General features: G+C 41.6%; 3 protein-coding genes and 1 long non-coding RNA gene across 4 annotated transcripts; 3 read left to right on the top strand and 1 right to left on the bottom strand.

Annotated features, from left to right (window-relative positions):
- On the top strand, window positions 43,566-46,954 carry NPVF (neuropeptide VF precursor). The gene is made up of 3 exons (XM_005679285.2): window positions 43,566-43,704; window positions 45,094-45,494; window positions 46,817-46,954. The coding sequence occupies exons 1-3, from the start codon at window positions 43,567-43,569 to the stop codon at window positions 46,866-46,868; spliced, it is 591 nt and encodes a 196-aa protein (XP_005679342.2). The 5' UTR covers window position 43,566; the 3' UTR covers window positions 46,869-46,954.
- C4H7orf31 (chromosome 4 C7orf31 homolog) lies at window positions 69,252-110,399 on the top strand. Its single transcript, XM_005679286.2, has 9 exons — window positions 69,252-69,409; window positions 79,208-79,384; window positions 85,626-85,697; window positions 87,790-87,819; window positions 95,358-95,539; window positions 99,788-99,876; window positions 105,155-105,329; window positions 105,625-105,716; window positions 109,365-110,399. The coding sequence occupies exons 1-9, from the start codon at window positions 69,276-69,278 to the stop codon at window positions 110,166-110,168; spliced, it is 1,755 nt and encodes a 584-aa protein (XP_005679343.1). The 5' UTR covers window positions 69,252-69,275; the 3' UTR covers window positions 110,169-110,399.
- On the top strand, window positions 118,179-123,794 carry LOC102173997 (cytochrome c). Its single transcript, XM_018047078.1, has 3 exons — window positions 118,179-118,312; window positions 120,016-120,192; window positions 120,303-123,794. Exons 2-3 carry the CDS (start codon window positions 120,024-120,026, stop codon window positions 120,449-120,451), a joined length of 318 nt encoding a protein of 105 aa, XP_017902567.1. The 5' UTR covers window positions 118,179-118,312; window positions 120,016-120,023; the 3' UTR covers window positions 120,452-123,794.
- LOC108635843 lies at window positions 128,719-136,825 on the bottom strand. Its single transcript, XR_001917962.1, has 3 exons — window positions 135,980-136,825; window positions 131,929-132,050; window positions 128,719-128,897 (listed from the first exon to the last, which is right to left on the bottom strand). It is a non-coding gene; the product is annotated as an uncharacterized LOC108635843 (long non-coding RNA).

The raw sequence follows: 144,179 nt of genomic DNA, 5'->3' as shown, positions 1-144,179 counted from the left end.
CTCAGAAAACCTTCAAGGATTGTATTATGGGCCGAACTGTATCCTTCATGGTCAAGCCTTAACATTCAGTGTCTCAGAATTTAGAAACCAGGTCTTGTAAATGTAACTCCTAAAGGAAACCAACCCTGAATATTCACTGAAGGACTGATGCTGAAGCTCCAATACTTTGATTACCTGATGCGAAGAGCTGACTCACTGGAAAAGACCCTGATGCTGGGAACGATTGAAGGCATGAGGAGAAGGGGGACAACAGAGGATGAGATGGCTGGATGGCATCACTGACTCAGCAGACACGAGTTTGAGCAAACTCTGGGAGAGAGTGAAGGACAGGGGAGCCTGGTGTGCTGGAGTCCATGGAGTTGCAAAGAGTCTTAGTAACTGAACAAAATGGAGTTAAGATGCAGTCATGCTGGAGTAGGCTGGGCTCTAATCTAATATGAACAATGTCCTTATGAAAAGGGGGGGACACAAACACAGAGACACACACACACAGAGAGAACACCATGGGAACACGTAGACAGGAATGAAGGTGAGACTTCAGAAGCCAAGGAGCACCCCAAATTGCCAGCAAACTACCAGAAGCTAGGAGCGAGGCACAGAACAGATTCTCCCTTACAGTCCTCAGCACAAGCGATCCTGTCAACACCTTGATTTCAGAACAGTGAGACAGGAAGTTTCTGTTGTTAAAGCCACCCAGGTTGTGGGATTTGTTACATCAGCCCTAGCAAACTAATACAAACGGCCTCGCCAAAATCTCTGAGGGGTATTGGGCACAAGCGGCTTTGGCACCACTTCAATAGAGAGGGCACAGAGAGGAGTCAGTGTCACCCACTGTGCCCCTGAGCCTGGCATCTCACAGACTTCCTTTCATCAGCAGTGGCACTCAGGGTCATAACCAAAGAAGCCAGCAGAACTGGCTGGTACCGTGGGATGTTTGAGGGACCCAGCAGAATCCCAGAATAAGGGCAGCAGGGTAGAAGGAAAGAAAAACTGAGGCTGCCATTTGTCTGGGAAGGCATGTGTGAACCCCTCACCCATGAGACCCCCATGAACACACTGTGGAGGGGGGGAGTCATTACCCAGCAGGAGGCACAATTCCCCATCCACAAGAAGAGCAAAAGTCACTGAAACAACCAGTTTAATCTGATCAGCACTTTAGTTAAGAAAATGACCCATAACTTTGAGTTCTTTTTTGGGATTGCTCTGTTCATCGTGGGAAAAGCAGCAAACTCTCATTTCCCATATCATTAAGGTAGAGACATTAACCAGAATCATTGCGTCTCTGGAGAACTTAGTTTGGCAAGATTGCAGAGAGGATGGAAGGCAATGGGTTGAGAAAACATTAACAACTTCAGTCAGGTATGTTGACCACCAGTCAAGTGCAGCTTATACAACCATTTCAAGATGAAAAATGGAAAGCAAAATGAGGAAAGGAAGAGAGAAAAACATAAAACAAAATTATGAGGCAAAAATGCTGGACTTCTCTGGTCATCCAGTGGTTAAGACTCTGTGCTTCCACTGCAGGGGCCTGGGTTTAATCCCTGGTCAGGGAACTAAGATCCCACATGCAACATGACATAATCCAAAAGAGGAAAAAAAAAAAAACAAAAACAACTGTTGAAGCGGTCATTCCCAATTTTCTAGGCACCCTAAATGAAATGTATAACTACGAGAAGGCCTTGTTTAATAATGTAAGATCTTGTTCTTTTTACTGAATCCATTAGAACAGGGCTATGCAAAGAGTACCAGGAACAAGCAAAGGAAAGCAATGGGTTGGATGATTAACTTGTCAATGAAAATAATCAATATGTACATATTTTAGACCCTCCAAATCAGTTTGTGACCAGAGAGCCTCATGGAGAACCTAAGAATATTAGTTGCAATAGGTAGAAGGAAAATAGAGATCCTAGTAGTTGAAAAGATTATGTCCTCAAATAATATTAAAATTATAAAATTCCATGATATATATTAATTATATCATTTTAAAAGGTATTTAAAATGATAAAGCCATAATTGTATAATTAATATAACTAGCTTAGAGATAATTATCACAGATGTTTCCACAGCCTGGAACTGACAGCTGTTAATAATTGTAAGTTCTAGTTGGCAGAAATATCTGTTATATTTTTTTCCTTTTCTGTTTTCAAAGATATCTCCAAAAATATCTACAAAAAATGTATTATATTTAAGGAATACATTGACCAACCTATCTGACTATGGATCTGACATTTACCAGCATTTTGAGTTTGAGCAAATGTTTACTCTCTAAATTGTTTCCTCATTCACCAAGTGAGATTCATAATAATACAAGGTTATTTATGAGGATTAGAGGTGACGTATATAAAGCAATGATGATAGACAGTAAAACATCCCCCAAACAGTGACTACTCTTATTCCTGAATCTCCTCGTGGATGTCCCCAGTGTGTCATCATCCAGTCCAGCCATGAGCGCTTTAAATTCTGACAAGGAAGCCTGACCTTTCAGGCTGGTGTGTTACATTTTTAAATCCTTCGTCATTAGAAAGTCCACTAAATAGTCTGCCTGGACGTCACTATGGTTCTACTCAGGGCAAAACATCCTTCCATTCAGCATTCTTTCAGCACTTCAATTCAGCTAAGAATCTTCCACTCCCCTTCAGCTCCCTTCCCCATCTTTAATGCTTCTCTTTTCCAACTTGAAACGTCTCAATCTGGGACTTCCCTGGTGGACCAGTGGCTAAGAATCCACCTGGCAATGCAGGGGATGCAAGTTCATTCCCTGGTCTTGGAACCAGTATCCCACATGCTTCCTAGCAACTAAGCCTCCTCATAGCAACAAAAGGTGCCACATGACACAGGGAAGGTCCCATGCACCACAACTACACATCTGACGCAGCCAAAGAAATAAATATTTAAAAAAGAAGTCTAAATCTATCATATTAAATGAGAATGTTGAGTTCCCACCCCATATGGTCAATTTCCTCCATGCAGGCTTCCACTGACTTTACCTCTTTAAAAAATTGCAGTGCCTGGAGTTGAAATGGGAGTTGGATTCTTCTCCCTTTTCCATACCTTTGTTCTCGACCATGGATGGGCAAACATTTTCCATGAAGGATCAGACAGTAGCTCTCGTCAGCTTTACTAACCCTACAGTCTCTGTGCAGTCACTCAGCTTCAGTACCAGGGCACAAATGCAGCTATAGACAGTATGTCAAAGAACATGCATGGCTACGTGCCAACAAGAGTTCTCTTATGAAAACAGGGGGCAGGCAGTGTTTGACCAGAAGGTCACAATTTGCCAACCTCTGTTTCAGATAATATTCTCCTGCTAAAGACTCGCATTGGCGTTTTCCAGTGGCTGCACCCTACTAGTGCTTCTTTAGTCATACTTGCCATTGAGCTATGTCTTAAACAATATGACATGAATGTAAATGCCTTTCTGGGTGCAAAGAAAGATAAATACATAAGAACAGAATGTAGCCAACCTCACTCTTGGTACATGCAGCATCATGAAGCATGTTGAAACACTGCAGAATGGACCCTTATTGTCAGTGCCTGCACAGATACAGAAACTACCAGCTACCACAAAGCCATCAAGGCATTGCCATGACTGAGCTTAGCATGGAGACAAGCTGATGTCCCTCATGGTGCAAGTGTTCCACAGATACACTGGAGATTGGGGGATCCCAAGTGGTGAACTTTGCCTTCCTCTGTGTTACATACCATCTTGAGAGCTTCAGTTCACCTCTCTAACCTGCTGTGTACTTTTCGGATAATCATTTTATTATCTAATATTCAGAGTCACATTCATCCTTTCCTTTATTTATACATCATTTTCCTCTTTATTCATAAAATATTTACAGAATTAAGGTATTCACATGTAGCAATTAATTAGCAACTAATGAGGCACCAAAAACCCCACAAAATTTCTTTCACCAGTAACATAATTTCATGGCTACATAATTCAATTCAACATTTCTTTGTTTACTCAGACTCAGGAATGTCCTTAATTAAGATTTGTTATCATTTCCTGCCTTGATGATTCAGTATCTAGAGTGTCACCAGCCTAAATCAGCACGGGAGTGAAAAGAACACTAGATTTCAAGTCAAAATGCAAATATTAGTTCCATTTGTTACTTTTTAGTTTGAGCAGTTAAGGAGGTTAATTAAATTCTCTCCATCTCCATCTCTTCATGCACAAAATAGAGTAGATAACTTACCCTGACTATTTAATAAAGTTAATTTGTTAAATATGGACATGGATTAGAAGGTTTTCTCCATATTTGTAATGTGTTGACTATACAGAAAAAGTGTCAAAATATACTGTTAGCAGAAAAGGTTACAAACCAGTAGTAATTTTTCTTAATTTTTCTGGAAGAGACCACACAAAGTTTAATAACATTAAAGTCCTAACAATGATCATCCCTGTATGGTAGAATGATGAGTAACACTTATTTTGCTCCTTTTTGCTTATATGTAGTTTGTATGTTTTCTATAATAAGAAATGCTAATAGTATAATAAATCAAGGGCCAAATTTTTTAATAATTATTTGTTGAATTATAAAATAATACATGTTAATTCTAGAACATCAGGAAAATACAAAAAAATGCATAAAAAGATTACATATATTAACATACATTTACCAGTCTGTTACTATAATTCATAAGAAGAACTGCAGGAAACCATCCTTAAGCTTGAGTCCCCATATCCCTTGGTTCCTGGTACTCAGAGTTAGACTAAAAAGCAGCTGAATACCTACATATATCAGGCAACATTTTTAGTATGTAAATCTCCATAAGGAACTCAAATTGCTTTGTCCCATGTAATGAGAAGTGAATCATGAAAAGTCATTTCAGCTGGCACTGCTAAAACATATGAAGCTGTCAAAAAAGAGCTATATATAAAGCTTGTTTGGGGGACCTTGATTTTAAATAACTGGAAATAAATACATTTTCTCTAAAAGAATAAATTGAAGCAACAGTGTAAATAAGACTTTTAGTTCCTTTAAAGGGAAGTAAGTTAAGGGTGAACTTTGGAAAGGGCTTACATCCAGTACTAGAATTCTTTCAAATGCCTCTCGAATCTAAAGCACGAAGTCTAGCTGTTCCATCAGAGTGGCCCTAAATCAGCTCCAAAACTTGGGGAAATACACTAAGACTAATGTAGACTATTAAGAGCAATACATGGTGCAAACAAATTTCATCCCCTTCTTGTATTACCACCAAATGGGAAACAGAAGGAAATTCATGACTGACTTCATATGCAGCAAGTACATTTCACATTCTTTCTAAACCTAAAGCCACATATAAGAATTGCATAGTGATCAGAGATATAGCTGGTATCCCAGCAATTCTCTTTCATTCTTTTCAAAAGGCTTTCTGCAGTGGCTAAAACTGTTTACTAAAAATAAACCCAGAGGGAGAAAATAGTTACAAATTATACATCTGATAACAAACTTCTACCTCTTAATAGGTTGTATACAGAAAACCTACAACTAAATGATAAACAGACAAATAATCCAGTTTTTAAACAAGCAAAGGATCTGACTAGACATTTCTCCAAAGAAGATACACAAATGGCCAGTAAACACATGAAAAATGCTCAATACTATTGGTCATCAGTGAAATACAAATTAAAGTCACAGTGAGATACAATTTCACACCAACTAGGGTGACTATAATCAAACACATGGAAAATAATATTTTGCCAAGGATATATAAAAATTAGAACCTTCACTTATTGGTAGTTAGAATGTAAAACGGTGCAGCTAGTAGGAAAATAGTCTGGCAGTTCCTTAAAAGACTAAACACAGAATTACCATATGATCCAGCAATTCCACTCTTACACATACACCAAGAGAGATGAAACCATAACTCCGCACAAAAATTTGCACACTGTTCACAGTAGCATTACTCATAACACCCCAAAAGCATAAGCAACTCAAATATCCATCAAGCGATGAATGGAAATATACGGTCATACGACGGAAAATTGTACAAAAAGGGATGAATACTGACAAGCGCTACAACGTGGATGAATCTTGGAAACATTAAATGAAAAAAGCCAATCATGAAAGACCACATATTGTATGATTTCATTTTTATATAAAATGTCCAGGGATAAGCTAATCTACAGAGAAAGTCGATTAGTGGTTGCCTAGGGCTGGAGGAGAAGGCGACTGAGGAAAAAACAGAAGTGACTGCTGAAGGCACACGTTTCTTCTTGGAGTGAAAATGAAGTTTTAAAATGAATTGTGGTAATACACGAAAACTCGCTGACACTTTAAATTCTCTTTCCTCGATAAACAACCTTTCTGTGTGACTTCTTACTCGGTCCCGCTTCCTCTGATTCTTAAAAGCAAAGTCCAAGAATACCTCTGCCTCCTAGATATGCATCCTGCAACGAGGGTTTGAGGGTTTGCACGTCAAGGAATGCCCACTTTACTTTTGCTGGCTCTTTTGAGACTTACAGTCTCTACATTTTCATAAATTCTCCTCCTTTCTGTTACCATTGCCCAGGGAATTTATAGTACCTTGAAAGTGAAAGTGTTAGTTGCTCAGTCATGTCCAACTCTTTAGTGGCCCCAGGGACTACAGCCCACCAGGCTCCTCTGTCCATGGAACTTCCCAGGCAAGAGCACTGGAGTGCGTTGCCATTTCCCTTCACCAGGAGATCTTCCCAACCCAGGAATCAAACCTGCATCTCCTGCATCTCCTGTATTGGTACCTTAGTTTCATCAAAACTGTTGCTTGGGAGTTTGCGGGAGTTTTGTGTGTTTTTTTTTCTTTTTTTTCTTGTGTTCATTTTGGTGGGGGGATGATTTCTAGAAAGAGCTAGAGGGGGAGTTTGCTTTTTTTTTTTTCTTTTTTTTCTTGTGTTCATTTTGGTGGCGGGATGATTTCTAGAAAGAGCCCAATTTATATTGTAATATTCATGACAGAAGTATGTCTCTTCATACTTTCTCTGAAACCTTGCTTCATGTGTATTTTTCAAGCTCTTGTCTATTTTTCCTCAAATCTAGTAAAGAAAGTAAAAAGTTTCCATCGTCCTTTATGCCCCTTATCTACCACTGTTCTCTTTCTTCTCATTCACCAAATATTTATTAAGTGGCTGCTATTAAGTACTGAGCTCAGTACTACAGTTATAATGTTGACCAAGATCACTGATGTCCTTGCACCCCTGGAGCTTACAATCTGGGAGCAAGAACTCAGATTTACGTAAGCAACATAAGTAATCTGACTTCAATATCCCTATTTTCCCACCCTCCATTCACTTTTCAGTCCTCAGTCCTTCTGATATTATTCAGGCAACATCAGTGGACAAATCCAGTGACCATCTGCTGGTCTTCATCTCACCTTCCTTCTCCATGGCACAGTTCACCATTCCTTTCCGTTTAAATGCACGCTACCTGTATTTCTGTGACCGCACGTGCTCCTGGTTTGCCCTTGCCCTCTGTGTCCTCTGAGAGTCCCTGCCGATTCTCATTGAGAGCTGGAGTTCTCCAGGGCTCGGTCCTTAGCCCTCTTCTCTGGTCACTCCGCATGTCTGCCCTAAGCAACTTCACACACACACACATACACACAGTTTAGTCACTCTTTCTATGGCAAACAACTCTCAAATGTGTATCTTTAGCTCAGACTTCTCCCTTGAGCTCAAAGTCCATATATCAGCCACCTTCCTAAACATCTGCACCTGGATATCCCTCTTCAATACCAACTGGAGGGATGGAAAACTGAGTTCATACCTTAGCCCCCAAACCTATTAATAAAGCTATATTCCCCAGACTGTTCAATGGCTTTACCATATACTCCATCACCCAACATTAAAACCAGGCATTTATCCTGCCATGTCTCTGCCACTTCCTGATATCTTTTAATGTATTGTGTTTTAAATCGTCTCCTTCCCTCCAAGCCCATCTTTACTTCCCTTGTTCAAGCGCTCACCGTCCCAGACCCAAACTACTGCCATAGCTTCTTAGCTGGCCTTGCTGCCTCGTTGTCTTCTCTCTCATACTACCAGTAGCACCAGAGTGATCTTCCTAAAATGCAAACCTAATCGTGACCTATTCTTTTTAAAAACCTTTTAATGTTTCCCCCTTCCACTGGGTAAAATATAACCCCCTTACTATAACTGAAAACCCTTCCATGATTTGGCCTCTGCCTGCCACCCCTATGTCTTGTGTCTTTCCTCTTTCCCTGCCCTATACACTACAGTCTGTTGTATCTCTTGAAAAAGTGAAAGTTTGTTGCTAACTTCTGTGTCCAACTCTTTCCTGACCCTGTGGACTGTAGCCTGCCAGGTTCCTCTGTCCATGGGAATTCTCCAGGCAAGAGTTTTGGAATGGGTTGCCATGTCCTTCTCCAGGGGATCTTCCCGACCCAGGGATCAAAGCTGCATCTCCTGCTTGGCAGGCAGATTCTTTACCACTGAGCCACCTGGGAAGCCCACTGTATCTCTCTCTCAAACATGTCATGCTAGTTGAAGCCCTATGTCATCCAACATAATCCTTGTTGGATCACACTCCCTCCGTGTTTCCTGCTTATTCTATGAGATTCAACCTAAGGGCTGCCTCCCCTCTGAAGCCTTGCCTGCCCCCTGCCCACCCCACAATATCACCTCCTCTGAGCCCCTGTTTGATGCCCTAGAGGTACCTAAGAACATCTATTCCATCCTGTTCAAATTCTGTGTTTATTCATCAAGACTTTGACTAGGCTGACTTTGACTAGGCAAGGATGAGGTCTTATTTAATTTTGCACCCCGAGTGGCTTTCCAAGGCCTGACACTCGAATGTTTGTGAGTGAATGAAGGAGGGTGTGAATGAACGAAGTGTGGCAAGATCAGAGGGTATGGAAAAACACATATACCCCAGTCAGTGGGGAAACGCATTTTACAGCTCTAGTGGTGTTGAAAGACAGGAAATACAGTCCTTCCCCCTGGCTATTAAGTGTTTTACATCAGATCCTTTCTGAGGTGTTAAAAGTTAAATCAATTTCCAGGAAACCATGATTGCTGATATAAAATATGTCCTGAGAGGAATATTTCCGTCCTAATACTTTCTACACACACGAAAGGGAAGAGTGCCCCTTTAGCTCATGTTCAATGTTGTCATCTAGAAGTTCATGCCCTCTCCATCCTCCAGGCCCTTGTTTGAAGGCTAGTAAATAAGTATGTTGGCCAAGCAGCAGTCTGTGCACAGGTTCTTTGCCGAGCTGCAAAGCCGGCAGATTCTTTGCCGTGTAATGAGCCATCTCCCCATCAGTACCTGGTAGTACCTGAGGAAGAGCAGGCCAGGTGGCGCCAAGAGGGACTGGACCAATCTGACCAACATGAGGAACAGGGCTTCAGACATGCAAGGGGTCATCACCAGAGCAAGGACAGAGAACCACGTCCACTCTAGCAGACAGGTGCTGGATTCTGGGGGTGCCCATGATGAAGCCAAAGCAGGTCCTGGGCCACCATTTAAGGAATCCACAAGTGTTAAGAAGTGTAAGAGGAGCCTTATGTGTTATATGGTAGCCTGGATGGGAGGAGAGTTTGGGGAAGAATGGATACATCTGTATGTATGGCTAAGTCCCTCCGTTGTTGACCTAAAACTATCATAACATCATTCATCGGCTATAACCCAATTCAAAATAAAAAGTGTTTTTAAAGAAGAGAGAGGAGCATTGTGTCCTGTGATGGAAGCTCCATGTGAGGGCAGGGGCAGAGGCCAAATGTACAGGTTCAGACTAGACCCAAGTGAACAAAGAAGAGCAAGCAGCTCTACAGTTTCCTGGAAACCCAGATTAGCAATGGCAAGATAGTATTGCTCCCTGAAGCAGTGGCATTCTTGATATATAAACAGAGACTATATGTAATGGACATTTTTTAGTGTTGGGTGCCCAGAATCACGTCCCTATATGGTTTTTTTTTAGTAGTAGACACTATCTTTCTTGCAGAAAGCCCATTCCTTGCAGTTTGGGTGGCGCTAACCTCATGCACCCCTGGCTCCAGGGTGGGCATGTGACCCTGACCTGACTTCACATCCCCTCCCCAGCCTGCTGGGGTCCCTAATGTGGTCGATTAGACGTCTCAAGCATCTCGCAGCCATGTTGCCTATCTGACTGAAGAAAGAACAAATACAAATGAGAGACGCAGAGAAAATCCATAACATCATTTGATCCCTAAAGCAAGAGGTATCCCTGGGGTTCCTTTCAAGAGAAGTCTGAATCGGGTCTCTATCACCTGCTGAAACGCATTTCTGCCAAGAGCAAGGAGGACTTGCCGAATCTTGGGGCTGGGTTTGCAGTCTGAGCAGAACACCTGGTCTTCAGAGAACTTCTCATACTTCTTTATGTGACTCAGATTTTATGCTGAGATTTTTTTTCAAATGAAAAGAGAAGTCTGTATTTTCAGTGATTACCATTTTTTTTTTCTGTCTCTTTTTGTTGCTCATCTTCTCACACCCACACTCAACCTCCTGGCAGAGGTGAAGGGAGGGGTTGATTGTGAAATAACACTAGACCACATGAAACCACCTATCTATGAGATACTAGAAGCCGTCTTCTGGATACCTAGGGCCCTCCTGTTTAGCGGGCTGGAAGGACACCTAGATCAGAATTACCTGCCAACAGAGAAGCCGGCATAGGCCTGACCTCCACTCAAGTTTAGTTTCCCCCTAAAACTAAAGTGGAGATGGAGGTTTGCTCCATCCTGGTCCCTGCAGGATCCCATAATGGTCCCAGATAATTAGCCTAAAGACATCCCCTGCTGTTTGTTTGCCAAGAAAACAAGCAGAATGTGCTAGGAAAATAGAGGAGCTATTCAGCGGTAAATAGCAAGGAAAAGGTGGAAATGTTTGATCTCGTTTATAGATATGGCTTTTGTGTTCTCCAAATAATTACTTTTGGTTTACTTTTTCTAAAAGACTTGATGGTTGGTTAAGAATGAACAATAAAATCAGATACTAAAAACAAACAGAGCTCTCAGGGGATGGAGCCAGTATAAGAGAAACCCAAAGCCCTGGTGCTCACACTTAGTTGAAAAAAACAGACCTGAGTTTTGCCAGCCCTTCTGCGTCTATCAGACCTTCTCTCTTAACACCAATTAACTAAGAGAGGGGATCTCAAAGTCTGAGGCAAAGCCTTTGATTTTCAGATAAAAGATCACATCAACTTTCAGAGGAAATTTCAGATATCATTACAGGTCTTATTGAAACTTCTTCCCAGTCTGTATCCCAGAAGAGTTTGAATCTTGTTTCTGCTAGATACAAATCAACAGCCCTGACGAAGACTGTGTCAGAGATGTCATTTAAAAACACTCATATTATTAAAAAATAAAATAAAATAAAAAAATAAAAACACTCATATTAAACCAAGAAGGTGGTGGCCAAATAAGAGACAATGTTTGACCCTCTCCCAATTTCCCACTGCTGCAAAGACAGAAACTAATAGCAAATCCTCCTTTATCATTCGTTCTCCTGTTTTTTAAGAGCAACAACTTATTTTAGCAGGTATTTCTTTCTTTTTTTTTTTTTCTTGCAAGGGTTTCAGAACATTGGCATGCAGCTGGTAACACAGAAGGAGAAAACGGAAACCACATCCGGAAGTAATCATCTCCCAGTCACTTTAATGGATTATAAATGTTAAAGAGCCCACCAATTAAATCAGCGTGATGGCGTTTCATAAAAAGTTCCATAAATCTTACATGGAGGTAATGCTCTTCTCATTATACTTAGGGATGAGGAGATAGTAAGACCCAAGACCTTACTACACAACAGTAGCTTTGCTTCATTTCTTCTTGTGCCACCAAATTTAACAGACAATTTGAATAAAGCTATCGCCTCGCATACTCACATAAAATTGAGTTTTATTGCTAACTGGGGCATATTGAAAAGCGAGAGACTAATGGAGCCAAACTTCCCACAATGATTCAATCAATTTGATATCCTTTTAATTTTTTAATTATTTATTTATTTAGGAGAACAAGTCGCATCTTCCTCTGTTCGTATTCAACCAGTTGATAGTGGAAAGTTCTTTTTCCTCTTAAACTTGCAAATAGGATTCTTTATCTCCGAGGTCCAATCACCATTTCAAAGAGGAGATTTTTATTTTTAAGAGATTCTGTTTTTAATTGGCTACTTAGAAAGTCTATTTTGGAAAACATAGTTTCTCACTGGAGTTAATTTGATCTGTATGGCTCAAAAAAGGGCAAATTCTACCAGAAGGAAAAGAGTGTGGACCCTGGAATGCAGTTACCGGGGGTAATAATACTTAGCAACCCCGGGAAGCAGAGGAAGTAGTTCCTCTTTAATCTCTCAGCTCAGCCTGCCTTTTGTTATCACTACGCCAGTCTCATTATGTTCGGAAGCAATCACGTGCATCGGACAATTGCTTTTTAAGCACTAAGGAATTTGCTGCAGTAATTTGGTTGTTTCCAATCCTTCTCCAAATAAAGACATTCCTCTAACTTTATGAATTTTTTTTAAACTTAGAAACACATTTCCATGGACTCGATCAGCTTGTAGTGAAAATGTAAGAGAAGCAAAGACTGAAAAGGAGTTGGAAGAAATAAAGAGCCCTTTCCAACCTTTTGAAACGCCTGCAACAATAATGAACATTTAATGCACAGGCAATAACCCTTCAGTCAAAAAGAAAGACAAATAGAAAAGAGAGCCTTGCATAGAAACTTGGGTGATTCTACACTTTAAATAATAAGGTGAGATGTCACAAAGTATTTTGTTATAGGTGATATCTGTTTAATTATAATTCTATACACTACATTATGTGAGAAGCTGAGCAAAGTTGGCTCTCTTTTTCTCTTTTTTTGCTTTAATCCACCCAGGTGTTGTGTTCAGAGATAGGGCTCTAAGTTGTTGGGGGACGTGAAGGGCCGCAGGGAGTGAAGGATGAGGTCAACACTGAATCCTCTGTAGCAGAGGATCGTATTTACTCCGCTGCCTTCCCACCTTGTTGCTCTTTCCTGTAAGTCGAGTCTGCCCCCTCGTGGTGAAAGTGAGAGGCTGCGCTCACTTCCCAGGACGCCTTCCTCTTCCTTTCTAGGTCAGTGAGAGGGTATTGGGATCAACTGGTCCCTTCACCACCATCCTGTCCTTGAGCTGCTTTTCATTGCTTCTCCCCCCTCTGTTCTCTGTTCCCCTTTTCTTCTCTTACTCCTTCCTTTTGTCTTCTTCCCTCCCCTTGCATTCCAGAGCCATCCACAATATTATTTACCAGCCCAGGCATGAGAGCTAAAATTGCTGCAGACCCTCTGCCTAGGGAGAGGATCTGAACTCTGATTTAAGGAATTCAGACAATTTCAATAAATCATTAAATAACCGTCACCCCAAAGAGTAATAACATGTCATCAAGAGCTAAACAGACACTGAACAGGAAATTGGGAGACATGGATTTCTCTGGCCTTAGCCTTATCCCTGGAATATGATATGGATGTAACATGTTTGTATGAAAACCAAGGAACCTGGACATAAGCACAACTTAATAGAGAAGCAGGAGGCAGGAAGATAAAGGGGGTTTCTCTGCCCTCGGCACAGAAAAGCAAAAGGGCACATATCTGTCAAGTCCACCCGCTCCTCAGCAAACCACCCCAAACACACAACCTAAGCAAACAAAAGCAATGTTCACTATGTAAAGGCAGCCTCAAGATAAAGCTTCTTGTTCCCCTCATGGACCTGTTCCAATCAGCCTGCCACCCATGGGGCCATCCTGAGCAACCAATCCATCTGGAGTATCATTTCCATCCTATTTCCATCCATTTTCTACACAGAAATTTTTAAAAATTACATTTCTTCAAATATACCTTCAAAGGTATATTGTCTTCATTGTCCGTGCCTTGTACATTCAGAATCTATCTCCCTCTCTCTCATACACACACACCCACACACCCTCAAGTTCTCTACTCTAGCCACACTTCTCTCCTGGGTTTCCCCCCACAGCCCTCTTTTTCTCTCCTCCATGTTTTTTCATTTGCTCTTTCCCAGCTTAGATTGTTCTGACTCAAGGCTCACGGCCTTTTGTGAAGTTTGCCTCAGTGCAAGGCCCTTTTTATTTTATAAAACTGCATTAGTGCACAGAACAGGACATGTCACCCAGGGAGATGTAAGTTGAGGGCACTTCCATACCCATAGAAAAGTCTCATGTTGAGGTAAAATACATATATTTTAAAACAACTGTAATTTATGCAGCTATTAATCTTCCAAGGCAAGCGGTAGGGTACGGTGAAATGTTCATAAGCTAACAAGAAAAAACTCAGGTGCCTTATGCCATTGCCAGAATCCTGAGATGGAATTACAGCCCCATAACTCAAAGTTTCCAGCTCTTTCCATTCCCTAATGGAGGTTCTGAAGGACGGGACTCCTGTTCACTTTCCCTGTTTACTCTCTAGCTTCTGCTCTTCTTCCAAGAAGCCCCCTACATACTTCCTGATCTACCTCGGAGGCAAAAAGTGTGACAGTTATTAAGCTGCTTCTTTGTTGAAGAAATGCAGAGAGAGGTCTCCGTAACCTCCCAATCCAAGGACTTGGGATAGGATCATGTGGCAAAACCTCTCTCACAGCAGATATGAATACAATAGAATGCCCACCTGCTGCCTCCAGATCTAGCCAGCATTGACCACTCCCAGGAGCAATAATACGCGGTGCACAAAGCACTCACAGGTCAGGGAAGACCTAAATACCACTCAAGGATTACACTAAATGCCAGTTATTCATCTTTGGTTATTTCTCTAAGGGTAGTCACCAGCCCCCTGCATCAGAATCACCAAGCATGCTTTGTCCTTCTCTCTGCCCAACTTTAGACCTGCTACACCAGGTGGATGAGGCCTACTGAGGGTCACCCAGGGAGTCCCACACCCTGATTTTGCGAAAGGGAAACCGCTCCACAAAAATGACAAGAGTTCCAAATGGAGACAAGACTGGATTTTCTGACTCTCCATCCAGCACATCACACTGCCTTAAAGTCAGTTTCCAAACGCCCCTAAAGATGGCTTTGAGAGTTTCATAGTCCTTCGGGACGTACCTGTCACCCACAAAGCCCATTAACAATTTCTGGGAAATAAAAATAGAATCTGGGTAATAAACTAAAATCTAACCTTTTTTTTTTTTTTTCCTTTGTGCTTCATCTAATTTCACTTGCTCACTGGGCGCCTGGGGCAAAGGCCTCACACCTGGCCCTTCAGACCAGAGCTCCAAGTGAAGAACCGCTGTGCTGACACCTCAGCTTGGGGACCGTGTGCAGAAGCATCACGTATAGAAGGACGAGATTCAGGATGGTGGCAGTGCCCCTAGTGCAGAGGGGCTGCACCCGGCACTGAGGTCTGAAGCCTGAGCAGCCCAGCTGCACCTGCCCCGGGAGAGATCCGCCCCCTCCTTGAAGAGCCCCGCGGAAACCCTGTAAAGCAGCCTCGCCCATGGCCCGGCGGGATGGTGGCTGCCCTAGAGCCCAAGCTGGCCCCTCTGCATTTCTCAAAGCATAAAGCTTCACTTCGCTCCTGAACCAAACTCAGTCTCATTCTACTGGCTCAAAGAGCAACAGGCAGGAGAACCCTTGTCGCGTGCACGCATGCTCAGTCATGTCTGACTGGTGACAACGCCTCTGCTTATGGAATTTTCCAGGCAAGAATCCTGGAATGGGTTGCTATTTCCTTCTCCAGGGGATCTTCCTGACCCAGGGATCGAACCTGCATCTCCTGTGTCTCCTTCATTGCAGGTGGGTTCTTTACTGCTGAGCCACCAGGGAGGCCTGAATCTTTGTTGAGACCCGATTCGAAAGGATCAGCAACAAGCCCTTGTGACCTGGCCCAATACCTTGCTTTCACCCATTCCCCTCGCCTCTGTGCCTTTGACCAAACTATCCTCTCCAGAGTTTTTCCTAGAAGGCATTTCTTTTCATGTGAAAAATATCTTGCAGGAGTGACATCATACACCCAGATGCTGAATGAACAGAACCCAGACCCTGTTTTGCTGACCCTTATCCAAGAAGACTAGTGTTCTCTCTAGAATTTGATGCCATGTTGACATTTGGCTGCCAACTCACTGCTGAAAGCCTTTCGTGTGGAAAAATACATATTCCAAATCGGGGTGATGGATGAGTTGTTAAACTGTCATATCGTCTGTTCCATACTAAGCTAGGTTCTCACTAGGACTATGGAAAGAGATGGGAAGGATGGAAAGAGATCTTAAAGTCATGACTGATTCTTCCAAATATATGGACAAGAATGCCAACAGGGCATGTTGTAATATGTTCAAGGAAGTTTTCTAAATCTATATTTCAAAAAGCTGAGCTCAAGCTGTTGACCTTTCAGCTACATCAGAGCACTGAAATGGGCTCTGTGGATAGCCTTTGTGCGTGAATTGCATACTAGTGTCCTCAGCCTCAGAACTCCCTTGAATTCTGAGAAGTGCTAATTGAAATGCAATGCACATGTTCTTTAGCCTGAGCCTGAGAGAGGAATGTGAGCACTGGACAATGCTGTCAGATAAATATGATGCACAGTAGCAACAATGGTCATGTGTAACCAGCCTAGTGAGTTTGCAAACCAAATCTGAGCGCATTTGGTGGCTCGATTAATTTGCTTTGCCCATCCACCATCTGTTGTTGACTCCAGGAGGCCAGTGTGGGCAGCCCTGCTTGTTTCTGCTGACTTAGGCCAGCTGGAAACTGTCCTTCTAGAGGGATTGGAGGGTGGGGTCTGCAAAAGAACAGAGGTGCTTGGTGCCTGCTCTGATCTCACTCTGTAACTGGGAAATCAGGTTTTATATAAGTACCTCCTTCTGTGTGCTTCAAAACTACTTTTATATCCCTTACCTCTGTTTAAAAATTGTGTAAACTCACAGGTCCACCTGCTTTATATTCTCCCTTGCTGATGACTGAGGAGAGAAATGAGGTCACCTGGTCACAATCAGGCAATTGTTTCTTTTGAGTTGAGCTGTAAAGCATCACATTTGAATTTTGCCTTATTTTTGGACTGAAATAGTTCATTCTTTCCATAGCAAAGCTTTTCATAACTTGAGTGCAGTGCCCTAGATAAGCCAGGTTTGCTTTCTGAATTAGGTAATGAAAGTATTGCTCATCTTTCCCTTGTTCTGCTCCCCCAAACCTATACACTTCACTTGCCTCATTCATTGTTCAATAGAAATGAAACTAGTGCTTCATATAAAAGGGGCTGCAGCAGCAGCTGCTGCTGCTAAGTCACTTCAGTCGTGTCCAACTCTGTGCGACCCCATAGACGGCAGCCCACCAGGCTCCCCCGTCCCTGGGATTCTCCAGGCAAGAACACTGGAGTGGGCTGCCATTTCCTTCTCCAATGCATGAAAGTGAAAAGTGAAAGTGAAGTCGCTCAGTTGTGTCCAACTCTTAACGACCCCATGGACTGCAGCCTACCAGGTTCCTCTGTCCATGAGATTTTCCAGGCAAGAGTGCTGGAGTCGGGTACCATTGCCTTCTCTGACAAGAGGGGCAGTGAACTAAATACTGGGGATTCAGAAGTGAAAGCACAGGCCTTGGTTCTTAAGGCGCTCACAGGCTAGTGCAAGAAGATAAATAAAGCTATGCTACAAATATTATGATAGAGATTTACACAGGGTACTCATGGCAAAGATTTATAGCTGCCCACCAAAATCGATTCCACTCTTCTTCCCCAGTAATAGAATTTTAGCTGAGTGTAGAGCCAGCTCCCCACCCCCCAGAATTCTGTCCTGAGCAACTAAGCACAGTAACATGACTGAGGTCTCCCCATCAAAAATACAAGTTGGAAGTGATGTGTGTCACTTCCACAGCTAGGCCTTACATGTGCTCTACACTTTCTTACCATTTATTTCTCATGAACTGGGACATGGATTTATCTGCAAATTCAATTCAGCTACGTAGAACAAAACAGTGCCCTAAGGAGGAGAAACAAGATAGAGGAACCCTGAATGACTGCACAAAGCAAATGGACCCACTCATCCATCCTGGACTGTTCTGTGAATGAGAAAAAAAAAATCTTGGGACTTCCCTCAAGTGGTTAAGATTTCGCCCTCCAAAGCAGGAAGTGTAGATGAGATCTCTGATTAAGGAATTAAGATCCCACATGCTGTGGGGCCAAAAAACCAAAACACAAAACAGAAACAATATTGTAACAAATTCAAAAAGACTTTAAAAACCACCCACATCAAAAAATCTTTGTCCGATAAGCCACTGTTTGGTAGGGCCTCTTTCTTACGACGGGCTTCCCTTGTGGCTCAGCTGGTAAAGAATCCACCTGCAATCCAGGAGACCTGGGTTCAGTCCCTGGGTTGGGAAGATCCCCTGGAGAAGAGAATGGCTACCCACTCCAGTATTCTGGCCTGGAGTATTCCATGGACTATATGGTCCATGGGGTCGCAAAGAGTTGGACACAACTGAGCAACTTTCACTTCACTTCACTTTCTTAGGACAGCTTAGCTTTCACTCTAAGCAATACAGCTCTGGGCTCTGTACCCGTAGGACTGAAATGCTGTCTGTAATGGGAGTAAACAATTCATCTGAGATTACATCACACTTTGAGTCAATCCCCTTTCCCAGCACCTAGCACAGGCTCATAACTGCTTATGAAGGCTGACTACAGACGCACTATTCTAAAAACAACAGATACACCGAGTGTTAAGGGGTCAGAGCCAGAAGCAATATTTGAAATGACCTAGAAAGCACTGTGTGGTGGAAAGGGTCTGAGTAGCAGCATCAGAAAAATCTGGATTTGAATCCTAGATCTACTTTTCACTGCCTATGATTCTTGGGCGAGAATCTTAAGGCCTTTAATCCTTAAAGAAAATTTCTAAATAATAATAAAACAGAGGAGAAGCAAAGGAGTATCTGCCTTGCAGCATGGTTGAGGAATTATAATAGACATAAGCCAAGCCCAGTGTTGGGGAACACAATAGCTTTCTATAGGTGATTATTATTATTAGCATTTTGCAGACCCTGTGAGAAAAGAACTAAATACTCTCCCACTGCAAAGATCATCCTTTCCTGCACTCACTAAGCCTGCTACTGGAATTTGCCTGTGCTAAAAAAATGGAGAATTTTATTTCCTCACCAAGACAGAAGCACATTTCGCTTTGAATCTTCCTGTACCCCTCTTCAAATCTAGAATTGTGGACCAAGATAACTTATACCAAGAGAGCAAATACAGTTAATAAAAGCAGAGGAGAAGAGATCTGACTCCTACGTTAAATTTATTTTAGTGCCAGATTTTTGCATCACTTTTTCCTGGAAGCCTGTTTCACTGGATTTTAAATGTGGCAAAAGCAGAAACCAAGCCTCATTCATGCCATCCTCCTCCAGCTTAAAACATTTCACACCCTGGCATGCATTCTGCAAACATTCAATAAATACTAAATGAGTCATATAACTTTAGACCCATAAAAGTCTTTAGAGATTATCCAGTCTTGCTCTCATCTTTCAGATCAATTTCTTCATCCACTCATCAGTCAATATATATTTATCAGGCACTATAATGTGCCGACAAATGGGGCTGCACAAGAGATGTGGACTGTGACATCACAATTGGGTAGAAAGACTTGCTCAAAGTCAAGCTATTAGAATTAGGAATAGCATGTAGGTCTCCCAATGGCACTGGTCTTTTTATAGAGTCTTGAGCATACTAAGATCTTGCTCAGCAGGGCCCTTGGCTCTCTGAGTTCCCCACTGCCCCCAGATCTTTACAGGGCTGTCTCTTTATCCCTCAAGGCTTTGGCCAAAGAGACTTTGCTTGATCATTCCAATTAAAACTTTTAACAATCTCCTTTCCACAGGGGATGACAAAATCAGCCTATTTGTAATGAAAACAAATACGTATCTAATATTCTAAAAGTTAAAAACTCAGTGAATAAAAATATCCTTAATGTTTTGCCCCCTTGAGGTTCTACTCCCCTGAAGGACGACCAGGAAGACTGTGACCTCCCTCCTTTTGTCTTAAATTGTGTCTATCTTTTTTCAGTGGATATTTTATCTTGTCTGAAATGATTCCTCATTTTTTAAAAACTTTTTCCATGAAATGCTAATGCTTTTCAATATGTATTTATTATGCTGTGTATGTATGTAAATATATATGTTTCCCCATGAACAATGTGAGAAAAGTTAATAAATACATATGTATTTCCATCAAAAAATCAGGAACATGCTCTCTCATAACCACAGTATAGTTATTAAAATCTGTAAAAGTAACATTGATATCCAGATCTCATGCATCCTACAACTATCATTTAATTTTCATCAATTGTCCTAACATTTTCTTTTATAGCAAAAGGCAAAAAAGAATTTGTACTACTCAAGGATCCAACACAAGATCATAAATCTCCTTTAGTCTGGAAGAATTCTTCAGTCTATCTTTGTTTTTCCTGACTTTGACATCTGGAAGAATAGAGGTCAATGATCTTATGTAGTAAGTCTCTAAATTCAGGTTGGTCTTCTATTTTCTCAAGATTAGAATCAAGCTATATCTTTTTGACAGGAATCTCACAGATACCGTGTTCTTCTCATTGCATCTTTTCCGGTAACACACAATTTCCATTTATCCCATTTCTGATTATGTTAATTTTGATTACTTGGTTAAAGAGGCTAGATTTTGCCACAGTGGTTACTATTCTTTTCTCATGTGCTATTAGAGAAAACAAAGACATAACATACCCAGAAAAAGCCAGGATGGAATCCCATTGTTTTCAAAATAGCGCTATATAACTCTCTACTCCTGTTGTCCCGATCACAAACCAGGAGTGACCAAGAGGAATAAATCCTTCTTGAAACAGCCACTTTAAGTGACCAAATTGCCTTACTAAAGTGTGTGGACCAAGAAAAGGTAAGGGACAAAGAATCATACACTTTTCTTGGTTGATTTTTAAGATTGCCATTCCAGCACTCAACAATACTGCAGATGACAGAGAATATGGAATGTCCATTAAATTCTTTGACTATTAGCCCATTGTTATATAGTCTTTGCAAATGATCCAGAAAGCCTAACAGATGACACAGTTAAGCTGTAAAGGCCACAATGATGTGGCTAGAGTTGGCTATTTGGATGGAATAGTAGTACCATACCCTGACAAAATGTCAAAGCAAAATGTCAATATCAATTGTCCCCAAACGGGATCAAAATTCAGAGGAGTCAATCTGCCAGAAACAGATAGAGGTAATGTTCCATGTAATGTGGCCTCCTTTACCACTGAACAAATAAGCCAACTTTTAGCAGGAGTCGCACGTGTGGTATGCAGTGAAAGACTCTGTATCCATGAGAAGCATCCTTTACAGTGTGCCCAGTCTGTGATGGTGGATGTGTTGCCATGCCCAGTACGATGATGAAACCAGATGGTAATGGTGGCAGTCTTGATCATAGCCTAATTCTAGTTCTTCTGAGCAGAAAATGGACCTTTACCTTTATGTAACTCAAGTGAATTCTGATGGGCAGACACGATGTGTTTACCCAGTTCATGACACAGAGAGGAATGTCTTTAATCTACCAGTCTTAGTCTTCCAAGTGGCAGACCAACTGGCCAGGCCATTGGTAAACCATCCAAGAGTCAGTAGGGGTCCGAAAGGGGATTTAGTCCATTGTGCAGAAGTTGGTCTTCCAGAACCGTCTTTGGGGTTGGATGACTGCTGCCACCTAGTGAGTGAAGTCGCTCAGTCGTGTCCGACTCTTTGCGACCCCATGAACTGTAGCCTACCAGGCTCCTCCATCCACGGGATTTTCCAGGCAAGAAAACTGGAGTGTGTTGCCATCTCCTTCTCCAGGAGATCTTCCCAACCCAGGGATTGAACCCAGGTCTCCCGCATTGTAGGCAGACGCTTTACCGTCTGAGCCACCAGGGAAGTCCTGCCACCTAGTGGACACCATCAACTTCCAGCATCAGAGAACTTGGCAAATCTAGGTGAGACCACAGACTTGATTACTCACAGCACAGCAAGCATGACAGGCATTAGCATGCTTACATTGGTTCCTACTGCTCCCAAGTCCTATGAAAGCAATGTGAAGGCCCCAGATAGGATCCCATACGAAGTCACAATTCATGTATATGAACCATCACTACCCATGAGGCATCCAGCAGTGAAAACCATGGCAACAATACACTGAAATGACCCAGGAGCCCCACCCACTAGGCCACTTTAGCTTTGCTTCCCCACTTCAAATAGTGTCCAAATAATGAAGAATGTTGCACTATGGGAGAGAAATACTTACCTTTAAGGATCAACCAATTTTACAGCAACTGGCAAGCAAGCTTACTTTTTTGTCCCAGAGGGAGATATTACCTCGTCCCTCAAAGCTGTTCACTGCAGATACGACTCTAAGAAATAGCCTGGGTTAAGAGAGGTCAGAACATTACATTCTTGAAATATTTAGCAAGATGTGTAGAGAGGCGGGACAGGCCTATGCAGGCATTTTCCCTCTGGAGAAAAGTAATCATTATAAAGGTCTGCATTGTAGCATTCATTTACCAATTTCCCGGTTTAAATACTCCCACCACGGCTGACTTCTAGAGAAGGAAATGGCAACCCACTCCAGTATTCTTGCCTGGAGAATCCCATTGACAGAGGAGCCTGGAGGGGTACAGTCCATGCAGTTGCAAAGAGTCAGACATAACTTAGCAACAAAACGATAACATAGCTGACTTCAAGCTACTATTATGACATTCAAGTCAGAGCTGGGAAGAGATGAACCACCACTTGCTGAACTGCCCATTGGCGATTCTAACTTTAATCAATTATTACTGTGATTGTTGCCCTTGACTTTGAAATCCCTATTTGAACCTTTTATTCTTATTATTTGAAATTTTGTTTAGTTCTACACCTGCTTTCACAGACTATTATTTTCCCTACTTTCAAATGTATTCCTGTATAACTTTTCAAGAGTGTATCATTAACTTTTTACAGTTTGTTTACATGTAGTACAAGAGCATCCCTCCTCTTAGGATCCTGAAATAATTTCTGGAGAAGTCTAGCGGGGGGAATATTAAATCATAGATTTAAAAGAACCCATAAATTTGAAATGTTGAGAAATGGGGTGTGAAAGTTCCACTCTCTGGCTGATAGTCAAGCCCTTGCATTTCTTGCTGAATCTTCAGTAAACCATCAAACCAAATTTATAAATTTCTGAGTCTGTGGTCATTTCTCCAACATTACCTGATTTGAATTTTCTTCCTAGTATTTATTACTCGCTTGAATTTTCTGCTTTTATTCACTTTGTTGATTATCTTACTGCTTTTAGAGGGCAAAAACAAGGATTTTGTCCATGCTATTTACCATTTTATCCCCAGCACCTAGAGTAGTGTCTAGTATGTAAAAGATACTCAGCAAATACACAATAAGTAAATTAATTCTGCTTCCTATTCTAGTACCTATCTCACCTCATTGGCTGCCTCTGCATTCAGTCACTTTTTTGAATGGTGCTCATGCAAATAGCAATCAAGATGGCAAATAGAAGCTCCACATTTTTCCTCTTATAGTTAAACCTTGATTGGGTGTCAGAACATCTGATATCTCAGTGCTGCCATTTATACACCATGTGCTTTATTTCTCAGTTGTATCAGACTCTTTGCGACCCCATAGACTGTAACTCTACAGGTTCCTCTGTCCATGAGGATTCTCCAGGCAAGAATACTGGAGTGGGTTGCCATGCCCTTCTCCAGGGGATCTTCCCAACTCAGGGATTGAACCCAGGTCTCCCACATTGCAGGCACATTCTTTATCATCTGAGCCAGCACAGAAGCCCGTTTATACACTGTCAAAGCAAACAAGTCATTCAACCTTTCTGTGACTCAGTTTCTCCATCTAGAATGCTCAAGGATCTCCTGAAAGAATGGTTTCAGTTTTCATTGTTGTCTCTGGGGCCATGCAGTGCTGAGTCTGTATCAGTGGGTTTTTATCTCATTCTAGTAACATCTTTGGAGAAGGCAATGGCACCCCACTCCAGTACTCTTGCCTGGAAAATCCCATGGATGGAGGAACCTGGTGGGCTGCAGTCCATGGGGTCACTAAGAGTCGGCCACGACTGAATGACTTTACTTTCAATTTTCACTTTCATGCACTGGAGAAGGAAATGGCAACCCAGTCCAGTGTTTTGCCTGGAGAATCCCAGGGACGGAGGAGCCTGGTGGGCTGCCATCTATGGGGTCGCACAGAGTTGGCCACGACTGAAGCGACTTAGCAGCAGCAGTGACATCTCTGTGTCTGGAGGGTGGTAGAAGAATAGAGACGAACAGTTGTAGTCTTGCTTTTCTGCCACCAGTAGAGTGATTCAGAAATTCTGAATTTTCTTTGAAGGCAGTTTTTCAACTTCCCTTTAACCAGGATCCAAACCATTCTTCTGACATACTTCCCAAATTCATCCATTATTTCATCTATAAAATGGGGCCAATAACACCTACATCACAAGGTTGTGGTGATAGTTAAATCAGACAGCCTAAACTGGTAGTTCTCAAAGTGTGGTTCCTGGACCAGCAGCTCCAGCAGCACCTGCCACTAGCTGCTTAGAAATGCACAATCTTGGGCCCTACCCCATTTTCTGAAGCAGAAACTCTGAGGCTGCTGAGCTGCATTGGTTAAAAATCCTTCCAGGTGATTCTGGTTCACATTAAAATTGGAAGAAATGAAATCAGTTAATGCTTGTTTGACCATCAAGTGTCTGCTTTTCACTTATTCATTCATTATTTGTTAGCCACCCAAACCCAGCCCAGCTAAGCTGCAGAACTGTCTGTCCTCACCCCATTTGGCAGATGTGAACAGTAGTGAAGTGAAGTGAAGTGAAAGTCGCTCGGTCATGTCCAACTCTTTGCAACCCCATGGACTGTAGTCCGCCAGACACCTCTGTCCATGGAATTCTCCAGGCCAGGATACTGGAGTGGGTTGCTGTTACCATCTCCAGGGGATCTTCCCAACCCAGCGATTGAACCCAGGTCTCCCACATTGCAGGCAGCTTCTTTACTGTTGAGCCACCGGGAAAGCCCAGGAACACTGGAGTAGATCCTCTCTAAAACCCAACTATCAGCATTTGCTTGGGCTGCTTTTGCTCTTGCCCACAATTACTGCAATTTGACAAAAATTTACCTCCATGTTTATATTTTTATTTCTTTTATATATTATCTTTTTATTTGTCAGGGAGTTGGTTCAGTAGACATTTTGTGCATCCACAGGTAGCTAAGTGACTGTCTGCATGGCAGACTTTAGCAGTTGGTGGGACACAAGCTGAAGAGCACAGTGTCCTGAATCAAATGGCTCACACCATCTGGGTGACACTGAACAATTAGCCTTGGTGAAGCCTGAGTTTTTCTAATAAAAAATGGGGTTAACAACAAGAAAAGTCTCCATTTATTGAGTATCTCCTAGGCGCCAAGCACTATGCTGGCTATTTCATATATGATGCATATTACCTAAAATTGGGCTTCCCTGTAGCTCAGCTGGTAAAGAATCTGCCTACAGTGCAGGAGACCCCAGTTCAACTCCTGGGTCGAGAAGATCACTGGAGAAGGGATAGGCTACCCACTCCAGTATTCTTGGGCTTCCCTGGTGGCTCAGTTGGTAAAGAATCCACCTGCAATGCAGGAGACCTGGGTTCGATCCCTGGATTGGGAAGATCCCCTGGAGAAGGGAACAGCTACCCACTCCAGTATTCTGCCTGGAGAATTCCATGTACTATATATAATCCATGGAGTAGCAAAGAGTTGGACACAACTGACTGACTTTCACTTTCACCTAATTTAAACAAAAGCCATGAGTTTTTTTTTTTTTCTTTAAACATTCTTAAATACTTCTAACATTTTCAACATGATTTTGCAACATTCAGGGCCCATCATTTCCTTTTTCAGTGTAATTAAATGATAGTAAAGACATTTTGTGGGAAAACAGCACCTAACTGATAACTAGCATTTCAGCAGACTCTGCTAGAATGCCTCAATTCCATTAAGTGAGTGATATCAGTTGGAAAAATGAGGCTAATTTTGCTGCAGGTTTAAAGAAAGAGGAAATAACCTTTAAATGGTGGTCTATCTGCGCTTTTCAGTAGAAGTTCTTAGTTCATACTTAATTGAAAAGCAAGTTGCTGTTGAATATTGAAAATCCTGGAAGAGTTTTTTAAAGTAATTTAATGTAGCATTTTATGTTTGCTTTTGTAGTTTAGAATTTGCGATGGATATCGAGGGATGTATATGCCTTCTGATCCCTTAGATTTAATCAGACTTCTCGCTTGCTTGCTTGCATAATGGCTTATGGTACCTTTGATGATTTGCAGCCAACCTAGCACTTTTAATAATTTACTGTAAAAGCATTTAATTTTTAATGGACAAGAATGGGTAAGAGGTAACTTTTGCATTGGTAAGTGCTCTCCTGAAGACTAGGAAAAAGGAACAGTATATTTAAATTCCAAACATTATTGAAAAACATGAGTCTTTTATTACCAAAATCAAATGCATAATTGAAGAACATACCTAACCCAAAATTATTGTTCATGCCTTATTTAACCAGAAGATAGCACTGCTTTCATGATGCTATCATGAGGATATTTTTTCAAATTCTCATTTTTTTTTCTTATCTTCCATGCTGTTTCAATATTCTGTTCCACTAGATAAAGCATACCTGCCACAGAGTGAGAATATACGTCATTTTATTACATCTTGCTAATCAAGAAAAGCCCAACAAAAGAATAGTTTGTAATGTCTGCTACATAAAAGAAATATCATTTTATATTCATTTTCTTTCAAAGTTTTTCTAAGATCTCAATGTAATGTGCATACCTAGGAATGATTTCACAACTAGTCTTAAAATATCAAGAGTTTCCATGTGGAGAGAAAAATGGGAAGATGCCAGGATAAATATTTTTTAAGACTTGATGGAGGACAAAACATATCTTGCCTTCGGAGGCACATAAAACAAAAAATGCTGCAATAGCCGAATAATCCCTTTTTCAGATATGCCATATGTAAAAATAAGAATGGCTTCACAGGAGTGCTTTCTGGGGAATCAACTAACAGCCTACAGCCCTGGAAATTTACTCTACTCTTCTAACATTCCACAGCTGACTGTCCCCAGGCTCACCCTGAAATGGACTACAGGGAGAACTCTGATGGTCAAGGGTCCAAGTCTGAGCTCCGTTTCTGGACTGCCTTTGGAATTCAGACATCAGAGCAGTTGTGTGAGAATGTGAAACTCATTCTCTTTGTTTGGCCTTCAAACAGTCTTGAGTGTAAACCCTGCTACAGAAGATTGGTTCCCAGGAACCCTTGGTACTTAGCCAAGGAGTCTGTGCCCGTCGAAAGTACCCCATCTAAAGAGGAGCATTTGAAGATCCAATCACCATTTCCATGCTTGGTTTCCTGGGATGAAAAAGCAGGTGCCAGCTTTTAACTGGTAAACTAGGACTCTATCTATAGCCCACCATCTTTCAGCTTCCTGGTCAAGGTTATATATAAAACAGCTCTTTTATTAGCCAGATATCCATCTCCACTCTACCTAATGAACAGAAACTTCTAGGTCTAATCAGTTGTCCCCCCAGATTTGAGACAGTAGGAATTGCTCCTGAGCAAACTCAGGGGCACCTGAGTTGGGTGACTTTAACAACCCCATGCACACATACCTTTTTCTTCTCTCCAGCTCTCTTAAATTCTTCATCTCATGTCATCAACGTAGACTTGCTACCTACTTTTAGAGGTAGAGAGCCCTTAGAGATTATTGGCAATCCACAAACTTTTCACCTGAAGAAGAAACTCTGAACTAGCTAATTTGCCCAAGGCTACATGGAAACTGGGAAACTGGAGTTAACTAAACTGACTGCTTTTCCCATTACATCATATGGTCTCACTCCTCTCTTCCTCTGTCCCTTTCTCCCTCCTCCCTCCCCTCCCCAACTACTGTCATCTCTTCTCTTTTTGTTTTAGGCTTCCTCATGGTGCCAACAGTACCAATGAATGTCACTTAGCTGCAATGGAGCCTTCGTTGCTCAAAACAATACATGGGGAGGTGGGGAGAGAGCAGGTATGCCTCACCCTGCTCTAACAACCTTTCTGGATTAACTCTATTTTTCCTCCTCCTCTTCCAATCAGGTATGCTGCCTCTTTTTTACATTCTGACAACACTTCACAATGAGCAGTTTAACCCCAGCTAATTTGCCAGCCTATTCTCTATGACAGAAACATAATTAAGTTTCCTGGCATATTAATTCCTTTTAATGTCCTTAGTAAGGTTAGGGCTTTGTGAAACAGCTTCAAAAGAGAAAAGGGTAATGTAGAAAAGAGTGTTATAAATGTAGCCTTTTGGGTCCTTACATCCTCCAAACTTTATGGCAACCTAATAAGCACAAGCTGGAATCAAGATTGCCAGGAGAAATATCAATAACCTCAGATATGCAGAAGATACCACCCTTATGGCAGAAAGTGAAGAGGAACTAAAAAGCCTCTTGATGAAAGTGAAAGTGGACAGTGAAAAAGTTGACTTAAAGCTCAACATTCAGAAAACTAAGATCATGGCATCTAGTCCCATCACTTAATGGGAAATAGATGGGGAAACAGTAGAAAGTGTGTCAGACTTTATTTTGGGGGGCTCCAAAATCACTGCAGATGGTGACTGCAGCCATGAAATTAAAAGATGCTTACCCCTTGGAAAGAAAGTTGTGACCAACCTAGATAGCATATTGAAAAGCAGAGACATTACTTTGCCAACAAGGTCCATCTAGTCAAGGCTATGGTTTTTCCAGTAGTCATGTATGGATGTGACAGTTGGACGGTGAAGAAAGATGAGCACCGAAGAATTGATGCTTTGAACTGTGGTGTTGGAGAAGACTCTTGAGAGTCCCTTGGACTACAAGGAGATCCAGCCAGTCCATCCTAAAGGAGATCAGTCCTGGGTATTCATTGGAAGGACTGATGCTGAAGCTGAAACTCCAATACTTTGGCCACCTCATGCGAAGAGTTGACTCATTAGAAAAGACCCTAATACTGGGGAGGATTGGGGACAGGAGGAGAAGGGGACGACAGAGAATGAGATGGCTGGATGGCATCACCTACTCGATGGACATGGATTTGGGCAGACTCCGGGAGTTGGTGATGGACGGGGAGGCCTGGCATGCTGCAATTCATGGGGTCACAAAGAGTCAGACACGACTAAGTGACTGAACTGAATTGAACTGAGTACCTAAAGGGCTTCCCAGGTGGTGCTAGTGGTAAAGAACCTGCCCACCACAGCAAGAAACATAGTGAGACGCAGGTTCGATCCCCGGGTTGGGAGGATCCCCTGGAGGAGGGCATGGCAACCCACTCCAGTAGTGTTGCCTGGAGAATCCCATGGACAGAGGAGCCTGGAGGGCTACAATCCATAGGATCACAAAGAGTCAGATACGACTGAAGTGACTTAGCATGCAGCACAAATACATTACGTGATACATCAAAGGATTAACATCGGCATGGAACTAGGGTAGGGTAGAGGGCTTCCCAGGTGGCTCAGGGGCAAAGAATCCGGAGATGAGGGTTCAGTCTCTGGATCAGGAAGAGCCCCTGGAGAAGGGAATGGCAACCCACTCCAGTATTTTTGCCTGAGAAATCCTATGAACGGAGGAGCCTTGTGGGCTACAGTCCATAGGGTCATAAGGAGTCAGACACAACTGAGGGACTGAATAGCAACAGAGTAGGGTACAGTCCAGGAGGGAGATCATTAATTCATTTTAGCCCGTCTTTTCAAAGATGGAAAAAATAAATAAAGCAAGAACAAAGGCAGGAAGGAAGGAAAGGAAGAAAATATGCCTAAGCCACAATAAAATTTGTATGCTTGAAAGTTAGAAGTATATCAGAGAAATGTTTTAAATATTGTAAATAAAAGGGCTAAAAGTATAATACAACCTAGTTTGCAATTCTTCATAATGCTAGGTTTTGGTGAAAAGTAAAAGGGTCTATAAATGTCTTTTTTATTCTTTTAGCAGTTAAAGAAAGGAAAATTCTGAGTTATGGACTGCTAGTGAGTATAGATAAGAAAAATATCTCTGCTATGAACGGGTGCTAGAATTTTTCATATACAGTATATGATTCATGTCTATATAAGGGGAAAAAACAGACTAAATACCAGTCAATCTTGTATTTTTGGCAGGCCAAATGATTAACCATTTCACATCAGAGTCAATCTCAATCTAATCATCTGTCTGGGAATTAGTCACTATAATGGAAAAAAGTACTTAACTCAGAAGGGTTCATTCATTACTCACATATCAACACCCCAGAGAAGTAATTCTTCTGCTTAAGTTCCCAAGCTTTCATTCATTTCTTCAGCAGTTATTTGTTGAACTCTTACAATAAGCCGGGTGCTCTGTAGGACATTGAGAATAAAAACACACTCCTTAAAAAAAAGGAAATTGTAGATTAGAGAGAAATAAAAAATAAATAAACTAGCTCATGATCTAAACACTGATATGGACTTGAGAAAAATGCTATGGGAGTAGGGGGTGAAGAGAAGAACTACAGATCCACCCTAGGGCAAGTTGAGAAATCTTGACAGAGGACGTGACATCTAAGTCAGACTTAAAGGATAAATTGAAGCTCATCTCAAAGTTCCCAATGAAAACCAAGGCTTAAAAATCGAGGAGCCCCAGTTTATGAACACCTCCATTAGGTCAGTATTTCCAACTATGTTCTTAGATCTTATTTGAAAAAACAGGTTTTCAAGGTCAAAAGAAAGTTAGGAATGCTAGAGTCTACCCATTAAATAATTTTCTTTACAGCAGGACTTCTTAGAACCTTTATACAACAAAATATATACCAACCAAATACATGAGATGACACCCCAAATGTCAACGCCGGTCACTCTAAGAGCAGAGAACTGGAGTGGAGGGAATCGATGCACACAGAGAAGAAAAGGACACAGTGCAGTGACTCCAGGCTTGAGGAAGACCCTCCTCCTTGTAGAACTTGAGGGTCTACTTGGCTGTGTAAACATTTTGTCTTATTTGCAGTCTGTTCTCATGGATTTATTTTCATTTGCATTTTGGACTAAGATAAGAAAAGGTGTTTATATGTTCCACTAACGAATATTTGAATCTCTGCTGAAAGAAGCAGCAGATGAATCTCAACATTTATTACTACTGGCATTTATTATACTGCTATCAACACTGCAATCATTCTCATTCCACAAAGACCATCCTTGTCTTACAGGATCCTGCAGAGGCCCTGCCACCATTTTGTTTGGTATCAGTGCTATAAAACTAGGAAACCCAGAGTAAGATGAATGATATACATGCATATGGTTGATAATTATGTATAATAACTAAGTCAAATAGGAACCCAGAAATCACTTTTCTTCTTTGTATAATGAACCACCAATAGGTAAAGAATCAGATCTTCCCTTCCTGCTCACTGCATGTATATGAAATAATGTGTTGAATTATGCTTTTTCTATTTGTGAAAAAAGTACAATGTAAGTATATTTTAAGGAACACTAAATATTAATAAAAAGGAGGGAAATGCAAATGACCTAGATAGCATAGTGAAAGATGGATGACTCAGTGGGTCACTATTCCTGTGAACAGAACTTCAGAAACTACAGATAAAGACAGACTTCAAGCCTCTTATATGACACTATTTAAAGCATTTGCTACCTGTATAATAGGCTGGAAAGGGACTATTCAATTGATGAAGGGAGATTTAGATCTATGACTTACATTATCATGATGAATCCTATATTAATATTAAAGTTCTATCCATCACATTGGAAATTTCCCCCAGAGGGTTTTTAACATTTCCCTGGTGACTGCCTCAATACGTAAATCAATGCCATTCTGAGAGGCCAGAGAAGACTCTCTGCATATAACTTTTTCTACATTACATTTTTTCCCATTTTATTTCTGTACACATTGAGTCCATTTTAGTCTTAGAAAAAAGACACCCTGTCTTCAGATAATCCAAGCTCATATGTCTGTCACAAATGCTCTCATTGAGCCATTCCATACTATTTCCTATTTTCCTTTTGTCTGCTGATAGTAAAATTAGCAGCAGTAAGAGGTCCACTCCATAGGCTTAGGAAACTTGGCACAAGCTGTTAGTACAAGCAGTAAATGCTGGCCAGCTTATATTTTGTAGCTTGTAAAATGTTGGATATAGTGGCTCAGATTCTTTGGTTGGTGGCCACAAGCCTGCATATGTCCCATTTCATCAAAATCACTTCAGCAACTGCTGTTCACATGTCCGTCCAAAGAGAGAGAGAGGGTGATGCAATTGGGTCATGTGGGAATGAAGCTGGCCTTTTGATACTAATTTGCAGTGTATTAGGAGCAATGCTGCCCCAGGTTCTCGGGTATAATAGTAACCTGGGGATCTCCTTGACCCTAATTATAAGATGCTCCAAACTGAACTGCAGATGAGATTTGGAGTGGGGGTGAAAGAAAAGAATCACAGGCCAAAAATCATTCACTGATTCCTTCTTCTGCACCAGAAAGAAAACTTGGAAGATAAAAGTCCATCTTCTCTCAGCCTTCCATTTCTGCTCGCCTCTCTCCCAGCCTGCATCCCACCACCTCTTCTTCAAGCCTACAGTGAACTTTAGAAGAGAGTATAATAAGAATAATAGCAGCAGTGATTGCAGCAACTTTTGAGGGAACTTGCAGGACTGATGACTCAGCCAGCACTGCAGAGCATTTGCTCAACTTTTTCTCCAAGTGGGCTGGTCAGAACCTTTGACTGGTGGAGCACTGAACAGAGAGAAGAGGACACAATGAGAGGCTACCCTTTACCCCACAGCTTAACTTTTTTTCCAGATGTAGCCAACCAACATCACCCTCCCTAATTCCCTTCTTACAATTTACCCCTCGGAAGATGTCCCAGAGGACGGTGTGCATCCTCCACCCAGGCTTTCACTTGGGGTCAGCATAACTCAGAGCATCCTGAACTCTGTAGTCAGAGGAAAGGGCTGCGGGACGCAACACTCAGCCTCTTAGATGGAGAGCATCTACTGCCAGCAATGGAAGGGAGAAATTACCTGGCAGATTTTTCATTTGAAAAACTTAATAAATTTTTAAATCTTACTCTTTCAAAAGAAGCCATAAATGGGTCAAATGATACAGAATAGTAAAATGGATGTGATATGAATTCTTTATAATTATGGAAATGGCAGCTTCCTTATTGGTTACATGAGTCATGTAACATGTAATTCCCCATCTTGGGTTATTAATAATGGATACACAGTTATCATATTGTTTTAATGAACACTTCTGAAATACTTTCTGCCACTAAAAGCAAATATTTTATTGTAGACAGATATGGTTGTAGGATTGAACTAGGATGTCCCATTATTACTGCCTCTAGTTTAGTGTAAATACTGTCAAAAACAATGACAGAGAGTGATGAAGCTAATTACCAAAAGAGAATATATATCTATATTTGGGATTATACACAAGAGTCTTATCTTTACTATCTCCAAAATAAACTCTCCTTACTCATCTGTACACAGTTCATTGCATAAAGAGAGGGAATTTGGGATTGTTTCCAAGGAAGACTACCCAAGTATCAAGCAAAGAATGGTAAATCTGCCAATTTACTAGAAAAATTAACTTTCTTGCTCAAAAGGCCATGAACCATTCTACTCTGGGTCACAGAACTCACCTGATCTTAGTAAACTCAGTGCAAAGAAATGAGGCAAGCCAGTATCACCACATCTATATAGAGTGTGCGAAACATTTAGGAATGTGAGGCTCAAGTTGAAAAGAGCGTAGAACCATTAGGGACCAAACCACCTGGTCTTGAAATTCTCAGGATAGACCTTCATATCTGGTGCTAAGCATAATGCTAGAAACGGGAACACCTCCAAATGCCAAAGAGGAACACCTGAGCCAGGCTCTCACCTGCCAGGGGGAAAGGGAAATCTTACAGGCTCTCAAAGTTGGCATCGCTTTTGATGGATATATGGAGAAATAGCTGGGAACTGTGCCCTTGGCTGCCCCTGGGGAAGAGAGATCTGCAATTTATTTTGTTTTGTTTTATCATCAAAGCCCCACATGAGCCACAAAAATATCACACAAGAACACCTGCTTGCAAAAACAAAGAGATCCAGATGGCACCAATGAAAGCACTTGTCTGCTGGTATCACCGGGGCAGGATAGAGACCTCCTCAGCACCTTTGGAGAGAATGGAGAAATATCCACACCAACACAGGATGGTTCAGATGCCCTTTGATTGCACATTAGAACTTAGTTTTTCACCAGCTTAGCAAGTAGTTTTCCTCTGCACAGTGAATTGGATTCAGGGAGAGAAGAATTCAGGTTCTCTCTAACACTGTCTTTCTTACTGTTTTGAATAACTACAGTATTGTCTTCCCAGTAGCACCACCCACCCCCAACTCTTCACAGGTTTGCAATTGGATCTTCCATGTTACTGCAATGTGACACACCTTGGCTACAGGTTCAGGATGGGGCACCTTAACTAGACTGGGCCAATCAGAATCCATCCCTGCACACTGAATCTGGAACTGAGATAAGGCAGTTTTTCACAGGTTGGCTGAAATTGCAAAGAGGTCAAATCAGTCAATCCTAAAGGAAATCAACTGTGAATACTCCCTGGAAGGACTGATGCTGAAGCTGAAGCTCTAGTACTTTGGCCACCTGATGCAAAGAGTTGACTCACTGGAAAAGCCCCTGATGCTGGGAAAGACTGAGGACAGGAGAAGGGGGCAACAGAGGATGAGATGGTTGGATGGCATCACCGACTAAATGAACATGAGTTTGAGCAAACTAGAAGACAGTGAAGAATAGGGAAGCCTGGTGTACTGCAATCCATGGGGTCACAAAGAGTCAGACACAATTTAGCAACTGAACAACAACAAAACCAAAAGTTATTGGCAAACAGAGAAGCAGAGAGATCAAGACAGCAGTAGGAGGGAATAATGAAGCTGATGCACAGAGAGAAGAAATGAGAATGCAGGAGATGGTCCCACTGGGTGATTAGAGTCCTAGGCTCTAGGTGTTTCATAGGTCCCAGTCTCATTCATAAGACATCCCAGTATCTTTCTATTAAATTCTTCATTTTGTTTAAACACATTAGAAATTTCAGGAATGTACAATCAGGGACTTGAGTACTCTGTCAGGTAAAGGAGAGCCTAGTTTTACAGCTGTGCCAATAATGAAATCCTCAAGCACAAAACATTCATACAAACAGGAAACTGCTCAGGAGGCAGGGAGGTCCAAAGTGAGCCCTCAGGGAATTTTTCTCTCCTCCATCTCTCACCATACCCTGCTTAGCCTGGCTATCAGAACTGTCTAGGGTTCTAGGATTCTTTCTTCCTGGATATTTTAATCCAAATGAGATCAAGTTAAGATATACATGAAGGAAAGTTTTAAAGTGGTAAATTTAAACAAACAAAGCAGCCTAAAGTATATGAAAACATAGGAAGGGCCATTTCTCTGCTCTTGACCTAAAGGTTGGAGAATAGGGTGCAAATAGATGTGGTATTTACTGGAAGATCCACACTGATCTCCTGGTCTGATGCCTCCAGGTCAGGGATCATTGGCTACTGCTATCATTAAATCCAGGGATTCCCTGGTGGCTCAGACGGTGAAGCATCTGCCCGCAATGCAGGAGACCCAGGTTCTATCCCTGGGTTGCGAAGATCCCCTGGAGAAGAAAATGGCAACCCACTCCAGTACTCTTGCCTAGAAAATTCCATGGATGGCGGAGCCTGATGGGCTACAGTCCACGTGGTTGCAAAGAGTCAAACACAACTGAGCGACTTCACTCACATCATTAAATCAGAAGGGGCTCCACCAGGGCTCATCAGTCAAATACCACTATTCTTAGACTTCTCTAGATCATTCAAGACTGTGTTTGTAACCAGCCATGGCTTTCCTGGTAGCTCAGATGGTAAAGAATCTGCCTACAGTGCAGGAGACCCCAGTTCGATTCCTGAATCTGAAAGATCCCCTGGAGAATAGGTAGGCTACCCACTCCGGAATTTTTGTGCTTTCCTGGTGGCCCAGATGGTAAAGAATCCACCTGCAATGAAGGAGACCTGGGTTCGATCCCTGGGTTGGGAAATTCCCTGGAGGAGGGCATGGCAACCCACTCCAGTATTCTTGCCTGGAGAATCCCCACGGACAGAGTAGCCTGATGGGCTACAGTTCATGCGGTTACAAAGAACCAGACACAATTGAGCAACTAAGCACAACCAGCATATTGTTCCTAGAGGAGATATGCTAGCTTATGCACCTAAATATGTTCTGAAATGTTTACTAGCTTTGTCTAATTTCTTTACTGTAGGTACTCAAAGAGGAAATACCTGATTTGTTAAGTTCACCTGGCACAAAACCCAGTACAGAATTAAATCCAGTAGATATTTAATAGGATTACATTAACACTTACTCAGTTCATTTAACCTCCATTAGTACAGAATTTTCTATCTAGATCCTACCTTTAACAATCAGGAGATTACCAGAAAAATCTTCTCCTTTAATTAAATTTATACCCAAATCACTGTAGGTTTAAAGGTATGTTTTTAAGCGCCTCTCCAAATACAAGTCTTTGGCTGAGGGCTTTTCGGTTTGCTTGCTCAGAACCGGTTGAGCTTTATATGTCATTGACTTGACTGAGTTTAGCCAGATGCCATGCTGTCATCTTTGGCTATGTCATGGATATGCCCCTTTGGGGGTTCAATAAAACCAGTATTGAAGAGAAGTGTAACCCCCTCATCAGTGATGAAGTCCGGCCGGGTAAACCAAAGACCCACTGCTATGAGGTACATACATGAGCTCAGATCTAGAGCTGAGAGGCAGAAAGTATGGCCAAAGCCAAAGCACTGGAAACAGAAAACAACAAAGTCCAAGTGCCCCTGTGTTAACATAAGTGTGGTCAGAGCCAGGCTAGCTTCCGCTCAGAACCCAAGGCAAGTGCATGATTGCTGTAGATCTGTGAGAGCTCTCAACAGACCTCAGGAGCACAGAAACCAAGTGATCCCCAATCAGAAAGTAAAAACAAAAACAAAAAACAAATGAACAAAACCACCCATTTATATGTATATTTCAATTCACCTCCTTTTCTTTTTTTTTTCCATCAGAGATAAAAGAGCATCTAAGAGGGTCCATTTGAACAACAAGGCTAATTTTTATTGGTTACCCCTTTGTCCTTATATTCCCCTGTTTAAGATGAGAAATAGTGTTTTAAACACCCTTCAAAACCCGTATCAGTGTAGGTTTAAGCAACAGATTTCCTCCCTAGTGAAGGTGTGGCCAGGAAAGTGGAAAAAGTTAGCCTAAGGATTAGGCTCAGTACTTCCTAAGCTGTCTCAAGCTTTCTCTTTTTTTAAAGCAAATGATAATTTGAAGAACACAGTCCACATTTTGGAGTAGAATCCTTCAAAACAAAGATAAAACAAACAAAGTCAAGATATTGAAGAAGCATACATCTTGTAAGAAACTAAATTCTTCTGCTCAGGTTGGAAAAATAAGATGGCTGATAACTTATTTTAAAAATATCAAAAGACAAGATCGGCCAAAAACAGAGAAAAAAAAAATCCCCATAAAAGTCTTGGTTTCCATTACCTATATTTGTATAAAAGCTATGTGTTGTTTTAACCAAACATCTGGTCTTTGTCCCTCATGTAGAGAATTCTGAGTTTTCTTGACACTTTGGCAAGAGGTACCACAAACCCCTGCCAGGCTAGTAAAAATCACACATTTTTCCTGCAAGGGAAAAAATGTCACTAAAAATGAAACATTAAAAAACATAAAAGCTCGACTTGGAAAGCCTTGCTGTGGAGATTTTGCTTCCTAATCAGCCTTGCACAATTGCCTTAACTTCTTTTTTAAACAGTACCATACCATATCATTTGAAAGATCGAATACTAATACTTCAAGTTTATTCAATATATTGTTCTAAAAAATGTCCTTCAGATAAAGGGACCTTGCCATTTAATCACTTCCTAGAATAAATCATGTGAATTAATTTTTATAAATATTTAATGTCTATTCTTATACTGTACAAATTGACTCTTCAAGTTATTTCAACCAGAATTGAATTTCAACTGCTTTTGCTACATAAAGGAATAATCTTCGTCTCACATTCACATTGGCACCTTCCAAGGCCCTGACATTGTAATCTGTCATAGTAAAAAGCACAGAAGTAAATACAACCCTGCTAATATGACAAGCTCATTATAACCAGCCACTCATAAATCTTGAAACAAAGGCACCACCACATATTTTTTAAAAAATAATAATTTTATGTAATTTGCATAGGGATATTTTTGTTTGGAACCAAGGCAGGTATTTCTTTCTCTTTGCACACATAATACTGGAATAAATTATTCAGAAATACCACTACCTACCTCTAAAGAGGGCCAGAAATTGGTTAACAAATGGTTGCAAAATACTCTGCAAACATAAAATGCAAAATAAGACTATAATGGCCATCAATTCTTCTGCACAGCATAACACCTGGATTATGCTTAGAGACAAAAGAAGGAATAAACTGGAAAAAGGCAAGTGTCTGGGAAGTAAATGGCTGGGTTGAGGGTAAGGAGAAGGGCTCTGTAATGAGGTTCCTCTGGATGTTAAAATTCATCACCTCTTTGATAGATCTTGCCATGGCCTCAGGGAGACCGTCTATATAAAGATTTAAATAAAAACATACAGCCCATGGCACAAAAACAACTTCTTACTTGAATTGTTTTACTTGGGGTTCAGATAAACCAGAGCCTTACAAAGTCCTAAACCCAATCAATTGGCAGAAATGGTTTGTCCTCCACTTAGCTGCCTGACAGAGGGGCTTTCCTGACGGCCCAGTTGTAGAGAATCTGCCTGAAATGCAGAAGATAGATGCGGTTCCAATCTCTGTGTCTGGAAGATGCCCTGGGGAAGGGAATGGCAACCTACCCCAGCACGCATGCACGAACTGCCCTCCAGAGGTTAGGATGCAGCTAGTGGGTATAGACAAATACTGTGCAATCAGAATCTTCTTTCCTGTGCCTAGCCAATGGGCCTAAGAAGTCTCCCTAGCGAGAAATCCTGAAGCATCGTCAGGAAGGTCTCCTTGGGGCAGTGCAGTCCCCTTTCCTACCCTTCCTGGTGTTGGTGCCCATCAATGTGGCAGGATCCATCAGGATATATTAACTTACCAAACTAAATGCTCCACTACAACAGAATAAACCTAAACTCACATTCAACCTACCTATGCCTGACTATCCATGTAAAGGTCTCAGTCTGCGAAAGTCTTCGATGTAAATCCTCAACAAGGCAAGGTGAAGATGTTATGATTTCAGAATAAGCACAAATTTAAGGTCTAAAAATGTGTAAGTCTCAGTAAAGAGAGAATTCTGATCAGTGGCCAAACTGGAAAAAATAATTACCAAGCAACTTCAGTTTTAACTATTTCCAATACGAATGAAACATTTACTCATTTATTTAGAAATAAAATTTCCTGAGCATCTGTGAGATAAACAAAAATACCCCTACGATCTATACAAGCAAGGTCCTGCCCTCACACGATTGACAGAGGAGTGGAAGAGGAAACAAGGGAAGAGGACGAGTCACTGGGAAGAGCCATGATAGAAGAACGAAAGCCATTGATTGGAGTGTGAAGTCAGAAGGGACTTCCCGTGACACAGGATGCCTCAGCTGGAACCCAAACCATGAGTCAGTGTAAGGAGAGAGGGAAGTGGGTGCATACCCCATGCACAGGAAAACCAGGGGCAGAGGCCTGGAGGCAAGAGAAAGCTCATCTCTTTGGAAGAACAGAAAGAAGTCTGTCATAAGACAGAGTTGCTAGGAACTTAATGAGAGATAGTGCCGGAGAAATAAGCAGGAAACAGATCCTAAAAAGTGGACGTAGGGATTCCACTGAAAGGTATTAAGGATAGGGAAACCACTGAAAGGTATTAAGGAAGATATCATAAATATATTGCATTTTATAAAAAATTTTTCTGAGTGTATGGTGGAGCAAGAACTGGAGAGGATCAAGACAAAGGTCTAGACAAAAGAAAATGAACTGAGTTAAAAGCAACACAGATGGAGAGAAGTGAACAGAGGTAAGAGCTATTTAGAAGTCAGAGGAAAACAGACTTGGCTGGGTAGACCAGCACAGGGAGCAAGTGTTCAGACAGCTTGGGTTCAAATCCTGGATATTCCACTTTTAGGGAAAGTTACTTCCTCTTTCTGCATCTTAGCTTCCCTTTCATAGAGGATGAACAATGATGGTACCTGCTTGTGGAGTTATTAGGAAGGATAAACAAACTAATTCACAAAGTGCTGTACTTTAATAGGACAGTTCCTGGCACATGACTAGTAAGTGGCCAAAGATATAGACCATTATTATTGAGTGCAATAGCTCAAAACTAGAAACAATGCAATTGTTCATTAACTATAGAATATGATGCAGAAGAAAAGAGGAGGAAGTAGCCAAGGATCTCACAAAGGATTTTGACTTGGATAAATGGCTGGATGACTGTACCCATTATTTATTTACTGCCTCTCAGCTCTTGATCCACCCTTTGTTTCTTCACTGACAATGGAGATGGACCCAGTCGGCATTTCCCCTTGGCAGCTGGCACGGTGCTTTCCCATTGGAAGGCACTCAAGAGATACTGCAGGAGGAAGGATTTCTCTTCCTGGATCTGGTTTGCTTCTTTGAGGTCCTACACATGGACTGTGCCAGAAATCCGTGCAACAGACATCCATTAGCATTCACCCCCATCAAACTGCAGAAGCAGATTCTATGTGAGTCTCAGAAATGTCCCAGAAGTTGCCTTCCCAGCACTGGCCCATCTGCACCACAGAAGAGTGTCTCACACCTGTGATGGACAGCCGCTGGTCCGCGGTGACCCAGCAGACACTTCTCCACCATCCACACCTTCTCCCAATACAGCCTGAATTTCAGTTTGTCCTCTCCTTGGATCTTTTCTCTTGGCCCTCATGTATTCCTTACCCCTTTAGAGTTAATCTCCTGGTACAATTAATAATTCCTTATATGAACCATTTCCTATTCAAATTACTGTGTGCTTTCTGCCTTCTGATCGGACCCTGATCAATACTGTAACTATTCAGTGAAATGGAAAACAGGAGGAGAGACAGGTTATTGAACAGATAAATTCCATTTTGGACATACTGGACTTGAGATGCTTGTGGGAATCCCAACAGCACTGTCTGGTAGGAAGCTGAGTATCTGGGGTTTCCAAAGCTTAGGAGAAGTGTCCAAGATGAAGAGAGACATTTAGAAGGGAGTAGCCTTAAGGTCTCTAAAATCTTAGCTAATGAAGCATGTGTGTAAATGTCACATGTCGGGGAGACAGATCTTATTTTGTGTGCTTGTGTGTCTCATTAAGAATCCCTAACTGTGCTATGTATATGGCAGCACATTTCATCAAAAGATTTATGGTCATTTTGTACTGTGTATGTTAGGTAATGTTGTTTTATATCTGTTAACATTTTCCAAGCTAACAGAAGATATAGTTGAAAAGAGCCAAGCCCTATATTAATAAGATCAGAACTCTAATTACACTCCAAACTTGGAAGTTTAAAATCTGGTTGAGGCTAGTGGGTAATTAATCATATCAGCTACTTTGGATACTGACTTCAGCCAGAAAAATCAGTGGATGTGCCAAAACCCCAAAGAGCAGCACTGAAAACTGGTGAACTGCTCAAGGCTGAAACAACTACAGACAAGCATGTTTTGAAAGACCCAGGCTGGTTCATTCTGCCTTTTCCAGGGTCAGAGCTCAGCCAACACAACTTGTTTCTTGCTTCACCCACTTAAAAGTTTGGAGCTACTGACCACAAAAAAAAAAAAAAAAAGGGCGGGGGGAGTTACATCAGCAGTTTACAAAGGAACAATTTGGAAGAGAAATGTATAAAATCCTCAGGGAAATTAAACCCGATAATCCAATAACAGCATTACAAAATTAACATTAGACTATGAATTGAATTAATTGCCTCCTACGTGGGGATTCTTGGCTACCCACAGTCTGAAACAAATGAGACCAATGATCAACTGCCATAAGAGAGACCAGAGGAAAGTATAATCTTGGGATACCCAAGAGTGTGTCACAGAATTGTTTTTCAACTTTCTGATTTATCCTGGTGTTCTTTAATACGGAGAAAGGTCTTCACCTCTGCCCATCTCATACCTCAGATTATGGTAGGTGAGCGAGAGAAGCTAGGGGTATTTTGTTTGTTGCACTGGGTCTTCTCTGAAGAGTGGGGGCTACTCTTCATTACGCTGCACAGGCTTCTCATCGTGGTGGCTTCTCTTGTTGAGGAACGTAGGCTCTAGGTGTGCAGCCTCAGTCGTTGTGGCACACGGCCTCAGTAGTTGTGGCACAAAGGCTTATTTGCCCCCTACTTCCCCAGCCCACCCCCCCACCCCCAGTATGTGGAATCCTCCCAGACCAGGGATTGAACCCATGTTCCCTGCATTGGCAGGCGGACTCCCATTCATTGTGCCACCAGGGAAGTCCCAAGATAGTATAATTCTTGACATAAAGGGTGCTTTTTTATGACTTGCTTTTTTGGGAATTCACCTCTAAGTGCCTATATCTAGAAGTAGCTGGAGTGTTAGAAATAGATCACCCTTAAGGTCTTTTTCTCCTAAGAGGGCTAAATGGACAGGGGGAACAGGTAATGATTTCTCTAGAATCTAGGCAGGAATATAGGCAGTCCGGTGATAAGGCAGACCTTTAAGCATACCAGTCAGCTGTTCTGAAAGACTTGCTTTGGCATTTTAGTAAATAAGCGTTTATTTCTGTAAATTCTTTTCTTATGCCATGATGTCAGTGAGCCTGTGGCAGGGCAAGATTACCTAAACAATACAGGTCAGGGAACAACAAAATTAGCATGTGTGTGATTTACCAGTCCTCTGCCAGCATTCTTTAAGGGGTTTGAGGTGGAAGGTAGGATGTGGCATCATCATAGAAATAAAATCCTGGTGATTTACACAGTTTTGCCAAATAAGGCCCTCAGGGCAGATGCAAAAGGCCTTGAACTGCCTCCAGCCTCTCCCGAGACAGCCAGTTTGTCAAAATGCCTATTGCTTGGTCTTATGCACACCCTTCAGGTTACAGCTGACATTTACTCCTGAAGCTTTTTAATAATAAAGCAGCATTTTACAAAAAGTTAATTAATGGCATTTTATTTCAGTCTTATGTGATTTGGAATTCTTTTGACACATGAATTTTGTCTGACATTTTGAAAATACTATGCCTAACTCTTGTGTGAATAAAAAATTTTTTTCAAACAGTTAACACATATTGAACACTCTTCCTTTCTCGCAAGAATTGACGCAAACACCAAAGACAAAATACTTCTTTTTTGAGCTCAGAGAAATGAAGCATTCAGTTTGTTTGGAATCTTAATGATGATGGCCCCAAACTTATCTAATTAAATACTCCTTCATGATGAAGGAAATTATTTTCAAAGTTAATGAATTTGCAAGCAGAAATGTTGCTGTCTTCCTAGAATGAATTACCCACATTCCTTACATACATATTTCAGTTAAACACTAATTAATGTTGGTGCTTAAAACACGTGGGATTGATTTCCCAATGAAAGCAAACTTTGTTTTTAGACAGTATAAAAAGACCACAATTTCCTTTTGTATAGACATCAGGCTGCACATATAAACTTAATTCTAGATTTTGGACAAAATGGAAATTATTTCACTAAAACGATTCATTTTATTGATGTTAGCCACTTCAAGCTTGTTAACATCAAACATCTTCTGTACAGATGAATCAAGGATTCCCAATCTTTACAGCAAAAAGAATTATGACAAATATTCCGAGGTAAGTTTTTTAACTCTGTCTAAAATGACTAGCATTCACCATTGAATATTTGTTCTGAGTCTAGCGCTTTTGTAAAGAATAAGGAATAAGTTTGCCGTTTGCTTTTTGTCACACTTCAGCCCATCCAGGGCAGTGTATTGATGCAACTTGTATTTTGTAGCAAAACTGCACAAAGCCTGGTCTCATGACCATTTTAGTGCAGAGTATGATACTTAGCAAGGATAAGGCACATTAATAAGTGTCAATTGACTCAGAAGTGCACAGTTGAAGTAAAGAATTGCAGAAATAAGTACTGGTTACATTTCAGCTGAACATTTAAATTATATTTCTATATCTAAGAAAAATGTTTACTCCTAGATGGTGCAATTCCACTTTTTTAAATTTTCTTCTCTATGCCTTTATGTAAATTCCCATGTTTGCTAAAATAAGTAGGTATTATTTTCTACAATAAGAAAAGTTACTTTAAAATCTTCATACCGACAGACTTTCATGGCAAAACTAAATCTAATTAAATATTTGCTATATTTTAAATGGTCCCTTTAAAGTGGGTATGGTCATGCTGTAGTAACCCACAAACCAATCAGTGTTTTACTAACGTAATTTACATACTAATAAAATATAATCAGTTTCTTGAAACGCTTTTCGGTAAAAAAGAAGTCTCTGCCAATTGTACCCCAGAACTTGGCTAGCATGCTCGCCCACCACTTTGACTTTTAAAGAGGAGGGAAACAAGAGACACAGAGAGGCAGTGGAAAGTGTCTCTAAAAGCAATATATAAAAACATATGAAATATTTTATAAACAAAATGAAGCAAAAACTGAAGGAGGGATAGTTAGGGAGTTTGGGATTGACATGTACACACTGCTATATCTAAAATGGATAACCAACAAGGACCCATTGTACAGCATAGGGAACTCAGCTCAATATTATGTAACGATCTAAATGGGAAAAGAATTTGAAAAAGAACAGATACATGTATATGTATAGCTGAATCACTTTGCTGTACACCTGAAACTGTCACAACATTGTTGATCAACTATACTCCAATAGAAAATAAAAAGTTAAAAAAAAAGAATAACCACAGTAAAATAAACTTTCACTTCATTTCAATACTTCATTACGTTCCTCCTCCTTGAATACATTGCTGCATTCACTACATATATTAATATTTTATAGTTGTCTTATAATAGTCCAGGGATGGAGAAACTAGATTGCTTTAAGAAGCTTAATATAAATTATCTATTTTAAAAATTCTGTACATGAAAGCACAAACTTTGTTCACAGCTTTAACATGATCTACGAATTAAAGTCTGGATTTAACATAATTTAATAATTTAAACTATTGCTTACAACACTAATAAATTATTGAACGGTTATTTCTAATTATAGCCTAGAGGAGATCTAGGCTGGGAGAAAGAAAGAAGTCTTACTTTTGAAGAAGTAAAAGATTGGGGTCCAAAAATTAAGATGAATACACCTGCCGTCAACAAAATGCCACCCTCTGCAGCCAACCTGCCGCTGAGATTTGGGAGGAACATGAAAGAAGAAAGGAGCACTAGGGTGATGGCCCACCTGCCTCTGAGACTTGGAAAAAATAGAGAGGACAGCCTTTCCAGACGGGTCCCAAATCTGCCCCAAAGGTTTGGAAGAACGATAGCAGCCAAAAGCATCACCAAGACCCTGAGTAATTTGCTCCAGCAGTCCATGCATTCACCATCTACCAATGGGCTACTTTACTCCATGACCTGCCAGCCCCAAGAAATCCAGAATCCTGGTCAAAAGAACCTAAGGTAAATATTTGAATGCCAATTAAATGCACATGCAGTTAGCAGAGCTAGTCTAGAAACTTTTAAACCACTTACATTTTTTCAAAAGAAGTTTCTAACAGTTTTTCAGTTTCTTAGGACTTCCTTGGTAGTCCAGTGCTTAAGAATCCACCTTCCAATGCAGGGGATGAAGGTTCCATCCCATCTTCACTAAGATCCCACGTGCCGCAGGGCAAGTAAACCCATGCACCGCAATTACTGAACCTGCCTGCTCTAAATCCCGTGCTCCCCCTGCCTTGAGCTGCAACTAGAGAAAGCCTGCATGCTACAATAAAGACCCAGCACAGCTAAAAAGTTTTAAAAAGAGAGAAAAGAAAAAAGCTAAGATTGTAAGAAGGAAAAGGCACAGGGAAATGAACACCTATAAACTGAGAGGTCAGTTCCTATAGCTCATATGGTAAAGAATCTGCCTGCAATGCAGGAAACCAGGGGTCAGTCCCTGGGTCAGGAAGACCCCCAGGAGAAGGAAATGGCAAGCCACTCCAGTATTCTTGCCTGGAGAATCCCAGGGCTAAGGTCCATGGGGTCACAAAGAGTTGGACACGACAAAGAGACTCACACACACACACACATACACACACTGATATTAAGTCGTGAGTTAGCTTCCCCTAAACCACATATGGGTATCCCTCACATTTCTCTACAGCCACACTCTAAGAAATAACCAGCAATGATAGAATGGGGAATTCATGCCTATGAGGTATCATCCAACATTTGACTTCTCTGACATGAAGGCTCCCCATGAGGGAGTTGTCTGCAAGTACAAAGGACACTATTTCAAAAACCCAGGTTTCAAATTCAGATCTTCTTCCTCAACTTTAAATCAAAATTTATTTTTTCAGAATCTCATGTTATAAATAATTCCTGTTATTATAATCATTCTTCGTATTGATATGTATTTATTGAATATCTACGAATACAAATCCTAGTATAAGCTACTATAAGAAGTTCAAAAATTTAATAAGCTACCTACATATTATTTTCTAGTAGAGCAAATGTTTAAAAAAAATTTATATAAAACAGAACATGACTCTACCGGTAGAGTATGGCAATGAATCAGATGTTGGGAGTAGGGTGGCAATGAGGAAGAGAGATAAGTCCATGGTAAGTCTGTCATTCTAAGTGCCCATTACAAATTCAGGATCCCATCAATGTCTCACTCATTTCAAGTGCAGCACAATTCAACTCAGGTATAATTAGGCAATTAGGATCATGGCCTGCATTTGTATGTTTTCACATGCTATTGTTGTGATGGATGAGAACATTTTGCACCGCTTACATTTTAGGAGACTGGGATTCCAGAAAATAGATGATGCAGAATTGAAACAAGAAAAATAAGAAATCTGGAGCCTGTCCCTAAAGACGACTTAAAGCTGTAACCTGCAAAGAAATCTATGGTGAAGACAAAGAATGAAGTCACTGTTCTCTTGTAATAATTTATCATTCACAGCAATTTCTCCTTCTTAGTACAGCTAATATCTTGAAAGTTAAAAAATGTAAAAAACACTGTAATGTAAAGATGAAATAATTTTGTCTAAATAAAAAGAGCATTGCATACACTTAAGAAGCCTTTGGTAATGGGGAGAAGAGAAGAGGAGAGAGAGACTGACTTAAGCCACAGCACCATCTTATGAATACAGTTAACCCTTAAGTAAAAATTTAAACAGAGGAGCAGCCTGGCAAATTTTACAATGAATATTAAATAATTTAACAGAATAACATGTTTGACAATTAAATGAGCATGAATAATAAACCATTTCCTAATATTTTTATACACCTACTTTTTCATTGTATCAGCTGTTAGTAAATACATGATAGATTGAAAATCTTTTTAAAAAACAGATAAAAGAAAAAAGCAATTATTACACACCTCTTTAAGTGTCTCTTCTATCCATAACTGAAAATTTGCCTTCTGGTATGTTTTTTTCCTCCTCATTTACTATTTCAAGTTTTTGATTTGTAGACAAAACCTAATTACTCTTAAAACTAACAATTTATGAACACAATATACCACCACCCCGATGTTCAGTGATTCAACTTTAGTCATAGAATAAGAAGTCCTTAATCTGATTTATTAAGCAATCTTAATTCCTTAAGGTATAAACCAGGAGTGGCAGTAATTGTCTCCTATCCTGCCCCCAGCTGGGCTGTGTTGAATCCCCTTTCCCTGCTGGGCAGAGATCTCTTAATAATACCCCACACTCCTCAGCTTCCTCGTCACTGCTTGATATTAAAAAACTCAGTCAACTCCAGCTGAAGATGGCCGACTCATAGCCAAATCAAAGTGTCCCCTCCCCCATGGCTGGGGGCTGGGGGCTGGGAGGACGTGAAGCTGAAAAGAGACAAGGCTGCTCCTTCTGTCTTCCTCTTTCCTCCCCTTTCTCACCTCTGAGGTAGGGTGGTGGGAGGGAAAAATGGTAGGCCTCTGGAAAACAGTCTTCTCTTCTGATTACTCCAAGTTGGGTGGGTGAGGGAGGGGGATGGGTATTTTTGAGTAGGGGTGGAGAATCAAAAGTCCCTGTCTGGTCTTGTCATTATAATGTTACTTTTTGCACTTTTTGAGTACTTTGGGACGCACTCAGGGAATGTCACACTGCCCAGGTCAGTGACCTAAGACACCTGAATGCTGTCTGATCTCTTCCAGTCACCCTCATCTCATCTGTACTCTTATTGCCAGAAAGAAAGACTCAAGGCAGCTATCTTCTCAGTGTCCACTTGATTTACAGAAAAGGCAGAGGTCCTCGTCATGCCAAGGCAGGACTTAAGCTGCTTCTCGGATGCCCCGCCACTGCCCCCATTTGTCTCCAAGCCCCTCTGCCCCACTTGGGGCAGAGGCAGGCCAGCAAGCCTACTGCCTACACATGCTACCTACCAGAAATGCGTGGCCAGTACCCACTTCATGACTCACTCTCTGACTTTCTAGAAACCTCTCTTGTTTGGTTTCAGGGTGAGGGACAGCTGTAGCAGCCCTCCCAGTCAACCTCTCGCCCACCGCCAGGAGACTGCAGGAGTGGGAGACGGGGATGGGGCAAGGCAGGGGCTGATGAGACTCTGCCATCTCTTCATAAACCCTGAAGGGGTGTCTGGCCCCCGCCATTCATGACTTGCATTATACAAGTATTCAGCACCTCTGGACTTCCAGATTTGGTCCCAATTGCACATCCTGAGCAAAGTGAAAGTACGAAACATCCTGCTGCACTAATAAATAAATCAACAGAAAGCCACTTGGTCCCTTGATACTACATGATACAAGAAAATGTCTTGTCCTAGAACATGGGTTCTTTACCTAAACCCTTGAAATTTATTGAAAATAAATATTGAGTGAATTACCAACTGTCAGCTGCCCCCTAACCCACAGAGCTTACTCTGTTTCAGCCCCTTGGTACCCACTTCACCAGCTTCTACAAGAAATCCATTCACATAAGGAAGCCTGCAACCTCTCTGCGGACTGGAGGGATCTCAAGGAGGAGGTCACACTGCATGTGATTTCACTGAGAAAAGTCTTAAATAGATAAGCCTCTGTCCCAAGTCTCTCTTTAACTGGAACCCTAGCAGGGTCTCCTCCTCTTCTGACCTCTGACATTCACCAGGGTAGCTTTATGCCCATGTGACCCCTGCAGGTACACAGGGCCCCACATTTGGTTAAATGTTTTATTGTCACTGTCCTGAAATGCTCAATACATTTGAACAAGGAGTTCTGCATTTTTTATTTTGCAGTGGGCCCTGCAAACTATGTAGCCTGCCCTGCTCCTCCTATTTCAGCCCTGCTGGCACCTCTGCCTTTTCTCACGATGCCCAGTGCTGTTTTGTTTTGTCTGATGTTTATCTGACTGTCCCAGTCTTCGCTGTGATATGCAGGAACTTTAGTTGTGGTCTGTAGGACCCAGTTCCCCCCTGCATTGGGTGTGCAGAGTCTTAGCCACTGGACCATCAGGGAAGTCCCTTCCCCTCTTTATTTATGAGAACAGCTTTTGTTTTCTGGGCTTTCCTGATAGCTCAGGTAGTAAAGAACCTGCCTGCAATGCAGGAGACTCCAGTTTGATTCCTGGGTCGGGAAGATCTGATTAAGAAGGGATAGGCTACCCACTCCAGTATTCTTAGGCTTCCCTGGTGGCTCAGCTGGTAAAGAATCCACCCACAATGCAGGAGGCCTGGGTTCAATCCCTGGTTTGGGAAGATCCCCTGGAGAAGGGAAAGGCTACCCACTCCAATATTTTGACCTGCAGAATTTCATGGACTATATAATCCATGGTGTCACAAAGAGCCGGATATGACTGAGTGGCTTTCACTTTCACTTTTGTCTTCTACATGAAACTCAAGGGCCAGCTTATCACACAGGCCTGAGAGTTCTGTTTACACCCCACTGTAGGTAAAATAATATAACTGCATGACTCATGAAACGTCAAAATGCAAAATTTTTTGTGTGTGACCCACCACCCCCTTTAAAATGTAAAGGATGGGGAACAGGCTGTGCAGAAATCTTTCACTGGCCCTGGATAGAAACTTGGGCAGATACCATGAACTTCACTGTTGCTCTTAAGTGTTTCTTTGGCCTAAGTCAAAAATGCACAGTCTCAATTCCATCGTAATCAACAATTCAATCTGCATTCATTCATTCATGTTCAACTCTTCCCATGTGAGATCCGAGCTGGGCAACAGGAATGAGACTGACTTCTGCTTTCTTTTCCAGCCTCAATTGCTTCCTCACTCTCTGGCTTTGTTGGACTCTTCTTGTATGGAAGATAATTTGAGAAGAGATGCAAGGAATACAGGACAGTTCTTGCCAGGGTGAATGGATTCACTCCCAGCACCCAGAGGATGGTCCATCCACCATAGCTGGGCTCAGCCCTCCCCGAGGGACACAGGCACCCACTCTATTCATGCCCATTTCTCTTCCTGGGGTCCTCTTTAGTAGGGCTCAAAGCAACTTCCACAAACCTCTCTTTCCTGCAGCTCATATCTGGTTATCCACAGATCACTCTCCACACTGGCTGTGATCCCAACACACCTCTTCTATCTTGCTGCCCCCAGACTCTTCAGTTGTGGGGCCTGGAGTTGAGCACCAATTTTTCATTTCTCTTAACCACATGGAGCACATTTCCTCATCATATGGAAGCCTCTCCCTGCTGAAGGGTAATGGGCTCAGTAATCCCTAGCACATGGGCATCGGTAGGGGGCATTCACAGCAGGGTAACAATGCTCTCCAAAGAAATCTCTTCACAAATTCAGATCTTATCCTTTCATGGTCTCCAAGTGGGTGAGAAAATTGAGGACTTAGTAGAACCACTTAACAAGCACTTCCTTCATAAAGTCTGCATATAGTGATCTGGCTTTGTAATTTTCCAATCTATCAGATTTTGGCATTTTGATTAAAACTTCACTTTTGCAACAAAGATGGAGTTCTACTTGTAAGGTATGCTCACAGCTGTTAAAAATGACATTGTCTGTGCATCATTACATATATATGTGCATTTTTCTGGGGAGAGACTTCAGAGTTCTTGGGTAAATTCTCAGTAGACCTTGTGATGCCATAAAGTTTAAGATTTACTGCCACAGATGATGTTTATTTCTAGAATTACCTTAAATTAATATCTAAGTCAGTTTATTAAGGAATATTATTATCTGATTGGTTACTTAAGTGCTGAGACCATAACACCCACTCAATCAGAATCACTCAAGTGGTTTAGCCTGATCTTCCTCCAAATATTGGCTTTTTAGAACAGCAGACAATAGAAGCAAGGTGGTTAAGTGTGCTCTTCTCAGCTCTTCTCCTGTGCTTTACCAGGCACATCCCCTCAAATATTCCATTCTCTACCCTGCCTCCTCTCTTCCTACACGTCACTTCCTCAAAGAAATTCCATTTGGATTCACCCTAATATAAACCTTAGCCAGCCTGTAAAGGCAAGGGGAGTGTGGGGTTTCCAGGGAAAGTTTGGGATGACACATGCTATATGTCTATGATTTTCAGGGAAGGCAACTTCCATGAGATCTCAGGTCCACATTTCATACATCATACTAGGACAATGACCTTGAGAAATAGAAAAGGGAAATAAAGTATTGACTCTGGGGCCAGTTTCTCAGTGAGAAAAATGAAAGGTCAGTGTTCATGTAGGTGTGATCAACAAAATTAAATAGCCAAGAAAGGGGAGAGTGCCAGCCTCTGCTTTCTTCATGTGAGTCTTCTCTCTTTCATTTTATTTTCTCTAAAGACCTTCCTGCAAGCATTACTCTACATTCTTCCAATGTAACTTATCATGTTATTTAATAACCATACCAAACTACATGTTATGCCCTAGAAATACGCGTGTTCACGAAAATATGCACATTTCTGTGCCTTCCTTTGTACTGATTCCTTCAGCTCAAAGGCCCCTTTAACACTTATCAAAATCCTCCAAGGCCCAATCCTGGTCAAATTTGGATGCAACTGTATATAAAAGAAAACTTAAACAACATACTTTTAACCAAGAGACACTTCCCCCCCCCGCCCCCCCACATTTATAACAATGTCTGGAAGGCAGCAGTTCTAGGCTGATGCGGGAATTCCATGGTCATCAAGGACCATCATTCCAATCACATGACTCCCACCAGGCCATCTCAACTCCCATGAGGCCATTTCACAGCTAAAAAAGGGGGCAAAGCATAGAGATGCTCTTTTTCTAAAGGACCCCATCCAACAACTTCCTCTTTATGTCATTGGTTGGTCCAATCTGCAAGGGAAGCTGGGAAATGTAGTTTATCCTTTGGGCACACTGCATTAATGACATTAGGACAGAAAAAAAAAGCATGGATATTGGACAGGCAATCCGACAGGTCTGCCCAGCCTCTCCTCAAGCTCACTTTCTTGAAATATACGTGAAATATATATCACATAAATATATATTTATATTACTGAAATATATAGCATATTTTAATGTTTTTCCTTTACTCAACCAAGGTCAACACTTATTGACATTGTGGGCTGGATAATCCTTTGCTATGGAGTCTGCCCTGCACATCATAGGATGTTTATCAACACCAGTAGCCTCTACCCACTAGATGCCAGTAGCACCACCCGATAAGTAAGACAACGAAACACATCTCCAGATAGTGTCAAGTGTTCCTCACAGGCAAAATCATCCTTAATTAGGAACCACTGCACTAGCTTGTTCTTCTTTGTATCCCATCCCCAGTTTAATAATAATAGTGACTGTTGATTGCTATGATAACTCTGTCTGTTTCAATTTAATACTGTTTTAAGCATTCTTGTTATGTTCGTTTTTACACATGAGAACTGAGCTCGCAAAGAACATTCTGAAGAAATGAGAACTAACAGATGGACTCGACCAAGGTCTGTTTCATTTCAAAGTTTGTGCTTTTCCTCCTTCATCCACTGTCCTGTCCACCACCCCGTCAATCACCTCCCATCCAGCCCGCAAACATAGTGAGCAGTCAGGAAACAGTTGTTGAATGAAGCTCTCAAAAGGAAACATGAGCACACTGGAATCCAGGAAGAAAGCCTCAATGCTTTAAACATCATGCAGAGATTTTTAGAAAGAAGGAAGGAAGGAGGAAAGGAGGAAGAAAGAGGAAAAAAAAAAAAAAAAGACTTAGATGCCTGGACAGCTTTAACCTAGCCATTTGTTAAGGTATTTACCTTAAGAGGAAGTAAGGAAGTGTCCACCTTAGTAATGAATGACCATAAAGATTTAAAACTTCACAGAAGAAATGCTCTACCATTTTTAACTTAGACTCTAAAGAAGCAACTAATGATTTTTTTTTTCTATAGCAAAGAAAGTGCTATAGTTGGTGATGAAACTCAAGTATCATCAATTATCAATTTCATCAACTATCAGTTTCTGCTTCAGTGGGAGAACCGAACTGGTCAAGAGAGGCTTTGAAATATGCAGTCATTGGCCAGTGGAGCTGGGAAAGGTATCAGTAAGTACGCCTCTGCCTGGATACGTCTCTCACTCCCTGGGTTATTTGCAGTCTCTTACCAACCCCATTAATGAAGTGTGACAAAGCAATAAAGGAATTAAAGTAAATCTGAAGTAAGCCTGTCCCAGTCCACCAATATGAATTGCGGGAGTGCTGGACTACTACAGCCTTTCCCTGCCTTTCACAGATTGATGTTTGTTACTAAATGCGCTGTGGAAAATATCACATTGCTGCTTGGAGTCAAATTGAATTAGGAAAATATTATCTGGTGAACATAATACCCAATGTTTATTTTAACTTACTAGTTATTAAGTGGCCTTGAGTTCCTAAAACATTTATTAGATGTTGTATATTTTATTTGCTGTTAGAAGTATGAAAACAACCAGGGAGATTTCATTTGCCTTGTTTACGTATTCTATTCTGCTGTGGTAAAATACACATAACATAATATTTACCGTTTTAACTGTTTTTAAGTGTACAGTTCAGTGGTATTAAGTCCATTTCACTTGCCTTTTTACAAGGTCTAGTACTATTCTCTAATTATACTCACACTATTAATATTTAAATAACCATACTCAAAGCTTTAACATTATGTTGCCTACAAGAAAAAAATGCCTCTGACAACAATAAAGTTGACGCTTTTTAGAGACACTCCGATTCTAACAAGCTTATTTAGGAATATTAGATTTTTCACCAGAACATTAAATTTTTCCTATATTCCCTGGAAGCTTATTTTGAAAGGAAGTAATTGTTGCTAATCTTTTTTTTCGCCAAACTATTTTATCATCTCACTAGTTTATATGGCTTTGTATTCACCTGGGGCAGAAGTTAGTGCTTCTTTAGAAATATCTGGAACAGCAAAAGCTTCTGTTATCAGTCAGATATGAGAACACATTTATTTCAGAACAGTAATGAAGATGAAGCATTTGATTAGTTTAATTTCCCGGGGAAATGGATAATGGACAATAGTCATACGCATACCATGTTATAGCACTTCTCTTTGAACTTCAGGGCACTATCACATTCTTTCTAATAGCCCATTTTTGTTTTTCCCTATATCATGAAATTTCCCTCTTAGAACATAACACAAAGGCAATGTGTACTATCCTATGTGTAGGTTAGGAAATGAGAAGTATTATCCCCCGTTATTCTCTTCGTAAATGTAGGAACTAAAGTATGAAAGGAGTTGAACTGGAAAATCACTATTAGAATGAGCAGTAGAGTAATACTTTAATAAGATTAATGTGGAATTAATAGTCTCTTTGTAGAGATGGAGAAATATTATTTTAATCCTGAAGAAAAATTATCTCAAATTTTATTTTATCTCTTGCCAGTTTCCAGGCATTAGTATATTGTTATTAATAAAACATAAAACTATTGTTTCACTTTCTTAAAATATGTAGCAATACTAATTAGCTATGGCAATATACCTACATAATTTTTAACCTGCTTTTAAAATGTCACACAGCTTTTCCCTTGTAATTTAAAGCACTGAATTGTAACTGATATTGCAAAGTTACTTTTAACCACTAGAGGGCAGAAAATGTTCCACATTTGTACATAACTGATTTTAAAATCTTAAACCAAAAACAATAATCACCACCCCACCACAACAGAAAATCTTTAAGATCCTCTTGCTGTATATTGTACAATATACTGCGCATGAAAGGCTCACTTAATAACTAGAATTTTAAACTAATGCACAATCACTTCAATTCAACAGTTTATAGTAGACAAAAGTAAACATTTTTACAGCCGGAGGCTAGCTGTGAGTTAAGGCTTATTAGCATTAAGGAATCAGCACATCTTTAAGGAAATTCAGAATACTTAACAAAACAGGCAGTACCCATTAAGAAGCAGCAAGATTCTTTCTACATTAAAACACCTACAACGGAATGGAAAGGTTGTTTATCATAAAATTAAAATAGTAACTGAAGTTATAAATTGATCAAACACTAAAATATTTACATTTGACTCTAATTTCTCTACATACTTTCTTTTACCACAAACCAAATGTATCTCTAATTGTGACAAAGATGCTTTAAGTTTCCTCTTAATGTATCTTTTTGACCTCATTAATTTTTGTTAATTATTTCTATTAATTTTTGTCCCTCCCAACTAAGGTATTTGCATTTCAGTTACTAAGGCATTACTTTCTTTGATTAGAAATCACAACCTCTTCACTTTCTCACTCTCATTAATCAAAACATATCATGGTGAATTAAGGCATTTGGATTTCAATCTGTCTGGGTAACATTTTAACAACTGCCCCCTCTGCCTTCTCTCTCTGTCAATCCTGGTCATGTCCTACATCACAGGACAGAGAGAGGGCAACGATGGCAGCCTGACAGAAGAAGAGAACAGGAATGAAGCCAGGGATTATATCACTGGAGTCAGCGACTTCTCTGATGCATGAGCCTTTCACTTGCCAGTCAAACCTGACAAGGCTTTTACCTTGTAGGGTTATTGCTGACCTTACCCAAGACACTAAATCATTTCTGCCGTCTGGTTTCTTAGCCTAAGCAAACCTGCTGCCCCCACTTTTCAAGTCTGCGGGCACTGTTTACTCTAATACCAATAAACACAGCACAGTGGTGTAGAAAAGCTAAGGAGGGACAGCGAGAGGCGTCACTTCTCTTGAGCTAACGAAAGCGACGCACATGTAAAACCAGGGCTAGCCAAAGGGAACGGCTTCTGTGCTATGACTATCGGTATAAAGTTACAAAAGGTTCTAACAACGGTTGACTACCCAGTAATAGATCTGACTCACATGAGTCATGGAAAGGTGTTTAAGCAGAGACTGGATGGTTTTCATCAAATAGGGGTATCAAAAACGAATATCACAGATGTCACTTCTGCTTGTGTGAATTTGTACTAATTAACTTCCAAAACCTTATCAATGTTCTTTTAAGATTTACTTTATGTTTAGCAAAGAGATACCTGCACAAGTTTAAAAAGTCAAAAGAATTCTGCAAGGCTTTTAGTTAGGGTGACTGCAAAAACTTCCAATTTCCCAGGGACAGTTCAGATTTATGACTGTTACCCCAGTGTAAGTATTAATAGCCCTCCCTTTTACTCTCCAAATTGTCCCAGTTGGATGAAAAACTAATGTCCCAAGCCCCAACCACATCCACCCCCAATTTCTATTCCCCAGAAGCAATTAATTTCAATATGCTTAGAAATTTTTCTATATGGATTCAAATTTCTAAACAAACATAACATGAAAATACTACTTGCATCAGTGCCTTAGAATGCAAAGGCCAGGTGGGGGGGGTGGGTGCGGCGGGGAATCATTGACTTAAACAGATAGAAAGAGTTGCCTGGAAGCTATATTGTTTGAAGAGTTATTCATCTGAAAATGACTTCCTCCTTTACACGCTGGGATTTTATATCCATTCAAATTTTCACAAAGCATAGGGATAGGAAACGTAATGTCATTGCTGAGACACACTACCTAGATCTCCCTTCAGAATAAGACCTGCCACTCAAGCTGTCAACCCTGATGGGGGCTGACTCAGCTGCAGAGAGCTAGCTATCTGGCCCCACCATAATACCCCTCCCAAATCAGAAGCAGTCAATGCCTGACTGAGTCAGGGGTGAAAACAATTTTTCACACCCAACCTAGGGCTGCTCTGAGATGCCATCAGTGCTCCAGAGCTCCACGGAAGGTTAGCCAAGGTTTTGTCAGGCTCATATCACTGATGGACTTGTCCCTCTACCCAATCTTGCTTCCTTTTCTTCCTTTCACAGGTGCTGATTTTTAATAAACAGCTTAGACCCCAAACTCCGTCTCAGCATCTGCTTCCAAAAAATGCAATCTGCAACAAATAGGTACTGTGGTTCAAATTCAAAAAGTGCAAAATAGGAATATGGTCAAATACCTTCCTCTCACCACTGAGGTCCAGTTATCAGTTCCCCTTCTCAGAGGCAACTAACATGGCAGGTTCTTGTGCATATTTCGAGGAATAGTATGCATATATAAGAAATGCTTATATAAATATATATACACACACACATTTAAACACATAATTTATAAGAAAACATATAATTCCATTTGCTATACAAATAGCACATACTCCACAACTCTTCAGTACTTTGACTTTTTTCCATTAAAATATATCTCAGAGGCTGTTACTAGACAATATGTAAAACATGTCATCATTCTTTTTAATAGCTGCCTAGTATCCCATTGCATGGAAATAACAATTTATGTGGCAAATAATTATGTCAAATCTTTTCCTATTATGCACAGTGTTACACTGAAGAATCTCTGTGTGCATTAGAGACCTGTTATGCATGTTTTCAAACCCTATGTGTGCATGCATGTAGGAAAATTCCTAGAAGAGGGGTTCCTAGGCCAAAATGCCATGCATGCATGCTCAGTCGCTTCAGTTGTGTCCATGCTACAGTTATAATTTTAACAGATGCTGATAAATTACCTTCTTTTTCTATCATACCAATTTGTACTCCCTTAAGAAGAGGTGGCAAGAATACACAGAAGAACTATACAAAAAAGGTCTTCACAACCCAGATAATCATGATGATGTGATCACTAATCTAGAGCCAGACATCTTGGAATGTGAAGTCAAGTGGGCCTTAGAAATCATCACTACAAACAAAGCTAGTGGAGGTGATGGAATTCCAGTTGAGCTATTTCAAATCCTGAAAGATGATGCTGTGAAAGTGCTTCACTCAATATGCCAGCAAATTTGGAAAACTCAGCAGTGGCCACAGAACTGGAAAAGGTCAGTTTTCATTCCAATCCCAAAGAAAGGCAATGCCAAAGAATGCTCAAACTACTGCACAATTGCACTCATCTCACACCCTAGTAAAGTAATGCTCAAAATTCTCCAAGCCAGGCTTCAGCAATACATGAACCGTGAACTCCCTGATGTTCAAGCTGGTTTTAGAAAAGGCAGAGGAACCAGAGATCAAATTGCCAACATCTGCTGGATCATGGAAAAAGCAAGAGAGTTCCAGAAAAACATCTATTTCTGCTTTATTGACTATGCCAAAGCCTTTGACTGTGTGGATCACAAGAAACTGTGGAAAATTCTGAAAGAGATGGGAATACCAGACCACCTAACCTGCCTCTTGAGAAACCTGTATGCAGGTCAGGAAGCAACAGTTAGAACCAGACATGGAACAACAGACTGGTTCCAAATAGGAAAAGGAGTACATCAAGGCTGTATATTGTCACCCTGCTTATTTAACTTATATGCAGAGTACATCATGAGAAACGCTGGGCTGGAAGAAACACAAGCTGGAATCAAGATTGCTGGGAGAAATATCAATAACCTCAGATATGCAGATGACACCACCCTTATGGCAGAAAGTGAAGAGGAGCTAAAAAGCCTCCTGGTGAAAGTGAAAGAGGAGAGCGAAAAAGTTGGCTTAAAGCTCAACATTCAGAAAATGAAGATTATGGCATCCGGTCCCATCACTTCATGGGAAATAGATGGGGAAACAGTGGAAACAGTGTCAGACTTTATCTTTTTGGGCTCCAAAATCACTGTAGATGGTGACTGCAGCCATGAAATTAAACGACGCTTACTCCTTGGAAGAAAAGTCATGACCAATCTAGATAGTATATTCAAAAGCAGAGACATTACTTTGCCGACTAAGGTCCATCTAGTCGAGGCTATGGGTTTTCCAGTGGTCATGTATGGATATGAGAGTTGGACTGTGAAGAAAGCTGAGCACCGAAGAATTGATGCTTTTGAACTGTGGTGTTAGAGAAGACTCTTGAGAGTCCCTTGGCCTGCAAGGAGATCCAACCAGTCCATTCTGAAGGAGATCAACCCTGGGATTTCTTTGGAAGGAATGATGCTAAAGCTGAAGCTCCAGTACTTTGGCCACCTCATGCGAAGAGTTGACTCATTGGAAAAGACTGATGCTGGGAGGGATTGGGGGCAGGAGGAGAAGGGGACGACAGAGGATGAGATGGCGGGATGGCATCACAGATTCGATGGACGTGAGTCTGAGTGAACTCCAGGAGATGGTGATGAACAGGGAGGCCTGGCGTGCTGCGATTCATGGTGTCACAAAGAGTCGGACACGACTGAGCGACTGAACTGAACTGTACTGAAAAAAATAGAAGAGTCTATTTCCTCATACCCTTCCTTTATTGTATCACTGAATTAAGAGTCCAATATAAAATATAACAAAAACAGACATTATAAATATCTGACAAATATATATTTATTATATATCCATGAGACAGGGGGAGTTGTATAAAATTTTTTGCCAAAAATTTGAATGGTCAGTTGAGCAATTTTAAGTTATTGAGGGGTGGCTGGAGTCTGCTTATCAGGCTTGTTTACAAAGGGCAGCAGATTCGCACTTACTAGCCACCATATTGCTTAAGCCAATTTCATATAATAAATATCATTTCATATATGTTCAGAAAAAAGAATTTGAATAGATACATGTATATCTGAATCACTTTGCTGTACACCTGAAACTAACACAATACTGTAAATCAACTATACTCCAATATAAAATTAAAAATGTTTTAATGTTAAAAAATTTTTTAAATAAAGTATTCAGGGGCAGTGCAGACAGTTTCCCAGGAGTATGCACAGGTGGGATAAGCAAAGTAGGCACTTTATGAGGCCTTATTAATATTTCCTCACCAGTATTGATTCATAAACATTATTATTTTATCCACAGACCAGTGGTCTAATACATGTACAGTTATCAGTAATGAAGAGCTTGAAAGTTCCCCATAGTGACCACTGCACTGGAGTTCTAAACTATTTTTTATTAAGTTGGTCCATTTAGTTGAAAATATGCAAAAGAAGGGACCACAGTTTTTGAACCCAAAGTAAGCCGTGGTCCCAGAAGGAGGACTCTCCTGAGAGAATTTAGAGAATTGGGATCCCATATGTCAAAACCAGAGGTTCAGAAAACAAATGAGTGTTCACACAGAGGGCAACAGTGTCACGAAAACAAAAACAGATCCCCCTAAAAAGCTGGAGAGCTCAATCAAAAGGAATGAGCTTGAATATGAGAGGAGACTTACCAGACCAAAAGAGTGGAGAACACAAGGGGATCAAGTGGGTACCAGGCATGATTCCCAGGATCGTTAGTTCTTTAGGGATTCAACTCCTTCGAATACCCCTTTTGACACCAAGTAGTGCGAACCTTTAAAAGAAAATGGTAACAGTTTAGCCAGCAAAATCCTATTTATTTGGGAATACCACATGATTTGCCCTTTGGGCCATGGAAACTATAGTAAACCATAGTCTGGAGACCAAAGGTGAAAGAAAGGTGAAATTGCTCAGTCGTGTTCAACTCTGTGACCCCATGGACTGTAGCCCACCAGGCTCCTCTGTCCATGGTATTTTCCAGGCAAGAATACTGGAGTGAGTTGCCATTTCCTTTTCCAAGGCATCTTCCTGACCCATTGCAGGCAATCTTTACCGTCTGAGCCACCAGTGAATCCCATAGTTTGGAGACCAAAAGGAGGAGTATTCTTTTACAGAAGAATAGTGGAAAAGTGGAAGGTGGGAGGGGCTGTTTGTTTAAAAGTTCACTGGAGAAGATTTCAGGGTTGTAACAGTTTCTCATTGGCTGGATTATTTCCAGGCAAGAAGAAAATCTTCCTTCTTCCTGCTGTAAATTAAGCTTCTTCTGGCTGGAATGTGTACACTGTGATGAGTGGTATGTGTATGAAAGCGCCCCCTTGGGCCTTCCCAACTCCATTTTGAATGAGGCTTTCCTTTATTCATCTTCTTTTTTAAACTATTTATCTATTATCTATTATTAATTGAATATTTGGCTCTGCTGGTCTTAGTTGCTGCATGCAAGATCTAGTTCCCAAACCAGGGATCAAACCCAGGTGCCCTGCATTGGAAGCTCGATGTCTTAGCCTCTGGACCACCAGGGAAGTCCCTCATTTTCATAAAACATATCATGTCATTATGCTGTACACCTTAAATTTATACAGTGGTGGTGGTAGTGGTTTAAGTCATGTCCAACTCTTGTGACCCTATGGACTGTGGCCCACCAGGCTCCTCTCCTGAATCCTTTTTGCCAGGATTTCCCAGGCAAAAATAATGGAATAGGTTCCCATTTCCTTCTCTACAGGATCTTCCCAACCCATAATTGAACCCAAGTCTCCTGCATTGGTGGGCAGATTCTTTACCACTGAGCCACCAGGGATTCCCAGTTTATACAGTTAGTATTAGTTGCTCAGTCGTGTCCAACTCTTTGCAACCCCATGGACTGTAGCCTACCAGGCTCCTCTGTCCATGGGATTTCCCAGGCAAGAATTTTTAAGTGGGTTGCCATTCCCTTCTCCAAAGGATCTTCCTGATACAGGGATTGAACCCGCATCTCCTGCATTGCAGACAGATTCTTTACCATGTGAACCATCAAGGAAACCTCAGTTTATATAGTGCTGTATGTCAATTATATTAATAAAACTGGAAAAATGATCAAAATAAAAATATTCATATCTGCCAAGGAGTACTAAGTCTCTTAAAGTTTTATTCATTATCAAATGCCACTGGGTTAAAAGTCTCTATAACATCCTTTAAAAAGATTATAGAATATAATCCATGCTTTACATTATTATATATTTCCTACATATTCTTTTCTTGACAGTGAAAGGTCTAATTTTAGTAGTTTGGAATTTCCACCAACTCAGATGCAATATTCTATGCATACATTTTTTTTTTCATTTCAAATTTCACCTTCCCTGCTGGAAGAATTATGAGTGATACAAAAGGTAAACAAAATACATTAAGGGAAATGAGGTAGTGAAAGAGAAGTCAATACGGCAGGCCCAAAGGGGATTTGCTCAATCATGCTGCACACATCTAGATAGGAGGCTACTGCTGGCTCAGCAGTAAAGAACCTGCTTGCAATGCTGGTTCAATCCCTGGGTCAGGAAGATCTCCTGGAGAAGGAAATGGCAACCCACTCCAGTCAATAGGGATTTCCATACAGTCTATAGGGAAAATCCACACAGAATTTGATCCAGGGCTTTTTTCCTTATGGTAATAAATATCTTTGACCCACTCTAGGGCAGTAAAGGAGCTTCCCTCGTGGCCCAGATGGTAAAGAATCTGCCTGCAATGCAGGAGACCTGGGTTTGATCTCTGGGTTGGGAGGATCCCCTGGAGAAGGAAACAGCAACCCACTCCGGTATTCTTGGCCCAGGAGATTCCATGAACAGAGGATCCTGGTGAGCTACAGTCCATGCAGTTGTAAAAGAGTCGGTTACGACTTAGCGACTAAACAACAATTATGACATGTATCGTTGGGGGTCACATACATATCACCAGATGGCTGAGACGGTGTGAATTAAATCATAAAAGCCTAGATTAAAGTGAAAGTGAAGTCACTCAGTCATATCTGACTCTTTCCAGGCAAGAATACTGGAGTGGGTTGTCATTTCCTTCTCCAGGGGAACTTCCCCACCCAGGGATCGAACCCAGATCTCCCCCATTGCAGGCAGATGCTTTAACCTCTGAGCCACCAGGGAAGCCCCTAGATTAAAAAGTGTTGGTCAAATAATAGACCCAATTCTGACATCCTTTAGAATCTTGCAGATGTAAAAACATTTCCAAAGACAACAACTGTTTTTAAAAGATCTGGCAAAAAAAAACCTTATTCTTGCCTGTAAATTTTACTTGAAAATAACAAAGGCAAAAATAATTAAAATTTCCTAACTTTTACACGCTGGCTTCCCAGGTGGCGCTAGTGGTAAAGAACCAACTTGCCAATGAAGGAGACATTAGGAGACATGAGTTAGGTCTCTGGGTTGGGAATATCCCCTGGAGGAGGGCATGGTAACACAGTCCAATATTCTTGCCTGGACAATCCATGGACAGAGGAACCTGGCAGGCTACAGTCCATGGGGTCGCAAAGAGTTCAACACAACTGAGTGACTAAACAACAAAAGTCATTTGACCAAAATAAAATTTCAAACCCCCCAGGAAGCTATCACCACATATCCTGGTCAATCAACTTACAGTTTCCCCAACTTTCCTGGTATCACAAACACCCATTACATACTAACATGTGGCTAGTGACACAGCTTCATCAGATGTCACTGATTAAACCTATGACACTCAGTTATTACCTCCCAGGAAGAATCAAGCCATGAGGAAATTGGGACAAAGGTCAAGCATGGGAAAAGATGACATATGTAAAGCCCTGGGAGGCCAGGCACATAAAACAGGCTGGGCTGACAAGATAGTGTCATGGGTATCCTGCACAGACAAAGCAGCGAAAAGGCTGAGGTGCACTTCTATGAGAAATTTTTTGGGTAAAAAAATGTTAACAGGGTCAAAAAGAAAGTCGAACTTCACCTAATTCACAACTCTGCCTCCTGAAAAATCTCTGTTTCCTGGTTTAGTGGCTGGTAACTACTGGACTCTGAGAAAGGTGCAGGGATAAAGAAACAGACCAGGATTACAAAATTACCAGCTGGTCTACTCTAACGCAGCTTTCTTTTCTTCACACCAGCTAACACTCACCTGGAAAGCACAGCACAAAATGAATACCCACTAGTGGGTTGATTAAAAAGCTGGGAAACAGGCAAAGAACAGCTCTGTTACACCTCCCTTCTGAGAGGTGGTCGTTCTTGCCCCCACCTTCCCCTGTGTCCCTGTGGGCTCAGTTCCAGCCTCTCCCCGCAAAAGTAACCAACCTTCCCACATCAGGGTCCTTCTCAGCGGTTCTTTCCTCAGGCATCACAGAAACTCGTAGTCCTGTAGGTGCAGAATTGTGGTTCACATTCATTTCTTCAGGGAGGCCTGGGGGCGGGGAAGTGGAGGGGGTGTGGTAACAAAGGTAATGGAAGCCGGGTGAGGTCTTTGCTGATCGGGTAGACCACTGCAGGCACACTGCCTGTTTGCCCTGCCCACACCTACCTAGAAGAGGAAGAGCCTCGGCCTGGCATAATGTAGGGGCTGCACGTGCTGACTGACTAGATTTACTAGTTTTCTGTGATTATGGTCAATCTACTCACACTAGGACCACAGCCTTGTCTAACTCAATGGAGCTAAGCCATGCCCTGTGGGGCCACCCAAAACAGGCAGGCATGGTGGAGAGGTCTGACACAATGTGGTCCACTGGAGAAGAAAATGGCAAACCACTTCAGTATTCTTGCCTTGAGAACCCCATGAACAGTATGAAAAGGCAAAATGATAGGATACTGAAAGAGGAACTCCCCAGGTCAGTAGGTGCCCAATATGCTACTGGAGATCAGTGGAGAACTAACTCCAGAAAGAATGAAGGGATGGAGCCAAAGCAAAAACATTACCCAGCTGTGGATGTGATTAGTGATGGAAGCAAGGTCCGATGCTGTAAACAGCAATATTGCAGAGGAACCTGGAATGTCAGGTCCATGCATCAAGGCAAATTGGAAGTGGTCAAACAGGAGATGGCAAAGTGAACGTCAACATTCTAGAAATCAGAGAATTAAAATGGACTGGAATGGGTGAATTTGACTCAGATGACCATTATATCTACTACTGTGGGTAGGAATCCCTTAGAAGAAATGGAGCAGCCATCATGGTCAACAAAAGAGTCCGAAATGCAGTACTTGGATGCAATCTCAAAAACAACAGAATGATCTCTGTTCGTTTCCAAGGCAAACCATTCAATATCACCGTAATCCAAGTCTATGCCCTGACCAGTAACACTGAAGAAGCTGAAGCTGAATGGTTCTGTGAAGACCTACAAGACCTTTTAGAACTAACACCCAAAAAAGTTGTCCTTTTCATTATAGGGGACTGGGATGCAAAAGTAGGAAGTCATGAAACACCTGGAGTAACAGGCAAATTTGGCCTTGGAATATGGAATGAAGCAGGGCAAAGACTAATAGAGTTTTGCCAAGAAAATGCACTGGTCTTAGCAAACAGCCTCTTCCAACAACACGAGAGAAGACTCTACACATGGACATCACCAGATGGTCAACACCGAAATCAAATTGATTATATTCTTTGCAGCCAAAGGTGGAGAAGCTCTATACAGTCAACAAAAATAAGACCAGGAGATGACTGTGGCTCAGATCATGAACTCCTTATTGCCAAATTCAGACTGAAATTGAAGAAAGTAGGGAAAACCACTAGCCATTCAGGTATGACCTAAATTAAATCCCTTATGATTATACAGTGGAAGTGAGAAATAGATTTAAGGGACTAGATCTGATAGATAGAGTGCCTGATGAACTATGGATGGAGGTTCATGACATTGTACAAGAGACAGGGATCAAGACCATCCCCATGGAAAAGAAATGCAAAAAGGCAAAATGGCTGTCTGAGGAGGCCTTACAAATAGCTGTGAAAAGAAGAGAAGTGAAAAGCAAAGGAGAAAAGGAAAGATACAAGCATCTGAATGCAGAGTTCCAAAGAATAGCAAGAAGAGATAAGAAAGCCTTCTTCAGTGATCAATGCAAAGAAATAGAGGAAAAGAACAAAATGGGAAAGACTAGAGATCTCTTCAAGAAAATTAGAGACACCAAGGGAACATTTCATGCAAAGATGGGCTCAATAAAGGACAGAAATGGTATGGACCTAACAGAAGCAGAAGATATTAAGAAGAGGTGACAAGAATACACAGAAGAACTGTACAAAAAAGAGCTTCATGACCAAGATAATCACAATGGTGTGATCACTCACCTAGAGCCAGACATCCTGGAATGTGAAGTCAAGTAGGCCTTAGAAAGCATCACTACAAACAAAGCTAGTGGAGGTGATGGAATTCCAGTTGAGCTATTTCAAATCCTGAAAGATGATGCTGTGAAAGTGCTTCACTCAATATGCCAGCAAATTTGGAAAACTCAGCAGTGGCCACAGAACTGGAAAAGGTCAGTTTTCATTCCAATCCCAAAGAAAGGCAATGCCAAAGAATGCTCAAACTACTGCACAATTGCACTCATCTCACACGCTAGTAAAGTAATGCTCAAAATTCTCCAAGCTAGGCTTCAGCAGTACGTGAACTGTGAACTTCCAGATGTTCAAGCTGGTTTTAGAAAAGGCAGAGGAACCAGAGATCAAATTGCAAACATCTGCTGGATCATGGAAAAAGCAAGAGAGTTCCAGAAAAACATCTATTTCTGCTTTCTTGACTATGCCAAAGCCTTTGACTGTGTGGATCACAAGAAACTGTGGAAAATTCTGAAAGAGATCGGAATACCAGAGCATCTGACCTGCCTCTTGAGAAACCTATATGCAGGTCAGGAAGCAAAAGTTAGAAGTGGACATGGAACAACAGACTGGTTCCAAATAGGAAAAGGAGTACATCAAGGCTGTATCGGAGAAGGCAATGGCACCCCAATCCAGTACTCTTGCCTGGAAAATCCCATGGACGGAGGAGCCTGGTAGGCTGCAGTCCATCGGGTCGCTAAGAGTCGGACATGACTGAGCGACTTCACTTTCACTTTTCACTTTCATGCATTGGAGAAGGAAATGGCAACCCACTCCAGCGCTCTTGCCTGGAGAACCCCAAGGACGGCGGAGCCTGGTGGGCTGCCGTCTATGGGGTCGCACAGAGTCAGACACGACTGAAGCGACTTAGCAGCAGCAGCGGCGGCGGCAAGGCTGTATATTGTCACCCTGCTTATTTAACTTATATGCAGAGTACATCATGAGAAACGCTGGGCTGGAAGAAGCACAAGCTGGAATCAAGATTGCCGGGAGAAATATCAATAACCTCAGATATGCAGATGACACCACCCTTACAGCAGAAAGTGAAGAGGAACTAAAAAGCCTCTTGATAAAAGTGAAAGTGGAGAGTGAAAAAGTTGGCTTAAAGCTCAACATTCAGAAAACGAAGATCAAGGCATCTGGTCCCATCACTTCATGGGAAATAGATGGGGAAACAGTGGAAACAGTGGCAGACTTTATTTTGGGGGGCTCCAAAATCACTGCAGGTGGTGACTGCAGTCATGAAACTAAAAGACGCTTACTCCTTGGAAGAAAAGTTATGACCAACCTAGATAGTATATTCAAAAGCAGAGACATTACTTTGCCAACAAAGGTCCGTCTAGTCAAGGCTATGGTTTTTCCAGTGGTCATGTATGGATGTGAGAGTTGGATTGTGAAGAAAGCTGAGTGCGGAAGAATTGATGCTTTTGAGCTGTGGTGTTGGAGAAGACTCTTGAGAGTCCCTTGGCCTGCAAGGAGATCCAACCAGTCCATTCTGAAGGAGATCAGCCCTGGGATTTCTTTGGAGGGAATGATGCTGAAGCTGAAACTCCAGTACTTTGGCCACCTCATGGGAAGAGTTGACTCATTGGAAAAGACTCTGATGCTGGGAGCGATTGGGGACAGGAGGAGAAGGGGACGACAGAGGATGAGATCGCTGGATGGCATCACTGACTGGATGGACGAGAGTCTGAGTGAACTCCGGGAGTTGGTGATGGACAGGGAGGCCTGGCGTGCTGCGATTCATGGGGTCGCAAAGAGTCGGACACGAATGAGCGACTGAACGGAACTGCACGTGCTGAGTCCTGCGGAAGCCACCCTAGACAAGGCCGCATTGTTCTCCATTGAGCGTAAGAAACATGGATGTGTTGGAGGCTCCCACCTCATCAGAGTCTCCCTGGCACCGCACTCCTCCACCGCCCAGCGCACAGCAGAGAACGCGCCGGCCCCAGGGCCGGGAGCCGCCTGGACCAAGCAGCCCTCGAAGGAGCATGTGATACTACCCGCAGAGGGCGCCAGGGGGCGGGGCCAGGGGCGAAGGGAGGGGCGAATAAAGGGGCGGGGCCGAGGGACTGGGGTGCCGGAAGAACTTTCGCGCGTGGACGGGGAGTTCCTCACCTTGCTTCCGGCTTCCGATTCTTACGGGTTCCAAGAGTTCGTGGGCTGGCTTCTTCCGAAACTTCTATGAGCCCACCGCCGCCCCTGCTCTCCTCCCAGATGCCGGCCGCCCCGCAAGCATGCATTACCTATTGCCACGGTCACGGTCGCCGTCACAGGCACCCTCAACCCCACCCCTGGCCTGCCCGCCGGCCCTCTCTCTCCTTCACCCGCACCTGCACGCAAGCTCCCCCGGGCCGCAGGTGCGGACGACGGCGGAATTCCACACCCCGCAGAGGCCCTCCAGCCCTAGAGAGGGGAAAGGGAGCTCTGCCGCCTAAGGCCTCCAGACTGATGTCCCAAGGTGCGTGGGAACCCCGAGGCACCGATTGGCAGGGCGTTGATGGCCATGGAGGCTAGGCTTAGGCCGGTCCTGGCCAAGGCGCGTCTTTTGCTTCCCTCATCAAGTCCTAAGGAGGGGTGGAATTCTCACTTTGGGGTCTCGCTTGTGCTGCACCGCTGATTCTCCACCTCTCTGCAAAGAACCTCTCGACTAGAATCCCTGAAGACTTTTAGAAGCACAGGTGTTAATTCTGTTGAATGCTGAGTCGCCCTGCTTTAAAAAAAAAAAAAAAAGACCAGGGCAGGGGGAATCAGCTGAGTTTTTTTGAATAATTACGGTTAAAATTGAGGCAAGATTCGAAGGTCAGTCAATGCCCGCGAGGTAGATGCCTTAAATGAGTCCACAGGTCATCCATTTATCATTCACACTCTACTTTAGAACCTCTTCCACTCTGTGGGTTTGTTTCAGTTGAAATTCGTTTCCATAGAACTTAAGTTGCTATCTGTTACTGAAAGGACACCTGAGGTCCCACAGATAGGGCTCACCCGAAGGATGGGAGCCCATGATTTCTAAGCAGACTTGGGTTGAACTACCGAGCAGTGTAAAGCAAGTTTCCTGCTTGCCCTGAGGGAGGGTCAGTGTGACAGAAACTAACTCAGTGACTCTTTAACCAAGTGTGCCCTCCTTTTCTTTTTCCAGGTTGTGCCCTTTTAGCCAAGAAACATGGAGGTAATTCATGGCCAGCCCTACTACTGTAGGGAGCTTGAAGGAGCTGACATACTGTCGGACACCTTTTACTCTAATGAATTGCACACTCCACTACAAACGGCTACTCGCCCAGCTGCCTCAGAGGACAGGTAAAACAAAGACTGGATAATGCAAACAGTTATAAAAGGTTTTAATATATTACTGTATTTTTGTTTTGTGAGAAAAAGCATTTAAGGTTATGGGCCTCTTCTGTGTATCACAGCACCGGGAAGGCATAGTATGACAATGAACTAAACTTTGAAGTGTCCATATCTATTAGTAACTTGGCAAGAAGTAAAATGTTAGTGTATATTTTTAAAAGGCAAACATCAAATTCATCTACTGCGTTCTAGAACTCTAGAATGATCTGTTCCTTCATTTTGAATTAATTTTGTTTCTTTGTTTTTGGCTGTGCTGAGGCTTCATTATGTGTGGGCTTTTCTCTAATTGCAGAGAATGGGGGCTACCCTCTAGTTGCGATGCTGAGGCTTCTCATTGCAGTGGCTTCTTTTGTTGCAGAGCATGGCCTCTAGGGTGGGAGGGCTCAGCAGCTGTGGCTCTTGGACTCTATAGAGTGCCGGCTCAGTAGTTGTGGCGAACAGGCTTAGTTGCTTCTCAGCATGTGGGATCTTCCTGGACCAGAGATTAAACCTGTGTCTTCTGAATTGGCAGGCAGATGCTTTACCACTGAACCACCAGGGAAGCCCTGTGAATTAATATTTGAATCGAACTTTATAAAGAGTAGAATGTGTGTTAGTTGCTCAGTCATGTCCAACTCTTTGCAACCCTATGGACTGTAGCTTGCCAGGCTCCTCTGTCTATGGAATTCTCCAGGCAAGAATACTGGAGTGATTGCCATTCCCTTCTCCAGGGCATCCTCCTGACGTAGGGATTGAAGCCGGGTCTCCTGCACTGCAGGCAGATTCTTTACCATCTGAGCCACCAGAGAAGCCCAAAGAGTAGCATAGTGGGTCCTTATAATTCTCTAACACCATCTGCTCAAAAATACTCCCAGAAACTGCTATTCAGACTTTATTTACGCTCTACCAAGTTTTCTGTAATGCAATGCAGATTATGTTTAAAATGTCATCTAACATATATGAAAGAAAGTGAAAGTGAAGTCGCTCAGTCGTGTCCGACTCTTTGCGACCCTGTGGACTGTAGCCTACCAGGCTTCTCTCTCCACGGGATTCTCTAGGCAAGAATACTGGAGTGGGTTACCATTTCCTTCTCCAGGGGAACTTCCCGACCCAGGGATCGAACCCGGGTCTCCCACACTGGAGGCAGAGGCTTTAACCTCTGAGCCACCATGAGGATTTAACATATATGAGTGATTACTATGTGTTGGCACTGTATCAAATGTTTTACTAATGTGGTAATTCTTTTAATCCTTACAACAGCCCTATGAGATAAGTACTATTATTATCCCCATTTTATGTATGAAGGAACAGAGTACAAACAAGTAATTTTCCGAGATATTAGTGCCAGCTTTACTGTATTGTATCAATATTTATTTGAATCATTTTTAGGAAAGAAAAAAAAAACAATTCAAAATCATGGGTGAGAAATAACCTGTGTAATTGTTTTCTTGCTTTTGCTTGTTTGTTTTATAATTTCATGTTGTCAAATCTCTCATTTAAGAAGTCTTTCTCATGTAAGAAGGTAGTCAAAAGAGTTAGACATGACAGAAATGACTGAGCACGCACACACGTTATCTTTATAATAGCAACCCCTCAAGAGTTTGAAGATTCTTTTGACTGTCTGAGTTCTTTTTGCCAGATGAACACTCGTTTTCAACAGACTTTACTCTTCTTTCTTCCTGTGTCGAGACTTTCACTGTCTTGATCAGACTTCCACAGATCTATTCCAATTTGTAAACATACTCTTTATATGAAAAAATAAAAAGAAAGCTTTTTCTCCCAATTAAAAACTAACACACAAGAAGAAAGAAAAAAGATACAAAGAAAAAAAATTTTAACTGAAAAAAAAACTGACATTTCTGTATGAATAACTTGGAAATCATGAAAATCCAAAAATAAAATAAATTTTCCATTTTTCCAATGGAAGAAAAAATGAAATTAAAGCACAGGAAGAAAACCTTCTGTACTTCCTTTATCCAGAAACAGTAACCATTGTTAATATTTCAATATGTCTCCTCCATTTTTTTAATTTGAAGATTCCATTCAACATATTTTTTGTAAACTACTGTTTTTTACTTAATGCAACAAAATATGTTCATATTTGTGGGAAAGTGTGTTCAGTTCACATCTACAGACTCATTCCTTGGTGCACCTGCTTTGTTATCTGATTCCCAAAAGTGGCTGTGAGCCCCAAATTCCTGCTCAGCTCCAAGGACCATAAGATCAGACAGGGCTTTCCTGGAGCCAGAGGAAACTCTCAGCTGATTGTGTGTGATATGGGAATAGGCAGTGGTCCCTGGATCAAAAGCAGCAGCGTGAGGTCTTACGTTTGGCCAAAAGGGATCTGAGTAGGAATTTAACACTGCTGTATCTGATGGAACTCACTGTGCCCGCAAAAGCACTCACAGAGGCATTTAACTGAAATGTTAATACCCTCTATCTAAATGGTCCTACGGTTTGGTTAGTAATTGGCTCCAAAACCCTTAAACAGACTTGAAATCTAAGAGAAATGTCAGAGAAAATATTGCTTTTCATTGCTGTTTTCAGTCACTCATTCGTGTCTGACTCTGAGACCCCCATGGACCACAGCACACCAGGCTTCCCTGTCCTTCACAATCTCCTGGAGCTTGCTTAGACTCATATCCATTGAGTCAGTGATGCCAACCAACCATCTCATCCTCTATTGTCCCCTTCTCCTCCTGCCTTCAGTCTTTGCCAGCATCAGGGTTTTTTCCTATGAGTAGGCTCTTTGCATCAGGTGACCAAAGTATTGGAGCTTCACCTTCAGCATCAGTCCTTCCAATGAATATTCAGTGTTGATTTCCTTTAGGATTGACTGGTTTGATCTTGCAGTCCATGGGACTCTCAAGAGTCTTCTCTAACACCACAGTTCAAAAGCATCAGTTCTTCAGTGTTCAGCCTTCTGATGGTCCAACACTTACATCCATATGTGACTACTGGAAAAACCATAGCTTTGACTATATGGACCTTTGTTGGCAAAGTAATGTCTCTGCTTTTTAATATGCTGTCTATGTTGGTCATAACTTTTCTTCCAAGGAGCAAGCATCTTAATTTCATGGCTGCAGTCACCATCTGCAGTGATTTTGGAGCCCAAGAAAATAAAGTCTGTCACTGTTTGCATTGTTTCCCCATCTGTTTGCCATGAAGTGATGGGGCCAGATACCATGACCTTAGTTTTCTGAACGTTGAGTTTTAAGCCAGCTTTTTCATTTTCCTCTTTCACCGTCATCAAGAGGCTCTTTAGTTCCTCTTCACTTTCTGCCACAAGGGTCGTGTCATCTGCATATCTGAGGTTATTGATATTTCTCCCAGCAATCTTGATTCCAGCTTGTGCTTCATCCAGTCCAGCATTTCTCATGATGTACTCTACATATAACAAGGTGAAAATATACAGCCTTGATGTACTCCTTTCCCAATTTGGAACCAGTCTGTTGTTCCATGTTTGATTCTAACCGTTGCTTCTTGACCTGCATACTAGTTTCACAGGAGGCTGCTAAGTTGGTCTTCTTTTGCCATCTTTTTAAGAATTTTCCACCGTTTATTGTGATCCACACAGTCAAAGGCTTTAGCATAGTAAATGAAGCAGAAGTACATCTTCTTCTGGAATTCTCTTGATTTTCCTATGATCCAGTGGATGTTGGCAATTTGATCTCTGGTTCTTCTGACTTTTCTAAATCCAGCTTGAACATCTGGGAGTTCTCAGGTCATGTACTATTGGAGAATTTTGAGCATTACCTTGCTAACATGTGAAATACGTGCAATAGTGCGGTAGTTTGAACATTCTTTCACAATGCCCTTCTTTGGGATTGAAATGAAAACTGACCTTTTCCAGTCCTGTGGCCATAGCTGTTTTCCGAATTTGCTGGCATATTGAGTGCAGCACTTTCACAGCCTCATCTTTTAGGATTTGAAATAGCTCAGCTGGAATTCCATCACCTCCACTAGCTTTGTTCGAAGTGATGCTTCCTAAGGCCCACTTGACTTCACACTCCAGGATGTCTGGCTTTAGGTGAGCGATCACACCATCGTGTTTATCTGGGTCATTAATATTTAACTGACTACAAAATTAAACACAGCATATACTCAATTACCTATAAATATAATAAGGTATTATTTGAAGCAGTATCTAGGTACAACCATGTTCCTAGTTCCTAATAAATAAAATTTGCTTTTCACTTTATTCCATGTGAAGTTTTTCCTTTCTTAGTCCCCAAATGGGAAAACCAGGATGATCCTATATTCTCAGAACCTCCCCTCTCATTTAACTCCCTTTTAAGTAGTACCTGGGCAGCTTACAGAAATAGAAGTTCTCTTTTCTCTCAGTAGTATTCCTCAACTTCTCCAGAAGGTATCATCAGGGCAACATTGGTAATTCTACCCTATCCACACTGAGGCTTACTTCTTCCAAACCAGGTTGAGGGTATATGGCTCCCAACTCAAACCTCAAGGTATCTCAAAAACAGAACAAAACAATGAAGAACAAAAATCTGCTGGCTTTTAGGGATTACTCTTCATAATGGTAAGGATGAATACAAGTCGTAATGTATTAGCTCTCAGCAGCTTAATTTTCTAAGTGTGGCTGTACTTAAAGGAGTGGCTTTTAAAATATTATAATGTATTTTGAATTAACTCGGCAATTGAAACAGGGATGAAAAATTGTTTCCTCTCATCCACCTTTTTTTTTTTTTCTTTCCAGAATAGGCAGCACAGTCTAACTCATCTGTTACCCACCACTAGTCTGGTAACTGGGCGCATCAAAATAACATGGCAAGTGTTCTGAAAATACAGATTCCCAAGCTCTGTCTTTGGGCTTCCCCAGTGGGTCAGCGGTAAAGAATCCACCTGCAATGCAGGAGAGGCAGTAGACAAGGGTTTGATCCCTGAGTCAGGAAGATGCCCTGGAGAAGGAAATGGCAACCCAGCAACCCACTCCAGTAGTCTTGTCCAGAGAATCTCGTGGACAGAGGAGCCCAGAAAGCTGCAGTCCAAAGTGTCGCAAGGAGTCAGACGCCACTAAAGTGTCTTAGCCTGCACTCAAGCTCTATCTGTAGAGACTCTGACTCACTGGGTCTGGGTTGGATCTAGGGGATCTGCATTTTTAGTAGTTTTTCAACTTGTTTTGAGAATCACTGGCCTAGCAGAAAGCACTGAAACACATGAAAACCAGGATTGTGGTCTGGCTTACCCAGTGACCAAGGGCAAGTTAATCTTTGTACATCAGTTACTTTCTTCACTGGTATGTTGTGGGACAATTATATTAGTCACTATTATGTATGATTACTTGATCTCCTTAAAAAAATATTAATAAGTAAGTGGCATTCTTTTGTGTTTTTTCCACTGAAAATTTAACACTGGCAGGTACAGATACTCAAAATCACAGATGCCTACCTCCTTTTTCCATTCAGCTGACGTCTCTTTCCTAGTCCATTAGGAGGATAAATATCAATTAAGAAAGTGTCTTGAGAATTGCTTAAGATTTAATTACAAGTTCCATTTTATTTCTGTGTTTGTCTCATTGCTTTCTGATTCCTGAGATTTGGGGATTTGTCTGTTGTTTTGTGTTTAACTGTTAGCTTCCTGTCAAAAAATAAGCATATGTTTGTTCTAGCCTTTCCTTTAGTCATGACTTGCAATCATTATTGGCTAAATTCAGTCCCCCAAATCAAAATCCTGTAAGGTGACTCCAAAGAAAGATATTGGTTCATCTACAGGGAATATATCTTTCTCTTAAACAAGTAAACATTAATTTTATGTGGCTACAGATTTCAGCACTAATTGTTGTTATTTGCTTAGGAGACATGTATTATTTAAGCTATAAAATTATTTAATACTGAAACTTTAATATTTCATTTAATTAGTTCCTTCTATAAATTCTGTTAATATTAAAGCTAAGGGGTAGGGATATGAGACCCTACAATGAAAGAGAAATATGACTTCTTTATGCTTTGCCTTTTATTTTAAATGGTTTCCTACAACTTACTGGATTTAGATGAATGCCAACCCAAATGATTGATTAACATATTCTACTGGCTCATCTTCCTAGGCTAGTGTAATATATGAGGGTCAGATGCTGAGAAATTGACTCATCTAATTTAAATGTAACTTTTAAAAACTTAGATATTAAAGCTTATGTTGCCATTAATCAAATGTATTTAAATATTTTTCACTTGTCATGCCCCCACCCTGTGTCTATTGATTATAGTCATAGATCATAGCTCAGAGGTCTGAGAACGGAATACCTTCATCCCTTCTCCAGTACCCCAAATCAGCGGACACCAGATTCTCCTTGACTAGCTGGTGCAGACTTCTTCCTTAAAGGACCAGATAGTAAATACTTAAGGCTCTATAGTCTGTGTCAAGGGCTTCTCTGGTGGCTCAGATGGTAAGGAATCTGCCTGCAATGCGGGAGACCCTGGCTGGCCTAGAGAATTCCATGGACAGAGGGGCCTGGCAGGCTACAGTCCATGGGGCTGCAAAGAGACAGACACGACTGAGCAACTAACACTTTCACTTTTTTCACTTTCAGTCTCTGTCAAACTACTCAGCTCTGCCGTTGTAGCAGAAAAACAGCCATAGACAATAGCCAGTATACAAACAAATGGTCATGGCTGTATTCCAATAAAATTTCACTTATGAAAACAGCAGTAGGTTGGATTTGGCCTGTGAGTCATAGTTTGCCAACCCCTATGTAGTGACTTTGAGATAATACATTCCATGTATGACAGTCTCAAGTGTCAGTTCTTCTTTCAGCAAATTTGTGCAGGAGGTTGACACTAAACCAGTGCATGGGTGCAGATAAGAAAGTGGCTCCACTGTCCACATCTGTATCTCTGAGTTCCCTTCCCGTGTTTCTAACTGGGTCCACATTGCTCAGAAGGTATCATCCAAAGGGCCCATGAGATCATGCAGGGTGTCACCCTTGTCTTCCTTACTTGCTTCCCCTCTCAAGCAGCTCTTCTCTACTGTGCCTCAAATTTCAATATTCTGTATCAGCTCTTCTCATATAGCCCAAAATTCAGCTGTCTTTTCAGCCCTTAAGATTCAGCTAAATTCCACTCAAATCTTTATTCCATACATTCTGGTAACCCAAAGCCTTCCTCAAAATGTACCGAAATTCCCAGGATGGGGTGGGGATGACCGTAACTGACTTTGGGTACCTGGCTCCATGTATTCTGCTTCTGTTCAACAACATTTTGACCCAGATGTGAAACAGTCATTTTTTAGTTTCCTCCAGAGACCTCATCCACACAGAGCATTTGTGGGCCTGGTAAATGTCACTGATCAGGTAAGGGTCTGAAGGAAGAAGCACATCATACCGTATAATATATAACTAAAAGTTCCTTGTAAGCCATAGCTTCTGTATTTAAAAGTTCTTTATCCCAGCTACCATCAGAGTTCCCGCAATGGCTTTCACTCACTGTGGTCTCTGAGCATCCTGCTGGTCTATTTTCTTCCTCTCCCCCTACTTCCCTTTCCCCTCATCTTCCTCTCTCAAGAGTGAAACACCAAATCCTTTCCATTGCTGAGCAGCTTAATAAATCTTGGGTTGCTTGAGTCCTTATCAACACCTGTACCTGCAGAGTCTCTGTGTCTTCTCCAAGAGGCCTAACAAAATAGTTGATCGAACAAGCAAGTCTTGCCCAAGAAGGATTCTGGAGCCAACACTGTCAGGAATTTTCAGTTCCATAATCTTTCAACCCTCGAGGCCTTCTTCCATGATATTGCCCCTGCTTAGAGTCCTCCCTCTCTTGCACCCAGAAAAGTCCTACTCATCCTTTAGAACTCATCCTAGACAGTGATTCACCCAAGAATCCTACCTCCAGAAGGGAATCCTGTTAGTCTTGCATATTTATGAATAGGGGGTATGCTGTCTATCTCTGACCACTTAAATTCAAGTTCAAGTCATGGGCAAGTGCAAATTTGGGGAGAAAATGAGAGAGCTGGTTTTTCCTGACTCACCTGTAACATGAGAGGGCAGTCTTTTAGGGATGGCTTCCTTTAGATTCCTCACCTGGCTGATTTCTGTGCTTCTCCACCTGCAGTGTCCTTAAAGCAAAAACGAAATCTGCCAGAATTAGCACTGCCTTAAGGGCAAAAGTGGCTTCTGTGCTTGTTTACCTTTCCAGATTCCTATTTCCCCTCTTATGGAACCCTGGTGTCTCTTTCTGTCTTGTTGACAATGAGTTGCTTTTAAGAAGATGCTTTTCTTTTCAACATTTTGTGTTGTTTGTTCAAGGAAAATCGAAGCAGTCTAATGAAAATAGAATTCAACTTCTCCAAGAAAATTTGACTCAAAGTTCAATGGGTCCCCTTTCTAAAATTATCAGGTTATTGTCTGCTCTCAAGGAAAACCAACTAGTCAGTAAGTATTTATTGAGCATATATTTGCAAGGCACAGTGCCATATCCTGGGGATTCCATGGTGAGTGTGCCAGAGTCTTGTCTGCAATGACCTGTCCTCTTTGTTGTGCTGTGGAAACTGTGATGAACCATTGTTCTTTGTTCTCTAGAACATTGTGCTGTTCATTTCTTGGTGACAGATTACTGCTTTATTTGAAGAGGATGTAATTTAAGAACAGCCAGGTAGAAGAGGTACATAGGGCAAGGTACATGGATTGGGGCACTGAACTTCCATGAAGTCTGAGGGCCCCACTCTCCCCCCACCGCCACCTCCACATGGTCACCAACCCCAAAGCTCTTTTTCCAGCATTTTAATTTATTTTTAGTGGGATGGTTAGTCTAAATAATTGACTGCCATTAGTGGAAACTAGAAGACCTAAAATCCTTCCTCATTAGGATGCAGGTCTTTAGCCAGATTAAGAGTTTTGTGAGGGCTTCTCCCTAGCTTAAAGTTTTCATATTGTGTAATAAGTAGCAGTCCAGGAAACAAATCAGTCTCTTTGGCCTTTTTCATTCGCTCAGGCATGCAATTCATTTCACAGACATCCATTGAGTACTTCCCGTGAAGCATTTTTACAACAGTGAATATGTGTCCTGGCCCTTCACTCCCTTGTTGAGAAAGAGCAGAGAAAGTCATCTGAACTACCAGTTTTTAAGATGAGACTAGCCCTACCAGCCAATTTAGGAAATTTCCGTGTCTTCAACCTACTGAATGGTATAGTTGTAAAGGGTGGAACAATTGGAGAACTGTTTTCTATGGAAGGTAATTTGTTGAATAGGGCAGTACTTCTAAAGTTTAGCATGCAAAGGAATCATCTGGAGGGCTTGTTTAAAACAGATTACAGCTTAAAGAGGTGGGATGGGGAGAGGAAAGGGAGGCTCAGGAGGGAGGGGATATATATATATATATAAAATTGTGACTGATTCACACTGTTGTATGGCAGAAACCAATGCAGCATGGTAAAGCAGTTTTCCTCCGATTAAAAAATAAATCAAAGAAAAACAGATTATAGGGCTCAACACCTCACTGCACCCACTAATTCTGATTCCTGGATCTGGGACAGAGCCGGAGAATTTGTATTTCTAACAAGGTCCTTCTCACTCTAGCTCACTTCCACATTGTAGAAGTGCGAACAAGCTCTCTGGAATCTCTCTTACAAGAGCATTAGTCCCATTCATGACTGCTCCTCCTGACCTAGTCACTTCCTGAAGATCCCACCTTTTTATATCGTCACATTGGACATTAGGATTTAAATACATAAATTTGGAGGCAGGAAGGACACAAACATTCAGACCATAGCATTCCACTCTGAACCCATTAATATTTCAAAAATCTCTTTTTATGCAGGTATCAGACATTAAGACAGTCACTCCAACGATGTAGGCTTCCATGGGGCGCTGAAAGGGAATATGGAGGGATGATACCCATTTCGCTCCCTGAGGAACACAGGCCGAAATGTGAACCTCCTAGAGTCATGGGCAAAGGACATCAGCATTATGGATTTGGTGGAGAAATCTGGCCAAGGTAAATAAACTTTCAGTCCCTCACATAGAGGTCATTGTTATTCAGTTTTCTGTATTTCTATTGTGAGTCCTTTGTTAACTTAAATCTACTTCTAAACTTATTATTTATGAAAAGATACAGATGGGAACACTAATTATATAATTTCTAATCGTGAAGTCAGTAAAAAATATAAATATCTTTGCTCTCCTTAGAGATGTTTATATGATCAAAAAATTTGATTAATCTAATTCCCTTACTAATCATATTTTATCTAAAACTAAGTAACATTCCTGAGAGAGATTAAATTTTTTTGGCTTGAGCAAATAGATGGCCTAATTTCTACAAATGTTGACTTTTGAATTCTATTCTTTTGAAAACCATCTATAGTCAGTCATTAGAATCTAATGGGCATTGTTTTCAAGTATTAAAATATTTCAGTCATCATTTATGTCTTAAAGTTACCCTTTCGGCAAATTTATTCAAAGGCCAGTTAAACCTGAAGATAAAGCACACACACAAAATCTGAGCAGTAAATTAAATGTCACAACATTAACTACTAAGTATGAAATTTATTCAAAACAAAATCCATTGAAGCTTCTCCACACACAGCCCGCTTACTCCTATTTTATCTAACAATCCTGGCTACCTAGTTTACTGACAATCTAGCTAACTAGTTTTTTATTCTAAAGCAGTTAAATAAATAGGCTACAGCTAAAGAGGAAAACAATACCAATAGGGACATGTGGTAGCCTTATGAAAGCCTCAGTAAAGTAATAAAAAGCAGACAAATGAAAAGTCCAATTGGAAAGATGCAAATATTGACACAATGAAGATAGGAACTCAAGTTCATCAATTCATTCGACAGATTTGTTTAAGCCCCCACTCTCTTGGAACTTACTTTATAATATAATACAGATTTTTAATATCTTAGTAAAGTGGAAATTGTTATCCTGGTTTTACAATAGAGACCCAAGAGGCTCAGTACCTTTCCTTGGGTCAGACAATACGAAGTTTCAGAATAGGGATTTGAATCTGGGTTTATTTAACTCCATAGTCCACATTCTTTTCATTTGTTCATTCATTCACTCATTCCAGCCATTCATTTATTCAGTCATTTGAATATAGCAAGCATTGTTGAGATTAAGGTATAGCTCCTCATGGAGTTTATAGTTCTGGTCCCCAGAATTTGTATATTAAAAAATGTACAATATTCTAAAAGACTTAGAAGTATATTCAGAATTATAGTGTGTAAAAAGAAAGCAAAAGACTAGCTTCTTATGAGAAAGAAGTCTTAGTGTCTTACGGAATGCAGCCCAAGGATACTTGGGAAAGGAAATATTTGTTCCAATTAGAATGTCAATCACTCCTGACTCAGAAATGCAGGTTAATATATTCGGTTCTTGTCACACCCTTTTGTGTTAAATGTTATCATTTTTATCATTTAAATGTTATCATTATCATATTTATCTCTTAAAAATATTTCAAGTTCCCTTGCCCTCAGCCCACAGGAATTTATTACCTGGTGTGTGTGTGTGTGTGTGTGTGTGTGTGTGTGTGTGTGTGTGTGTGTGTGTGTGTGTGTGTGTGTGTGTGTGTGTGTGTGTGTGTGTGTGTGTGTGTGTGTGTGTGTGTGTGTGTGTGTGTGTGTGTGTGTGTGTGTGTGTGTGTTAGTCGCTCAACCGTGTCTGACTCTTTGTGACCCCGTGGACTGTAGCCCACCAGGCTCCTGTGTCCATGGAATTCTCCAGGCCAGAATACTGGAGTGAGTTGCTGTTCCATTTCCAGGGGATCTTCCTGACCCAGGGATCAAACCCAGGTCTCCTGTATTACAGACAGATTCTTTCACTGTCTGAGCCACGAGGGAAGCCTTTACCTGGTGGGGCAAACCCAAATTTTGTTCCTGAAAGATTTCTAAGCTTCCCTTGGGGCTTCCCTGGTGGCTCAGTGGTAAAGAATCTGCCTGCCAGTGCAGCAGACACGAGTTTGATCCCTGATCAGAGAAGGAACTAAGGCAGCCCACCAGGCTCCCCCGCCCCTGGGATTCTCCAGGCAAGAACCCTGGAGTGGGCTGCCATTGCCTTCTCCAGTGCATGAAAGTGAAAAGGGAAAGGGAAGTCGCTTAGTGACAAGCGACTCATGTGACAAGGAGGAACTAAGCCCATGGGCCACAGCAACTGAGCCTGTGCTCTAGAACGTGGGAGCCCCAAGTACTGAAGCCCACACACCCGAGAGTCTGTGCTGTGAGACAAGAAAAGCGACTGCAATGAGAAGCCCACCCACACACCACAACCAGAGAGTAGCCCCGCACGACAAAGACCCAGCACAGCGAAATAAATAAGTAAATCTTAAAAAACAAAACAAAAAAACTAAGCTGTTAGCGATTCTGCCTTGCGCAGCTACTACTCTATTCTATGAATTTTATGCCACTGGGAGCTATGTTGCTGCTGCTGCTGCTGCTAAGTCACTTCAGTCGTGTCCAACTCTGTGCAACCCCATAGACGGCAGCCTACCAGGCTCCCCCGTCCCTAGGATTCTCCAGGCAAGAACACTGGAGTGGGTTGCCATTTTCTTCTCCAATGCATGAAAATGAAAAGTGAAAGTGATGTCGCTTGGTCTTATACGACTCTTTGTGACCCCATGGACTGCAGCCTACCAAGCTCCTCCGTCCATGGAATTTTCCAGGCAAGAGAACTGGAATGGGGTGTCATTGCCTTCTCCAGGGAGCTATGTTAGGAGGTGTCTAAAAGATCCCGGTTCTAGAAATACTCCTTTTCCCCAGCATGGTATAGCGGCAGTCCTGTTGCCCTTCACATTTAGGATCTATAATCCCAGCCTACTTGGAATAATTCTTCCTTGCCTGTTTTCTCCAGAGGCCTAAGGAGCCCCAGATTACATCATCAGTTCAGCTTCCAGTTCAGTGGGACCATTGTTCTGTTGTCTGGTGGCAGCATTTCTCCCTTAACCTCTAAATGAGCAAAGCTCAAGGTGGCTGGGGAGGAAGTAAAAATTTTCTCAAGTGTAATATAAACAGTGAGGGGCATCACTCCCACTTCCCCCCGTACTTTTTAGACCATGCATTCTGGTTACAGAGGAAAGTATTTATTGATGACCAGTTCAGAGCATGTGCCACACTCTTCAGGACAACACTGAGCCATAGCTGAGTCATCAATAGGCTATTCCAGCATTCTGTAAATATGACAAGGCCAGTGAATCTTTTCAATTCAACCAATGCCTTATTTCTTTTTGTGGTAAATTGTCAAGAGTATTACTTAGTGAGGGTTATTCTTACCCCACAAGAACGCTCACCAACAGAATCTCACAACTGAGGATGTTCTCAATTAGGTAGATACTCTGTGGGCATCTCCAGTCACCCGGTGGCTTCATAAACTAAATAACCCTTGACTAATAGTACTCTCACCTAGAAAATCCCATGGATGGAGGAGCCTGGTAGGCTGCAGCCCATGGGGTCGTGAAGAGTCGGACATGACTGAGTGACTTCCCTTTCACTTTTCACTTTCATGCATTGGAGAAGGAAATGGCAACCCACTCCAGTGTTCTTGCCTGGAGAATCCCAGGGACGGGGGAGCCTGGTGGGCTGCCGTCTATGGGGTCGCACAGAGTTGGACACGACGGAAGTGACTTAGCAGTAGCAGTAGCAATATACCCTTAGTCAAGAGTAATAGTGTTTAAGATATCATGTAGTGAATAAGGCCTTCAGTTACATTCCATTGATGATGTAACTGGCAGCAATGTAGTGAGGAGGAAAGGGAAATCCTTAGTTAGAGGTTCCTGTGAGGATAAGTCATCTTTCATGATGCAGGGGTCTAATGTAGTCAACCACCTACCAGGTGGGTGCCTAGTACACCCAGGGAGATTTTTCTCTATGAATTACTTAGGATTGGTAACTTCTTCTGGTAAATTCAAATGTAGCCAGGCCAGTTTTGATGAAGGGGAGTTTCGTGTTGCTGAGTTCATACATGAGAACTTCTGTTCCTGCCCCTGTAATAATTTAGTTTATGAAGCCACTGAGAAAGCACCGGGTGACTGGAGAAAGCCTGACGGATGCCCACAGAGTATCTACCTAATTGAGAACATCCTCAGTTGTGAGATTCTGTTGGTGAGCATTCTTGTGGGGTAAGAATAACCCTCACACTCTAGGACCAATCTCAAAGACTGAGAAAGCAAGTATTTTGGAGTCTACATTGGGTAGATGAGATGTAGGATGGGTGTTCAAAAGAAACTGAGTTCAGCAGTACAGTATATATTAAAATATCACAAGCGCCAAGAATGAAGGCTGCAGTAACTATGGACTTCAGGTGATAATGATGTGTCAGTGGAAGTTCATCAGTCCTAGCAAATGTACCACTCTTGTGAGAGATGTTGATAATGGGGGAGGCTAAGATCCAACCAGTCCATCCTAAAGGAGATCAGTCCTGGGTGTTCACTGGAAGGACTGATGCTAAAGCTGAAACTCCAGTACTTTGGCCACCCCATGCGAAGAGTTGACTCATTGGAAAAGACCCTGATGCTGGGAGGGATTGGGGGCAGGAGGAGAAGGGGACGACAGAGGATGAGATGGCTGGATGGCATCACCGACTCAATGGACGTGAGTTTGAGTGAACTCCAGGAGTTGGTGATGGACAGGGAGGCCTGACGTGCTGCGACTCATGGGGTCACAAAGAGTCGGACACGACTGAGCAACTGAACTGAACTGAACTGAAGCACGTGTAAGTTAAAGGGTATTTGATAATCTCTCTACCTTCAAATCTCTCAACTTTGCCATGAAACTAAAACTGCAATCTAAAGATTGTAAATATGGATATAATCTGATTCTTTAAATTTCTCATAGTGTTCCACAGTATGGATGTATTAAATTATTTAGCCATTCTTGTATTTTCTTTTTCTTCTTTTGTATTAACTAAGTGTATGAATATCTTTATACAGGCTTCCTTGAACTCAGTACACAAATGTTTCTCCAGGGAAAATTATAAGTAAAGTTATGGATCATAATATGTGAATTATTTTTAATTTTAGCCCCTAAATGCTTTATATTCCCAGAGTAGTATCTAAAAGTATCCATTTTGCCATATTCTTAGCCAACTGTAGTAACATTATCAAACGTATAATTTTTGCCTATCTAAAGAATAAAAAGTTTATCTTGATTATCAGAATGCATTTCTCTGATTAGACTGAGTACTTTTTTCTTACATTTGTTTTCTTATTTTTGACTATTTATATTTCCTTTCTGTTCTTATTCTTTGCTCATTTTTATTGCTTGTCTTTTAGCTATAGATTCTTACTGGTTCTTTATATTCTGGAATATTATCTCTATATGTATCTATTATAAATATTTTTTCTAATCTTTGTTTTATTGAGCTTTTTTATACTGTCTTGTCTTAAATTTTTAATAAATTCCCCTTATCGTAAAAAAATTTTTTTCTATTTGTTTATTTTGGGCTGTGCTGGCTGTGCTGCACAGGCTTTTTTCTGCTTTTGGCAAGTGGGCACTACTTTCTAGTTGTGGTGCACGGGCTTCTCATTGCCGTGGCTTCTCTTGTTGCAAAGAATCCCATGGACAAAGGAGCCTGGTGTGCTGCAGTCCATGGGGTCGCAAAGAGTTGGACACAACTGAGCAACTAACACATACACACTCTTGTTGTGGAGCACAGGCTCTAGGGCGCGCAGGCTGCAGTAGTTGCAGTATCCGGGCTCAGTAGTTGCGACTCCTAGGCTCTGCAGCACAGGCGCAGTAGTCGGGGTGCATGGGCCTAGTTGCTCCTCCCCAGGTGGGATCTTCCAGATCAGGACTCGAACCCATGTCACCTGCATTGACAGACGGATTCTTTACCACTGAGCCACCAGGGAAGCCCTTTTCAAAAATTTTTCATTTGATGTTCTCAAATTTCCTTTTGCTTTTTGAGTTTTTAAAAATCTTATTTAAAATGTTTTCCCTACCACCAAGAAAAAAACATATTCATATATTTTTTTAATATTTGTATGCTTTTCACCAATTTCTTAGATTTTTAATCCATCTGAAATTATCTCTTTGAATAGTATGAAGTTGAAGTCTTTTTTTTCCAAATGGCTAGTGAATTTTTCCTGTGTTGTTTATTAAAAAATAAGCCTTTTCCCACTGATTTAAAATGCCATCTTTTCATATACTGAATTAACGTATACATGGTTGTATTCATCTATTCTTTTACTATCTGACATTACACTGCTGTTAAAAAGATGTTCAATTTAATCTTTTCTTTCTTTTCAGAAAGCTTCCTGTTGAACAATTTTATTATTTGTCACAGAACAAAAAAAGTGACCTCTACGGAAATGATTCTTTGTAAGTTTGAGGTTTCTTTTTCTTATGTGAAATCAAATTACATTTTTAAGTGGAAATGAGTCATATGCAAAATTTTAATAGTCCCCAAATTCTCCTCAAGTCTAGGGAGCTTCTAGAAAACAAAAGTCTTCCTTTTTTTAAATAGAGATCATTGACTATAGAAACCAAGACCAAAAGAACAAAAATAAAATAAATAGACTAAAACCTACTAATAGTTTTTTGCATTTAAACAAAAAAAAATTGGAAAGATGGAGTAGTAATGTTCAAAAAGATTCATACAGGTCCTCTTGACCCATTTCCCTGCCTTTGACTCTGTTATTCAATCTAATAAGAATCTGTTACATTTCTTAAGAGGGTCATAGAAAAAGCCCCAGTGCCCTCAATAAAAATTTTAATCAGAATTTTATGAAAGTGGTTTGTTATGACAATCTACAAATAACTCTTAATAAAATTACTCTGTAAGTTTCTCTTTTAGATAAAGAATACTTAATTCACTCTTTTTGTAGAGGAATTATTTTCTAGTGTATTATTTTTTGCTCATTGAAATAGTTTGTTGTATATATTACAAAGGCCTACTTTGTAATTTCCAGAGAAAATACTGAGAGCACTGACGTAAAAATGAAAATACTAATATTAGTTCTGTTTATAGGTCATAAATTAATACAGAGTTCAGCCACAAGAGGGAGCCAAAAAGCTATGAAATGTGTGGTTGCTGGGCCTTTTTCCTTTGGGATTAATAAACTGAAAAGGAGAGAGTGGCGGTAAAATCATGGATAGGTTCAGGTCAAGGAATTCGCGTCTCTGAGCATTTTTTATTTTCACTTTATCCTTTCAAACTTTGAATTTTTAGAAAAGCTTTTCTTTAAAAATTTTTATTCTTATTTTTCCATTTTGTTTTTTTAATTGAAGTATAGTTCATTTACCATGTTGTATTAGTTTCAAGTGTATAGCAAAGTGATTTCAGTTATACACATAAACACACACAATTTTTTCCATGTTGAATCAAATTAATTTTAGGTAAGTACTTGTCAAAATCAGCTAAATGAGAAAACTCTTAAATGCTGATTTAATGTTTCATATATAATAGTCAGTCTGGTAGCGCTCAATCTCATAGATTCTTATATTCATTGCTTTCTATTCCCTACTCAACCAGAAATTTAACTGGAAGACATGCTTTTTTTTTTTAGTTCCAACAAACTTAGAGTCCAAATAAAGATATAAACCTTTTAAAGTGCATGTGGATTGTGTGCTTACAATACATTATAGACTAATAAAATTAGATGGCTTGAGTACCACTTTCTAAATAGAGGAACATATAAAAAAGCAAACAGTATATTCAATTTTACTGCCTTTATTACTGACTGATATCATTCTGTTCATTTTTCATAATTGAAATATTTCAGAAATACTTGTATAGGCTGAAACTGCTGAAATCCAATGAAAGTTGATGCCAGTCCTTCTCTAGTGTGGACTTTGTCCCTGGGCTGTAGTGTTATTTCTTGGCACGTAGAGCTCAGAGCAATTAGTAAACATACAACCTTCTAATAGTGAAGTGATTCAGAAAAGGCATGCCCCTGAGAACTTGTTCAGTTTTGTTCTAGCCTCTCTGCAGCTGGGCAACATTTACTCTCATGAGAGGTGAGCAATTCTGGGCAAAGGGGCAAAGCACACACTGTACTTATATGTTTTCTCCAACCAGGCCACACTCAGGTCACTTTAGGTCATGTAATTGCACCACATGCATGGTGTCAGGCTACCTCAGAGCACTTCGGTGCTCTGCCTATGAGCGTGAAGTCAGTGAGAACTAAAGCTCTATTATCATTAGAATAAGTTAGAAATGCAGAACAAGAGGTGAGTGGGGCTGAAGTTAGAATAAGCATAATGGAAAAAATTGACCAACAGACAACTGAGATATGATAATATCATATCTGTCTGGTTAATACTCAGTGTTCCAGAAAGTCAGTCAGTATCATAGAGACTCTGTAGTTTGCAAATGGGATACTTCTTTATTCTTAAGCAAGTTGCTAATAGAAATGTGAGCTTTTAGAAGTCCTTAATATAAATTAGAATCTGTTTCCTGGTTTTATTCTAGGCTGCCCAAACCACCTAATTCAACAGTAGGGTAAGTAGACAACTATATTTTCCTTCCCTGTTATAATCAAGAAAAAAATATTGGCCATCTGTATGTCTTAGACAGTGTAAGGACAAGTTATATTTTTCATAGTTTTTTTTTTTCTTAATCAGGCAAGAGAAGACGCTGATAAAATCCAGCATTACTGATTTCCCCCAATTATATTCCTGACTGATTTTTTAAAGTAAACTTTTAAATTTAGTACTATTTTATACTTACAAAATTATTGGGAAAATAGTACAGAGATTTCCTATTTCCTCAGCCCCAGTTTCCCCTATTATAATACCTTATATTAGTATGGTACCTTTGTCCTATTAATGAGCCAATAGTGGTGCATTAGTACTATGCAGATTTCCTCAGTTTTCCCCTAATGTCCTTTTGCTATTCCGGGATCCTGTCCAGGACACCACAGTACCTTTAGTAGTCATGTCTCCATAGGCTTCTTTTGACTTTGACAGTTCCTCAGACTTCCCTTTTTTTTTTTTAATTACCTCAGGGGACTTTCTTAGTGGTCCAGTGGCTAAGACTTGGTGCCCCCAGTGCAAAGGGCTCAATCCCTGGACCAGAAAACTAGATCCCGTGTGCTGCAATTAAGACCTGGCACAGGCAAATAAAAATGAATAATTTAAATGACCTCTAGTTTTGATGAGTATCTGTCAGGTATTTTGTAGAATGTCCCCCAGTCAGGACTTGTCTGGTGTCTTCCTCATGATTAGACTGCAGTAGTATGTCTTAGGGAGGAGGACCACAGGGGTAACTGCCATTTTCATCATATCCTATCCAGTGCATAACTTATCACTGTTGATGGTAACCTTGATTACCTAGCTGATGTGGTATTTATGAGGTTCCCCCAGTGTGCAGTTAACCTTTTTTTCTCCTTTTCTCATCCTATACTCTTTAGAAGAAAATCACTATGTGCAGCCCACACAAGTGGAATTAAACTCCACCTCCTTGAAGGCAGGGTATCTGCATAAATTATTTGGTATTGTTTTGTAAGTCAAATGTGTCTATTCCTCCTCGTTTATTTAATCACTTATTTAACCAGTATAGACTCATGGATTTTATTTTGTACTCAATACTTGAGTAGCAATACTGTACTACTTTATTTTGTCATTCAAATTGGCCACAAGAGCTCTTTCAGTTGGTTTCTATGCCCATACCCCTATCACTGGGGGCATTGTGTATGAGGGTTTTTGGTTTATTTTTCTGTTTGTTTCTTTGTTTTTAAGTAGTTCATCACTTATCACTGTGGGGCTTTTTCTTTTAGCATTTCCTTACTTTCTGGCAGTACAAGATGCTCCAAGATGCTTCTGGAGTACAAGATGCTCCAGGCTCATCCTGTTTATGTCCTGCCCCAGGTCTAGAACCAGCCATTTCTCCAAGGAGCCCCAGCTCCTTCCACTGGAGAATGGTATTAGAATCCACTGTCTGAGTGCTCGGTGTCCCTGATGCTGTTAGAGTTCCTATCAATGTTAGCTGGAAATACTAAGCTGGCATTTAAAAACTGCATTCCAGTTAAAGCAAAGATCTGCTCAAAAGGCTATTAAAAGTGAAGTCTAGGCTCTTTGGGGTTTTCTTTTTTAAAAAACAACTATATGAAGACCTCTGTTTTGGACTTTTCAAATTCTCTTTGTGACAACATGAAAAATAAAAAGTAGTCCATTTTTGTTGGTTTTATTTTTTTCCTCATGACCTGCAGTTCAGTTCAGTCGCTCAGTCGTGTCCGACTCTTTGCGACCCCATGAATCGCAGCACGCCAGGCCTCCCTGTCCATCACCAACTCCTGAAGTTCACTCAGACTGTCATCCATCGAGTCAGTGATGCCATCCAGCCATCTCATCCTCTGTCGTCCCCTTCTCCTCCTGCCCCCAATCCTTCTCAGCATCAGAGTCTTTTCCAATGAGTCAACTCTTCACATGAGGTGGCCAAAGTAATGGAGTTTCAGCTTCAGCATCATTCCCTCCAAAGAAATCCCAGGGCTGATCTCCTTCAGAATGGACTGGTTGGATCTCCTTGCAGGCCAAGGGACTCTCAAGAGTCTTCTCCAACACCACAGTTCAAAAGCATCAATTCTTCGGTGCTCAGCTTTCTTCACAGTCCAACTCTCACATCCATACATGACCACTGGAAAAACCATAGCCTTGACTAGACGGACCTTTGTTGGCAAAGTAATGTCTCTGCTTTTCAATATGCTATCTAGGTTGGTCATATCTTTTCTTCCAAGGAGTAAGCATCTTTTAATTTCATGGCTGCAGTCAGCATCTGCAGTGATTTTGGAGCCCCAAAAAATAAAGTCTGCCACTGTTTCCACTGTTTCCCCATCTATTTCCCATGAAGTGATGGGACCAGATGCCATGATCTTTGTTTTCTGAATGTTGAGCTTTAAGCCAACTTTGTCACTCTCCACTTTCACTTTCATCAAGAGGCTTTTTAGTTCCTCTTCACTTTCTGCCATATGACCTTATAGCCCAATAAGTTCCAAAGTCTCTTCTTCCTTTGACCTCAGCTCCTCAAACATCTCCTTGGAAGAGCTGTGTAGTGTTTTGATAAAAATCTTTGTAGACCTGCTCAATAGGGCAGAGTCCAGAGATAGCTCATGCCTCTAACTGAATTAGTCAAAGAGAAACTGAATCCCTTTATTTAAATGTGTAAGTTGTTAAGCGAGTGTTTGATATTCTGCCTTTTCCTTATTATTTCTTCTCTATTTATGGACACAAAATGAAAAGAAGTATGTATAAATCATTTAATGTAACAGGAATATAATTATTTTCTACACAGTCTTAGTTTAAAGGAATAAATAAACATTCTGGTCATTGGTACTCAAAACTTGAATGGGTTACAACTTGAAAATTTAGTTGAGGGTATAATTTGCAATTTTTTAACTAACAAAAATGACATATATACAAGATATTAAATGAAATTCCATAATATACCTCGACTTAAGAAACGCAGAGTCCACAGCTTTCAGGTCTTAAAAGTAAAAAACATTTTCTTAAATCATTACCAGATATAACTTAATACTGTTTGCTAGGAAATATATATTACTAGAATCTGAAGGGAAAAAAGGTTTGCTTAATCCTAAGTGACGATAATTAATGGGGGCCCCTCGCTGCCTTCCTAGTCCTACTTTTACCCCTTCTACACAAAGCCAGAATCCAGGCCACACCCAAAACCAGAAGGTCCTAAGAACTGCAGATGCACATTCTGCAATTTTACCTTCTATTAAGAGGACCAATCTCAGAAAGAAAAAGCTTATCGAATCCTTGTGATTCTTTTTTGTGATTTACAGTCCATAGGGTTGCAAAGAATCGGACACAACTGAATACACACACAGAGCACAACAGCAAACTCTTGGCCTTTAGAATTTATTTTCTAAATTAACAAGTTAATCTCTGCTTTCTGGTGTCTCTGTGACAAAAACAAGATATAATGAAAAGAAATGTAATGACTTTTGTTCAGGAAGTTCTTACCAATATCAAATTAGTAAAACATGGGATCACCTTGCCCTGGCCTCTGACCTGGAGCTAAATACTTATCAGCAGATTATTCTCTCAGAAAGAATGTAGATAAAGCAGTTAGCAGAGGGCCTGGCATGTGTTTTATTGTCATTGTAGTTAACATTTAAAGGCAAAGTTCTCTGAGCATAATTCCTACTCATGTAGCAGTTACAATGTCTGAGGACCTTCCAAAATTGCTTACTGGGATATTTTCTAGGAACAGGGAGCAGATAGGACCATTTATTGAAATATTCATAACCACATTTCCTTAAACCACATCAAGTCCATGGGAAATGGTAACAGAAGTTCCAAATTTAATCCCACTAATTCCACATTCCCACTGGTTCTTACACCTTAGCTCAACCTGGCACATCCTGGAAAGAACCCAGGAGAATCAAAATGAATTTTCTACCCAGAAAAGTTGCATACATGAAAAGTTAATTAGCTCTAAGACAATTACTGCATTCAGTTTACTCCATTAACCATTCTTACTAGTATGTTTTATGACTCAGGTCTCCTGGCTGTTGGACAATATTAGAAGCCCAGCCTTTCTCATTCATTCCTCACTTTCCCTAGGATCTCTTTGTTTCTCATCCAGGTCCCCTGCTTCCTGAGTGCTCACCTGAAGGTGAATGAGCCAAGCCCTCAAGGCTTTGTATGTGCCTTGAACAAAATGCTCCCTAAGAACGTAGGTTTTACTAGCCTACAGGAAACTCCAGCCTTACCTGACTCAAGCAGACTGGACACTCTCCATGAGCACAAACATGTTTGTTCCTGCTTTATTTGCTCAAACTTTAAATGCTCACTTATTTTCAAGCTTAATGGTGAGAAATTAATTCCTCTTACAAAGGGGACACAGTTCACTATAGAACCATTGAAGCAGGCACTGGAAATATTTATCTAGAAGAAATGACAATCATTGCATAGCATATAAAATGAAGTACAACCAGTATTGCTACAATGAAAGAGCAGTCAGTACTTCTGAGTCTTCATGACTCCCAGGGACATCAGTTAGCTGGAATCCAGGAATGTCCTGATTCTGTGTTCTCATGTCATCATAGAGTTGATGATGTTATACATTGTTCCAAGCTGTCCAGTAGATGATGTGGCACTTATAAACTGGAAAAGGGTTTAGTGGCTAGCAATAAAATAATGCTATACCAAATTCAAAAGTGTGTTCAAGTGGGAGAGCCTGCCACAAGGGCAAGAAAACCAGATCACTTTACACAAAAACAAAAATAGCTGACTGGCCTCAGAAATGATTTATGCCTGAAGTCCAGGCTTTTTCTCTTACAAATCAATCTTAACTTCTTGTGGTGTATGTAAGAAACCAGGAACTTGTTAAGAATCTTAAGCTATGAGGTATTTCAGAGAGCCCACCAAGATGCCAGGGCTGCTGAATTCAGTACAGGTTTGCATCAAGGTGATGAGAACAGATGGCCAAACTAACCAAAAATGACTGCTATTGAAAAATGTCCTATGATGCAAAAGCAGTGAGACATTTTAAAATGTTTCTTATAGAAATTATTCTCATTCTTTCATAGTCACACCATCCATAGGAACTTGCAAAAGCTATTACATAAATCCTGCCAATACTTAGATGGAAAATAGTGATAGAAAAATTTCAGTAACAAGACTTTCACATAAACATTTGTGGCATGACCTATACATTTATTTCAGCCTGGTAAATACAGACATCACACAGCCTTCCCATAATTTCTGTGAGTTCTCACTGTGAGCACTAGAAATGCAGTTCAACTTTCAAACCCTTTCCCTAGCCCTTGTCCCATGAAAGCCCAGAGCACCTGTACTCCTGGAGCGTGTTTGCTATGCAGTTTGCATACGCTGTATTGGAGGTCTGAATTATCTGGTTATATTTTCTGGGGAAAAAACAAACAAATAAATTTATGGTCTCACAGTTCTGAAGACTAGAAATTCGAGATGAAGATTTCAGCGTGTTTTAAAACTGTATTTTCTGCTTATATAGAACACTTCTCTGTTCCTTGGACTTCCTAATTTTGATTCTCCTCTAATTTAGATAACTCTCACACAGTTTTTTTTTAAACCTCTGCTAGTTCTTTCTAAGAACTCTGCTTGTTCTTCAAAGGAGAAGAAAATTGTATCCCTGTTGTCTTTTTAAATTGTTGGGTTTTTTTTTCATTCAGTATACTAGCTATTTTTGGCTTTTTGATCTCTAAACAGTACTGTGTACACTGTGTAGATAAACAGGCAGTATATTTTGTTGATTGATTGCTTAAAGAAACAGATGGCCTGGTTGAGTCCAAGATGGTAAGGGATCATTTTGCCCGTTGAAATTGAATGCCTAAAAGGATTCCATAAAATGAAGTATGGAGATTCTTTAAAAATAAGATGCAGAAATGGAAAGCAACTAGAAATTCTTCCTGTAGTGTTCCAAAAACTACAAAATTCATATATCTTCCATTTCATATTTTTATATCAGTAGCAAAATATATGCACTGATAAAGAATTCACTACAGTTTATTTATTTTTTATTTTTTTAATATAAATTTATTTATTTTAATTGGAGGCTAATTACTTTACAATATTGCAGTGGTTTTGCCATACATTGCCATGAATCTGCCACGGGTGTACATGTGTTCCCCATCCTGAACACCCCTCCCACCTCCCTCCCCATCCCATCCCTCTGGGTCATCCCAGTGCACCAGCCCCGAGCACCCCATCTTATGCATTGAACCTGGATTGGTGATTTGTTTCACATATGATAATATACATGTTTCAATGCCATTCTCCCAAATCATCCTGCCCTCGCCCTCTCCCACAGAGTCCTAAAGACTGTCCTATACATCTGTGTCTCTTTTGCTGTCTTGCATATAGGGTTATCATTACCATCTTTCTAAATTCCATATATATGCGTTAGTATACTGTATTGGTGTTTTTCTTTCTGGCTTATTTCCCTCTGTATAATAGGCTCCAGTTTCATCCACCTCATTAGAACTGGTTCAAATGTATTCTTTTTAATGGCTGAGTAACTCCAATACTTTGGCCACCTCATGCAAAGAGTTGACTCATTGGAAAAGACTCTAATACTGGGAAGGATTGGGGGCAGGAGGAGAAGGGGACGACAGAGGATGAGATGGCTGGATGGCATCACCTACTCGATGGACATGATTCTGAATAAACTCCGGGAGTTGGTGATGGACAGGGAGGCCTGGCGTGCTGTGATTGATGGGGTAGCAAAGAGTCGGACATGACTGAGTGACTGAACTGAACTGAATATTCCATTGTGTATATGTACCACAGCTTTCTTATCCATTCGTCTGCTGATGGACCTCTAGGTTGCTTCCATGTCCTGGCTATTATAAACAGTGTTGCGATGAACATTGGGGTACACATGTCTCTTTCAATTCTGGTTTCCTCAGTGTGTATGCCCAGAAGTGGGATTGCTGGGTCATATGGCAGTTCTATTTCCAGTTTTTTAAGGAATCTCCACACTGTTCTCCATAGTGGCTGTACTAGTTTGCATTCCCACCAACAGTGTAAGAGGGTTCCGTTTTCTCCACACCCTCTCCAGCATTTATTGCTTGTAGACTTTTGGATAGCAGCCATTCTGACTGGTGTGAAATGGTACCTCATTGTGGTTTTGATTTGCATTTCTCTGATAATGAGTAATGTTGAGCATCTTTTCATCTGTTTGTTAGCCATCCATATGTCTTCTTTGGAGAAATGTCTGTTTAGTTCTTTGGCCCATTTTTTGATTCAGTTGTTTATTTTTCTGGAATTGAGCTGCAGGAGTTGCTTGTATATTTTTGAGATTAATTCTTAAAATAACGTTGTTTTATTCATTTAGCAAAATTAAGAAAATTTCATATGTTTTGTGATGTCTATTCCACCAGAATGCTAACTCCATGAGGATAGGGACTTCGGGTCACTGTCATACACCAGGGATTAGAACAGTACTGCCACAAGGAGAGACCCAATAAATACTGGATGACTAAGTGTTTTCCACTGCACTTCTTTCTATTCTGTTTTGTTTTCTCAACTAAATCTCAGGGAAATCTGCTCCCCGTATCCAATTGAACACCCCTACCATACACACATCTCCCGTGGAGCCATGTTCCCGACTTTTACATCACCCAAGGATCTCTACACTGGCATTAAAGCCCGAACCCAACAGCCGTTCCCTCCCACGGTGCCAACAAAGCCTTATGATACAACAGTTTTGAAGACAAGAGGTAACATGATTTCAAATCAGAACAGTATTCATTCTTTTTATATTTGAAGTTTATTCAATAATTAAATTAAACAAAGGACCCCCTTACAGACTAAATTAAATTCTCTGCAGATGCTCTTTACATTTCTTTACAGAGCTTCCTATGATATAACCAGAAACCAAATGTAGAATTAGTTGCTTGTATTCTACTTGTATTTTCAATGTTTATTTCCTTCCCATTCTCTCTATGGTTTAGCTTTGATGAATTTCATTCTAGCCCAAGTGACCAGCACAAAGGACAACATCTGGCTCAGAGGTTCAGTCTAGACATGTGTGTAGCTGTTGTGATAAAATTGAAAAGATTATCATTGGAATAAGACTCAGGAAGTAATAAGGTCAATTTAATCAATTCCTTTGAACACTCTGGAGGGTCTTTTCGCAGATGCAAACCTTGGGGTCTTCCCAGATATGTTTCACTAAAGAGGATAGTAAGCTCATACACTAGCCATCAATTCTATCCCATACTAGACGCCTCAAAACAGAATAAATCTATGGAGAAAGACAAGATACTAGAGGGCCAGTAACTGAAGATGACAAAAGAGGTACATGGCAGACAGAGGTAAATATTTGTTGAATGAACTTTGGTAAGACCCAAGAACTACACTATAATGCAGTTCCTCTACATGAATATTTGGACCCAGTCTAAGAAGAGAATACTGCCATGATCAACCTCGGCATCGTATTAGAAGGCAGTAAATTTTGAAAGATATGGTGGAGTGTTTTAAGAGCATGGACTAGGGAGTCCAACTGCATGGATAGCATTCTGGCTATGCCATTTACTCACCACGGGCCATAGGAAAGTTTCTTAACTTCTCTGCCTCCACTTCACAATCTGTAAAATGGAATATTCATGCTTACTTCATAGATAATAGAGATTGTGTTAGCAGCTACTATTTTTATTACATACTTTGCTATATATGATTTTAGTATGTGTATAGCATGCTGAATCATTCCATAAAAGGTAGTGAAAGCTATATCAAATATATATAGAGATATATATCTATATACATATATATACATACATGTATCCAACAAGTCCGTTCTGAAGGAGATCAGCCCTGGGATTTCTTTGGAGGGAATGATGCTGAAGCTGAAACTCCAGTACTTTGGCCACCTCATGCGAAGAGTTGACTCATTGGAAAAGACTCTGATGCTGAGAGGGGTTGAGGGCAGGAAGAGAAGGGGATGACAGAGGATGAGATGGCTGGATGGCATCACTGACTCGATGGACGTGAGTCTGAGTGAACTTGGGGAGTTGGTGATGGACAGGGAGGCCTGGCGTGCTGCGATTGATGGGGTCGCAAAGAGTCGGACACGACTGAATGACTGAACTGAACTGATGCATATATGTATAGGATATCTAAGCAGTTGAAATTTTTATGATCCCATTAGGTAAATCATCAAAGTAAATTAATTTTTTTCAATCCCTACATTTCATGCAAAGATGGGCTCAATGCAGGACAGCCCAAAGATGGGTTCAATACAGGGCTCAAAGATGGGCTCAATACAGGACCTAACAGAAGCAGAAGATACTAAGAAGAGGTGGCAAGAGTACACAGAAGAACTGAAGATCCATTCTGAAGAAAAAAGATCATCATGACCCAGATAATCACAACAGTGTGATCACTCACCTAGAGCCAGACATCCTGGAATGTGAAGTCAAGTGGGCCTTAGGAAGCATCATTACAAACAAAGCTAGTGGAGGTGATGGAATTCCAGTTGAGCTATTTCAAATCCTAAATGATGATGTTGTGAAAGTGCTTCACTCAATATGCCAGCAAATTTGGAAAACTCAGCAGTGGCCACAGGACTGGAAAAGGTCAGTTTTCATTCTAATCCCAAAGAAAGGCAATGCCAAAGAATGCTCAAACTACCGCACAATTGCACTCATCTCACACGCTAGTAAAGTAATGCTCAAAATTCTCCAAGCCAGGCTTCAGCAATACGTGAACCGTGAACTTCCAGATGATCAAGCTGGTTTTAGAAAAGACAGAGGAACCAGAGATCAAATTGCCAACATCTGCTGGATCATCGAAAAAAGAAGAGAGTTCCAGAAAAGCATCTATTTCTGCTTTATTGACTATGCCAAAGCCTTCGACTGTGTGGATCACAATAAACTGTGGGAATTCTGAAAGGCACTAGTCCTGCCTCTTGAGAAATCTGTATGGAGGTCAGGAAGCAACAGTTAGAACTGGACTTGGAACAACTGGTTCCAAGTAGGAAAGGGAGTATGTCAAGGCTGTATTTTGTCATCCTGCTTATTTAACTTCTCTGCAGAGTACATCATGAGAAACGCTGGGCTGGATGAAGCACAAGCTGGAATCAAGATTACAGGGAGAAATATCAATAACCTCAGATATGCAAATGACACCACCTTTATGGCAGAAAGTTAAGAAGAACTAAAGAGCCTCTTGATGAAAGTGAAAGAGGAGAGTGAAAAGTTGGCTTAAAGCTCAACATTCAGAAAACGAAGATCATGGCATCTGGTCCCATCACTTCATGGCAAATAGATGGAGCAACAGTGGAAATAGTAGCTGACTTTATTTTGGGGGGCTCCAAAATCACTGCAGATGGTGATTGCAGCCATGAAATTAAAAGACGCTTATTCCTTGGAAGAAAGGTTATGACCAACCTAGACAGCATATTAAAAAGCAGAGACATTACTTTGTCAACAAAGGTCCATCTGGTCAAGGCTATGGTTTTTCCAGTAGTCATGTATGAATGTGAGAGTTGGACTATAAAGAAAGCTGAGCGCCGAACAATTGATGATTTTGAACCGTGGTGTTGGAGAAGACTCTTGGAGTCCCCTGGACTGCAAGGAGACCCAGCTAGTCCATCCTAAAGGAGATCAGTCCTGGGTGTACATTGGAAGGACTGATGTTGAAGTGGCCACTTGATGCGAAGAGTTGACTCATTTGAAAAGACCCTGATGCTGGGAAAGATTGAGGGCAGGAGGAGAAGGGAACAACAGAGGATGAGATGGTTGGATGGAATCACCGACTCAATGGACATGAGTTTGGGTAAACTCAGGGAGTTGGTGATGGACAGGGAGACCTGGCATGCTGCGGTTCATGGGGTCACAAAGAGTCAGACACGACTAAGCAACTGAACTGAACTGAAATTAGTTAATTCTGAAATTACATGAAGTGCATACAATTAGGAAGAAATCACACAAACATGTGTTGAATTTATAAAACCTTTTCAGTGCAGTTGTAGACCAGGGATTGAAGAAATAAGTTACCACCTAATCTTCTGTTTCAAGCATCTACCTGTCCTTGACCAGTTAGTCATCTCCGGGGGATTTTTAAAAGATGAATATATTCTAATAACCCTAATAAAGTAAACCTTCCCAGGAACTAGTACTACCTTGGGTTTTCTACTCTTCCACTTATTTTAACTCTTCTTTTTTAGAAATAAGTAGAATCTAGGTTAAGAGAGAAGCTCTAGAACCAGATTGCCTGAATTTGAATTATTGCACTTATTCATTGTGTGACCTTGAGAAAATTGCTTATTTTCCTTGTGCCTCATTTCCTCATTTGTTAAAGTAGAAATAATAGTACCTTCCTCATAGCACTCAGTACAATACTAGCAGTATAATACTAACATTATAATAAATGTTCAATAAATGCCAGCCTTTGTCCTTATTACATATGGTGATGGGTGTTCAGAGCATGCTTTAATGTGGAGTTTATCATGGAACCAGAGGAAGCCAGGCTGTCTTTGGTAAAGCTTCTCCAGCTACCACCAATACCTAAAAAGCTGTATTCCTTAAATGTTCTATTTAAATACTTCTTTTGGTAAGCACATACTAACTCCATTTCTTGATATTTAAACAGAGAAAACCTAAAACAGGTGGTATAGAAATGTATTTGCTGAGCCTTCAGAGACCAAAAAGAGTGTCTAGGAAGAGATTTATGATTTACCTAAGAATCCCTTTACCTATGATTTACTTAAATCACCTTTTTTTAAAAAACAAAGAAAGGAGCAGTAGTGCTGCCCCCTCAATCTGCTGAAGGCATCAGGCTTAGAGACTCATTCTTGCTGTGTGTGGCCCACATGCTGTTTACTTAAGGGCAAGAGTTCAAACAGAGCTATAACTATAAAGCTCAAATGTGCACCCGAATTCCTCTCTCCCTCCTATTATCTTGTTTGTATTTATTGCACCCATAAATCCTATTAATTAAAAGGCTGCTTTTCTGGAAAATTTCAGGTAACCCTTACAGATATGAACTGCTTGATTTTCCAATGGATTCCAAGAAGAAAGCATTGGTTTGGCCAGGTCAGCATGTGTATTTTGATGTAAGTATCTTTTTAAATGTGTGTTTAAAACAAAGTAAAAGATGCTTTTGCATTCTATGTTTATAAAAATCCAAAAGATAGATTACTTTAATCTTCTATGCGGATGGAAACATTGAGATTATGACCATGATTCACATTTTTTGTTTGTTTTCTTAAGTGATTTTATGTAATATTTCCATATTTACAAAAAGTTCCCCACAAAATGAAGTAAATGAGGACTGTAGATCATTCACTGTCTCTACAACTCTGTTCTTATTATTCATAATATATCAAGTAACTTCGAATATACATAGAGTAAATGGGAGGTTTACAGAAAGATTTGCAATTTAATGTGCCAATTACAGTAGTATCTTTGTGGAGAATCAAAAATAAAACAGTAGCCACCATTTATTAAGAAATTGCTACAGCCTAACTTCTTTATATATAGAGTGTCATTTGGCCCTTACAATACACTCAAAAAGTTAGTATGATCATTCCCATTTTATAAATGAGGAAACTGAGGCTCAGGGAGTTGGTAACTATCTCACAATCATAAAACTCAGGCTCATGAGACTCCAGTCTCTGTTCTTAACCTCTCTACCAGGACTCCACATAATACAAAGAGAACACTTTTAAATCATGAAGGAAAATATATATTTAAAAATAATAGTAGCTGACATTCACTGGCCAGTTAGTTTGTGAGAGGCAATGCAAAGTGTTTTCCATATATTATGTCCTTGCATCAAATAGTCTGTGAAGGAGGCAAGAAATAATGATGGAAACCTAGAAACATTTTAATTTCTCTGGGAAAGACTACTGTGGCAGGCCAGAGTGTGGTCACTGCAATGTCATACAGTCATCTATGAAGCATCTGTTTGTTTTTTGTAAAGTTATATGTCAAGACAAATCCTCAAATAATCATCTATCTGACTAGATGATTTTATTCTTTCAAGCAAAATCTATATCAAAGTAACCTAGAAATATGAGAAGTTCTTTTTCTTCCAGTTCCTCTCATTTCTACCTGCTGGTTAAAATACTGGTAACTCATGTCACCGCCCCCTCCCCCCGCCCCCCCCCGCCCCCCCCCACCCCCGCCTTGGCGATCTTGATTAGCACCCTTTACCCCAGTGTGAATTCCGGTGCTTTGCCGGAGCTACACTGACCCTTTGCTTCTGGCCTCCCTCCTCTCTTCCTTCTCACAGCCTGGCTCTGTTCACTGGTCCCTGAGCAGGTTCATGGCCACTTCCTCTTCCTGAAATGCTCTCCTCTCTGTCATCTCAGACTTGCTCTTTCTTCAAGGCTCAGCTCAACCGTCGTTTCTGTTGCATAGCAGAGAGTGGACCAAATTAGGAAAACTGTGTTCTAGTTCCTGCTGTATCTGCCATGTGTCCTCTAATGGGCATGCTCTCTGTTCACCCTCTTGCCACCTTTGCTTTTCCTCCATTCTGTCCCAGGCAGCCTTCCTCCTTCCTGCATCCTCTTATGCCTTCAGCTTTCTCTGTTCCAAAGTCCTAACTAGATACCAAAGAAACGTATCTCTGCCACTCTCTTATTTGCTCTCCCTCCTCTATTCATTTCATATGCAAATGACAAAGTTCCTAATCATGGCTTCTTAATGTAAAAACAGTGCTGACACAATGACATGAAATATGATCCAATAAAGATCCGATGTGTCCCCAGTGTTAATGTCTCTCCAAAGAGCAAAGTGGTCTCCATAATAGACCTCTTCTCTCCATTATACCTTAGTAAGCCCCACCACTCAAGACTAAAACAACACATTATATTTAGTGCTTTGTTTTAACATGTTATGACTGTATTAATTCCTGTTATTTTATGGCAATGTATGGAGTTTTTGGTGCCTAGCCCAGGGCACTTAAAAGCTGGCACGTGGTTTTGCTTGTATCAGGTATTCAGTAAATGTTTATTAAATGATTTACAAGTTTCATAGATTTTTATCAGCTCTGCTGGGAATGTAACAACCATTTATATAGCACTCCTCCTCTGAGAATGTATTCCAAATTCTAAACAACTAACAAGGCTATGGTTTTTCCAGTAGTCACGTATGGATGTGAGAGTTGGACTATAAAGAAAGCTGAGTGCCGAAGAATTGATGCTTTTGAACTGTGGTGTTGGAGAAGACTCTTGAGAATCCCTTGGACTGCAAGGAGATTCAACCAGTCCATCCTAAAGGAGACCAGTCCTGGGTGTTCATTGAAAGGACTTATGTTGAAGCTGAAACTCCAATACTTTGGCCACCTGATGCAAAGAGCCGACTCATTTGAAAAGACCCTGATGCTGGGAAGGATCAAGGGCAGGAGGAGAAGGGGACAACAGAGGATGAGATGGTTGGATGGCATCACCGACTCAATGAACATGGGTTTGGATAGACTCCGGCAGTTGGTGATGGACAGGGAGGCCTGGCATGCTGCAGTTCATGGGGTTGCAAAGAGTCAGACACAACTGAGCGACTGAACTGAACTGAAACAACTAACATACTCCGTTGTAGACTTAGAGTGTCTGCTGAGAGGTTAACATCTCAGAAGTTGGAATTCCTTTCTACTCTGTACTTACCTTCCATATTAGAGCCTAACTTTCACCTGTTAATAGTATATTCAACCTAAAGTGAAAGTGATAGTCACTCAGTAGCATCCAACTCTGCGACAGCCCGCCAGGCTCCTTTGTCCATGGAATTCTCCAGGCAAGAATACTGGAGTGGGTAGCCATTCCCTTCTCCATGGGATCTTCTTGACCCAGGGATTGAACCTGGGTCTGCAGGTGGGTCTGCAGGTTGATCTGCCTGCATTGCAGGCAGATTCTTTACCATGTAAGCCACCGGGAATCCCCCATGTTCAACCAATGAATACCTATTGAGTGAATGATCCCCAGCAATCCCTCTCTCACTGTCCTGGCAGTATTACATTACCTAACACACTAAAAACTGGCTAACTCTCCACTCGCAAAAGTTTCCTGACCCTTTAAATTCTTCCCAAGATAACTCAGGCTACAATGAAATTTTACATTCCCTATTTTCTTCCTCTGTGCCTGTGATTGCATTTCAGTAGATCCCTGCTGTTAGATAGACCAAACTGTTGTTCTTCATTCACTAAGTCATGTCCGACTCTTTGCGACCCCATAAACTGCAGCACCCCATGAACTGAAGACTTCCTTGTCCTTCACTCTCTCTTGGAGTATGCTCAAACTCATGTCCATTGAGTCAGTGATGCCATCCAACTATCTCATCCTGTGTTGTCCCCTTCTCCTCCTGCCATCAATCTTTCCCAGCATCAGAGTCTTTTCCAAAGAGTTGGCTCTTTGCATCAGGTGGCCAAAGTATTAAAGCTTCAGCTTCAAGCATCAGTTCTTCCAGTTAGTATTTGGGGTTGATATCCTTTAGGATTGATTGGTTTGATCTCCTTGCAGTTGATCTCAAGAGTCTTCTCCAGCACCACAATTCAAAAGCATCAAGTCTTTGGGCCAGATTAAAACACAGAATTAATCTTGTCCCTCAGAACAATATTTGAAACAAGCTGGCTTTTCAAATCATGATAAAGAAATAAAGAGGGCTTTATTTAGACCTGGATAAGCAGGCCACATAATCGTGAAACGTTTATAGAGCTGGTTATTTAATACTTCTGGAGACAAATTTTTACCAAGTGACTTTTATCATGACTACTTTAAGTATGTAAATGGGGTTCCCTCCAGTCTCACAGGATCGCGGTGAGCAGCAGCCCTTAGGCCCAGAACCTTAGAATGCCCATGCTTTATAAGGCCCAGCTCTGGCTAACTGTGCCTCTCCTTGTGGGGCAGAAAGTTTATGGGGACAAGAGGATGTGTCCATCTAAACCCATGCTCCCCAGTCTCTTGCCCCAGATTGATGCTGGACTGCACATTCCCTGACAAGTGGCTTTGAACCAAGTTTCAGGCCCTTTATGGGGTCTCTTCCCCAGGTCCATCCTCCCAGGGTTTGACAGTGCTGCCAAGCTAGTATATCCCTCTAGGCCAGACGGGTGGCCAAGAGGTGGCTCTGTGCTGGAAGGGGCAGTAATAGGTATATGGAACTTGAACTTAAGGGATAGCTACCCTCGTACAAAAGGCACCTCATAGTTTGGGATGGAGGTGGGGGTAAGAAAGTGAGGTAAGAAAGCAGTCAGGGGCCGGGGGCTAGCAGTTGGCTCTTTCTGAGCCACCATGTCCCAGTGCAATACTTGGGACAGCCTAAGAAGATTTGAAATATTCTAAGAAGTCTAAATTTGAACCTGGTCTTCCAGGTAGTTATGAAAGTATCTTATCAAGGTAGGAGAATGAAACATACTTACCCGACAGTTTATCTGCTTGATTTACAAATTGAACTATTTAGACTAATGGAATGTGGGCTCTCATTGTACTAAAATCCCAGGACCTGCAAGTGTTAAGGGTGGGCCTGGCTGTAAGGACAAGTTCACAAGGTCCAAGAAGTATTTATTCCGTACTTCTCACCACCACCCCATCTCTGCTCTTGCTGTTCCTTTAGCCTCTCCATCTCTGCGTGCCACTCAAGCCCTACTTTCTGCGGTGTCACCTAACATGGTCTCGTCTCCTCCCACCCTGTGCTTCCAGCACCACTTCCCTATTCAGCTGGAATCAGTTTCTCCCTCCTCTGAACTTCCAAATCATTTTGTCTTAACTTCTCCTGTAGCAAAGAGTTACTGTCCATCTTATAGTCATTTATGTTCACGCCTTATCTCCCCTTCTAGCCAATATACTCCTCGATGACAAGATTTGTTTCTGATCCATCCATGTGTCTGCCACTACCTTACACATGTAGGTGCTCTGTAAATATGTATTGAGAATCATCAATCTGAGAAAAAGTGAATTTCTAAGTAAACAAAAGACTACAGTGAAACCCATTCATTCACTTTTATTTGCATACCTCCTTTTGAAAATATAAAACTCTATAAAGCAGTTATGTCTACAGAATGAAATTTTTATTTGAATTTCAGTGAGTTAGCCTTCATCAGAAATTCATAAATGATATCATATGGTGTCATTTTAGGCAGGGAACGAGAAGTAGGAGGCACACATTTTTGGCTGTACCTCAGAGTCCTTTATTTCTCTAATAAAATTTCATTGCATTTCTCCACAGTATACTTTCAGACACCCTGCTAAAGTAAAGGAATTTTCAAAAAGACCTCCTTTGATAAAAATACTGTGTTTAACTCCAAATACAGATTAGGTTACAGTTGCAGAATTTTAGTAATTAATGAAGGAAAAGTATTATGATCTTTTCTAACAGCAATGACCTGTTATACTCATATTCTAGCTTCCTAAATGTGTTGAGAAAAACAAGCCAGTGTTCTACCCAAAACCACCTAAAACCTTCGCTCCTAACACTTCTTTAAATTCATGGGACCCTATTACTTCTCTAAAAGAAGGCAACATACAAAGAAATCTCGAGAAGTCCCACTGGATCACTTCATATAAGCATGATTTTACAGGTATGAGTTCACTTTAATGAGTAAAAAAAACAAACTTAGAATATTTGAACAAGTGCTATTACAGCTTTATCTTCTAATATTTCCCCCTGTTTTCTTAATCTAAGTAGCAATAGGAATAAGGTGGGTGGTAAGTTCCTCTTAGAGGTAATGGGAAAGTTAAGTTTGTTTTCATTTTTTATCATTTCTAATTATATTACAAAGGGGAATAGGTAAGTGTTTCTATAAAAAGGTCAAAATTTACGTAGCATTCTTCATTTACTTTAACAAAATAATAAGATGTGATGTTTCCATTAAGGTCTGGGGCCCATGAATCCCCTTGAACTGGATGATTACCATGAAAAGAAGGTAGCAGAGTTAACTGGACAGATAGGATTTGACCCAGAGCCTGTAAGTAATTGCAGTCAACCCTCAGTTATTTAGGGGGAAAGTGTCTAGATTTGGGGGCTTCCCAGGTGGCTCAGTGGGTAAACAATCCACCTGCAATGCAGGAGACGCGGGTGCAGTCTCTGTGTTAGGAAGATCCCCTGGAGGAGGGCGTGGCAACGCACTCCAGTATTCTTGCCTGGAGGATCCCATTCAAAGAGGAGCCTGACCGGCTACAGTCCATAGGGTCCCAAAGAGGCAGACGCGACTGAAGTGGCTGAGCACGCGTGCACACGGGCATCTAGGTTCTCGGCTCCTTCTCGCTTTACTCACTTTTTATTTGCTTCCTGAACATTAGTGACCAAGCCAGCAAAGGGAAAATTTAACTCAGTTCAGAAGTTAATTCTGAATTGATTCGAACTTGTCCACTATTTTGAAGAATAAGCAAGTTTTCTTATCTTCATCACATGGGTGCATGCTACATCACTTCAGTTGTGTCCAACTTTTTGTGGCCCTATGGACTGCAGCCTGCCAGGCTCTTCTGTCTATGGGATTCTCCAGGCAGGAATACTGGAATGGGTTGCCGTGCCCTCCTTCAGGGGACTTCCAGACCCAGGGATCAAACCCATGTCTCATTATGTCTCTTGCACTGACAGGCAGGTTCCTTACCACTAGCGCTAGCTGGCAAGTCCTTTCTTCATCACAGTACTGGGTTATTTTTGTTTTATTTTGTTTTACAGATTTTCTACTATGCTACTGTTGCTAAAATTTACAAAGGAATTGGTTTATGAACATTTACCTAGTAATAAATGTGATTCTTAATAAATTCTGTGAATCTTTGCATATTTTATATCTTGTACATTTTCGCTGCTTTTGAAGAGAGAAAGGCTTCCTCCTGATATCCACAATCACTGAGAGTTGGCTGAATTACAAACAAAAGCCGATAAATTCTCTGCAAATAACAAGAGATTTCTTAATTGATTATGTGAAATGTCCTAAAAGAAATGATCAAGCCCTTTAGTGATAGAAGTTATAATCTCTTAGCTTGATTATGCAAGTGAAATAAAATGACCTAATAGGATACATTTATGTTGTTTTATTTGGGCCTAAATTTTATCCTCTAAAACTCAGTTTTTTAAACAAGATTAATATTTCCAAAAATGTAGGTTGTAGAAAGACACCTAAAAAACAATGTTAAGGTATTTCAACATGAACTCTTTTTAGACTGAATGAACAAATTTATTTTATATACCTTCAATATTTCTCAGGGTAATATAATAAATCATAACACTAGAAGTAGTTCCATAGACTGTGCTTTATCATTCACTAAAAGGTTTTTAATTTTCTCTATTTTTTACCTGTAACAAACATTCTCTAAGGCTAGAGAAGACTATACATATACTCTGACATTGTCAGGTGTGTTCAACAGCCGTCCAGATTTCCACAGATTTAAGCCTATAGAGTCCAGTCCCTCCGGAAGCAGCTTTATCATTTTTACCTGGAAATACAAGTACAGTTATACAAAGGATGTTTGTCAAGTATATTATATGCAAAATTATCATATAAGTAAATAACACCTAAATTTTTTATTAATAACAAGATAAAATATGCCTTAAATAGTTGGAAGTTTAAAAGAAAGTTTCAGTGAATCTTGCTGGTGTCTAATTAAAACATAAATAATGGAGTCTGAGAAGGTTTGTTTTACTAGTGATAAATATATGTATGAAATATTTTGTTGTAGAATAAAGTAAAGGTATAAAGGCTGTTTCTCACATATAAGGATACCATCAAAGTAAGATATATACTTTTTTGTTCATGATAAATTTAACAGTGTATTTCAAAGAATTTTTTTCTTGTTTTCATAGTATCTACTCAACCTGATTAGTTAAAGGAAACAACAAATTTGTTGATAACAGTATGGAAACTCTTCCAACTATGAACAGATTAGGTTTCAAAAAGCTGTTCCCAAGTCCTTTTTTTTTTTTTCTAATTGCAAACTAGAGTTATATTTTCACCATTCTTATTTTTATCTTTGCTATCAATTCCATCATTGTCACACATTCATTTTTAGTTTTCTTTCTTAAACAGATTATAAAAATGTTCAAGTGTTCAATGTTAACATAAAGAAAAGTCTAAGTAATTTTACAGTTAAGACCTGTATACCCATGGTTTAGATTTTACCATAGCATTTTACTATACTTATTTTATTACACATCTGTCTTGCCATCACTCCAAACATTGATAAATTCACTTTATTTTTTCTGCATTTCAGTGTAAATCACAGATTTACACTTAATCCTAAACATTCAGCATGTGTGTGTGTATGTGTGCATGTGTGATCAGTGGACTTTTTGGGACCCCATGGACTGTAGCCTGCCAGACTCCTCTGTCCATGGGATTTTTCCAGGCAAGAGCACTGGAGTGGGTCACCATGCCCTTCTCCAGGGGATCTTCTTGACCCAGGGATCAAACCCGAGTCTCCTCCTGCACTGTAGGCAGATTCTTTACCGCTGAGCCAACAGGGAACCTCAAAAATGCATACTATTAATTGGATTTAAATTAGTTTTTTCTTTAAAGGTGATAGCTCAGTTGGTAAAGAATCCTCCTGCAATGCAGGAGACCCCAGTTCAACTCCTGGGTTGGGAAGATCCAACGGAGAAGGAATAGGCTACCCACTCCAGTATTCTGGCCTGGAGAATTCCATGGACTGTATAGTCCATGGGGTCGCAAAGAGTCAGACACAACCCAGTGACTTTCACTTCACTTCACATACATTCATTACAATTACACAAACCTTAAGTGTACATTCCATAAGTTTTGACAAATGCATACACCTTTGTAACCCAAACCTCTATCAATATATTCAACATTACCATCCTCCCAGAAAGTCCCCTCATGCCTCTTCCAAGTCAACTCCTCTCTCTTCCTCTTACCCCTCCCCCTAGTCATATATCTATTAATAACCCCTTAAACACACTCATTGCTTTTGCAGTTACCAGACATGATTAAGTTCACAATATCTGTCAAACATCTCAAAAAAGAAGCACAGCTATGACAAACCCCTGTCAGACCAGTGTTTCTCCAAGCATAGCATATCACTGGCCTTAGGATCACTCGAGATGCTTATTAAGAGAGCAGATTCCTAAGCCCTACTGCAGACCCTCTGAATCACAATCTCAGAGGACCAACCTTGGGAATCTTATTTTCTGCTAACTCCAAAGCTGATTCTGAGTCAACCAACCAAGGTTTAAAAACCCTTGCCTGAGTCTAATAAAGAAGGCTTTGGCTGAGATTTAAATAATTGCATGTAACTTTTAATTAACATCATCTGTGTTGGTGACAGACATCATCATAAAATATGACCTGTTTTATTCCAATAAGTTCTTTTATATCTTGGAAAGTCTGAAAGCAAAGAGTTCCTACATGGAAAAATTTCTCTATAGCCAAGTAAAAATGTGCCCTTTCCTTATAAAAACATGTGTTTATTAGGACCCAAATTTCAATGTCTTTAAATAAATATCAGTAAACATTGCAGTGTTTACTCCAACCCATCCTGTGTTTGCTCAGATAGTGAAAATGGGTATGGATTTTGACCTGCCATTTGTGGCAATATCCTGACAATGCTAGATCTATTAATTAGTTGATTTTCTCTTTTTTATCCTACCACCACAGCAAGAAAAATTCCATCCTGCCTTAAAGCCCACCAGACCCTTGGAAGGACGAATTGCCCGACTGATTCAGAACCAACGTCCTCTGGAGGCTATTCTTGAGCAAAGACCATCTTCCTGTCCAGACTGCACCCCTAGAGTTCTGTGTACTTTTCATACCTTTGTGCCCAGTTCTACAGAAATGATGGCTCTGAGTGACAACATACCCGCAGATGTGACACTTAAAAACCAGGAGATCGAAGAAAAGATTAAGGAAGAACAAAGCTTGCTATCTACCTATGCACTCCCATCCTGTTACCCAACAAAAGATCTGGCTAATACGTGCGACATAAAACCATTTCCAAAAATCACAGATACTAAAAAGACAGAAGATTTGTACTGGAGACAGCTGTCACTGAAACCCCAACTTATGCCTTACTGTAGCCCAGATCATTACATTCCCTATGAACATTTAAATCAGTATAATGTGTACCAAAATCCTGTTAGCCTTAGTAAGCCTGGTATTTTACAGAGTAAACCAGACTTGAAAACTTTTGATTTTGAACACTTTTTAAGTAAGCCAGAACAGTTGACCTTGAATATGGAGGATGATGAAGAAACAAAACCTATCCTGGGTTGGATTCCTAGAGCTGGAGTGGCCAAACCTCAAACGGACCTGCTGGAGCTTAAGAACACTTTTTCAAAAACTGGTGCACAAAAACGTTTCCATAAATCAGTTCTAGAAGACTATAAAGACCTCAGGGATAAAGAGCACTTGGGGAAGAAACACCAATTCTATGGCTATAATTCCTATTATTTCTATAATTGAGCTATTCATCCTTCCCTTCAAAACCCAGCTTCTTGCAAGAAAAGAAAAAATATAACAGAATTTCTTCCTCATTGCTGGATTCTGTTTTCTGGAGAAGCCATAATGAGCTTGTTGATGAGGTTTATGTTTTCAGGTATTTAAGTTAGGGTCTGGTCAGAAGAACCCAGAAAAGGTGATGTTCTGACTTCCTCAAAAGTTGAACAATTTGGCAATAAAATAGAACCAGAAAAATTTATAGTCTTTAATCTCATTTTCAAATTATATGCCAAGGGATATTTCCAAAATCATGATAAACAATGTGTATGACAAAATTTTACAAAAAATATTTGAAAAAAACTCAAATTCCCGATAATCGACAAATGTCTATACAAACTATAGTAGTACCTTAATAAAATAAATATATGGACACTGTCCCTATAGGTAAATGTTTGTATAAAATAACACTAGGTACAAAGACAAAATTCAAAAGCCCAGTTAACTGAGGGACTGACAGCTCTACAAACTACATTACCTTAATAAATATGTGGGCCCCGTTCCTTTATGTAAACACATAGACAGAATAAGTTAGTAGAAAAGACAAAACTCAAAATGCCCTGCATGCGCACACATTCTAAGTTGGATGTTTCTTTTCCTTTCACCTTCTGATAGAGAAACAACCATTTCTTTTATGAAGAAAAAAATGATTTTATTGCAAAGATCTAGAAATGGTTTTAATTAGTAACTGATGAACTCTATGGCAAGAAAGGATGGTGCCTTAGTCTGTTTGGGCTGCTATGACAAAATACCGCAAACTAGGTGGCCTATGTAAACCGCAAACGCCATTCTCACGGTTCTGGAGGTGGGGAAGTCCAGGTCATGGCACTGGCAGGTTGGTGTCTGGTGAGGCTCTGCTTCCTCACTGACCGCCGTCTTCTCACCACAACCTCACTTGATAAAAGCAGCAAGGAATCTCTCTGGGCTTCTTTTAAGGGCACTAATGCCATTCATGAAGGTTCTGCCTTCATGAACTAAAGTGAAAGTCACTGAGTCGCATCCGACTCTTTGTGACCCCGTGGACTATACAGTCTGTGGAATTCTCCAGGCCAGAACTGGAATGGGTAGCCTTTTCCTTCTCCAGGGGATCTTCCCAACCCAGGGATTGAACCCAGGTTTCCTGCATTGCAGGCAGATTCTTTACCAGCTGAGCCACTAGGGAAGACCAAGAATACTGGAGTGGGTATCCTATTCCTTCTCAATTGGATCTTTCCAACCCAGGAGTCGAACTGGGGTCTCCTGTATTGAAGGCAGAAACTAATCACATCCCAAAGACTCCCACCTCCTAATAATCTTGGGGTTTAGAATTTCAGTATATAAATTTTCAGGGAGGGGGATATAAACATTCAGACCATAGCAGATGGCTTGCTATCTATTATTCTAAAGCCAAATATGATTTTTAGAAGGTGTCCACCAGGAGTTTATATGACTGCTACATGGAATCAACTTATTTTTTGATAATATGCCAAGAGGTATGTTTTAGACAGTTTACCATGGAAAGTTCATGAGGAATTTCTGAGTGTTTTTTTTAGATTTAATGTTTGTTTTTGTTTCATGACCAATATGTCATTTGGTTACACCCTCTTTAAAAACTATTCTGGGCTAAAATTATGGAATTTTTTCCAAATTTTATTCTGTAGTACTAGTTATATTTGTTAAATTAGGTATTGTGGGAAGCAAAAAGTCACATGGTAAAATAACGTTGGGGAAAACTTGGGGCAAGAAAGTCAATCACATGACTTAATCACAAGATTCTCCATATCTTCTGACATGTAAACATATTGGGGTATGCCTAAGGTGAGGGCGATGGGCTTCCCTGGTGGCTCAGTGATAAAGACTCCATTTGCCAATGCAGGTTTGATCCCTAATCCGGGAAGATCCCCTGGAGAAGGAAAGGGTACCCCACTCCAGTATTCTTGCCTGGTAAATCTCATGGACTGAGGAGCCTGGTGGGCTATACAGTCCATGGGATCACGAAGAGTCAGACATGACTTAGCAACTGAACAACAAGGCAAAGAAGTCGAGGTGGTGGGGGCGGGAGTGGGGGGGCAATTGGACAGTGACTCTAAAAGAGTTTACTCTTCAGTTACTCTACTGACTTCTGGTTTCCATTGTTGCTACTGAGAGATGTGACATATATCTATTTGTAATTTTCTTAAGTAATCTCTCTTTTACATCTATTTTAAATACTTTTTGTCTAGAGAGTTCTGATGTTCCATCACCAGGTCTTAATGCTGATTTTGTTTATCCTGTCTGCATTCATGTGCTTCCTGAATCTGAGACTCATGTCTTACATGTTTTGGAAAATTCTCAGATTTATATTTTCAAACACAGGCCTCTCCCTAATTTTCTGTATTTTAGTCTTCTGAAACTCTAAACAGACCTCCTTATACTATCTTTCTTATGTCTTAACTTCTCTAATTTCTCTTTTATGTATTCTACCATTTGTTCTCTAAATTACATTTAGTAATTTCTTTGTATCTACCTTCCATTTCATTAATTCTTTCATTTGTACCTTTGTTTTTAAACATGCTTTTAAAATGCGCTCTGTGGCTCATCTTTTGAGTTTTTAATGCAGGACGACTGGCCATATTTACTTAGTGTGTGTGTGTGTGTGTGTGTGTGTGTGTGTGTGTGTGTGTGTGTGTGGTTAGTCGCTTCAGTCATGTCTGACTCATTGCAACCCCCTGGACTGTAGTGTGTGTGTGTGTGTGTGTGTGGTTAGTCGCTTCAGTCATGTCTGACCCATTGCAACCCCATGGACTATAGTGTGTGTGTGTGTGTGTGTGTGTGTGGTTAGTCGCTTCAGTCATGTCTGACTCATTGCAACCCCATGGACTGTAGTGTGTGTGTGTGTGTGTGTGTGTGTGTGTGTGGTTAGTCGCTTCAGTCATGTCTGACTCATTGCAACCCCCATGGACTGTAGCCTGCCAGGCTGTCCATGGGATTTTTCAAGCACAAATACTGGAATGGGTTGCCATGCCCTCCTCCAGGGGATCTTCCAGACCCAAGGATCAAACCCAAGTCTCCTGCATCTCCTGCATTGCAGATGGATTCTTTACCACTGAGGCACCGGGGAAGCCCATATATTTATTTTATATATTTTTTAAAATCAATTAATCTATAATACAGTCACTAAAATACCAAGAACTCACATGCTATGTTCCTCCTCATTCCATTTCCCAGCCTGTCCTTTCAGAATCACAGTAGGCATTATCCTTTCCTTTAGTTCTAGCTATGGCTTAGTCTTTCTTGTCCTTGAATTCTGTATAAAGCTTACCCTATATATGAAGTTTATTTCAGTGACTTTTTCTTTTGCAGAATTTATTTTTGTCCCGTTTTAAAATCTGCCACATTATTACTGATAGTCCCTTGTTTGTTTCACATGTTTTTGTTTCCTTCTTTATCTAAATGTTTTCAAATATCATTTCACATTTTATATTTTAAAGGTAAATAAAATTTCTCTGTTTATAAAGGAAAAAGTGGAGAAGGAAATGGCAACCCACTTCTGTATTCTTGCCTGAAGAATTCCATGGACTGTGCCTGGCGGGCTACAGTCCAGGGTGCCAAGAATCAGACGCAACTGAAGTGACTAACACATAATGGAAAAAAAGACCTTTCCCCTCTCTCCCACCTTCTAAGAGGAAGGAGGAAAATCTAAACCACCTAAACCCTCACACTAACCATTTGGAATGTAAATAGGTCTCTCAAAACATGTAAACACCTAGGTAGATACAGCTTCACCTTGGGAGCTTAATGCAGGTGTAACCATTTACCTCTCAGGAAAATAAGTTTTAATTTTCCTTTGGATGAGGACAACTCATTAAACAAATGACTACCACAAATTCCCAAGTGAACTTAGGGTGAAATAATGTGAAAAAATAAAAACTTAACTAAGAAGGATCTGGCCACAAACGGTGATGTCAAGTCCTCCTGTGGAAAACGGGTTACCATTAATCCAAATAATAAGTGACCATTGTGCTGCCAAATGGAAAATAGGGCACTGACTTCCCTGGTGGCTCAGACGGTTAAGCGTCTGTCTACAATGAGGGAGACCTGAGTTCGATCCCTGGGTCGGGAAGATCCCCTGGAGAAGGAAATGGCAATCCACTCCAGTACTGTTGCTTGGAAAATCCCATGGACAGGGGAGCCTGCTAGGCTACAGTCCGTGGGGTCGCAAAGAGTTGGACACGACTGAGCGACTTCACTTTCTTTCACTGATCCTAAAGCCTCATCTTATATGCTAGCTAAAAGCAGCATGAGATAAAAGGATTATTAGTTTAGCTGTATAAATTGTGTGAGGTCTTATTTTGATTTGGTAGTTTCTTCTAGATTACGTATATATAGCTATTTTATATTGTGCTTATTCAGTAATAAATGCGTTTGCTTTCTTTCCATAGTGATGTGAGGTCTCTCTTTTTCAGTAAGGTTTTTACTTCTCCAACAGTATCTAATAATTCCAACACCTGTGGCCCTTTGTGACTGTAATTTTGCTCTTTGTTGGTTTTCATTATTATCTTCATGCACAGCATTTCTTAAACATGGAACCTGGGTTGATTGAGATATTTCTCTGGAGATCTGAGTTTGTTTTTGCCAGACACCAGAACACATCACCTATCTACAAATACTTTGTTCATTTTTCTGCTAGAGGTTCCTTAGACTGTGCAGGTAATAAAATAAATCAAACCTTAAACCTCCATGTGGGCAGACCTGTGGTTATGAATTATCAGAGGATACTTTTTCCTCCCATCCAGTACCCAAGACCAAGCCAGACAAGACTAATTTGGTTCTTCCCTTTGCTAATGAGCAGACTATTTTATCCTTTAGATTGAAGTGCTTCAGCATTATGCAGGGGTCTCAGCCAACTGAGACCCCTCCCTACTCCACTACTCGTCTTTTGTATGAGCTTTACTTCCATTCTGCAGTTGTTTAGTGGGTACGTCGTGTCTAAATCTTTTACAACCCGGACTGTAGCCTGCCAGGGTCCTCTGTCCATGGGATTTCCCAGGCAACAATACTGGAGTGGGTTGCCACTTCCTTCTCCAGAGGATCTTCCCAACCCAGGGATCGAACCCACAACTTCTCCATTGAAGGAGCCACCAGATGCTGAGCCACCAGAGATGTTCCTAAAGCCTAAGGCTCTTTCACTTCAGCAGTCTTCCACAAGGTGTCTCTAGAGTCAACTTATGCTTATCACAGTTTTCAGTTCTTGCTGCCTGCCTCACCCCTGCCTCCAACTAGACTTCTTTTCCCTCATTTTCTTGCAACCTCATTAGATGTTTTGGTTTGACAGGGTGGTATTTTACTAGATTTTTTTCTTATCATGAACATTTAAAAAAATATATCACCCATTGTGCTGCTGGAAGGAGAATTCTAAGGCATTTGTTTTATAATAGTTATACCCCTTACCAGCCACTACAATAGGAAAAGATGGAGATAGATATACAAATATGGAACTGGGCAACTTGTAGAATAGTACTGTTCTCAACTAATTCTCTCTGGTATCTTGAATACATGGTAAGCACTATGAATCTCTTTAGAACCTGAATACATGGATATTAAGCACAAATGCTATAGTATCTACTACAGGAATGTGCCAAGTGTTCATTTTTGCTCTTGTTTGCTGTCTCATTTGCCTACTACTTTCAATAACAAGAGTCTTTATCCCCAATTTCCTTAGGGAAAGGTGTTAAGGATTTCTGATTTTCTATTCTCCCCCTCATAGAAATAAATTTGAAATGTCAATCAATTCACTAGGCCACTTGATGTATTGCTAATTCTGCATGGCCTGCAGTACCAGCACATTGTTGCTACTCCCCATCAGTCAGCTGAACAAAGACTAGTAACTTCTGATACCACAAACACAGATTTGAATTAGGGCAAATACCTATTTAAGGCCCAAGTATTCCTTGAAGAGATATGGGTTGCAACATTAGGACTTGGCTTCAAACGTATGGACTGAATTTGCAAGGTGTTAACTGAGCTCGGTTTTTCAAAAACTTGGATAGCTAGTCAAATGAGCCTACTTCAGTATTACAGTTAAAACACTATCTTGGTCCACTCCAAAAGCCATAAAAGGTCTTGAACATTCAAGTGCTGTGACTTCTCTGTTTTACGCACACTTCTGTGGCAGCACTGTGTGAGATTAGAGACAGGAAAATGGGAAATCAGGACACAGAAAACAATCTATTCATATAAGGAGATAGATGATCTGGAGAAGAAATTATAGGACCAGTGGTTTAAGAGGGGTCTGAGGTAATAATCTAGGTTAACCTGAAGTGAAGTGAAGTGAAGCCACTCAGTCGTGTCCGACTCTTTGCGACCCCATGGACTGTAACCTATCAGGCTCCTCCGTCCATGGGATTTTCCAGGCAAGAGTGCTGGAGTGGGGTGCCATTTCCTTCTCCAGGGGATCTTCCCAACCCAGAGATCGAACCTGGGTCTCCCGCATTGCAGGTAGACGCTTTACCATCTGAGCAACTTCAGGCTCAGTAGGTTAACGTACTACTATCTATTCCTTGGGGCTTCCCAGATAGCTCAGTGGTAGAGAATCTTCAATGAATGGGTGGGGAAGATACCCTGGAGGAGGAAATGGCAACCCACTCCAGTATTCTTGCCTGAGAAATCCCAAGGACAGAGATGCCTGGCAGGCTACAGTCCATGCGGTCCCAAAAGAGTCCCACGCACCTGAGCAACTAAACAACAATCTATTGCTTAATTGGAGGGAGGAGGAAGGATGCTAGAACATTAGCTCCGCCAGAGAAAAAGTCCTCACTGATTTACTCCACCGTCCTAGACAGTGCCTGGCAAATTGTATGTATTCAATAAATACTTGACTGAATGAATACAGCACAGTCTGACAGAATATGGGTAAGGAGGAAAAATTCAAACTTGGGGGCTGAATTTGAAGGACAGGAGTCGAGAAATTCCCCAGTGACAAAACTGAGCATGTCTTGGATGAGAGCTTGTGGTGGAGGAGAAGTATGATTACTGGAAGCTGTAGTGATCAAACTTGGGGTTTTTTTTTGTTTGGTTGGTTTTGGCTTTGCTGCGCAGGCATGTAGGATTTTAGTCCTCCCCACAGGGATCCAACCGCATTCCCGGCGTTGGAAGCGCGGAGTCTTAACTTCTGGACCGCCAGAAGTCCCTTGCATTTCTAACGACTCCAACCACATTAGCTTCACCTAGGTTAGATGGAATGGAAATCCTCTACAGAGTTAAAGATTCGCTAGCCATGTAAAAATGTTTCTGGATGCTGGTCGCACACACCCCTTGCTCTTTTTGCACACAAACGCGAGAAGCACGTGTAGAAAAGCACGTGGTAAAAAAAGAAGCCAGCAGGTGAGGGGCCAGAACTATAATCCAGTCTCTACCTCAACTGCAGCAGCTGCTCCATCAAGGGACGATTTGGACAAGATAACTTAAAATTACAGTGGGTAGGCGAAACAAGAACAAGGTCAGGAGCTTGTGTCCAACTCTTCCTGGTTGGGGGCTATTTCTGTTGGGTGCAGCTGGCGCCAGCGGCGGAAATACGACCGAGTCTGGGTAAAGGTCTCCAGCTGAAGGGATGACAGCCAAGAGACCTCTGCTCTGTCCAAGTCGATCGTTTCCCTCCGAGCAGACAAAACATACTGCTCAAAGAGCATTACGTCAACCAGCACGAGACTGGTTACCTTACAAGAAGATAACGCTATCGATCCACCGCTCAACTCTGCTCCACCCTCCCCGGCACACGCAAGCACACCAAGGCCAGGACTTCTGACAGCCCCTTCCGGCACAATCTCGGTGTCGTACCTCTTAACGGCCTGTCGTAATTGCCAGGAAGGAAAGGCCGGGAGAGGAAGGGCACTCAACGCGGTACCCCCCAAGCACGCTAGTCGGCATGCGCGCGCCCAGAGTCTGGACTCAGCCCTGGAGACCCAAACCAATGAGGCGCGGCTTCGTCACTGCGTATCCGGTCGCCGGGACGCACGTCAGGGGACCGGAGGGCGGAGCCAGTTTGGTTGCACCAACACCGGTACTTAGGCACGTACCGGCGTGTCCTTGGGCTTAGAAAGCGGGACGTTCGGCTTGTGAGCGGGAACTTCTCGGTCGCGCACAGAAAAAGAACGGTGAGCGCCGGGCGCGGAGGCCGCAGCAGGCGGGACACTGAGCCACGAATGCGTGCGCCTGCATGGGGGCCGCGCGCGGGGGCGAGGGAGCTGGCAGGGAGTGGCGACCAGCTAGACTGCGCCGGGCCAGAACCGGGTGGGCTACGGCTTGAGACCCCAACTAGGTAGTAGGGTCTGTCAAGGTTCTGAAAACTCGGAGGCTGCTTGGTCGCGATTCTTACCAAGACGCCGGTTCTCAGTTAGAGGGACTGCTGAGCTGGGGCAATGGTAGACAAGACTTCCTCCGACGTAGGGCGGGAGTGCGGGGATGGAGCGCAGCGCTTCACGTCCTCCTTCCAAAGGAGCAGAAACGATTGCTCCTCCAATAAGTCATTTCTTGGCCACCTGTCGCTTCCCTCCTTAACCTGCTGAGGAACGTCCGAGGGGGTAGGTTTCATCACGGTCTCCTTGAAACAAGCCTGGATGGATGACCTCGTGGTCACTTCCGGGGATCCCAGAGCTGGATGATGGGGGTCCCTGGGTGACCGCAAAGCCGGCTGCTGACCTCCTACCCACAGCAAAGCAATTTAGAGTGACCTGAACGGACTGAATCAAGAAAGATTTCTCTTTTTGTAAAAGTGTATTTTGTCTTCTCTTCAGAGAGCAGTGGCTTTAAATTGTATGAACGAATAATGAGGCCTTAAAAGTTGGAATTTTGGTCTCTTGGATTTAATATCGCAGTTCAACTTAATTGGATTTGTGACTTTGCGTGACCTTGGTCTCATCTTTTGAAATGGCTTTGAACTAGATTCCCACTTTGCTTTCCTGACCTCTAACCTTTCATCACTTATGTCAACTGGAAAAAAAAATGCACAACATGAGAGTTGTGAGTTAAGTTTTCTTTGGGGCAAAACGATGAGTATGTCCTAGAAGAGAAACTGCTCTGAAGAGGTGGGGGGGGAATGTCAGTATTGTATATGATTTTCATGAATGGGAGTACTGTGCAGTCAAACCCATTTTTACCAGAGGTTTGCTGCTAGTCAGCAGGAACAGGTACCACCGTTAAGGATTTTAGTGCTTTTCTAGAAATGAGATGGAAGAATTGCGCTCATAAAATCTTAACCTGAAAAGATCTACCTGAAGGCCAGTTTTGCCAGTTTACTCAGAGCCCAGAGTGCCTCATTCCTGCTCCACCCTGAAATCCTTTCAGAATGTGTTGAGGGTCAGTGACTGCAGCTGCTTGTGCCTTAATCCTTGTATAGGCTGATGGCAAGTGCCAAGTTTTAGTTGGCATTTATACACACAGAGGGGCTTCCCAGGTGGTGCAGTGGTAAAGAATCCGCCTGCCAGTGCAGGAGACACCGGAGACGTGGGTTCAATCCCTGAGTCAGAAAGCTCCCCTGAAGGAGGAAAAAGCCCACTCTAATATTCTTGCCTGGAAAAACCCCATGGCTAGAGGAGCCTGGTAGGCTACAGTCAATGGGGTCATGAAGAATCAGACACACTTAGTGACTGAGCATGCAGAGATATTCACAGAGGTGTTTTTTTTAAGGAAGTTCTTACAGATAGTGTTTTTGATATTAAAGAATCTGTTGCAAGTGAACTAAGTAAGACAAAATTCAACCTGTTATTTAAGTTTGGTATCAGAGACTGGGGTTGATGATTGGAATCTACTGTACTTTTACTTGGAGAAAATATTACTAATCTGAATCTTTCATTTTTAGATTTTAAAATGGGTGATGTTGAGAAGGGCAAGAAGATTTTTGTTCAGAAGTGTGCCCAGTGCCATACTGTGGAAAAGGGAGGGAAGCACAAGACTGGGCCAAACCTCCATGGTCTGTTTGGACGAAAGACAGGTCAGGCTCCTGGATTCTCTTACACAGATGCCAACAAAAACAAAGGTAAGGGGGGAATTGTTAACTAACCCAAGCACAAACTGTATGAATGTAACCTATGGTAAACACTGTTTTAGGAGTATGACATGCTCAACAATATATCCTTCCTTGTTTAGGTATCACCTGGGGAGAGGAGACGCTGATGGAGTACTTGGAGAATCCCAAGAAGTACATCCCTGGAACCAAGATGATCTTTGCTGGCATTAAGAAGAAGGGAGAGAGGGAGGACTTGATAGCTTATCTCAAAAAAGCTACCAATGAGTAATAGTTGGCCACTGCCTTATTTATTATGAAACAGAAGTGTCTCATGACTTTTTATGTGTACCATATTTAAATTGATCTCATACACTAGAATTCAGATCATGAATGGCTGATGGAATAATTCTGTTGGACAGTCCTGATTTAAATAAGATTGGTCTGTGGCTAAACAAATATGGTCAGCTTTTTTAATTTTGATAGTAATTCTGGTTCAACAAGTACTATCACTTTTCCCATTCTAAAGAGATGATTGAACTTGAATAAGGAATATGAAAATTTTTAGGGAGATGGTGCATTCCTTCTCAAAACCTATAAGAGATTGGTTTTATATTTAGATTTCTATAACTGGTTATATTAATATTTTTAAATACTGAAAAGGTCCCTTCACTGTCTCATAGAACAGAGGAGGATTCACACGTGTTTCAAGTTGTGTTCATTAGCCTGTTAAGGCAAGGATTGAAAATACACTGACAAAGTCCACTTTATCTGTTTGGTTTTATAAACTATGCCAATTTAATTAAAATTCTCTATCTAAAATTTAGCCTTTTACTTAATGAAAGGCATTTTAGTGTGGTTTATGTATAGCATCAAATAAAGAGTATTTAGCACCTCACATTTTGTAGATGATCTTTAAGATCAGATGCTTTTTAAATTCCCTGTGACAGGATATGTTAACAAACTTTGCTTGTTAATTCTTCACAAAGTCAGACTAAGTTATAATTCAGGGTTGTCCTAAACAGGAATTCAGAAACACAACTGTAGAACTACTTGTATATGGTGACTGGTAATCGTGCTTTTGCCAGCTCAGCAGGATTAGAGGGGCTATATCATTAGCTCAAATTTGTAAACTGTCTGATATAAGGCTTAAGAATTGAAAAACAAAGTCACAGATCGTGATTTTTTTAACTTGATTTAATGGCATACCAAAATGGTTGAAAAATACAGTAGCCCAAACAGGCAGCATTGTTACTAGTCATAGTAGTAGATTGTGTCTACTTGGTCTCCTAGGACAGCCTGCCCTAGCACACCACCTCAGTCATCCACTCAGTTTCTCTGGCCAGAATGAGCACTGCAGCATTTATGCCAAATGCAGAAAGAAGACTTTCTGATCATCGTGTTAGCGTATGTACAGTGTATGGTTATAGTTTATGTGCTAAATTATTCATACACAGTTTGTGCCATACATGTTTAGTGTAGTCCCTAGAAATTTTATGGAATGGTGAACTTGAACTAAGCCATAAAGAATACTGAGAGAAATTCTCAGTGGGGGAAGTAAGTCTGTACCAGTGGTGAGAGCCATTTCTGTGACAGTAAGGGAACTGGGAGAAGGCCTTGTCAAAAGTGATGGGGATGTTTATTTAGGTCTGTAAGGCCTGATAAAGCACTGTGTAACTTGTGAATCTTATTTTCAGTCATTGGAGAAATGTGAAAAAGCAAACACGATAGTCTGAAAACAGGGGCAAAAACAATTTGGGAAGCAGAAGCCTGCTATAATTCAGGTGGTATCCAGGTCAGTGTAGCAGTTAGCTTCTAAGAGAGTTCTGCACCAGTGTGGGAACACATGGAGACCAGGAAATTGACTGATTTCTATGCTTCCTAAGTCAGCTAAGGCTGGTGTTGGCAGAGAATTGTTGTGTTCTAGGCCAGTTATATTCAATAAGGGCCTCTAGTTATAAGTTCTGTAGTTAACTCAGGGCTTCCCTGGTGGCTCAGATGGTAAAGCATCTGCCTGCAACGCAGGAGACCCGGATTCAATCCCTGAGTCGGGAAGATCCCCTGGAGAAGGAAATGGTAGCCCATTGCCGTATTTTTGCCTGAAGAATTCCATGAACAGAGGAGCCTGGCAGTCCATGGGGTCTCAAAGAGGCAGACATGACTGAGCAACTAACACTTTTCAGTGCAGAAATACACACTGATCTTTGGCTGCATTTCTTTTTGTTCCCCAGACCATTGTCATGGTGTTCACACACTGAGAAGTGTAATATAAAACGTTAGATTTCCATTTGTTTAGTAACACTTGAATTCCAGGTTATCTTATTTGGAGATTGAGTTATTTGGAAACTCTGGTCATAACCCCAGGCTTTCTTGGTTCATTCAGAAAGCTAAACAGGTACATTCTATTTCTCAAAAGGTAAACATGTCCAGGATTTTAGAAACTTGACTAGTAGTCTTGTTCTAACACATACGTAATGATGAGGCCAATGTGTGGTAAGTGATACATCACTGACAGTTTTTCAGAACAGCAAGAGATTGACTTGCTCAAGGTTTGGTTAAGTTAGCTATTGCAGGCGGATTCTTTACCATCTGAGCCACCAGAGAAGCAGGTCACCCTAGACACTTCCCAAACCACACGTGCACCTCACTCTCTATTTCTTATCCCCACACCTACATTCCTCTAGTCCCCACTTCTCCCCACAGTTACCCCCACCTGCTCCCATCCCTTCCTTTCCCCCCTCACTCAGTATTGGAACTGGGAGAGATCTCAGAGATTCTTTGATTCCAACTGAACAGATGAGAGGTGAGATTAACTAGGCTCAGGGAACTATGGAAACTACTCACTTGGTTGAGCTGGGGCCCTAGCAGGACCTAGTAGTCCAACCTTGCAGGTCACTGAGAGGAAGGGAACTGAGGCATATGGCAGATACCTGTGTTTGGAGAGGGGTAGGCTTGGCCCAGTTTTTTAACACCCCTACACTGAGTGTGAAGGTTTTTGAGGTATGCTGTGGGCAGGGGCAAGTATCTGGACTGGGACACAGCCCATACCATTTCTAGAGTGTTGCTTTCTTTCCACATGTTGAAAGGAGTTGTCCTGCCTGGGAGCTTTGAGGAGTGCTGGGCCCAGAGTGGCCAAAATCACATGCTCTTGCCCCACTGACCTGATTACAGAGCCCTCCTAATTAGGGGAGGGGAGAATGCCTTGCCTTCTTTTCTAGCCCCTCTGGATTTGTTACCATTTTTCTTGTACTCAACATCTGCCAGTAAATATTGTCTATAATGGAAAAAAAAAAAATCTAGATGAGTGACAGCTGAAACCACAACCAAGCTACTCTGACCATAGTTTGGCCTTAGTCTAACTCCATTTTACCAGAAATATTAATGAGCTGCTCCCAGTTTTCTTTTTCTTTACTCATTAGAGTTGTGCCTGTGTTCCACATTGATGCCACTAAATATGTGTGTGTAGCTTGAACAGCATCCTCTGAAGAACAACCATTGGACTAGTTCATTTTATTTGTGTTGTAATGAAGAATGGTGGGTTTTGGGAATGGAAAAATAGTGTTCAGAGCGGGAGTTAGTAAGCAGTCCCGAAGCTTTTTGCAAATAAAACTATTGGCACATGGCCATTATATTCACTTGTCTTATCTAGGGCTGCTTTTGTGCTGCAACATCAGAGTTGAGTAGTTGCAAGAGAGACCGAATGGCCCACAAAGCCCAAAATACTGACGTGCTTCACAGGAAAGTTCTTGGCCTCTGGTTTAGAGCTTTGCATAACTGCATTCTTTTGCCATCTGGAGAATGGGAATAATCTCTACTTCATAAGCCTTGCTATAACCATTCACTGAGTGGCATCTCTGAAAACTCTTTAACTGGTAAGCACTGAAAAACTATATCTTCATCAAATTCCCTCAAAGTCATCTATTGGAAAATTACTGCTTCCAAGGTTAGTAATTACCTAATTGTCGTTCCTAGCTTTCTGTTCTCAAGTGGTCCTGACAACTCTAGGAATTTGATAACCCTTGACTCCTCTTACTTTTTTTACCTCCCTCATTCAAATTTCACATATTCATGGAACAAAATATTTAGGCATCCTAAAATCTTTATGCTCATAAAGCTGTAACCATCTGTTAGTAACCCATGGCAGCGTGACATTGCCTAAATGCTCATCCAGTTATCACCAAATTGCTTTATAGTTAGGGTGTATTCATCCTCACTAACTCATCAGGAGAATTGTCCCTATGTTATAGCTAAGTAAACAGGTGGTTACTTCCAAAGGTCAGAGACCCGGGTACATTACCTTGGTAGTATCACATGTACTGACACTGCCTTCTCATGATGCCTTCGAAAATGTCGTTTAGTCATCTCTATCAGCCTCTTTATGGAACTCCCACACTTCCTTTTGTTATTAAAGACAGCTTTCTCTGGCTCCATGCTTCTGCAGTCCTCAACAAGTGGAGTCTGCTTGTTCTTCCACACTGTCCCAAGTTTCCACATGCATCTGAGTACTGGTTGAGAAAATCACACAGTTCTGTGGATCACTACACCTGTAAACTTATATCTGATTCAACTAAACCATCAGAAACCCTATATCTGTTCTCTCTGCATCTTCCTTGTTAATTTAGAAGGTCCTCAGGCTTCTTATCTCACCCAGCTCCCTGCTCTCACAGCAGATGACCTTGCCTCCTATTTCAGATAGGAATTTACTTCTTGAATACAAGGAAGGTTTTGGTCACCCCCCATCCCTGTCTTCAACAATGTTGTTCTTAATTCAGCTATGATTTGGAATGTTCAATTACATCAAAAAATAATTCCAGATACTACAGATGCTCCAGCATGGTTGATCTAACACCCATTCCCAGCCCCTTTGTCCTCTCCCATAGAAAGTGAAAGAAACACTGATTTTCATTGAGGTACAGGAACTTTGCATTGGGAACCACACTCCAACAGAAAAAAGATTGCCCAAGTTCTGGAAATTATGGCTTTTCTTACTCAGTTTATAAGTTTAATGAAATTGTGGCTATCCCTACCTGAACTGGACAGGGGTCATAAATCTGGACCAAGAGATAACAAGTCTTTCCAGTTTGGGGATGACAGGGAAAATTAATTTTCTTTAAAGTCACCTGCCTATGGTATAAATTGGGGCATACCATTTTGTCAGTAAGACAAGAATTTCTTACTTTTATTGATGAATGGTAGAAGAAGACAGCCCAAGTGTTCTGATTTCTCTGATAATGCTTCCTAACAATCTTAGACACATTAACTCTTCTGTGCCTTTAATTTCCTCAACTGTGAACTGACATTAATTATATTAATCCTTAGGGTTGTTGTGAGGAATAAACAAGAGAACATTGGTGTGTTGCCATGCATTCAGTAAACCCTTAAAGTTAACTAATTTTGAACTGGCTGGATAGGGCAATTTGTCAAATTAGCAGTTGGACAGATTGCATGGAAGGGATAGGACACATTGGGATGACCTTTTTAACTGAAGTGATTTAGTGGGAGAGAAGTACTGGGAATTAGTGATTTATATCTGTGATTCAGGTCCAAAATTCTAATAACTCACTCATTAGGTGATGTCTCATTCTCTATTAGTGACCAGGACCAAGAATCAGTGAAGTACAACCCCCAAAACAAATGGAGAGCTATTTACCTTGGCAGCTATTTTGAGGGGGGTCTGAGACATTTGGTCAGAAGGTTAAATGGGCACCTAATTTTCATACATTCATTGTCTAAGTATGTCTAACTTTTACAGTAACCTAACAAAAACATAGTTTTTAATACAAGGATTATGCCAGCCCTCGCCAACTTCTCCTGAACCTTTGAGGGTAATCTCAACAAAAAAGGAGACAAATCAGTATGGACATAGCATGCATTAGAGGCAGTTAGAGTAGGAAGTGTGTAGGAGGCTGGCCCCAGCCCACCACTGTTCCCTGTTCCAGAAAGATTTATCTGGAGACTTAATCCAGGTGACAGCAGGGTCCATTTGCAAGGTTCTTGCCTCACAATGGTTGCTAACTTGTCTCAAGCAATATTCAGTACTTACATGGCTAGAGAATGTAGGTTCTGGAAACCAGCACCTCATACAATTCTTGGATGGGGCATGTGTAGAAAATATGGACTTCCCTGGTGATCCGGTAGTTGAGAGTCCACCTGCCAATGCAGAGGACACAGGTTCGATCCCTGGTCCATGAGGATCCCACATGCCATGGGCGGCTGGGCCCATGCATCACAACTGCTGAGCCTGTGCTCTGCAAACAGTGAGCCCACATAACATAACCAGCTCTGCAACAAGAGAAACCACTGCACTAAGCCAGCAACTTGAGAGTAGCCCCCACCAGCACAACTAAAGAAAAGCCCATGTGCAGCAAAAAAGACCCAATGTAGCCAAAAATAAATAAAGTACATAAATAATTTTTTTAAATATCAGCATGCTAGTCAAACACTGTGCTATGTACACAGGTTAGAGACTGAGAAGGGATCTATCAGATTTTTAACTTTCTAAATTAGACTAGGTTAAGAGACTTAATTTTTCAGTACGCACATAATAATATTAAGGGAGGAAAAATAGTTAAAGAACCAATGCTTACAAATAACCTAAATTTACACCAAAAGGAACTGGAGAAAGGAAAACAAACAAGACCCAAAACTGGGCTTCTCTCATGGCTCATCAGGTAAAAAATCCTCCTGCAATGCAGGAGACACAGGAGACAAAGTTTCGATCCCTGGGTCAGGAAGATCCCCTGGAGAAGGAATGGCAACCCACTGCAATATTCTTGCCTGAAAAACCCCATGGACAGAAGAGCCTCGCGGGCTACAGTCCAAAGAGTTGCAAAGAGACATGACTAAGCACACACAAAGTTAGTAGAAGGAAAGAATACTAAGATCAGAGCAGAAATAATGAAATAGAGACTAAAAGAAAGAAAAGAGGACCTCCCTGGTGGTACAGTGGATAAGAATCCACGTGCCAATGCAGGGGACACAGGTTTGATTACCTGGTCCAAGAAGATTCCACATGCCACGGAGCAACTAAGCCTGTGTGCCACAGTGAGAGAAGTCCCTGCAATAAGAAGCCCAAGCACTGCAACAAAAAGTAGCCTGGCTGGCTGCAACTAGAGAAAGCCCACATGCAACAACCAGGACCCAGCGCAGTCAAAAAAATTTTTAAAAAGAAAGAAATGAAACTAAGAGTTGGTCCTTTGAAAAGATAAGCAAACTCGATAAACCTGTAGCCAGACTCATCAAGTAAAAGAAAGGGCCCAAATAATATCAAGAATGAAAGATGAAGCCTCTTTCAACTGACAGCGCAGAAATACAAAGGATCGTTAAGAGATTACTGTGAACTATACACCAACAAAATGGACAATGGAGAAGAAATGGATAAACTGCTAGAAACACACAAATATCCAAGACTGAGTCAAGAGGAAATATGGATAGAAAATATGAGCAGACCAATTACCAGTAATGAAACTGAGTCAGGCCACAGCCACAGGCTCCCTACTTTTGGTTCCTCTCCTATTACACTGACCATTCTTTCTTAATTTCATTTGTAGGTTTCTTTTTGTCCACTCTGGAAGAAACTACGGTTTGCCTACTTGATACACATTTTCCTCTTCACTGTTAGTAACAGAACCTTATTTTTTAGAGTGGTAATGGACCTATAAAAGGCTACACTGTCCCACTTGCCTAGGTGTGGTCAGTGGATCAAGTAAAAGTGAGTTGAGTGGGACTTCTGGGAAGAGCTGACTCAGCTAGAACTCCCCTTTTGTCCCTTCTTCCTGCCTGGAACCTGGATGGGATTGCACAACTGCTGGCAGCCATCTCAGGCTTGCATCATTGAGGATGGAGCCATGCTCCTGAGGATGGCAGAGCAGAAAGACAGCTGGAAGGTCTAGAGTACTGGTGAAGCTGTCACACTAATTCAGACTTCTTGAACAATTTAATAAACTTCTTATTTAAGCCACTGTTGTTTCAGTTTTTGTTACATGCAGCTGATTCTAATCCTAGCTGATACGTCCATCCCTTATATTACCATACCAGGTTCATTTGCCTGACTCACAACAAGCCAAACCCTGAGACGCCAAGGTATGCAGCAGAGAAAGGGTTTATACACAAGGCAGCCAAGCACAGAGACAAGAGAACAAGTCTTAAATCCACTTTCATGAAGGTGAGGGGCTCAAGATACTTGTGGGATAAGGAAGGAGGGTGGTCTGAGGTGTGGGGAAAGATGACTGAAGTTAAAAGGTAAAGTAATTGGGGTTCTGCACAGATGTATCTGAGTTACATGCTGCTTCATGGGATGTATGTTCAGAAAATGGTGTCATTAACATGATCTGCAGAGAAGGCAGTGGCACCCCACTCCAATACTCTTGCCTGGAAAATCCCATGGACGGAGGAGCCTGGTAGGCTGCAGTCCATGGGGTCACTAGGAGTCGGACATGACTAAACGACTTCACTTTCACTTTTCACTTTCATGCATTGGAGAAGGAAATGGCAACCCATTCCAGTATTCTTGGCTGGAGAATCCCAGGGACAGAGGAGCCTAGTGGCTGCCGTCTCTGGGGTCGCACAGAGTCGAACACGACTGAAGCGACTTAGCAGCAGCAGCAGCAGCAGCAGCAGCAGCAACATGATCTGAGGGTGACGTTTTTGGCCCTCTGATGTCAAAAGGTCATCTATTGAACAGTCACTCAATCCATGGTCTTGACTGGTTTAATTTGGGTAAGACCAGCTCCACGTTCCTGAAAAACAATTAGAGCAACCATTACTGTAAGTGAAGTGGCTCAGTCGTGTCCGACTCTTTGCGACCCCATGGACTGTAGGAGCCTGGGAGGCTCTTTCTGTCCACGGGATTTTCCAGGCAATAGTACTGGAGTGGATTGCCATTTCCTTCTCCAGGGGATCTTCCCGACCCAGGGATGGAACCCAGGTCTCCCGCATTGTAGACAGACGCTTTACCGTCTGAGCCACCAGGGAAATCCTTTAACCATTACTATAGGGACACATATATCAGAGATATCTATAGGAGGTGACTCAATTTAGCACAATTATGCCAGTGACTTCACAACTATAACTATAGTCCAAATACCTCTTGAGCTCAAAAGTCACACACTCAACTGCCTTTTAGACATCTTTATCTGGGTTCTGTCCCCCTGCCCGCACACGTCGTGAATAAGGGCCTCCTCCAAATGTGTCTGTCAGGCGAGCGTGTGCGCCTCGGTTTTTGTCTCGTCACAAAGGTTTGGAGTGACGGACATTAAAGCCCCCTCGGCGTGTCACAGCTCTCGGGTATCAGACAGACCGTGTTATAGCTCTTAGACAAATCAGTGTTACAGCTCTATTTTACTTAGAGGATAGCAGGAAAATCCATCTTCGAGATGTGAGGGCACGCGAGGACACAAAGAGAAGAGCGCCCCAGTGTGCGGCAGCGGGGGGAGGGGAGGGGGGCCCTTTGGCTCCTCTTTTTAGGTTTTTTCTTCCCCCTGGGCCTGCCCTGTGCAAATTGGGCTTAGTCAGGAGTGCTGTTCTACCTGAAGTCCTCACTGCGGTCCTCAGACCTTCCTTCGACCTTCCTCTGTTCTATTTTCGTGGGCTTTTCCCTTCCTTTTCTTTTAGCCACCACCATCTTGGACTCCTTTTCCCTGTTCTAACTACCTAACATTTCCCCCTCAAGAGACGGGAGGCCCGATTCTTCGGGAATAGGGGCGCGAGGTCTTTCTGGCTACTTTCTGCTGAACTGGGACAGCGAGCGGTATTGGGCCTCCCCCTCTTGCTAGTCTCAAGCCTCAGAGTCCTTATAGCGGTGTCCATCTAAGGGTGAGTGATATCTTCTGTGGTCAGCTGTAATACCTTTGTTGAACTGGCGCTGCATGTTATAATGGTTGACCTGGTCAGAGACAAAACAGGTTAGACAATTGATAATACGTGGAGCAATCATAAGCAGCCTAAAATGGCATAACAAGAACTAGTAGGCGCTTTAGCCAATTCCAAATTCACATCGCCAGGATGAGTCAAGTCCCTCCTTGTTCAGGGATCAGAGTACCTATCTCTTGCCTGTTTTGGAGTACAATCTCTGCCAAGCTGTTGGCTCTTTAGAGCTATCCAGAGAAATCTTATCCCCAGAAACCAGATTTTGGGAGTGTTCCTTAGAATGGCATTTGTTGGTAGTCCTGAATATGTAGTTGAGATCTCCCAGGGGCTCACAGGTATATTGAGTGTCCTGTTTTCTTCCACGGCTTGACTCATGAGCAGTGAATCCAGGAGTCATGTCCTGGTACCTTGACTGCTGGGGGGGTAGAAAGTATTACAGGGTAGGGGCCCTTCCATGTGGGCTGGAGTTGAGCTTTTGGGGACCCATCTTTCCAGACTTTAATTAGGACTTGAGTCCCTGGAGCATATAGTGGTGACTCCTTAGAATCTTTTGGGTCCTGGTTTATACCCCACAAGCGTATATCCTGTTGGAATTGCCCAATGGCCATGGCATAAGACTGGAGGGTCTGAGCCTCTGGATCTAGGAAGAGGTCATTGACATAAACAGAAGGTCTCCCATGTAGCATCTCATAAGGACTAAGACCAGCCTGTTCCTTACAGGCAACGCGGGTGCAGAGGAGAGCTATCGGCAAAGCCTCCTTCCATCCCAGGGAGGTCTCCTGGGTTATCTTTTTTATCGCTGATTTTAAGAATTGATTGGCCCTTTCTACTTTTCTCAAAGATTGAGGCCTCCAGGCACAATGGAGATAATAAGTAATGCCCAGTGCTTTAGAGACCCCTTCAGTTCAGTTCAGTTCAGTTGCTCAGTCGTGACCTTAAAAGTAAATGATGTCCCATTGTCACTTTGTAATGACCTGGGCAGACCAAATCTTGGAATGATTTCATGGAGCAGTTTTTTACCACCTCCTCAGCCTTCTCAGTCCTGGTGGGAAAGCCTTCAATCCATCCTGTGAATGTATCTATCATGACTAATAGGTATTTATACCCTTGAGAAACTGGCATCTGGGTGAAGTCCATCTGCCAGTCCTTTCCTGGGTAGGTCCCACGTCATTGGACAGGCTGGGCCAGCTGGGATCTTCGAGCTCCCCGGGGGTTGTTTAACTGGCAAGTGGGAAAAGAGGAGACCACTTGCCTTACAGTTGTTTGGAGGCCTGTTCCTCCAAAGGACCTTTCTAGTAATCTTTGGAGGGCCTTTTCCTCTAAATGAGTGGTGGCATGTAAGGAGTTAACCAACTTCCATTGGAGGTTCCCAGGCAGAAAAAGGAGTCCCTCCTTTTGGAACCACCCCATATGATCTTCTTGAAAGCCCTCACTCTTAGCTTTAAGAGTCTTGCCTTCAGTATAGGAAGGAGTTTCTGGCAAATTAGTTTGTGGAACTAAGGTGGCAATCCCTATAAGGTCATGGTTCTGTAATGCACTCTCCTAGCTGCCTGATCAGCTGCTTGGTTCCCTCGTGCCACTTCTGTGCTCCCTTTTTGGTGTCCTTTACAGTGGGAGACTGAAATCTCAGTGGGCAGATGGACTGCCTCCAAGAGTCGAAGAATTTGATCACCATATTTGATTGGGGACCCTCGGGTGGTCAAGTGGCCTCTTTCTTTCCAAACAGCAGCATGTGCATGTAGCACCAGAAAGGCATACTTGGAGTCAGTGTAAATGGCTATTCTTTTTCCTTTTCCCAACTCTAAAGCTCGAGCCAGGGCTATGAGCTCAGCTAATTGGGCTGAAGTACCTGGTGGCAGAGGCTTAGCCTCTATGGTCTCTAAATTGGAGACTACTGCATACCCAGTTCTTCTTCTTCCATCTAAGACAAAGCTGCTTCCATCAGTGTACCAGATTTCCTCAGGGTTGGTCAGAGGATCTTCTGACAATGCTTCTTGGGGGTTTTGTCCAGTGGTCCAAGGTTTCTAGACAACAATGAAAGTGGACAGTGTCCTCGGGGGTAGGCAGGAAGGTTGGCTGGGTTAAGAACCTCAAAGGGGGATATAGTGAGGCCTGGATTTTCCATCAGCATTACTTGATATCTGAGGATTCTTTGATCGACATCCATAAATGGCCTCTCCCATTTAGGAGTTGTTTTTCTTGGCAGCTGGTAAAAATAGTTAGTTTGCCTCCAAAGGAGAGTTTTAAAGCATCTTCTATCATGATTGCAATAGCTGCAAGATTTCGAAGGTGAGGGGGCCAGCCTTGAGTGGTTGGATCTTACTCTTGGATAAGTAAGCTACAGGCTGGGGCTCAGATCCCAACCTTTGAGTTAACACTTCCAAAGCTATTCCCTCTCTTTCACGGACACAAAGTTGGAACGCGTTTTCTGGGTCTGGCAACCCAAGGCAAGTGGCTGAGTTAAGGCCTGTTTTAGTGTAGCCTCTGCCTTCTTTTGAGGAGTTCCCCACATCAGTGGGATTGAATCATCTCGTCCCTTTAAGCTTTCATATAAGGGCTGGGCAATTAGACCATAGCTGGGTATCCAGATTCTACAATACCCAGTTAGCCCCAGGAAAGCTCTCAATTGTTTTTGAGTCATGGGGGAGGGCAACTGGAGGATTCCTTGTACCGATCAGAGGACAGCCTCCTAGACTCATGTGTAATCTGAACCCCCAGGTTAAGTGACTTTTGTCTCAACCATCTGTGCCTTAGCACGGGAGAATTTATATCCCCTTTATGCCAAAAATTTTAGAACCTGAATTGCATGTTGTTGGGCATTTTCCTCATCTGGAGAGCAGATTAGTAGGTCATCTACATATTGTAATATCTTCCCATTAGGTCCCAGGTCCAGATCTAGGAGATCCTGGCTAAGGGCCTGTCCAAACAGGTGGGGGCTATCTCTGAACCCCTGAGGTAATACTGTCCAAGTCATCTGTTGGTGTTTTTCTCCTGGGGCCTCCCACTCAAAGGCAAAAAGATATTGGGATTCTTTAGCCACTGGCATGCCAAAAAAATGCATCTTTGAGATCCAAGACTATAAACCACATGGCAATGGGTGAGATTTCTCCCAAGATTACTTAGGGATTGGGTACTGTGCGATGGAGGGGGACCACCGCTTCCTTTATGATCTGGAGATCTTGAACCATTGCCAGGTTCCGTCCTTTTTCTTTGCTGAGAGGATTGGGGTGTTACATGGCGAATTGGTGGGGACCAATAGCCAACAAACAAGGAATTTATTTATTAAAGGCTGTAGTCCCTCCTGAGCCTCTCTTTTGAGGGGATATTGTTTCCAGTTAGGAAACCGAGTGGGATCTCAGAGGACAATGATGACCAGTTCACCTTGGTGGGCTTGTCCAGGAATTCCCAGGTCCCAGGGGTTAATTTTGTCTTCCCATAGTTTTTGGTCCCTCTCTATTGGAGAAGGTATAATGGGTTCTTCAGTAGTAACCAGGAGCTGTAGAGCTCTAGGGGCTGAAAAACTTCCCATCACAAGGGTGGCCCCCAATTTAGTGAGTATATCTCTTCCCGATAAGGGAGTCGGACACTCAGGGACCACCAGAAACTGGTGGGAAAATATTTGTCCATCCCAGCAACAAAGAAGTGTTCGGGTGAATCTTTTAGTAGTTGCTTTTCCTGTAGCACCCAAAATAGTACAGGTTTGGGAAGAGAAGGCTCCGGAGTAGGAGATCAAAACAGAGTGGGTAGCCCATGTGTCAACCAAGAAATTCTCGGACCTACCTGCCACATCCAGTTGCACCCTTGGCTCCAGCCCCGTGATGGTTATCTGTGACAGGCAGGCTGGCTGGAGTGGGCCTCTTGAACCATCTTCAGTCCTCTTGAACCATCGTTAGGGAAGGCTTAGCACTTGACCTTGAGACTCTTGGGTCCCAAGGGCAGAGTGCCACCCAGTGTCCCAGTTGATGGCATTTGCAGCAAGAGACTAGGAGACTTGTCACAGTTTGGACACTCTTTGGCCCAATGCCCCGCCTGTCTACAGATTAGGCATTTGCCTCGTGCCTTGTCCTTCAAGGACTTGGGGGTTTGCCATAGGGCTTCTCTGGAGGGTGGCCAGCATCTAGGCATGGCTTGTCTTTCTTCTCTCCCTCTCCTGGGCCTTGGCCTCCTTCTCCTGTTCTGTTATAAAAGGAATTGGCGGCTGTCTGGACCATCTCATCTAAAGAGGCAGCAGAGTACTGCTGCTGTAGCTGTTGTAACTTAATTCTGATATCTGATGCACATTGGGACAAGAATTTGTCCTTTAAAATCACCTGTCCCTCATAAGAGTCTAAGCCCAGATTGGTAAACTTTTGGAGGGCCTCTTTTAGCCTTTCCAGAAAGGCAATGGGGTTGTCATTGGGCTCCTGAGTTATTGTTGAGACTGGGCACAGTCCCACAAGTAATAGGCTTCCTTCTGTTTCCATGGGTGGACTTCCTTAGGGGTGAGTCTTTCTGAAGCTTATCCTACCCAGAACTGTTGCAACCTGAGAGCCAGGCATCCCCGGGTCAGGGTGCAGATCCCCAGGCAGGCTGAGGCGTGACAGCCTCCAGGAGATCGAATCCCCAGGCAGGTTGAGGCACGACGGGCCTCCCGAGAATTGGGTCCCTGGGCAGGTCGAGGTGTGACAACCTCCTGGGACCCCTGGAACTGGCGGATCCCCGAGCAGGTTGAGGTGTGACAACCTTTCGAGGACCAGATCCCTAGGCAGGTTGACCTCCTGGGACCCCCAGATTGGAGTTTGGGCATCCCTAAGATCTCCAGCATGACCAGTGCTAGATAGGATTAGGGGGTTGGATATTATATAGTATTTTCCTTCCAAGGCCAGCTATTTTCTGGTTGTCTCTCCAAAAGATTGTAGAGGCAACATTGTGGGCCCGGATGGGGCTGAGGAAACGAGCATGAAACAGGAGGGAATGGAGCAGAGCACAACCTTTGAAAGAATGACATAGCACAAGGGCATAAAGTAAACCAATTAAAATTAATTGGGTCCAAGATGACAAGTCAAATTCAAGTAAACCTTAATCCCCAATCTCTAAGCCAACAGACACACCCAGAGGTGGCAGCAGCTCTAGGGCACTGTCAAAAGAGGGAGGAGTGGGTGGTTCCCCGATGGCTGGGATGATCCTCCCACTCATTAGCATATGAATTAACCCCGCTTGCAAAACCTAGCCGAGCCTAATTCCATGGCCCCAGCCCTTGCCCTCGGCAATGGCCCACACCCTGAAGCATGGATTCTCTCTGAATCTCAACAAATTCACCTCTTACTTTTTGGCCGGGCTGGAGGCCCGGGATAGAGCTGAAGGACAGGAGGAAAAAGCAGTGGGAAAAACGTGTCAAGGAACCCCCTTCATAGCCTGCAGGAAAACCTGCTAAATTTCTGACCTGTGCTAAGGACAGAAGAAGCGTAAGGACAGAAGAACCCCCACCAGCTTGGATAACAGCTACTGGGGCCCAGCAGATAGTGCCTTTGCTGCTGCTGCTAAGTCACTTCAGGTGTGTCCGACTCTGTTGTGACCCCATAGATGGCAGCCCAGCAGGCTCCCCCATCCCTGGGATTCTCCAGGCAAGAACACTGGAGTGGGTTGCCGTTTCCTTCTCCAATGTGTGAAAGTGAAGTCACTCAGTCATGTCCGACTCTAAGCGACCCCATGGACTGCAGCCTACCAGGTTCCTCTGTCCATGGGATTTTCCAGGCAAGAGTACTGGAGTGGGGTGCCATTGCCTTCTCCAGATAGTTCCTTTGGGACATACCAAAGAGTAGCCTCTCCAGAGTCCCTCAATTGCATCCACTTCCACCCGCCTGTTCACGGAGGGTGGGGGGTGGTGTTCAAGGAAACAAGAAACGAGAGATTGTAAAGGAATTAAGATTTTGTTAGGCATGTCCCTCCAGCCATAGGAGCGAGGACCTCCTACCTTAACCAGAGGTCTGGAATCTGAGACTGAGCCGCGTGAGCTTTCTGTTCAGTTTGTTTTTCGCTGTCCCGGTTTCCAGCATGATGGGCCTTCCCCTGCGTTGGGTTTTCTTTGAGTTCCGCTTCTACCGCGGGAGCTTCGCTGAGTCGGGCTCCCGCTGTGCTTGGCCTCTTCCGCGCGGAGGTTATTTCAGCCAGGTTAAACCCGAATCACGGCATCATAGACGTCAGGCGAGCGTGTGCTCCTCGGTTTCTGCCTCATCACAACAAAGATTTGGGGTGACGGACATTAAAGCCCCCTCGGCGTGTCACAGCTCTCGGATCTTGGACAGACTTTGTTATAGCTCTCAGGTCTTGAATGGACCGTGTTATAGCTCTTAGACAAATCAGCGTGACAGCTCGATTTTATTTAGAAGATAGCAGGAAAATCCATCTTCAAGGTGTGAGGGCACGTCAATCCAAAGACACGAAGAGAAGGATCCAAAGACACGAAGAGAAGAATGCCCCAGCACGCGGGGTGGTTGGGGGAGAGAGAGGGAGGCCCTTTGGCTCTTCTTTTTATGTTTCTTCTTCCCCCTGGGCCTGCCCTATGCAACTTGGGCTTAGTCAGGAGTGCTGTTCTACCTGAAGTCCTCACTCTAGTCCTCGGACCTTCCTTTGACCTTCTTCTGTTCTATTTTCGTGGGCTTTTCCCTTCCTTGTCTTTTAGCCACCGCCATTTTGGACTCCTTTAGCCTATTCTAACTGCCTAACATGTCCATGAGCCGATCCCTCATACCTACGATAAAAGCGAGTTTTAAAATATGATGAAGTTAAGGATGTTGAAATGGAGAGTTTATCCTGGATTGTTCAGGTAGACTTGATGCATCAAAGGAGGCAATGTGGCAATAGAAGCAGAGAGTGGAGTGGGCGTGACCAAGACTGCCGGTAGCCTCTGGAAGACAGAAGAGACAAGGACAGGACTCTCCTTTTGAATCTCTAAAAGGAACTAGCCCTTCCAACACCTTGATTTTAGCCCACTGAGACTCATTTCAGACTTTTGATGGCCCAGAACTGCAAGACAATACACTTTGTGGCAATGACAATGGGAAACCAATACAGGCCCTTCAGACCTAACATATGTAGAATCATATCTCTCAGCAGTGCCTGGGGAGTTGACTGGACTCATCCCAAGGTGAATCTTGACTTCTACCCTGGTCTCCTCAGCAGTGCAAGACAGATGCAAACTTGAGTCTGTTCTTCAGAGTCTTTCTGCTTAGCTTTCCTAGACTCCTGCCTTGTTCAACTTGAAAACTTGGTAGATGCCTTAAGGGCTAGGTGTTGGGCACAGACTTTGCCCCTTCCTCCTAACTGAGACCTTCACCTTTCAAGCTTCTACTTTTCATTTATTCCTCCCTGAGACTTTTCTCTGCCTTTGAGCAGAGGTCCTCCAAGCCCTTTTGGTTCTTAGGCTTTTGCACATGGTTAGCTCTGTGCAGCTAACAGAGCTGGTCACCTCTCCCTGCAGTTCTCTCTTCTCCAAGATTTTGTCTTATCAACTTCTAATTTCTTCTACATTATCTTCCAAGAGGAGTTGCAGGCAACTTCATCTTAGGCCCCCACACAAGAGACAGGTGGATATCAGGGCTCCTGGACTGCTCCCCTCACCTTTTTTACCCTGGACCTGCAAGCAAAGCAATTGCTTGGTATCTGCATGCATGCTAAGTCGCTTCAGTCATGTCTGACTGTTTGTGACCCTATGGACTGTAATCCACCAGGCTCCTCTGGGATTCTACAGGCAGAGAAAATACCAGAGTGGATAGCCATTTCCTCCTCCAAGGGATCTTCCCAACCCAGGGATTGAATACACATCTCTTATGTCTCCTGCCTGGTCAGGCAAGTTTTTTACCACTAATACTACCTGGGAAGCCCTGCCTGGTATCTGAGCTCTGCTTTAATACTAGAGGGATGACTTTCTTTCTTTCCTCACAAGCTAAACAGCATCTTGGTCCTGTTTATGTCCCAACCCTCAAACTAGACTCATTCTGCATTCCAGGTCACAGTGAATAATACTTGGGCTTTCTTAGTTTTTCTGAAAGTCAGGATTGCCTGCTTTCTAAATTCTATGATTCTATTTTGTGGCTAGCTCCTTTCTCCTTTTTGATAATTCTGGAGTAAGTGTTATGACAGCTCCAAGTCAGTCGTGAAAGAAGGCTCATTTTTACATTCCCAGGTATATTGCGTTCTGTTTTTCAATTTATCCCCCAAATACAAGCCTGGAAAGCACTCTTGTAGGTTGTATTCTCTCCTCTGAATTCTAAATGAGTTATTTTGTGTCAACTTTGATAAGCAGGGTCAAAGATCCTTATTAAAAAAAAACAATAATGGTAGCTTTTTATAGCTCCGAAGCTCATGAAAAACGCATTTTCTATGCCTCAGTTCAGTTCAGTCGCTCAGTGGTGTTCTATGCCTGGTCTCATTTAATTAACACAACAATCTTTTGCAAGGGAGGGTGGGGGTTGGGCAGCTGGAGGGGAGAGTGATAATTGTTGACTACAGTGTGTTTATTAGGAAAGAAGTTGAGGGACATTGAATTATTCATCAGTGAGCAATAGAACTAAGATTCAAAAACAGATCTCTGACTCCAAAGCCCTTACTGCTTGTCATACAGCTCTACCTCCTGACCTGTAACTCTCAGGGTCTGATGCCACAAACAAGTTTCTTCTCTTTTTTTCTTTTTTTAAGCAGAAAATACATCTATTAAGGGGTGCAAAATAGCTTACAAAGTCTCTGAGAATCAGGCTGGGAGTTGACCAGGGTCATGCAAAATGGTCAAAAGTTATTCTACAGACCTGGTTCCATGAGGACACCACCCCGAAGTCATTCCTGAGCCTGGGCAGTGCAGTGCGCTGCATGTAGTCCTTGGGCAGTTATCACTACCGATTCTAGAAACTAGACTTGCTACTTCATCGAGTACCAGCCTGATCACATTTAATTAAGGTGATTCCTCCCGCTGCTGTCGCTGGTCCTTGTGCCGGATTCTGGCACAAAAGCATCTAAATGACAGAGCTTGGGTCACAAGCCTGTGCCCCTGCTGCAAGCAATGCTGAGGACATTCTAGCCTCTGATGAAGACGGATACCCAAACAGAGAGGGAATATTCAGATGTGGGTTAAAAAACATATTTCCTTTTTCCAACCTTAACAACTCCTCCCCTTCTAAAAGCTCTTGTCTACCACAATGCACAACTCAAATACACTGACTTCTTCAGAGGTGTCAAAAAACTCATCCATCTATAAGACAGAATTCCTGGGTGGACCCTATTCCTTCTCTAGAAAGTGAAAATCCTCTCTGGTTATTCTGAAACCTGTGGACTAATGTGAATAATGTGTCATCATGAAAACATCCAATATGTAACAGAGGGGGAAAGGAGATGAAAGAAGAAAATTAGTCCGATATACAACTACACACAGGGCACGCAGAGGAAAAAACAATGTGAAGATACCAAGTCCTCATTTCTGTGACGGGTATTGTGATCGCAGTAGTCATGACTCTTCACCATCTATCTCACGATTTCTTTACTCTCACCCAGCTTCCCTGCTTGTTTGATTTTCTCACTCACGCAGTCATCCATCTTTTCCTGTGCCTCTTGGCCACCTGTATGTCTTTTTCCACAAACAATTTCTAACCTCAATCCCACCTACTCATTGTAAGCACCTGTGGGCCCCCGGTTAAAGTGTGGACAGTTCTGGATAGGCCATCACCTTGACTGAGCAGTTAAAATGCAATGACACACAAGAGATTTTGAGAGTCTCATAATATAAGAATACTATACCTAAGAGCTTGTTAGTGACTGAGAACACCCAATGAAGCTTGGAGGCTCTAACATACCTTGTGGTCTCTAAAAAGAAAACTACAGTTGACCTTTGAACAAAGTAGCAGTTAGGGGTGCTGGCCCTCCAAGCTTCTCAAAATCTGCGTGTCGCTTCTAGTTTGCTCTCTTAGTCATAGTTCTTCCGTATCCACAGTTTTGCAATCCTGGAATCAACTTACTATGGATTGAGCAGTACTGTAGGATTTGCTATTAAAAAATACTATTAAGAAACACATATCAGTGAATCCCTGTAGTTCAAATCCATAATATGCAAGGGTCAACTGTATATGGACTGTGTATTTTTTAGCTATTGAGTTGTGTGGGTTTTTTTCTTTTTAACATTTGAATAGAAAATTTATTACTTTCATTTTTCAAGTATTTTCTTTTTCTATCAGGGGAAAAAAAAAAAGAAATCTTAAGGACAGTTGTCACTTGCTGCCAAATTGAGGGTAGTTTTTCTCTGGTGGTTTAATCTCTTAAATTGCGTCTGACTCTTGTAACCCCATGGACTGTAGCCTGCCAGGCTCCTCTGTCCATGGGATTCTCCATGGAATCCCATGGAGTGGGTTGCCATTTCCTTCTCCAGGGTTTTTTTTTTTTTTTTTTAATATATTTTGGATATTATCTCCTTTGAAAGTATTTTTCCCATTCAGTTTGCTAGAATGATTTGCTTTAAACATGTTCTAGTTAGGGCTCCTGGCAAAGAAAGGAGACTTTATCAAGATCTCAGAAAAGGGAATTTTCGAAGGCTTATTTTCTTTTTATAAGAAAATACTGTCAATAGTGAAGAGTCAGAGATTTTACCCTACTTGCAAGCAAACAAGTCAGCCTGCTGCTATTTCATGGATGCTGGAAAAAGACATTAGACCTCCAGATTAGAGGCAAAACATAGTTTATTAATTGCAGTAGCAGAAGCTGGAGTGTCAGCATTGTTGTGTCAGTTGCTGAATCCCCGGTTCCCACAGGGCATCCCCAAGAGGGTTGGATAATACCTTCACATGCAGTGGGTTACATTGCATGGAGGAGCCAGGACAGAGGGAACCCAAATCTTTTATTATGAGCCAAAGCTGCCTAACCTTTGCCCCCTTGGGAGATACTGTCTTTATTTTACTGGTCAGTAACAAACCTGCCCTTTGTTTCAGAGGGGCACAGTGTCATCCAAGGCTGTCTGTCCCCTAGAACATTGCTTTGGATCACAGAATAAGTAAAAACATGAGAGACCCATGGAGAACTGTCTCCCAAAATCCCCAAAGAACTTCAGGAAAGTCTAAGAATGAGGCTGAGATTCACTGTGACTTGAGCTAAAAGATGTTTGAGCTTTGGGATTCTTGATGCTAAAGCACTACCATTATTGGGCTTCAGCTCTCCTCCGCATGTCCTTCTGTCCTGCTACCACCGGGAAAATTTTTTTTTTTTTTTTTGCTTTCATTACATAATACAATTGGCCCAGATCATTTTTTTTCATTCCAGACCTTCAGCCACACTTCTGACCAGTTTTGACCTCAGTCTAGTTCCACCAATAACAGTGGTTGCAGGAGTTTATGAGGTCCTAAAGACCTCCATGTGAGTATTGTTGCCTCCAGGAAGCTTCAAATAATAATTTCTCTTCCCCACACAGGAACTGAACAAAATGAAACACAAAAGAACAAGGTGGATGGGAAATCAAATATCACTGTATTTGCTGATAAAATGAAATTGGGAAGCTTGGACTAAGAGCCAAGTGGACCTACTCACTGAACCTCAAAGTTAGGCACTTAAGTACCACTTGTAGGCAGAGTTAGAGTGTCTGTTTGGGGGCTTCTAGATCCCAAAGGGAAGAAGAAAATATTTATTCCACACATGCCCATTTTAATTCTTCTTAAGATTAAACTTCCCCAGAAGAAGGGGTAGGGGAATTGAGAGAGGCCATGAGTTATATTAACTGAGCTTTCTCTACATAAACAGAAACATTGTACAATATTCTTTTCTAATAGAAAGCAGTAAGTGGACTTTAGAAGCATCTTCAACTCCTTCCCCATTCCCTTTGCATGTTGGACATCACCTTTGCACAGTCCATTTCCCACTGGAGTCTCTCAGCCCCTGGAGGACAGGGTCTATGTTTTATTTACTGGCAACCCACTCCAATACTGTTGCCTGGAGAATCCCATGGGCGGAGGAGCCTGGTAGGAGGTAGGCCATGGGGTCACTAAGAGACGGACACGACTGAGCAACTTCACTTTCACTTTTCACTTTCATGCATTGGAAAAGGAAATGGCAACCCACTCCAGTATTTTTGCCTGGAGAATCCCAGGAACGGGGGAGCCTGGTGGGCTGCCGTCTATGGGGTCGCACAGGGTGGGACACGACTGAAGCGATTTAGCAGCAGCAGCAGCATCCCTGGTACCTTACTACACTACTCAGCAGTAAGATAGGAAATGGCAACCCACTCCAGTATTCTTGTCTGGGAAATCCCATGGACAGAGGAACCTGGCAGGCCAGAGTCCATGGGCTTGCAAAGAGTCGGACACAACTGAGTGATTGAGCACAGTAGTAAAAAACTAATCAATAGTCTATGTATTAATATACATGATCTTCCCAACTACCATTCAGGTTCTACGATAGCAGAGACTTTCTCCTTTAACTTATTCCCCACACTGCTGCTAATTTCCTTTTATTGCGTGAACCAGAGATCTCACACCCTATCAGATAATGGGGGTTTATTGGAAAAAAATTCATTGCAAAGAGGGAGGCTGGTATTACTTTCGCTTCCGAGAGTAGCTCCTTTCACAATCTAAACCAACTTTAGGGACCAGATTAACATTTGCTTTTTCAGCAGAAGCTGATGGATCTTTAACTAATACGCTGTTATTCATATAACTCCTCTTTTGGGCTTTGCTTCTTTTTAATGTCTTGTCTACACCTGTCATCAACCAACTGACTCTTTCCCATTCAACTACCTGAGAGAGAAAATCCAACTGGCTCTATTACTTGTCCCTGATAGATAGAGCTTTGTAAACTAAGCCACTTCAGAGGTTTCCAGGTGCCCACCTCTGTCCTAATCAGAGGCCTTCTCTTAGTACAAAAACAACCGAGAGATGGCCCATTTCAGTGAGCTTGGGTATCTCAGGAAGGTACTTGGCCTTGGAAATAGTTAATTGGCCTGACAGACCCTGTAACTGGCATGTCTGTAAAGGGCCTTAACGTTCAAAACAAATGATCGTCTTGTTTAGTGTATCCTAGATAACTGTTAGGGTCTTAACATTGAGCTCGGCTATATATGTCCTATTCTTTGATTTGTAGCTATCATTGCCGTTCTGAGATTCTGGAAGAGTCTGAGTCTGTCTCTCTCTCCACAATCAGTTTCATGCCTTTTATTAAAAACCTAACTCATTTCTGAGGGAAAACATTTTTCCCAATGGAGTCTAGAGCTATGACACCTTAAAAGAATGTTTTAATTGAAGTACAGTTGACTTACAATGTTGTGTTAGTTTCAGGTATACAGCAATGTGATCATATATAATATATTCTATAATATATACAATATATTCTTTTTTCAGATTCTTCTCCATTAGAGGTTATTACAAGATATTGACTTGTGCTTAGTGTAGCTATTGTTGTTTGTTGCTTGTCTATTTTTTTTGTTTATCTATTACTTGTTTATCTATTTTATACATAGTAGTGTGTATCTTTGATCCTTGTTTGTTTGGTTTTTTTTTAGTGTGTCTCTTTTAATCCCAAACTCCAGATTTATCCTCTCCCTCTTCCCCTTGGTAACCGTAAGATTATTTTCTATGTCTGTAAATCTATTTCTGTTTTGTAAATAAGTTCATTCATATCCTTTTTTAAGATTCCACCAATAAGTCATATAATGTAATATTTGTCTTTTCTCTGTCTTCAGTTACTTTAGTTAACATGATAATCTCTAGGTCCGTCCATGTTGCTACAAATAGCATTATTTCCTTGTTTTCTTGTGGCTGAGTAATATTCCACCATGTGTGTGTGTGTGTGTGTGTGTGTGTGTGTGTGTGTGTATACGTCTTTGTCCATTCATCTGTCAATGGACATTGAGGCTGTTTCCATGTCTTGGCTGTTATAAACAGTGCTGCTATCTTTTTCAGATTATAATCTTGAGTGAACATATACACAGGAGTGGGGCTGCTGGGTCATATGGCAACTCTATTTTTAGTTTTCTGAGGAGTCCCCATACTGTTTTCCATAGCGGCTGCACCAATTTACTGTTCCCTTTCCTCCATACCCGCTCCAGTATTTTCTTTTTTTTTGTAGACTTTTTGTTGATAGCCATTTGGACTCCTGTGAAGTGATACCTCATTGTGGTTTTTATTTTCATTTCTCTGGTGCAATTGAGTTCT

The sequence above is a fragment of the Capra hircus genome, chromosome 4 (genome assembly GCF_001704415.2).
Source record: "Capra hircus breed San Clemente chromosome 4, ASM170441v1, whole genome shotgun sequence".
Lineage (NCBI taxonomy): Eukaryota > Metazoa > Chordata > Mammalia > Artiodactyla > Bovidae > Capra > Capra hircus.
Note: the sequence above shows the minus strand (reverse complement) of the source record. Positions and strands in the feature narration are given on the sequence as shown.

Excerpts from the sequence above, each read along its gene's own strand:
- NPVF (XM_005679285.2), top strand. The coding sequence starts at position 43,567 with ATGGAAATTATTTCACTAAAACGATTCATTTTATTGATGTTAGCCACT. Across the intron at positions 43,705-45,093 it reads ATTATGACAAATATTCCGAG|CCTAGAGGAGATCTAGGCTG; the intron begins GTAAGTTTTTTA and ends TTCTAATTATAG. Across the intron at positions 45,495-46,816 it reads CCTGGTCAAAAGAACCTAAG|GAGACTGGGATTCCAGAAAA; the intron begins GTAAATATTTGA and ends CTTACATTTTAG.
- C4H7orf31 (XM_005679286.2), top strand. The coding sequence starts at position 69,276 with ATGGAGGTAATTCATGGCCAGCCCTACTACTGTAGGGAGCTTGAAGGA. Across the intron at positions 87,820-95,357 it reads CCACCTAATTCAACAGTAGG|GGAAATCTGCTCCCCGTATC; the intron begins GTAAGTAGACAA and ends ACTAAATCTCAG. Across the intron at positions 99,877-105,154 it reads GTCAGCATGTGTATTTTGAT|CTTCCTAAATGTGTTGAGAA; the intron begins GTAAGTATCTTT and ends CTCATATTCTAG.
- LOC102173997 (XM_018047078.1), top strand. The coding sequence starts at position 120,024 with ATGGGTGATGTTGAGAAGGGCAAGAAGATTTTTGTTCAGAAGTGTGCC. Across the intron at positions 120,193-120,302 it reads AGATGCCAACAAAAACAAAG|GTATCACCTGGGGAGAGGAG; the intron begins GTAAGGGGGGAA and ends TTCCTTGTTTAG.